Below are 115,881 nucleotides of genomic sequence, written 5' to 3'. Positions count from 1 at the left end.
ATGATGAGAGAATGGTCAACAATATATGGAGCCTTTAATACTGTGAAATCGGACCAATATCAGATCAATGATAACGTAGACACCAAATCGCATAAGCTCATACATTTTTCATGCCAATAATTATGGATATTTTCTCTAATTTGATCAATTCAAATACTTAATAATATATGGATTGAACAATATCCTACGGTCAAAGTTTTACCAATTTGAAGTACAAATATCCCTGAAAGTCTGATAGCAAGAATAACCTCAATTTAGCTAGCAAATGTATGAATTAAAATACCTACGGTCGAGAATCAAGGCTTAGCCCACACTAACTAAGCTCAGAATTTTGAAATTATCCACCCAAAAACTCACACCAACTTGAAACTATGCTCACCATACTCTCCACGTCGAATTATCTTGAAACTTAATATGTTATACGATGTCTCCGATACTAAGGAATTGATTGCATAGCCAATCGTTATAGCATTTCGTTGTTAAATACAGCTTAACAGCTCAGTACAATCGGCAACAAATCCGTTCCACGACTTGATACATCAAAATTATTCTCGCCCAAACAAATCAACAGCCCTATTATTTCTTGATGCATATTGTTATAGTTAGAGTCAGATACTTAGCACCATGTTTACCCCTTTATGGCCACAAAACAAAGCAATACTCAGTAACTGGGTAGTGTCGTTAATCATTAGCAAAACAGTAATCGCACAAAAAACACTGCGATAAATATCAATTAAGTGAGGCCGATAGGTAAAATCGAAGGTGAAAAGCGGACATAAAAATACGAAAAACAAAGGAGTAATAAAATGGAATTATGTCATAACAAAAATCCTCTATCTATACAATGTTTTAATCACAACCATATGGAATGCGATAACTAAGACCTTTGGTCACTTAATATATCCATATACCCCTCTAAACAAAGCCAAATCAAGCTATACGTGAAATCGAAAAAAGCCAATCTCTTCACTAATACACGTTGAGTAAAAGTTTTTCAAAATTGGGGAACACTCTTTTTTTATTTATTCGACGCGTTTAGCCCACCTTTCACGACAAATGATTAGCTTGGTTTCAAAAGAACTGAACCGAAAACAAAGCCCGAGAGAGACAAGGCCCCATCGGTCAAACAAATTTGGATGAATCATACAGCCAAGCTGTTTTATAAAAAAAATGTCCTGAAAACATAAACATGGCAAACAATACGTAATTTTGCGCAAGCATAAAAAAACGCTTTGGCAAGACCTAGAAGCACCTGTAAATCGCGATTACTTGAAACAAATACCAATTAATACCGTTTGATAATCTTAATTCAACTGCCAAATGATCTGATATCGCAAACGTGTGAATAGTCAAATCAAATACACCGATTTTTATCTCTCAGGCAATTTGGCACAAACAAATCTGAAAACTTATGTCCTTGTAAGTATCGTAAACAAAGCTCGAGAGCGGAACTATCATTTTTACCAGTAAACTAATGACCAATGGCACTTCTCATTGTATCTATGTGTTATCGAATTCTAAATTCAAACTCAGCTCTAACAATGAATAAATGAACGCGGCTTATTAACAACTTACTGACAAAATTGAAAAACCTTAAAACGGCAAGTTTAAACAATCTTCGTGCTATGTACCAAATCCTGCCCGAGATGTGATGTCGCTCTTGAAAGCGGGAAGAAATCAAAAAGTATTTTCTCAAATATTTCCAATTCTCTGATTACTAATACTCATTTAGCACACAAATATATTTCCCATCGCCATACTTTTATCCATGCTAATTACTTCCAAGGAAAGTTACTCAATTGCTTCAATTCAATTGCTGGTAAAAACAAACTAGTGCTTCCAAGCGTATTACTTACTACTCATAGATCATTGTCATATAATCAAAATACAGCATTGCCAATATCACTCTGCTGACTCATAAAGATCTAAATCTCCCTGAATTTCAACGACCTGTCCACTACACGCTACATAAACGGCACAACCATAACAGTTGACCCCGATACGTCTGGTAGTCGCCGAATATGCGTCTGTCATCTGCATTTATCACGGAGTTACTTTTTGCATGTGGCTTAATTACCATATGAAGAGGTGATGATTTGGCAGTGACGTTGCCGTTTGTGTTTTAAATAGTAAATGTGCTAACCATTAGATGTAACACGTCAATTACATATGACTGTACTACTTATTCCGCATCTCATAAAAGGTGCAGAAACAAACTCGACAATATCGTTATCGTACCCTACAAACGAATTAAACGGATGTGACGGCCTATATTATACTGAGTACAATGTCCCGTAATGATTCAATAACATTAAACTATTGCTTCGAGTGCGACTACGACTTGCCTAACTAATCCTTTTCCGTAGAGATATTGCACTGGGCAAACCCATAGGTATGTATACTCTACAACCTGGACTGAAGTTTCGTGGGTGTTTACTTACAACGAACCAATACGATGGTGATCGCTTTGCGTAACGTTTATTCACTTTCACTGAAGCATTGAGAGTGATACAAAGTAATTTCGCTGTTCTATAGTTTGAATACCATTGTTCTCTAATGTAAAAAGAACACTTTACATATATGATTGTGCATGATATAGAGATGAGACACATTCATTAAAACGACGATCATAAATAAGGTTTATATACCAAACATTGTATATTGACGGATTTCGACAAAGCGAGAAAATCGTACAGCAATTCAACAACAGACTGGTCACGCGCTGTCATTGCGTACTTATTATAATAATAATTATATGTTTTCAAGCACTGAGACAACCAAAACATCAGATCTTTCAATCGAATAGCATTTCGTGAAAGAATTAAAACTCAATAAGAAAGGAAGTTGCAAAAAGGCATAATGACAGCAAGAACAAGGTAAACACAACACTGGCACTCAACAGTTGATAGGAAATGAAACAGTGCACAGATAAATATTGGTTAGGTGAGGTGATAACTTAAACCTAAGATCATTTTTGCGCGTGATTGTGATTTGGCCAGAATCTTGAAACATCAGTCTAAGTATGGCTACCACATTATGCACTGAAGAAAACCTCAAGTTAAACAACAATTTGCACAAGGTATTCAGGAATCAATGAATAATAAACTAATGGAAAACAAAACAAAAATGTGTCTAAAAGCTATGTTAGATACAATCGCTGAAGATATCCAAATAAATACAAGTTTACGAAATGTTTCTACAAAACGTTTCGTTAAGGTTTATATTCCTAGTGGTACAGGTAACTTTTATGTTCTTCCGCAGCGTACTAAATGCACAATAAAATTTCAATGGAAATTATTAAAGATAAACAAACACACACGGGGTCGATGACCTTACCCCAAAATAAATAAAGTGTCTGGAATTTGGCCGCAAGCAAATGGGCAAACTCCCAAGAGAGATTTTAAAATTTTTCCACACGACCGGGCGACGGAAAATGCCTGGTATCACCTCCCTCGGGATTGCAAATGTCGTTCAGGACACCGTTAAAAATCATGTAAAATATACTGGATTATAAGATGAATCATGACAAAAGATTTTAGTACCAGTTGAACATGATCTGTAGACGACAGGTGGTTTTAATTCCTGGTCCGTGTTTAGCCCGGTATCATATTGGCACCAGTATATTCACATCTACAAACTACGTAACAATGCGTTAGTGAATATTGCTGTTTCCAACTCCTCATCTTGTATTAAGCATCAGCTTTAGACATTATATGCTGACCCAATGCCACATTATTTAACAGAATGTTTATGCAAATAGAGACGATCTTTAGGATATGAAATACAAAGGTGGAAAATGGGCGTATTCTAACGAGATGGCCACACAATTTAATATACCTGTGATTTAACAATGCAAGGCATTATTCAACTTGGTTTTGAATTGAAATCCCCAGAGCCTGGAGCATTAACGACGAGAACAAAGAGTAATTTATGCCATTAATCTCAATAAACATTTAATCCGGGACAGTTTTTTTTAAACAACACTGATCGTTGACCAGTTGGAGCATGTCAGTAGCATTTTCAATCACGGTAACATTTAGCAACTACTGTTCACAAAAATAAGGCAATATTTACCTTGGGTAGTCGAAAGCTTTTACATTGAGAAATCATCAAATATGATAACTTATACTGCAAAGTGCGAACAAAAATGTAATCCATCGCGCTGTACAGTCTTTGAAAGCGTATAATTAGATAATACTATAACAAGGTGGACTTGTCCATTACAATGTCAATAATAATGTCGACAGATGGGATGGATACGGAATAACAACGGATGGCAAAACTACAACGGCTAATATATATCATGAAAGGCAATCATTATATGATAAGAATTATTCATCGCACGGCTGGGGTATATAGCATTCACTCGAATATGAGTATGACTCACCAGTCGATTGAATCCAGCTTCTCTTTGTATTGCGATTTATGCAAGTTTGCTCAATTCAACATGAAAATCAGCTGTTCAAATATAAAACTCACTCAAAAGCGATACCGTAACATGGGTTAGAAATACTACCGGAAAAGAAACGGTGCCGCAGAAAAATGCTCAAAATCATCTCTTATTACAATATGGAACATAGACAATAGATATCATTACACAAATAAACCAATAAATTTATATTATGATAAAATAAGTGTCTACAGGAACAACATTCGTTCGCACAACAATAGCAGAAATAAGCGAATGCGATCACTAATATCCAAGAAACTCCGAAACATTACAGTAAATGTAATTGCTCATTTACATACATTGATTTAAGACGGAATTAAGAAATATCTATGATTAGAAAAGACAAAAGGCATTTTTGGTCAATTTTAATGAATCCGAAACAACGGTTCGGTACAATTACCCCAATAAAATATGTGCAGAATATTGTAAAACAAGTCAATTACCGTTTAACGCATATGTAAATTTAAACGAGGATAATCCTCATTATTATACATAGAATGTACTTCAACCATCCCTTCTCTTCAAGATTTAACAGAGGCGCAATAGAAATAAAATGAAACTATAAAAAAGTACAATAATTTTCACTTGCACTATAGCTCTAACTAAACAATGATCTTTGCAAGCACTCTTGGTGTAAAAGTATTGCATTTGATGAACAAATCGCCTATGCTATTCTTTATTAACAAAGATCATGATTAAACGATTTACGAATTAGACCAATACATGTATGTGACAAAACTCCAAAACACGGAGCCGAATAATGGAAAAGTTCTTGATTCTACGATCGCTTACTACTTTAAGTGTTCGTCTCTTTTCTGGCCTTCAATAGTAAGTGAATTTCTGGAATATTAGGCACACAATATTGATTTTATAAAGATCGTTATGTAACGCATGAGGGGATTAAAACTGGTTAAGTGAAGGCCTCATTCTGCAAAGAACAATCCATATGGTTCCTCAATGGAAAAGGACGCTTTTAATTAATTAACGTAAAAGCTCTAGTGTCTGAAATAGAAATAACAATAAGACGAAACAATATGCTTGTTTGCCTTATCCACAAATATCTGAACATCGAGTCGGACGATAAACGAATATTTAAGATGTGGTAGATTAAATCTCAAAAATATTTGCCTTGCACATGCTGTGTTGTGCAGCACATAGCTAGTAGTCATATACAGCGCTGTAAGGCACGTACAACAACTGTTCGCTGGAAGCGCAGTTTGGCTAATGTGATTGAATATTTTCAAAAAAATCTGTTGAAGGTTAGCGGCAACAAAATTATGCATTCGTCCTTCCGTCTATCGAAAAATGAATAACGACTACGAGAACTGGCTCCGTTTCCATAACCCTACCACAATTCCACTTGGAATTTAGCAGCAATTATCAAACTATGACTTCTCGTTGCAACAAAAGTGCTCGTTTGTGATACAAACATGCGCGATGATATATAATGCAGGCGAGGCAAATAATTACCATGTTTTTTGCTCAATAACAATTTGGAAAACAACCATAATTATTTGGTACCGTCGCCATACTACTCGACGTGCCTATCATGTCGAGGTGGCTCTTTCATTATGTCGTGACCTGCTAACAGACTGCAGAGCTATATTCTGGAAATCGCCAAAACAAATTGTAAATAAACCACAGTAAAAAGCCTTCTGCGATGAAATAAAACAATACAACCACAGCAGTGTAGGTTCGCCATTTTTCGACCTTCGTGAAGACACACCCGCTTTCAAAGCTGCATGGCAACTGAAGAAGAGAGGTCTTGGAAGGAGTCACAATGCTGGCTAAGCGTTCAATTTCAGGACTCCTGCGGTCTTGAAATTGCGAACGACGACAAAATGCAATAATATCTCAAGCTATAACACAACATCGTACGACGAATATGGTTAATTTTGATTTTCCTCGCGCACACACTCAGGAAGTAGACGATTGGTATATAAAGCGAAATGCAGTTATCAAGAATAAAAATTCACAAATTGTGATAATCTTACACGTTTATTCCACAAATTGTGATAATCTTACACGCTCTGTATTCATGAACACAATTGCAAATGAGCTGCGCATCGACTCCCAGGTCAAATACTAACAATTCTACTCAATTTTCTAAGTAAATGCAAAATTCAGATGCCTCAAAAATTACCAGAACCGCGGCTCTCAAGTTTGTTGCCAGTGTGAGGCTGTGAGCTCGATTGTTGATGGTGGGAAACCAGTGGTCCGTGCAAAATAATTATTTCGAAACAATAATCTTTAACGAACATCTCGTTCATCGATAAACATGTCCAATTTGCAGACGTCAAATATTTGAGTCAAGTATGAACTTACAAAAGAATCTCAATAAATCGTCAGAAATGCCACTGCAGCCTAAATGGCTGTCTGCTGAGAGTAATTACTTCGTACGCCCAGTTGAAGCGAATGAAATCAAGGTTGTGTAACGTTACATGCCGGTGAGGCGTTATATCGTAAACAGTAATATGACAAGAGAGCAATTTTCATGTGATACACGCATTGCTTAAAAAGCATAAACCAAATACCAAACGCAGCATTTCAGCAGACGAACTCACAAGATCCGTATATCAGCTGCTTGCTTCCCCAAAGTCAGTCTGCTGCCACTTGCGAGTCAGTCATTCGCGACACGAGGTTCTTGCGAATCGACTACATCTATTTTTCCGGGTTCCATTACATTTGAACCCACGTACATTTGAACCCACGACAATTGCGCCTGCATACTATTGCACCTATAGAAAAAAAAATCATTTACGAATATTTGAACCCATACTAACCCTAACCCATGGGTTTTAGCACCCGCATATAGATTGAACTTGCGCATATATACATGGGTTCAAAGGTATGATCACCATTTTTCCGATGTACAAGTTGAAAAGGGTGGACAGGGAAGTCGAATATGCGAGTTATCATTTGTCGGACTTCATCGGTTGATATTGACCCGACATTCATAGCTTGATCAATCGACACAGACACCAGATTTCATATATTTCCGGTTAATTAGTTATAACAATATAGATCTTTTGTACAAAGCCTCCGTCACTAATGCGAAAATGTGAGATTTGAGAAAAACACCCCCGCCAAATAGCAATGTAGTAATAAATGTTTCCCCGAGGATTAATTTCCTCGTTTCTTTTCGTAGCCATAACCAATCAGCAATAAGTCAACAATGACGTAACAAGTGCAATTTTGACAATCGCTCAGACACTTCTGTCGCTCAGACGTATATTCAAACGTCTGAACGTTGCCTCGTTTTCGTAGTTTTGCGTGTTATTTTTAGGTTGTGTTTCCAAAAAAATAGTTGTAAACGAAATAGCTTCATTGTCATTAAATATGCCGAGATGTTTTAGTTAAGTTGCAGTAATCAAAAATTAGTCTTGCAAACTCCGTGATAGACTAGACTAAAATTAGCTATAAGTAAGTTCCTGTAAGCGCACGTGGTCGAATAATTTTAATAAAAATGATGGTTTCAAACAGGAAAACCAGTTTATAAGCGACAACACTTCAAAACACTCTCAAAATATGTAGCAAAAATTTTGCTATAGTAAAGTATGAGGAAAATTTTTCTATCCGGGGTCAGGGGTCGGGGAAAAATTATCTAGTCGGGGTTAGGAAGGATTTAAAATTTTGAATTTCCAGAGCAATTTGCATTCTTAACCCAAACTGGATAATTACTAATTTTCTCATTCTGGGCTTTGGCTCTTTATTTTTTTTTGGGGGGGGGGGGGGGGGTAAAGTAAAGATCCAAGTATAGAACACGACACAGGAAATTTTTATTGAATAAATCTGCCACGGCCTGTCAAATATGTTGACCACAAATATGTTGTCGATACTTTCAAAATTATTTGTTTTTGTTGACAGTTTGAACTGTTGTATGTCTGTCTAATCGTTGAAGGTTTATAACAATATAAAATTTCATATCATGATTATTTACTCAACTTTCCACGAACTCTATCAATATGGAGGAAAATCGATCCTGATGAAAACAACCATATTTTTTAAAGAAAATATCAACAACGCAGGAGAATTTTACTTGCATTCAGCGAGTCATTGTATATAACAGTACACAAAAGTGACAGTTGTTGCACTTTCCGCATGCCTCTCATGACCGGTTTCATAAACATGCAGCGGGAGAAAACAAAGTATATACATCATCTACGTGCCAATACGTGTTGAAAATTGCGCATTGAATGATATCAATACATTGCAGTATGATTTACGGAAACACAAAACGTTTGTTCGTATTCAATCTATACAAGTAGAGACAAATATTACGTCCAAAATTTTATCTCCTATATACGATGTATTTGAAAGATCAAGAACTCTTTCCAGTTTAACGGACGATAGATATTTAATTTCCGGCCAGATCCGGCCCGCGATGCTTCACTGAATTATAGTAACAAATCGGCTGTTTTGACGTTTATGTTCTCTACGAAACAGCATTTATTGTGAGACACGTGTAGACTAAATTATATTATAACCTGACAAGTATATAATTCACAATTACTCGTTTAAAGAGCCTATAATTCAAATATAAACAGACAAATTGAAACAAAACGCGGAAAAGTGATGCTAAGTGCAAAGGGTGCAATGGCGCGAAAAATATTTGAATGGAACTTTTTGAGATGCAATGCAATGAGAAAATAAATCTATATTCTATTCGAGAGATGTATTACTGCTTGATTTTTATAAAAAGTATCTTCTTGATGGAAAACTCTATCCAAATTTGACAAACCATGCGAAAAATTCACATCGATGTTTGGAAGTACATATGCGAGGGAACAATTAATTTCGAACATTACAAAGAACAAGCTGAGAACTCTGATTAGTGATGCCCATTCTGTAGCAACTTTTTAACAGTATATGGTCTTTGATATTGTATTTGAATGTTGCTGATCTATTACACACGGGAATAATTTGCGTCACTGGCGCCTACTTTATCCACTTCTGCTGTACTTACCACCGTAAAGTGCAGATCTATTGCCTTAATATGTTGTATATAAGTAGGGGGCCAAACTTTAAAATATATTTTCCTACTATGTTAGAGTGTGACAAGCTCATGTAACGCCTGGTATAATCAACTTATAAAATACATATATGAATGTATTTTCAATGTACAAGACTAGTTCGCTCAACCAGATACTTTCTGTGTAAAAGTGGGAGAAGCTATCTAATAGAACGACAAGTCCGAAACACTTACACTAAAATCTGGGAAGACCAACATAAATGAAACTCACATGGTTAAAACGTATTAGTGTTAAAATAAATTGATAAGCTTGGACAAATTTGAATTTTAAATAACAGGAAGCTAGAGTTATACCATTTGAAATCGGGCGAATTAAATATAGTTTGTGAAGGAAAAAAGTCGAGGTAACGACAAATTTGCCAAATTGCTCAGTTTTGCTTCTGAAGCGATGTCATCGTGAATCGCATGTTATTCGTGCAATACACGTCCTATGAAATAGAAATAATATTCGATGATCCTATAACAAAACCATTATAGCAAGCAACTGATCTAAACCTTTGGCATTAAACTTCAAGATTTATCAACATCAGCTCAAATGCCCTTTACCTTTGAGATAGATTATCTCCGGGAAACTTCTTTCACACCAAACATTAAACAGCGAGAAAAGCCTAACTCGGTCAAATGGCGATATGATTTAGAAGTCACATCCCAATGTTCATCTCATGCTCAATGTTGCGTTTGACCGCAATCTAGCATATCCTTTTTTCTTTCTTGACGGCCTAAAGTCCCTTGGGAGCCCTCTTTTTCTTGCGCTAGTAACGAACTTACAAACGAAAAACCTATACGACCACGCAAAGATCTTCCCCAACGGTTACGCACACATCCTACCTGGCATTCGAGTAAAACGAGCAAGCGTCTGAACAAAGCTTATCTATCAAATTATGTACATCATAGCTCTTTGTTTTTGGCTCTTCAGCGTTCCTAATCTCTCTTTGATCTGAGCCTTCGGGCGAGTCGCTGCGGTAAAGTCTGATTCGATATCGAAAATTTGGCGTAGAATTTAGCGACGCGCAACAAGCCGCGGAATTCGATCGTTAGGTCAAAGTTATAAAATGACATTTAAGCGTCATCATGTAGCATACCAAGCATGAACTAAATTAACTAGGAATATTTTTTCACTTCATGTTTGGTCGAGCGTAACCAACCGACGTAAAACTAAGGCGGATGTTATATTGTACGTCATATCATATGATAGAAAAAAATACGGAAAGCGAGACGCCGGGAACGTGAACCATAATATCAATACAATGCGTTGGTCGTTTCGCAACTGGAAAGTTCATCTGCGACATGACGCGATGGGCTGAGTTACCAAAGTGAATTACACAACCATGTTAGTCATTAGGTTTAAACATACTGACAGGGGTAGGTATATACACTCAGGACAGAGTTGTTTAGATTCCACTTCTGCAACTTCGTGAATAATTATTCAGCTGAAGGTCCATTTTGGTCCTGAAAATTGAAATAACGCAACCAACTAAATGAAGGAGATTACTGGCTTCTGACCGCATCTTCTTGAAGTAATTGTGGCATAGAATGTAGTTCTGATCATAATTTTTGCCTTAAACGGAAACTCTTCGAGGCTGACCCAACTTACAACTTAACAGCAAAGTTGAAAAACTCCACAAATCTTATTCAAGTATTGTAGTAGAATTTTACATTTAATCCATTATGTGATTGTTCCGCTATGCTGTTGACGCATATTTTAAACCAAAACGTATAACACATATTTCCTATAAGATTGATAGAAGAACTGATTTTATCTGAACAAGATTTCACAAATATGAAGAATCTATTTTGCCTATGTTCTATTCTAAGAGTGTTTCACAAAAATTTCCGCCGTTTGTAAATCTTTCTACCCTTTTTTCTGACGGTCATTTTTTAAATTTTTCTTATTTTCGACTTTCGACATCCATATCACCTATAATAAACTCATACATAACCATTATTTCGTCAGTGGACGCTCGCGACTTGTCTATCAGTCCACTTTCCACTGTTAGATCAGAACTCGGGCATTGTTTGATTCGAGATAACTTATATTAGAAACTATCATTTGAAAGACAATTAAACAAAAATTTGTCTTGAAGTCCATATTTTTTTTTAATACGTTATGTTGAACGGCATTCACACTTCGTTGACACGAAGAAATAAATTTCTAATGATGTTGGATGGACACACGTTCATCGACCCCCGAACTCATGTCGATAAAACAAAGATTCTGAACGGGTCTACAACATCCGTCAGTATACACCAAATGATTGATTTCTACATATTGATGTCAGTATAATGTATCAAAACTGTAGAAGCAAAGATGATGAACTCATTCTGATTCATATCGCTGGTGTATGAAATACCGAAATTTTTATTGAAAACAATAAGCTGACATCAAAAGGCATCCCATATTTGCGGCGACTAATTCAAGTCAGAAACATAAGGCTCCTTATATACCAACCGAGACGATGGTTACATAAATTCTCCAAACTAACAAAATTAATTGACAATAATAAAAACATTAACTGTGAAGAAAATCAAGTAAACTTGAAAAACTTGTTTATATTATACATCATCGTCAGAAAATAAGATTCAGACAATATACAACAATAAAGTGAAAAACATGAAGCATCAAAATTAAACAGTTGCCACCAAAGACCCAAGTACACAATCGAATTTTTAAAGTACATTGCAACTGAATAAACAAAGCACACAAAAAATTCATTCATTATTTAGAAATATTTTAACAGTATCACCAAAACAAAACGTCCATAAATCCTCGTTATTTTATATTCACGACGAAATCACTACCCACTGTAATCGAACACGAGCCGTATATATGCTGCGCTTTACAAATCGATAATTGAGCTATGTTAATAGTTATCATTTTGTCTCAATCAAAGCAATATTATGATTCATGGAACAAAAACTCCAACGTTACCCAAAAAAACATAACCCATAGGAGAGTTCATCTTTCCAATTTCGTATTCTACTTCTAGATTTCCAAATGTAGTTATAAACTATATTTTATCAGTGTCTCAAACATTACCGTGTAACATATGTTTTTGCTATATATATCGAATTAATATACAGAGAGAGAGATTTATTATATCGTCAACCAAAAAATACAGTCAGTCATCAATACGAAAAAAATGTAACAGAAATAAAATTGTTTTGGTATGGACAGAAGGGAGCGATACGGCCATCAAGGTCAGCTCTCACCATGTGCGCTGATATGAATAAGATTCACAGTAGAAGATGACTAGTGGCAAAACTTGAACTAGTATGATAATATTTTCACAATAATTTAGAACAAAATTGGGTGATTCCTTAGTAATTTTAATGTTACACACGTGTGCCTTTGAAGAAAGAAGGGGGCATTAATTAAATAAAATATAACCTGAGGCGGTTGGGATAATGTGGTGGGAATTGATGTGATGTCTCCAAACTTGAGACTAAATTAGTCTAAAACTAGATTACTCAACTAATTGTGCATCAATGTCAATACGGTACACAAAGTGGAGTTTTGGTATCGAAGGCGGTGGGTGTTTATACTGTTTGTTGATTCGTGATTCGATCCACCATATAAAGTATTGATTCATATAAGTGGCAATGCAAATTAAAATAAATATTATATTTAGAATTCCTTAGGATTTCACAGATTCGAACAAAGACTGTCGTTTTTACTAACTTGTAAAACTATTTGAAATAGCCTGAATAAAGTCGTACATGTTCATTGAAAAACATAGATACTCCCTGTCTTCGCATTCCAAGAGTAAAATCAGATATTACAGGTTTAAAAGGATGAAAATACAGATTTTCCGTCTCTAGCAGTGCCGGAACTTGGTTGCCATAAGCTGCACACATTGGCCCTGTTCATTATATTTGATCGTTCTAATGTTACTTTCCTCACGTGTATTGAACTAAATACCATAAGTAAAACTAGTCACTTGGGGATATCAAAGCAATGTCATGCTATTGATACCCTCGTTTATGAGCGCGAACGTAAGTACCCAAGAGGTGTGATTCTATTTCAGTAACGAATATGGAGGTGAACATTCTTGCTAGCTTGTTACAATTACGACATCAAATAGGCAAAGTTGTCGCAATTACTTAAAGGTGAATTTCTGGCAAACACATAATCATATATATCTTGTTCCCATCCAAGGAGATGAGCCATATTTTATAATCGGCTGTTATGTTTAACGTTTAGGCCTGGGAACGATTACCAGCAAGTTAGCTTGTACTATCAATCGTGCAATAGTATTGAGAGTCAAATAATCGACTAACTCTAATTAAAAGTTAGCTTGATTGGCGAATACGATAAAATGCGTTGTCAAAAAGCTTCTTGTTGCGACCTGTTGTCTGGTGAAACGTAATCATGTAAAATTCTTTGAAATAGCGAACAGAAAGTTATGGAATCATTAGCTGCTGTGTGCGCAGTTAGTTATCTGACATTTTTGTCAAGCGTTGACGCAGTGCGCTGATCATGCAAACCGATGACAAAGGAGAGGAAGGAAATGTCGCAAAAGAAATTTTTGTTATTCATAACTATTATACACTAACAAATATCTTTATGACATGCATATAAACCTTAGCACCAGGGAGGTATGATTGGCAATAGGAGTTGTTTACCTGTAGTTGATGAGTAGTTATATAAAATGATTGTAAAGTTATAGGCGTATATAGACCGTGCTAATTTACCGCGCTTTATATCTTTCAAAGTTTTTCAAATAAAGGTCAAGACCTTTCTGTTTCTAATACAAATATGGTACGACACGTACAAAAATCATATACCAGTTGTTGTCGGCATGTTACAATAAATGTGATTCATCCAACATTTTTACGAAAAATACCTTCATGCAAATAATAGAAAAGTATTCTGATATAAGTCACTGAGCACGGCAATAATGTGCGGCATCCACATCCGTTTAAAATTTGAACAAAGTGGAGTATACCATTCGTTGCCATTCATTTGAAATGAATACAAGCTTATATTAACCTATAACAGATCACAAAACTGATCACGGCTAGGATCCAATCTTGTATAAACAAACATTGCGATGCTGTTTAAATATTGTTAAACCCCGTTGAAGCCAAGACTCATTTCTATAAATTTTTGCCATTTGTATGAGATTCATCATTCGTACACGTAAAATATAGTTGTTGCTTCCCTAATTTTAAGAATATGAAAAAGTATGTCAAGATACAGAGGATATCTGCTATCTAGTTTCGACTACACATTCGAATGCGACTGTTTTCTTTTATTCGAAAGCTAGCTTGCACAAAAACAAATTACTTTCTTATACCAACTGTGGATATACGGCCAAAGAAGAGCAACATAATACGTTACTTATACGGAACTTCTTCGCGTTCTCTTGTTTTAAGTTGCGGTTGACTAATCGGGTCATCAAGTCTGTTACGCTTCGATGACGTCACTTCAAATTCCATTAATACAGCGGACAAACACAACACAGCCAACTTAACCATACTTAAATGTCACGTCTATTGTACCAAAAACGTCATATTGTAAGAAGTTGGTACTCAAGTACAGCATATACGTTAGGTTTTTTCGCAATATATCGCCTCTTGCGTTTTTGTCCGCTTGAATAAAGATCTACGAGGAAAATTTGAAATTGTAGACTACATACATCACCTAATAATGCTATTTTACTACGATGTTATTTGACCACGCCATGGAACAAAATTAGCCACAGTTTGACAGGTATCCTCATTTTAAACATGGGAAACATCCACACGGTACTCAACTATGATATACTTAAAATACTTCTAGCAATGGTAAATTACAAAAGTCTATTTATATATTCCGGGTAAGTAAAAACGAAAGTTCATCTACAATTAAAACAACCCTCAGTCATCGTTAGGGAACATCTTTAATATAGGAAATTCTTTGCACACAGGCCATATCCATGTGTTGGTATCGAACTATAGAACGAACATTTTAGCCTCGGTCATTTTAATACTCCGCAAGCAAGCACGATCATAGATAAAGGTGATGTGTGATAGGCATAACACAGTACAAACCATATATATTCATATGTAAACAAATAATGACGTGCGACTAACACGACGTATCGCTGTAATAGAAAATAAACGATGAGATAACTCGACTTTCGTAGAACCGCAGTCATACGATTTAATTTTTTGTGCATAAAATACAAGTGTACCGTAGAAATCACTCACACCAACTCACAAATATGAAGAACCTGTATTATATTTAATAAAAGTAATTATGGTTTGTGAAGAACATGACTGTTTACCTCGATTCATGGAACAATTTTGCATTATATGAAAGTGTCATCCGAGTAATGAAGAAATTAAAAGTTTAGAAACTGAAAAAATGCCACTTAGGAGCATGACATCCCACAATATTATATATTTTAGTTGAAATTTAGCAACGAGGCCATTCTACATTGACTGAATCGAAGCGTGCTAAGTTACATATAAACCAATAATAAAATTTCGCGCCATTTTCCGACCATAAAATTTCCAGACAAAGAGTTGTAAATACAAAATTTGACGTAATCGTTGACCAAACAAAACAGTTAAATGCTAACGGTAATCCGTTCTAAGCGGTTTAAACGCAATTTTGTTTGCCTGTTAAAAAACATATATAACAACGGCCTTCAGTTATGCACGACATATGAAAGTTGTAATATTTATTGTTCCATTTTTTTGAAAGAAGGTGTGATTTGGCACTAAAAAATGAAAATTTTTATGGTTTATCGTAAAATGCAAGTTGACCGTTACATACGTCAAATGTCCCATGTAGCCTACTCATGCTCACAATGTCAGCAGAGAACTGTAGTTTAGATGGGCTGATTTTGCCAAAGCAGAATCGGAATGAAGCCGAGAATTGCACCAAACACCAGAGAGGGAAAAAAATTTAAGCATCTTTGAGAAAATATTTAAAATGTAACTTAAATAAATATTTCAAAATATTTTCAAGACAATTGTCCACGATTAGCTTTATTGCGAAGTAACATTTTATTTGAAGTTTTACCAACAACCGAATGTCTTCTATAAACTTTAAATCACTTTTATTACCCCAATATGACATTAAATAAACGTGTTCAAGTTTTGTACGCCACAAAGTAGTTTTAAAGTGTTTCCGCCTGGGTAAACCGACCTAAACGTAATATCAACCTACCAAATTATATGACGCACAATTTCAAAAACGAGCTAATTTAGCGCAATATTGTGAACTAAGTATTCCCATTGTTAAGCAATAGCATCGGCCCATATGAGTTTGGAGCTGTTAATCTGCAATACCGGGCTTCAACGTTATTAGTAATGGCGCCTTATTACACAAATGCAATGAATTGCCTGTCGTGCAAGTTTAATAAATTCACTGTCTCAATTATGAATATGCTATTGGATTGGATAATTAGATGTAGCGTGATTTAAGACAGATTTATCGTGATTTAGGACGGACTTATGTTGCACAAGAAGCATATTTCATGAGACCATAAAACGTGTGCTTCAATATAAAGTAAATGCAAATGAATAAATAATTATGGGCGAATGGAAACATAAACTTATATAATGCGCTCTCCAGATAAAGTTCAGGGGCCAAATTTATATATTTCGCCATTGCCAACACTTGCATTACTGAATCGAAAATCTTTCTGCTTTCAATTATTACGAAGCATTGATAGAATTATCATATTGCTAAGGTAACCATGCCTATGCCGGGCACACTGTCGCGGTTCCTTTATTCTCTGATTTGCATAGCTTTATTTTGTCCAATGAAACCAGTTCTGCAAACTATCTCAATCTGACACCGACGCAGAAACCGCTTACCGACATTGGCCTTTTCTAGTTGCAGTCATGCTATAGCGTCTGTGCAGGAAATACGCGCACAGACTGGTACGCACACTCAAAGTTGTCTGCGTTCAATACGTTTACGCCGCGATCGGGTGATACGCTTCGACGACCACAAACCTAACAAGAGAATCCCGCCATTTTAGTGGCGTCAGGTGATTTAAATCAGTTTCATTTTTCTAGTTAATGGAAGCAGTTTCAATTACGAACAAACATGAAAACTGCCGAAAGGATAACTTTACACAATTAACGAATTACCCCCCAAAACACATAAACCTGGGTATATTTTTCATATCTTGGTCGACCTGCTGCAGGATTTGAATGAGTGAAGTAAAATTTATCGGTGCTATGTAGAATCAACTTTGTCGGTTGCCCCCCACGTGTTTGCAACGCTAGAATACAATGAAATAATTCTAACCTTGTTTTATTTATTTTTGATCTAAATAATTCGAGACCGTTCTATATTTATCAGAAATATCTCTTAGTGTGGTCTGGTCGTTGTTGGGTCCATCACAATGTGACAGCTCTGAAATAGGACATTGTAAGATCATATGAACAGACCATTCGGCCGAAGTATTAAATGCGCCGTAAGCATCTTTTTTATGTCGAATTTATGTTGTTGTTTTCATGATTGGGTCGAAAGTATATCGATCCTTTACAAATTCTGATCGAGACATAAATACCATTATGTGAGCAAGACATTTAATTTGTTATTTTCGAATATGTTAATTTGGAAATTTTGTATTTTGATTAGTTGGACGTATCAGTTCATTTTAAATTGTTCAGACAGTTCATTTAGATAGTATATACCAGGAGTGACCAACACGTCGATCGCGATCGACCGGTCGATCGCCACGTGTCGAGTAGTCGATCGCGTCTTATGTTGGGTGAATTCAATAACATACGCTAAAAATTGCTTTGAAGCAGTTTCATGAGGCGCATGTTGTGTATATAAAACTGGACAAATATAGTATTGTACATGCGCAAAATACGATATACACAAACAGTACAGTATATGAGTCAAGATTCGAATAAATTTTAAACGTGATGGAAAGTTACCCCGGGTACAATTGCCTAATCAAATTAACTAATTAGATGGAGCATAAAAAATGCAAATTTTTTACGGCGTCTTTATTGGAAATACGCCACAGAGTCGAGCTTAGTGGCAGCGGTGGGATTTTGTAGACGCGTGGCCAATTATATCTGCATATGCAGTACTCATTCGTTTTTGTGTATGACCTTACTTACTGATCAGGCGATCGCGAGCTATTTTGAAGAATTTAGTCGATCGCGGTCGAATGCAGGTTGGCCACCCCTGGATATACCAACGGTGGGCAAACAGCGGCTCGCTAGCCGCATGCGGCTCCTCTCGCTGGCAATAATTATATTTTATTCAAATTTAACTAAGAGAAACTGTAGCGTAACAGTATTTTTTTAGTTCATTAAGCGGTTGAATAATATATACTTTGAAATATTGTTATTATTCGTTTGTGTAAAGTTCTTTTCAGTTCACGGCAATCTAATATTATTAATTTCAAAAATTATGTGGCTCTCACATATTTCTGACATGCTGCACGTGGCTCTTATATACTAAAAAATTTTGCCCACCCCTGGATATACAGTACAATATACAGAAGGAAATACCACCAGTAGCAAGAAAATCTATGCAGCGTTGAGATGTCGATTATATTGTACGTGCAACGAAACGCCGAGAGATGTTTTCGGAATCTCTCATTTTCAATCTTCATTAGTTCTGTTATGATATTCCATCTTAGTTAATACCAATTAGCTGTTGGAATTTAAATCGGAATGGAAAATTGTTTAACGATGCAATTTCGTAACCACCGTAAGGTCAGACGAAAAGTATAATATAGACGGATATATAAACAGACGCAGACGCTGGATAATGGTTGAGAAAGATTTTTTAACTTTGGATTTTGAGACCACATCGAATCAAAACTTCAAAGTATTCACTGTAATTAATAATTTAATTTAGGCATATCAACTACATAAAAATGTACATGAAGCTACAGCTAAGAGATTTCAGCGCTGGCTTGTACTCTCGTCTACCATCTACACAAAATGGGCAAAAACACCTAGGGTCTTAGGCTGATAGAATCAACTCACCTGAGCACTGTGAGTTATATACTATTTTCCACAGAGTTCGTCAACGAAAAGGTATTATCGAGGAAATGAATCCCATTCAATAATTTTGTAGTTGAACACACCTTTACTTTGATTCTATGTAGTCATGCTACTATATATATTGTCAAAGATCAAAATGGCAAAATAATCGGGATTAGAACCCCGAGATCCTGTGGGAATAGTAATCTACACATCTGGAATCAATTAATTTGGCGACCAGGCGGCGAGTGAGTAGGTGTAATTGGAATACAATATTAATATACCAACTATCTCTACTAAGTTACAAAAAACGCTTAATGTAGATAAGTGTTCTTAAAGAAAGTTGCTTTGAATTCATTAAAAGCTTTCTTATAAAGAAAATAATATATTTTTCAAACAGTAAGTAGAAAACTCGATTTTTCTATCTGCCAGAACAAAATATACGGATTAGATTATTTAGTTTTTGATTAGGATCTCAAACTCACCGCTCTCAATACAAGAGAAAAATACGCCACAGTGACGTAGGTTGCTAATGTTCGTAAGATAAAAACTCATTATACTTCATATATAACATAATTGTCCACGATGAGTAAAACGTGAAAAGATGCCAAATTTTAATTTGAAATCCGTACCTTATTTTGTCATTTCCTATATTTACGTCCATGGGCAGTGGAATCATGTTCGCGAAATGTCAGAAAATCACAGGTAAGAAAATTGTAATTCACGATTGCAACTTGATAATATCTGGGAAAAAGTGCAGTTAGAGGAATATCCTTTTACGTCAATAATAAGTAACCTTGGGAACACCAATATACTTCTGCCATCTAATCAGATTGAGTTTAAATCAAGTATGGATTGTTGGAATAAAGTCCTAATTTTATCCTCTATCATAAGATGGCCAAGTCAAACACATTAGCGCTTAAAAGCAAACGCGAGTCCGATTTTACCGTTTCGAATATGGAGATAAATTAATATGGACTGGTTATCAACCCACAACCTTAATTGAATCGGTTATTCGTTGTTTATTTGACGCATTGACCATGAATTCCATCCCAAATATGCTAGATGTTCAATGCAGGTCCGGGTTTCCCGAGTAACATGCTATGCTGTAGAGATGTCGTTTTCCATCTGCTAATAAACTTACATGTGTTTATTAATTCCAAATATTAAACATTTCTAGCCGCAAAGCTTAGATCTGTTAGCTACATATTACTGACCTTTTGAAGTTAACTCAACATCAATACATATTGAAACGATCAATTTACTATCAAACGTTCCATCTAACTATATCACAGTTACACCACGAAAGAACTGTTTTCAAGAGAATACCAGCAAAAACTGTTTATTATCTTAATTATTATATTTTTATTATAAAATCAATACATTATTGATGACTACCATAAAACCATAGTAATACTTATCCGAATATCGCTATAGAAATATAACTGAGGATATGTGATATGACCTTCCCCAAACTCTCTCAAGATTATTCAAAATAGAAATCAGATTCATAAAGTCATATGCAGAATTTAATAATCATTACATCTTACATGATCACATCTATCATATAATATACACAGAGTCATATACAAAATTTATTAGTCCTCAAGTCAAATTAATATGCTCCAAGGTCATTGATCCTCTTAATTATTACTTATTTTTGACGATGCACGCTTGTGCGTATATTGTGTCATACAGCTTAATTTATTCCTGAAACACAGTTTTGCCTCAAGGAAAAATTTTGTCACTGTCTTTCTTCAAGGTTTTTACAGACATAACTAATGAGAAACATTCTCTATAATGTTTATAAAACTGAATTTTCGTTGTATGCAGGTTCCAAAAACATTTATACTACACAATATTACTAGATACACAGTTAAATGTGAACGTTATCAACTAACTCAGACAATAATACTTTTGAAACAAAAAATATTTTTTATCAAAAAAATATTACTCTACAGAAATATTCCAAATCATTCTTAGATCCAACGCTTCGAATACGATGACAAACCGTATTCTTACTCTGAAGCAACAAGAACACAAGCTTTTATAGCCATCTATCATTAACGCGAATTGTGCCTACGGTCGAACGGCGGTAATCAAAGCACACGCTAAGGACCTATCCTCACAAAATATACAAATGGTTTTACACTTTATCAAAATGGGAGGTGAAGGTTGAATTCAATCCTGCTTCAAGACTGAATTCATTCATTTAATTTACCATGTTTCATCTTTATACATTTCAGACCGTGCTTGATGACGTATCATAATGAACAAGATGAAACTTCCACTAAATTCTGCATTCCATTCTTTATAATTATATTGTTTCTTATAACTTAGCATGATCAAAGTTAGGAAGAAAAATAAAATTATGGCCCGATGCAGGGTGGTCCATTGTGTAAACGTTTCTTGATGTTTTTCAATATAGATAACATAATAATAAAAGATATCATTTTAAATGTAGTACTTATGTTATATACATTCTTGACAACTCGCTGTAATGACAATAAAGTGGAACATATTACGCTATTTAAAAAATACAAATAGTTTTGAGTATGGATGAAGATTGGCCACAGACAACATTTGCATGTCCTTCTCCGTGGAGGTACCCCAGTTAATCACATTATTTCAAAATTAATTTGGCGAAAAAACTTGAACCGGCTATACTCTATCTCTGCATACTGTTCGGTGAAAGTTCAAAAGCGTTATATATCCAAATAGGAATCAATGTATTGAGGGAGAAGCTTTTTAAAGACTATACTATCAGGTCTCAAAAAGTACGAAACATATGGATCTTCCTATTTTGTAACTATGTCTACGACTCTAATGGCAGAAGGTGTATTTGTTGGTAACTCGTGTTTCTCCCCTCCCAGAGGATCTGCAATGCACCCATATACAGCGAATTCTATTTACTAATGAGTAAAACGATGGTTTCGAACTCAACATACTATTAAGAACATTACATAAAGTTATCTGTTTCACTATACGGGACGATTGCGGAATTGACTAAACATCAGTCATCGGTTGTTTAAAAAACAAAAATATAGTTCGGATTGTAGTCCCCATTCTACTCAATCAAATATCTGCAGTATTTTTCCGATCATAATGTGATTTTTTTTATGCAAGAGTGTAAGCATAAAAAGCCGAACAAATTTACTATTTTAGTATTCAATCTAGACACCATGCCATAAGGTGTGTTTCTCTGTCGTGACATAGGCATAACGTCCTGTTACTTTCTCATTCATTATTCTTATTATTCTTTCCCCAGCGTTAAGAACAGTCACAAATAATGATGGACTCTGTCCTTCAAACCATAATAACAAGACATCTGGTGATTCACTCTGATAATCTAAAAGAATAACAGCCATACGACTTGATGTAGATATCACACAGCGATTATCATTTAGTCATGAATGCACGATGATAAATAGGATAATCGAAGAGGATTCACATTACCCCATGTTGTTTTTTGAGACTTGTTTTCAGATTTCTTTAAAAACAATCGGACTAAATTGGGAAGATAACATAGCATAGTGATCTTTATGATAAAAAAAAAGAATATTTTATTTCTTGTCTGAAAACATGAGCTATTTTGAAACCAACTTTAAAATATTATTCCATGCTTTTCTCAACTGACAATCTCTAATACGAAGAAAAAGTGGTGAGTGAATACTGCTAAACTTATGTAAATATATACATAAATATCTCACTGATGGATAAGATTAACTTTACATGCAATTCAAATTTAATCTCGAATACAACACCATGTCTATTTAAATATAAATCCACAAAACACAAGTCATGGCCATTGGTCTATTCTGGCACGCAGACGAAGTCCATATAGAGCGTCTCAACCGAAATTTTCTATTCAGTAAAGTTTACCAAATGTCTTCTAAATGCGACATCGAGATTTGTCTTCAAATCGATTGATTCAACGAAAACATACAATTGTTGGGAATCTTTTCGGCCCGACCCAAAAACAACAAACCCTCCCTGTAACTTAAGTATCTTGTCTCGACTCGAGACACGCTAACAAATATTATTGTATCATGATCCACTTTTCGACCTTTATTATATTCAAATTACAAGCACCTGTAAATCGCAATTTGCTTCTAATTTTGTTCGATTCAAGGTTAGTCGATAATGCTCATAGAACTCTACACAGAGCACGCCAAAGATTGAGACTGCCGCAAAGGTCGGTTCAAAATTATCAGATACAACGCGGTTCAAAATTTTAAAATTAGGACATGACTTTGTTCGACTTAAAAGTTTAATCTACGACACTGTGGTATGAGATATCATACCAGGATGGACTACGTTTGCCTAGGTTTTTATTTAACCACGATTCTGAATATAAAACTTGAACACAATTTACACATGTACCATTTTATCGAGAATATTATGCTTCCACATATGCTATGCATCGCACAGCCTGAACCAAGATATTGAAATATCCATTCAATATTCATTGATAGCAATTACTACACGTCTAATTTATTTCCGTCAATATTTTTAAATAAACATTATCCTAAACATTTGAACAATACGACACTCAACAATAGCTTTATGACACTCAGGTCATCTATCCATCCAAGAACTACATTGTCCACCAGAAGCTGTGAACTACCTGTACAAGACTGTGCTTGGTAGCGCTCTTCGGTCGCGTTTGGGAAACTGTATCTGACCAGGCTAAGATTTGTTATTCTAAAATGCCCCAAAAAATTGGCCAACACTAAACAACACTCTTGAACAAGTCAGTCAACGATCTCACGTATTCTCTCACATTGAGAACATTTTCTATCATTCTTGCCGCTCACCGAGTCTCTTCAAATAGTAGAAGTACTTTGTAAAATACCGAGTAAAATATATTAGTATAATTATTAGTTAATCGAATACTTGGCGACCGTTATATCCCGAGGTGCGCAAAATCGCACTAGTTAAAAATCATTATCAAATTATTACAATATTCGCTTAGTTGATGATGAACTAGGGCTAGGCAACACCCTGTAACTCTAGTTCAATAAATGCAAGTATACCATCAATAAAGTAAGGTCGCTCAAAAAATATACCTTTGTAAAATAGAAAAATGTAGTAAATCTGAAGTAATTCAATTTTTCCTTTCCTTCTGTTAAATTTGTTCGATGACTGTAAAGGAGAAACTAAAACGGGGTGGGGTAACTAGATGAACCCCATATACAAATATTACCTGCCTGAATTGGTGCAACTATGACAAATATAGCCGATTTTGATCTGCACAATTATGCCACGTAGACTTACAATTTTTTTTAATATACTGACACTTTCTTTAAAGTAGCTTTTGGCAAGGTGGTTGTTACGTTAAGTACTTGTGCAAACTTAAGCTGATAAGAATGATAACGCATTATATTCAACGCGATTAGTCTTCTTTGCATGGCCCATTGGTACGAGCATACGCCAAGGGTGTTTTTTTATGGTTTCATGTTTGGAAATCTATATTTGCAGCAGAGTTTAACTGATAGTTGGAACTTTTGGTGGTGTGTTCTAAGTGTTGTAATACGCACTTTGTTTTAAGCAGTGAGCACACATGTCCCACTAGGCATATTCAGGTAATATTGTTGCCAATGACTGACAGAAAAAATGTATCAGCTGAAAGGTTGTTAGAGGACCAACTTTCTAAATCTGTTTCAAATGATTCAACCATCTTACTGCATACCAACATAAATTTATTTCTGTCATTCCGTCTTACCAAAGTCGCACCTATTTAGATCAAAATTTGCAAACCTAGGACTATTTCTTTTCACACGAGCTTGTGAATAAACAGGTGGCTAAACGGCTATCATCTATTGCCAATAAGCGTAAAAGTTTAATAATATACATAATGCGATGATATATTATATAATATAGCATTGCATGAAAGATATGCGCCAAATAATTTCATAGTGTTAAAGAGTTTCTACACACAACGAGTTAGGTTTAGTGATGAATGCCAACTAGTTATAATAGATAGACTATACATCTACGTCACTTAAATTTCTCAAGAATACCAACGACTTTATAAATGAAGGTGATCCCAGTCTCAGTTATATCACACTAAATACTTAGTTTTAATGAGTTGAATCTCCATTGATCATGGTGAATTTTCAAAAACATTCTGAAGGTAACCAATCCTCTTATTAATGCAATTTATGTAAGGTAAAAAACGGGAATACTCCAATGCTATTTTTTTTTTTGCATTCACTTATCGAGTCAAACAGTGTTTAATCAGTTAGAAATGATAAAAGATATAGCCAAACATTAACATTCACCTCCTGGAATATAAATTGTAGCCACTACTTCGCATAAAAAGCATCGTTTTCTTTCATTTCGTCCCACTGACCTCGTAAAATTGCAAAACTCCAGCAAGCGAAGCATCCTGAAGTATCGTTCTGACGTAATTCTGTCAAATTAATATGACGTCGAAAGGTCGACTTAAGCATGTAGTGAACGACTGTTCAGAAATTCAATAAGCATGACGCCGCCAAGCAATAACATAAATTGTCATCTTATTGACATTCGCTGCCCGAATCTGACTTCCCCGCGGCTTATAAAAAAGTTCAAACTCTTCGAATACTACTTGGTTACTCCCATTTTCATGACGCCAATAAAATTACTTTTGTGACGAACCGTACATCTTTCATTTTGACATAAAATATAACATCCTGTTCGCGTGTCGTTGCAAATTCTTGAAGTTTCGAGTGTTTTGTTATGAGTTAGTCAGCTCATATAAAGCCGTAATCAATTGTGTAAGTTATGTACAGCATAGCGAGTCTATATACAATTCATCATGACAATGTATAACTGCCATTTTGCTATCGTGCGATTGCGAAACAGGCTATTACGACAGAGATTTGTAAATATACGTGTTTTCTTTAAGTTGGATAGATTTCCAATAAACAAATTTACATATATCCGAGTATTTTATTAATTTGATTATGATTAAATTCTAAAACGCGTTTTGTATTTGGAATACAAAATTTATTCCTAATGCACAATATGGGTATATCTCATTGAGCAGCATTATCGTGTTCCTTGGTGCCAAGATCGACATCGCGGCTGACTATAAATGTTCTCACATATCAAGCACCTTTGTTCGCACAAACGGACCTACATTCGAAATATGGCATTTCCGTACAGCGATGACTCGCACAACGACAATGAATAAAAATATATAAGAATTGTTTAAAAATAATTAGAAACAGGAGCATATAACTCAAACAAGAAACACAAATTGAAAGAACTGAAAGAATAAATTTTAGCTTACATCTACAATACCCATAGACAACATAAATTAAAATAAAAATATAAAAGCAAAAAGGTACAATTATCCCCAATTTCAAAATATAACGCTTGGTATCTGACAAAAACCTGCCCTCTTTCGTTAACTGCTTACATCATAACTTTTCACAAATCTTCTCAGCGAGATCAGCTAACAAGTTATTCTCAGAACCCAACTAATACTCTTGTTCAACGTAACGCGGTTCATAAAAAATTCAGTACTTTACTGTCATATTGTCTTTTTTATTCAGATTGGAACTTCGAAAAGATTATCTTGATTCCAGTGAATTATTCCCGATTTATAATAGAGTGGGAAATATTTTAGGTCAGAATGAACTAGATAATTGCCGAATTGAATTTCAAGTTCATGTAGTCAAAAAATCATCGCTTCAATGCATCGACATGTTATATCTATTAACGCTAAAATTTTTATTATATTTTCCTTAATTTTTCGTCCAATTTATCTTTATCAAAAATGCTTTTGTTAATAAGGTTTGTATAGACATTTTTTTTTCATTCCTATGATGATTCGGACGACTGAGGTTTGATTAAATTTCAATACAGGTGGTCTCGATAAATTGTATTTACACAAACGTCAAAATAGTATTAGATCCACTTTTTGTATTCTTACAACTAATATTAAAATTCCTTTCTTGTGTAATGCTCGACATGAGTTTTAAATTTTGATATTGAATTAAGTAACACGTGAAGGCACTCATGTATTACCACAAACTTTATGCAAATTCGTTTAAACCATTTCTCAATCCAAGGTCCGATTATTGTGGTGTAAAATACCTGGCGGTAATAAAATAAAATCCTTTGTGGATACTGCAAAGCAACACACTCAAAACACAAATACAGAATATGAAGTTTCTAACGCAAATTTGTTCTACTGTTTTACACTATTGTACCAAGTGATTGTTCTGCTGATCTAGTATTAATTACAATCGCTACCTATTTAATCAGCAGTGATAATAGTGTTCGTCTATGCTGTGATCATTTAAAAATGTACTATCTCTACAAATCAGTGTATTGATTATGATTGCCCTAAAATAAAAATTCCTATTTTTTTATCCAATCATTGGACATTAGCACTCCATTCTCAGTTTCACTTTCGTTCATATTTGTGCTCAATTTTTATCGCTCGGGCAAACCTTCATCGAATGAAAAAAGGATAAATGAATAATTCTGTATATTCAAAAAACGAATATTTAAATCAATTAGATTCTACAGGAGAATGTCATTTATGCCAATTCAAGAAGATATTAGAATCGGTTTATAATTACATTTTGTACCAAAGAAAGCAATTGACTTAAATTGAAACTATTGAAATTTAGTAAATAATAAACCAGTTGCCTACATATTTGACTAATTTGGCGTCACAAGATGTCACGTCACGTCGGCTCATGTTTACGTTAAAAATTTTCAGACCGCTCAATCTTATTTATTATTAATGTCGCTAAGGTTTATTCTTCTATGACTTGAATGGACCACATGTAGACCCCAAACAAAAGGCAGAGTGGATTAAGGCTCGTGCTTTTGAAAAGAGCGTTTCTCGCTATTTTATTTTTTATCTATGAAGAGGATTCAGGGCAATGAATGTATCAATGCATGTTTATGTTTGTGCAAATTTTGTATTCGTAAACAGATGTAATCAAACTAACACACACACAGTGAATATATGTGCGTACATCTTTCACACGTGCACCAAAATTAAATCAAGATTATAATAACGATTTTAAAAAGGAAATAAATTATAGTTCGGTATTTTTCTGAACCAGTAACGCTATCATACGCATATATCGATCTAATACGGACTTTTCTGCCTCAAACGATACATTAGCAGTCTTGCGTCTCGTCTGCGGAATCACGTACCTTAAATTTTTGAACATTTTTATCGGCATATTTCAAATATTTTTTTGTGACGGAGTGCGGACGCATTTTAGTAGTTATAAAATATCAAAAATCAATACACTTGCCGACTCTATCGATAATTGAAAACGCCTTGTATGATTACATTATATAAAACATGCATGTTGAAATTGTTTAACAGTTGGGTTTAATTCAAAAATGAACAAGGAAATACATCGTGCTACACTTCAAATCATATTTCAATTCAACACTTAGTAATAAAACTTCCTTCAAAAGCTTAATACTTTATATGATAAGATAGGTTTATGTAAATTTGCATGGATTGCTATTCTTTGCTTCTAATTATTGTACTTTCATTTTCTTCCTGCTTTATTTGTTTTGTTTCAAATATAAAAATCTGGCCAGACCGATCTAGGCTGATTTGACGTTTCAAACTATATATATCTTATATCTTGTTTAGCCAATAATCGAAACGAAAACAAAACCATACATTGAATCATTTTCTAACTTTGCAATGTTGGCATTCAACTTTGCTTATTGGGTCCTATCGTCAATCGATTCAGCATTATTCCGTCGATATTTAACGCAAACACATTTTGCAAAATTGCGGCGATGCATATGGCGTCGACGTGGTGAAAGGACTTTTCATGAATGAATTTATTTTACGAAGGTTGCAGATAAAAGGATAATATATAAAATATTACCATATCTTTACTTTTAATATCTCTTGCGTGTGCTCTCAGTTGACACGGACTTATAGCAAATCGTTAAGTACAGTTGTTATTTGGAATAGGACCGACAAGGTATATGATATACTTAACGGCTTGAATGTGAGCGATAAGATTCGTGTATCAATAGCCATAGCTTGGAAACTGTTGGATCAAACTTTCCGTCCTTTTGCACCAGGCCCTTATCACCGACATTTGAACTTTGTCAATAATATCCAACAAAATAATACACCGGCGCATCTTGTCACTAGAACTAGTAAATAAACACTGGAACACTCAAATAAACAACCAAGAAATAATCTTGGAGTGAAAGACCAAGTGTCTGCTTCATTTTTTATACTTCTGATGAGATTTTAGAAATTGGTTAGTAACACAAAACTATTCTGCTTTCAGATCCGCATATACAACAATATTTAGTTCAACCGTATTAGCGTGATCAACTGATGTTTTCTATTTTTTTTATCGATGTCTATTGAAATTGAGTCGGAAATTTCCGTGTTTTTCTTAACCGCAATTTGCAAAAGTATATGGTGCAAAATGTCAATAACGTTTATCGATTTTCTGCAAACTTCTGAGCTTTGATACTTAAACCAAGAAACTTGAATATTTCAAGCACAAAAACATCTCGATCTATATGTTCGAGCTATTTCGCAAGATGTAACAACATGGAGGAAAATTTATATGGAGGTGTGACGCGGGTGGGTTGATTTTATACAAGACTGAACCAATCATATTCGAGATGAGCATTCTTTGAATTAAGATTAGCTATGAGCGTATACCTAGTAGAACGGTATAAGTTTCACCGGCCATGGTTGTTCACTGGGCCTGTAACGAGAACGCTGTAACGTTCCAAGTGATTTCGGATTAATTGTTTCAAACAGACACTGATCCCAATAACCGTGATATGTAATCACATGTCAGCACCTCCACAACTAATGAGTGCTCACAAACTGTTTTCACTGAACAACATACGAAATTGTCTGTTTTCTGAAACCAATGAAATGCAATTTCGACACTTGCCTATTCCTGAGATAGGGAATTTAGATAATAGAAACAAGTAAATGATAGGCCGATTCTCATTTAATTTTAGATGAATGTTTCGAAATATAACAGTTTAACACAATTTGATTAAAAATTCAAACATTTCATAATTTATTAAGAACTCCGTTTCCTTCTTTTACAGTTGAAATCTATGTATAAAAACATTGTTTCATATGCTGAATTTTATTTCGCATAAGCCATATAATTCGAAATCAACCGTTTTAATTGTTTAATTTATTCAACGCAAAATCAAATTATGAAATGCGTCATCGAAGCTCGATCTATACTTGGCTCATGGACGTGAGTGATTTCAATGACTGCATGGAAAATCCTTTTCAGACCTTGTTGAAAAATAGGGTCGTATAGCACTGCTAATGATTTTTAAACCGAGATTAAATAATGCAATTCAAAAATATCTCGGAGTTCATAATGAGACACTAGTCTACTGTTTATAACTGTACATTAATTTTTATAAGTCTCATGCGAAAGCACCCAAGGAACCGCATCCTCCACAAAAGAACATTTCTGTTTTGATTTACGTTAAACGGTTTGATACAATATCATAATTTCTGTTAATTGTGAATCTTTTACTGTTGAAACTTTTACAGTTTGCGTACTAACTATAACTATCATGTTTTTTTATATGGCATTTAACGCCTTTGTCAGAACCAAACAATGAACTATAACTTGTCTTAACCTAGCTTTTTCTAGTTTTTGTCAAAACATGTCTTCACTGTATAGTTAGTTATCTCATTCATAATTTTCTAGTGATCAAAATAAGTTGAACAGACCAGATTTCGCTTCTGTTCTTTATCAAAATAATTTCTGAAGAGCACTATACTTTTATAAGAAAGATTTACCTATAATACTTGGTACACATAGCCATGTGATCTTAAATTCTGATTTACGCATGCATTTAAATTCAGATATAAGAACAAATATTTAAAGGTTAATAATTTTATATGACACCATCTTCTTGAGAACGTGCAATTTTCTAAAATTCATAAAATTTCATGTTTATTTCATAAATATTTTGAAATTTATCAAAAATTTTCTACGAATTTGAGTCAGCCATTTGCAATAACCAAACGTTCTTACTCTACCTGACTAAATATTTATTACTGTTTACAATATATGGACAAAGTAGATAATGCATCATACGTCCTAATCAATAAACAAAATTAGTCAATATTAATTTTCTCTATTGACTGACGACGAACCTTATCGACTTTAACAAATTATAACGCCAAGTTATATCCATGTATAAACGGGCTCACATACACACAATTCGAAAAGTTTTTAAATACGTGTTTTGAATTAAGCTCTTATTATAGATAAACGCATATAAGTAGAACGAAATTATCTATCTGGTGTACTTGGCAACAGACGGGTTTTGCAGAGCCCTCACTTTTAATTCGATATATCAATTCGCGAGGGAAATCAAAACAATTTAGGGATTCGGCAGTAAAACGATTTATAACATTTAACAAATTAATGACTGGGTGAAAGGAAACATCGGTAGGCAAAGAGTGATATAAACTCGATGAAAACAAACAGTTAAAAGGAAAGATGAAGGCAGTACAAAAGTACGATAAGTAAAAAAACTCAACTCTTTGAAAATTCAATAAGGGAAATACGAAAATTAAAAATAAGAGAAATGTAAGGGAAATGTAAATATTAGAGAAAACACAAAATTCTGAGTGCTTCGTTGTTTCCAGTAAAATATGACTGATATTTACCACATAGAGAGTTTCAGTATTTAAAGATAATTAGAAGATAAGAACTATGGTTAAGGAAGATAAATCATATTTTGTTGATCAAATATCAATTAGAAATGATCTTGAAATGACGAAACATGTTGTCAAATTCACAGAAACGTACTAATAGCACTTTAGCAAGTCTTTCGAGGGAAATAAATTATTTTTGGACAAAATGCCTCGCCAATAATATTTGTTTCAAATTTAGGTCATTGTTTTCTTTTGTAGGAACTCTTTTTTCCATGCTTAAATATACCTCAATATTGCAAATGGCGCTTCAAAACATCAAAATATTGATTTCCGGCATCGGGCAATATTATTTAAATATTCATAGAGATTATGTGACACAAGATCTCACACAAACAAATTCAGAAACAAAACAATCTGGTTCTACAACGTAAATAGAATTTTCTCTTCACAAAACACGTGTTTTACACGATAACTTAGTATTGTTTTCGCCACAAAAACTCCTTTTTCGGCCCAAGAATTGGAATTTGCATGAGTTGCGGTACAGCACAAAATTAGATTATCTTTTTGAAACAATCTTTGCTAACACTGTTAAAGCTTTGTTTAGGGACATATCACTTAAATCTAAGACGGCGGAGGTCTTTTAAATACATTTAGTTAAATTAGATCTTAGGTAAGCATCAATTTATCAAAAGTCAGTTACCCAAACTCCCTCACACGAGAATGTACTATTTCTTACACAAACCCATGATAAATTGTGTGCCGCTTACATGCACGTCTAACAATTCTAAATAGCACTGATTTCATTCAAATTAATTCGATTAATTAATACTCTCACTTCTATAATAGTGCTCAAAATGTTTACGTTTTTTTACATAAATTATTAACAAACTCCTACATGAAATATTTTCAAGAACAATGTTGTATAGGTAATTTTTCTCCATTCTTGATATTCCCAGAATGAATAAATTTAAAAAAAAAACTTTTTTTTCTAATGAATTAAAAAATATTCAAAATCTGTATAGGAGTCTCACAATAGAATTCCGATATTGTTTATCAAACAATTATACAGTTTTATCAACAAATCACACCAACGATAGAATTCTATTGTTGTGTTCTTGGAAGGTTTTGGAATAGAAAAGTGGTTTACAAAGAATATTAATGCTTGCATTGTTTTGTAACAATTGAACACAAAATTATATAAATTGTTCCTCGCCCATTCAAATGTTTGCTTTGATATATGCTGAAGAAACGAAAAATAGGAACATACATTGGCTTAAGCCTGTCTCGATAAAACTTGACCACAAAATTTCAGTAAGTAAATATTTCTATTGAAGTAAATACGATTGTTTGTTTTTAATATTGGGAAGAGTTGTTTTTTGATATCACATAAGTTTATATTGAGTTCAAAACTGCACGAAATGCATTCTAGAAAGTACGTATATTTTGCTTTCGAGACGCTTAAATTTTCATACATTCCGAACAAAAAACCAAGTTTAGACTTGTGTTTTTGCGCCACCTAATGTTTACGCGTGTTACACAGATAAATTGTGTAAGTAGATTTTCAGTAAATGATAGGACAATATTTCTTCATTTTTGCTGATTATATTTCAGCTATATACAATCCTACAACATAAGTACAAGAAATAAGGCTTGATATAGTCTAGCTAAACAAGTAAAAAGTTAAGATGAGTTGATATAAATAGGACTGTTATGAGTGTGTGAATAATATGCATGTATAATTGGTTATTCTTTCCGTATGTAGCGTTCCGTTAAAATTAAACTGAAATATTTTAGAAAAGCATAATGACATCTTTGAGGCAAGGATCCGTTAATTCAGAAGTGTTTCAAAGTATTCACAATTGTTCAACTTTGTGCCCCCATAAGTTAGAGGGAAATAGAATAGAAGAACTTATTATTCTTGAAGAACATGCAGTTAACATAGGATTGGATGATAATGACAGCGATGTGAGTAACCATATCAAATATTGAATCATAAGTGGGATCTATGAATATCCGTAGGTATTTGGTAACTATACATGAAAACATGCAATCCGCTATTGTCCATGTTGATGGTAACATTCATGTTCTGCTGATTTTAATCCATGTCATACTACGCAAACACACATGGATTTTCTTTTGCATTATGAATAAACTGTTCCAATCTTAAAGTCGTTTTATTTTATACAGAGCACGATTTATAAGAATGTGAGTGATGCAGACTCTGCAACTTTGCGACGAAATGAGCTGAAAAAAATACGGAACGGGAAAAGGCAGGAAAGGAGAGAAACTCGAATAGAACGAAAAAAGAGAAGAGACGAGAGAGCGGGGAGTAGAAAGGAGAGAGATGAATTAGAACAAGAAAGAAGAGAAAAATTGAGAGAAGAGTTTGAAGCAGATGTGAAAGTGAAAAATTACGATTGAAAACATTTTAAGTCCTTCACTATAATTCACTATTTTACCCAAATATCTCAGTATCTGGATAAATGCCTTCCATGTATTTACCCATTGACTCTATTGACTGGTTCTGTCATATCGAAACAAACATACAACACTTTCACAGAAACATTGGTCGGAACATCCGGATTTATTCAAGAAAAAAAGTATGACTAAAACAAACGATTCAGAAGAGATTCAAGTAGGTGCGATTTTTTGCAAACTTGGTGTGTTAAGGATATATGCAGATGATATGCAATAACTCGATAACAAAATAGTGGTGCATATAATCGCATTCGCATAATATCTGAAGTTTATTTATAAAATAAGTATGAGATAATGACAAAAATTAAAGATGAAACTAGACATAAGCAGTGAAAGCTGCTTGTTGTTCAATAACTCAACGACTGTTGAGATATAGAAATTTTTATTATGTCTGGTTATCGATTTTAGAAGTTGCGTAATGTCACAATACAAATGGCGTTGTTGTTTTGGGATCGACTATTCGCTTCATTTAACACTTGTCGGACCAATGATCTAATGGTTACCTCTTTGAACTTGATTCAATAGGGATAACATGAAACCTCCGTGAGAAGAGTATTTTCCATAGTACTTCATGTAAATTAATTCATTTTAAAATGAGTTATCACGCAAAGTGTGAGGGCAAATTTTATTCTATAGTTCTATACCAGGGATGGCGAAGCACTGACCCGCGGGTCACAAAGTGACCCACCGCGTTTTATTTGTGACCTGCCAAGCGAAGGCACGAATAAAATAAAAAAAATGCTAACATATCAGTGATAAAAATTGATAAAACCGGCCGTAAATTAATCTAACAATAACTGAACTATTATAATGTACCGTCAGTTGGACAGTCAGGAAGGGCTGCGATCACTCATGTTCAAAATGTTGATTTTCGGGGCCGGTATGGTAATTTTCAAAACCCCTAATCTTGTACCATGTATGCACCGCTGTGTACCGTTATTCAGCTATTGGGCCTGACATCGTTTATGACATAACAATGCAATTGATCTGTTCATTTCTCGCAACGCCTGTCTTTTTTGGAATTGCATCTGCAGACTGTTTTAGGGGTTATACGAGAACTAGATGCTACTTTGCATTTTATTAGTTTCTCGTCTACAATGCCGTTGTGAAAACAAAAACTTTCAGACTTGAAATAAAAATCTAGAAATCTGATATAACAATGGGGCAGTGTAAAAGTGGCTTAATGTGATTGGAAGCTGATCGAAAATTATAACACTATCAAAGCGGAATTACCTCCAAACACTAGAACCGTAAAATAATTTAACGCATCATCCTAAACGTTTTTGGTAATTCATGTGTGTGTTTTCGTACTCTAATATCATAAAACCGAGTGCCATGAAAAGTCCCTGTTAGAAGTGCTGCATAAGTAAAGCCCAAAACTACACCAACACCAGCTTATAAGATTCGTTTCAGAAGTTTCTGAAAGATATAAACGTAAATTAAATATCTGTGACCCACTCTCTTCTGTTCCGCGATAAAATTATAATTTTTGACCCATTCATTGAAAAAGGTTCGCCATCCCTGTTCTATACGATGTTTTAGAATTTTTGGCGTTTACCTCTTACAAAAAGTAGACTTCGTTTGCCAGACTCGAATTCTTGAAAGACAACTGATAATTAGTATGCTTTGTGATTGACGTAGTTGTGTCAACTCATCGGCGCAATTTTGTATTAGGTTAAAGGCATTTTAAGCGTTTCGTGTTCTTATTCTGAATAGTATGCTAGTTCTATTGAGCGTTGCATTTGGCAAACGCTGCAGTACGTTTGAACACATACTAATATCTTCAAATATTATAGTTGCATTATTAGAAATGACCGTAATCGTAATAAATGAGATGCTGACCTATTGATGTGACATATTTTCAATTGAAATAACGCATACGCATTTGTTTGGGTTCAAATCTCTAGATTCTATAGATTAAATGAAGACTTTATTTCTTTCTGATTCTGTGATCAGTCCTTTTGCTGTATTGTCAGTATACAGACTAAATCAAAATCAGCATAATTATATAAATGTTTATATGAGATGAGGTAATCATATTTCAATGCCTAGTCAAAGTTTATAATTTATAAGTAAAAAACTAAATCGACTTTATGTAAAAAGTAATTGAAAAAAATTCTGAAAATATATATAGTATCAAATTTAGCAAAAAAAAAATGTTCGTGATAACCCACTAATAGAAATTATACATAAATATTTATGGTTGGATATTTCAGATCGAAAAGCGAAGATTATAGCAATAATTGGCTTGTTAATCGTTCTTGTGGTTACCGGCTTACTTTATGCAGACAGAACTTTGAGTGAGTATGTTTACATGTATTCAACTGCACAGGCAATGGTTGGTCATTATATTCACTTGATTATATAAAGAACAACCACAAAAATATATGTCAAATTACCTGTTGTACAACGTGAGCAGCAGTATTTTAACAACATTTGAAAGTTTCAACTCGTTCAGTTTCGACCATATTGGCATATTGAAATATAACTCTTATCTTACGTGGTGCGAGATTCCCAACGTAAAAACTTGAAGTAACTTGTTATGTTATTAAATATTAATATTAGACTGACAACTAAAAGGTAATATTGTTTCAGATCCGCAAGAAAGTTGTGACGAAATGGGAATTTAAGAATATAACAAATGAATAGGCCGTGACCGTCTACTATACTGTAGAACAGAGGGCAATTAAATTTCATTACTTTTCAATACGTATGAAGTTTTTGTAGTACGTAATAAATTCATGATGGCACGAGGTTTCAAATCAAGGATGGAACCAATATAGCGTATAAATTCGACTTTGAAGAAGAGTATCAATGAAGACAGCGTTAGCATGGGACTAAATGGCGTTCAGCAAAATAATTTCTGAGTCAAATTAAAACCGATTTACTTCATCAAACTATAATGACAAATTTCGACAAATTTGTGATTTGAATGATTTTCAATCCAATCTTGAAAATGGGATTACTAACCTAATAACTATATAAGTATGAGATACATTCTTATCTTTGAATATAAGAACCAATCGTTTGAGAAATCGCCGAAGTATACGGAGTATACATATGAATTATACAACAGAGCAGAAACACAACAAAGAAACTACAATGCCATTTATTTCATCACAATACTAAAATTTTTGTACATCAATCGAGTTTTAAAAGGATTTTCGGCATCGATTTTATATTGCCGCCCTTTCACTTTAGTTTGGAATCGCGTAAAGGTAAGTTTTGAAGATAGGTATACGTTGGCTATTAAAACATATATTAATTAGCCCCTTGCGTAGTTGGCTTTTTATGAATGTTGAATGTTATATAAAAGCGGTGGCCAAAGCCAGTACTCAATATATGGAAGTATTGCCGTGCCGAAAAATTCGCGTAAATCTAGACATTTTTGTTATGTGAGCTTTTCCATGATTCAACAACTATCTTTCAAACAATTATTTTCAGGGAACCTACCATTTTTTGAGTGTACCAACCAGCCTTTGGGTACCAGACTAGGTACTTTATATGATACGATGGCATCAGTCACAGTAGCGCACTGCCCCGTATTTTATCAAACAATGCATGACATTAATATAAGGGAAACTCAAGTTTTCGGTGCACAAATATCAACTGTATCTCAACACGAGACAGCAATCGAACCTAAATTATGAGACTAATATTGGGTTGCATAGGATCACAAGTTATTATACAATAAGGCAATATGTAAATTTATCACTTGAGAAACTATGGAAGCTCTACACGATGAGGATAAAGCGATTTTGACTCAATTTACACACAATGAATATCAAAAAACGATGGAACGTAGCAGATCAAGGTTGCAAGAAGAAGCTTCGGTAATACCAAATTAAAAGTTACAAATATACAAGATAAATAAAACTTTCCTATATGTATAGATTCTATCGAATTCTGCTTTTGTCCTTTTTCTGTGAAATATGTTGTCGATTTGTACAAACTGAATAACGATTTCAACACTAGATAGATCCAAAAATACTCAAAAAAGAAATAAGACGAACTCGAAAAGAAAAAAGGCATCAATACAGAGAGCAAGTGAAGCGAAGAAGAGAAAGGAGAAAAGAAAAAAGAAGAAAGATTCTAGAAAATGATAGAATTGAGGAAGAACTACGAAATGCAGTAAGAAAAGAATGGGAAATAGAAATACAAAAAGGTTGAGTTTATATTTTGCCTCAAAAATGGACCAACCAGTCCAAATTTTTCATTAGTTTAAGCTTTAAGACGATTGTCTCGCAGTAAGATATTATGGTAATTTTTTCTATTTTTCTCGACCCTCCGTGTCTGCTGTTTTTCCAAAATTGAGTGCTTTTATGAAAAAAAGTTTTTCGCAAACTGATTTATGCTAAATTAACTTTACCTCCGGTCCATGTATTTGGGTATTGCTTACTTGTTACAAGTCTGAGATTTAATAAATATTTAGTTAATTTATAACTAAAGTAGGCTTTTACATTTTTAGCAAAGAAAGGAACCACGGGCGCCAAAGGTGGTAGCAATAATAAACAGACGCGGATGGGTGAGTAGTTGATCTATTTGAAAAAACGTTTACTCAGATATCACATTTTTTACTTTGCCATTCGCCTGTTTCAACTCCCACAAATGATAGCAATTGAAATTTTTTTTAAATTATCTTAGACCGACAGACTGTGCATATTATGTAAGTATAGTAATGGGAGAAGAATATAATTAATGAAAATACATTCGCAGAATGAAACACATATTCAATCCATAATCTTAACTTTAGCTTATTGGATATTGTGCGACGAAAAGATACAAAAAAGTGTATAGTGCAAAATATATTGTTTAAAGGCGTGAAATTGGTCATATTTAAGATCACCTTTTCAAAGTAATTTTATTCTATACAGATCTTACAACGAAAGTGATGCTTACTTTACTGGTTTTAATCAGTGTTCCCATGAGCTTATTAATTATGGAGAAATTTAGTGAGTCTTATTTACGTGATTCAGTAGCGGAAACCTAATTCATAATAAGTGAATTCGAGTGAAGTTAATTGATAATTTACACTAAAAGTTAGAATATTTTATTAAAACCAAATTCACACCAGTTTTACACAACTAATATGTGGAAGATGTCTCAAAAATATCATGCCCTACACTTGTCTCAATTGTTGAATCTCACTTCATATAAATACCAGAAAATAGCATGAATTCCACTTTTTATGCTACTTTAACCATTTCGCACAAAAAATATTCAACCCAGAACAATGAGACAAATGGGATAAGTGGAACAGGTTCAATAAAACTCGTCAAATGTGCTAAAAGGGGAGCATGCGGGACATGACATTTTTGAGACACTCTCCAAATCTTTCAAAGTTGGCTGTGATAGAATTATAACCGCTCAATCAAGAAAGCTGTTTAATTTTTACTAACAAATAACAGAAATATTTCACTTTTCTTTTGTTAGGACTAAGGTCATTGAGAAATCACTCGATATCTTTAGATATTTGAACAGCCCTTATGAGTTATAATACTATGTTTCTTGTCAATTGTCATATAATTTTGATCAATATAGAATATTCAGAATAAAACTGATTATGTTGCTGCTTTTATATGAGTTAAGTCGCAACAAGAAGATCTTTTTTTCAGCTCCAATACAATGTACCGAAGTTGTTATAGAACAAGATGATTGGACCGATCACTCGGTAAATAATAGACAATAGCTTGGTTCCAGTAGCTAGATTTTAGTTATAGCTGATCCTAGATACGCTATGTGCGGGGAATTGTTTAAAACTTTTGTAGTGAAAAAATTATAAAAATGTTAGGGTATATGGCTGTGTCATAGTGTAATAGCTTTAAAGTTATATTCTTGAAAATGTAATACACTCAAAGCAGTTAAATATTACACAAGCTATATTCAGAAACCCTGATAGAAAGCATCGAATAATGAAATTTCGGACGTTTAGATTGATTCTGGTTCTCCTTTAAAATATTTTCACTATTTCACAATCAAAATCTGTGTGGTGGCTTGTATGCTATGCTGAATAATATATTTATATATATATTTCAATTCTTGACACACTAGACATGGTGTACAACTATAATAAAATGAACATTTCAGATGATTGAAGATGTTGAAAATGATCCAAATCGAACTGCGCTACCTGAAGTCCCCTCGACAACTAAGAGTTTGTTAAACACCACGACAATGCCATCGACAACAACAACGATAACGACCACGGATTCTAACATTGATGGGAATATTCAATACCAAAATACGACAATGAGTCAAAATAAATAAAGTACTTGCTCCGTATTGATAACCGACTACTTTTAATACTTTTGCTACCGCGTATTCTAGAAAAAAAATTAGGAATAGGGGGGTGAACAATTTGAGACTGTGGTAAAAATTTGCCAAACGATGACAAATTTTTCAGCGCTTACTAAGACATCTAATGGTTGAAAAACTTTCAATTGCCTTTCTTCAGGTGGCAGTATTGAAGCAAATCTCTCATATGGCATCGTAAGAAGTCGAAGCACTTCCTATTTAAGGATAACGGAAAGGCTTCAAATAGTCAATATGATTTTATGATTTAGCGATTTTTATCAATTCACATGAAAATATAAACGAACTTTGCGCCCACAACATTTACTAATATAATCAGAAAATAATACTTTATGACGCATCTAAAAATCTAAGTAAGAGTACAGTTTGCAATTGCGCAAAGATGTTAGTACACTTTTTCACTTTACCAGTCTTTCATCATATTGTGAGTTTCAGTAATATATTCAGACCAGTTCTCATTTGTCTATTGTGTAGCAGAACAGAAGGAGAATGTCCAGTAGTAGCATGTTCAGTGCACAGGATATAGATTTATTTCCTTTTGAAGAATAACACTATGGTTGTTTTTGGAAGAGGTCTTTTGTGTTCATTTATCAAAAAAATAAATTACATTGTAAAAAATCACGAGATTTTTTAATAAAAATTATATAAAAACCGACATCCATTGTTTTTATTTGTATTTCCTATACAAAAATCAAGTGACAAATATCATAATTGTGATTGTGACATCACACAACCTTGAATAGTGATGTGATCTTCACCTTACCTCAGGTCATTGAACATTTCCTTTCCCACACATTTTAAATTTATTTTAAGGTTGGGGTTTAATTAAATTCATTTCTAAAATTCAAATTAGGTCTTATTTTCGAGGAAACACGGTAGTTTTGCGATGATTAGCCATTGCTGTGTTCTGTGTTATGTCGTAAAAAGTTAAATGGGTCGCCATAAGCTGTGGTAATAAAAAGTGGGTCCCAACTCTAAAAAGTTTGGTAAGCACTGGTCTATACATTTGGCTAGTTTTGTACGAAGGCCTTGTCTAAACAAATGTAGGCAATGTTTGAGGTCAAGAGCTTCATACAAGTTCGTTATACAACTTCGTACAATGTCAAGTACTATTCAAAATTTTAGTGACGTATGTATCACATTCATTAGTATGCCAATCCATGGTGCAAGAATATTGTAATACATTCTGCACCAATGGGTCCCTACCGCTAATCAATGCACACTGAGGACATCACATTACGATATATTTTGGAATAAAAATGAAGAATATTCTTGAGAAGCCCAACTATATTGTTCATAAATCTCTGGGTGATTCAAATTCGCTTCAGATAAATGATTCAAATCAAAATTTGATCACCAGATCAAAACGCCGTTTGCTACTTACAACAATAAATCAATAAGGTGAAGAAATTATAAAACATGACGAAGTGATAGGTTTGGATATGTTAGCCGTTTATAAGCGTCAGTATTAGCACCTTAGTATTCGCAATCAAGTGAAACGATAGGCCATAATTTTCCTGGTTTTCCTAATCCAAGTTTTTAGAAATAGTTAGATGTAACTACTCGAAATTCTCAGTATATCTTAAAATATAAATGAATCAACTGATCATTGAACTAGACGTTTGGAGAACGACAACAGCAATAACGAGGCAAAATCTGCTGTGATACGTGAAGCTTTGTGGAAGGAACACACTGTGAGTTATGTGACCTTTGTGAAGTTTTTTGTACAGTTATGGTTTGTGCACGTGAGTGATAAATAACATCACATGATATCATATTAACATATATATATATATAGGTAACAATGTAATCAGTGTGCTTAACCCGTACACGTAAGGGTCAAAAGTTTATTAAAGCGGAATAACTGCGTGACGCAGAAACTGTTCGCCGTAAACTAGAGATAATAAAAAAGCAGCTTACTGTAATTTGCTCCGAGAATTATGATAAAATCGTGATCAATAGCACATTTGAACTTTTAATTATCAAAATTTACATAAATTGGTATTCGGTTTGTAACCCTGTATGAACGAAATCGTTTACGATTTATAATGATATAATGAAGCAGGGGTGGCACGTCGATCGCGATTAGGGTTGCCAATCGTTCTTTATTTCAAAGGACAATTTTTTATTCAAGCTTTTCGGTCCTTGTCCGTTTTAGCATTTAGAAAAGATGCTAATTGTCCTAAATTTTTTCCAACGTCGTTTTGACCGATAGTTATAGAACTGTGTTGGGTATTGTTCCGTTCTTAAAAAATCGCCTCCGTTTATATGTATTTATTTTTTAATTTCGATTTGGTCCGGCTCAAATAGCCAAAGAAATAACAATTTTATTAACATTGCTTGGGTCAATGTTAAATAAACATTAAATGAAAAACATATAAAGATTTTTTTAACATATCTTTTTAGCTTGTATATAATTTTTTATTTCATTGTTTTATATTGTTCTTTCATGCAAGTTGCAAAATAAATGATGACGATAATCTATGTCCTTTTCATAGTTAGCAACCCTAATTCCGATCGACCGGTCGATCGTCACGTCTCGAGCAGTCGATCGCGTCTGATGTGAATTTTATTGAAATACCCCAAAAAATTGTATCGAACCAGTTGTGCGTTTTGCAACAGGGAGAATACAGTACTTTATATGCACAAAATACAATATACACATTACACATACAGTATTTGAGTCTGGGCAAGCCCGATAAAGCATAATTTCACGTAACAAATGCAAGTTTTTCCGCTGCCAAGGTTTAAATATGAAGTGCCGAATCTCGCGTGTCTAGACCAGGGTTGCCATATTGGCCTTTTTAACGCCAAATTTCACGATTTTGGCTTTTTTGAAACACGTTTGGCGTCAGAATTCCCTTTTGGCTTATTTTGATGTTCATTCTACTTTCTATTATTAAAAAAATTTAAACTACAATATCGGTATTTATTGTGCAACAATAGCAAGCTCAGCTACTAAACATTTAGATTTTCCCTTAACCACAATCAATCAAAAAGAAGCCAACAATGACATAAATCTGCTATCGATTAGGTTGAACTATGAGGTCAGACAAAACGTTTCAGAAGTATATTTGTGTTAGTGTGCAGCAAGACTATTGAATCACTTAGAATGACATACCAATTGCAGTTTTTGCAGCCGCTCAGACAGATGTTCAAGCAGCTTCGTTTTCATAGTTTTGCGTTTCACAGTGTTATATGTCAGTTTTTAGTTATGTTTTCAAAAAATAGTTGTACGCCTTATTTCAGTAATTGTCAGTTTGCCTTCCGAGGAGCTTTAGTTTGGTTGCGGTAATCAAAATTCTCGCGAACGTCGTGATTATCTAGGCTAAAATCATCTATCAATAGACTATCTATGCAAGCGGCACGTGGTTAAATAATTTTAGTAAAGGCGATGCGTTCAAACATGTGAACCAGTTTATAATCGTCAACACTTCAACCCAATCATAAAAATAATTTCGGACTTCCTGAAGTATGCGCACCAAGATGGCGCACAACCTGAACTCAGGTTGTGTACCAGGTTAGGGTTCAGGTTATGTGACATCTTGGTGCGCATACTTCAGGAGTACCAAAATTTCAATAGTAAAATATCGGAATTTTCTGAGGTATATATATATCGCAAGTTAAAGTAGAAACGTTCTAAAGCGGTATACATGGTGTATTGTATAAACCTGAATTGAAAAAATAGTGCTGTCTGCATAATATTTCCTTTCATGACTTTTTGATGTCTTTAAATTTATTATGTAGAATTGTAGATGTCGGATATACATACTAATTCTGCCATTAAATAATCCTACTTAGTTGTAAACCATTGATCGTGCTGAAATGGAAATCTCCATGATAGCAACCAAAACTACAAATTCTAGTAGGATTTAGCATTTGATGTGGCTCACTAAATCAACTGATGGCTCTAAATAAGCATATTGCAAACTGTGCGAATTCACAATTGTGCTATATAGGAGTTTCAAATCATGAGGTTTTTGTACTTGTTAAAATTGTTGACTTTTTTCGTCTTTATATGGCTTATTTTCATCACTGGGATTTGGCAACCCTGGTCTAGACTGACAAGGATCCTACAATAACTTCCGCAGTTTGCGATAGGGGATGCCATACTTCTCTAATATCTGAATATTTAGGGGGTTATACGTTCTCGACCCCAACCCAACAATGCAAGTTTGCTCGAAGCAAAGTTGCTAGACTTTGACTGTCAGCAGTTAAAAAATTGAAGAGAGTTTAAGAGTGGTATTACTTTCATAATTTTTTACATTTCATTTTTCACATTAAATATTTGGAGTTCTTAATTTTATCACAAACTTCGCCATGCGAATTTTCTGTCAGTATATATCAGTACAATTTTCTGCACTGACAGGAATCCAAAGCTGAAAACGATAAAGACTTGTTACAAATGATCCGCGAAATCTTGTTTTAATCTTGTTTACTGCCGAAATCCATAATATTTAGAGCTAAGGGATTTATAAAACTGGTTTGTAATAAGTGTGCCGCGACTTTTTAATCTTGTTGTTAGTGTGACGCGAGCTGAAAAAGTTTGGGAACCCCAGGAGTGGTGTGATAAATTTTATTCGCAATGGTAGCTGTGGCATCAAAATGCCCAAATTGTTCTAATTCAGAGCTAGCGAAGAATCGCGTTTGGAGGAAATTGTAAATTAGATACTGAATTTTGAGCAGTCATGTAACATTCATGGTTTGAGAATATTTATTTTTCGCTGGTTGGATAATAGAAGAATTTTCAACACTTACGACTAAAAATTAGGCACGTTCTTTATCTGAATTGTATGATTTAAATAAATCCTAAATAAATAATGAAACATTTACTCATGGTACAATTAAATATTCAAATCAACAACTTGAATGGAACATAAAAAATGCAATTTTTGTGTCGATTTTGCGAATTTTTTGTATGCATGTGTACAGTTATCTGCACATTCAGTGCCCATTCGTTTTTGTGTAGAACCTTATTACCGATCAGTCGATCGCGATCTATTTTAAAGATTTTAGTCGATCGCAGTCGGAAGCAGGTTGGCCACCCCTGTAATAAAGGACCGAATGTGTTTAATTTACAGAAAAGTTTTCAATCTTCAAAGTTTCCGAACATTAGCAACGGCTTATCACAGGGAATATATATTTATATATACATGGGTTAGGAATTCATAGATTATTACATAATAGAACATTTAGGTGAGAAAAATTCATCTTTTATTGTATAATGACTTAAAAACAAAATAAATTAAAAAGCTGGCTGTTAACATTTAAATAACTTTGGAATCAATTTCACTTTGTGAACTAGAGTTTACCTCAACTGACTCTGATGTTGAGAAAAGACAGAATATCATTGTTTGCTTCAGCACTGCATAAATATTGGCAAACAACTCGTTCTTGTATTATGTTGATTACATTTCCAGTGTAGGTACCCTGATGCTTTTGTCAGATTAAACATCCTCAAACAAAAACCAAATATCACCTCCAGGTGAACCTAGTTGCTGTAAGATGAATCATAAAGTTGACTGGTAATCTATGCATGAACAAATGATTTGTATACCTACGACCAATTTGTACAGTAATTCAGATATCACCAATGCGGTACTTAGTGTGTCGTAAATTTTAAACATAAGGACAAACGTGTCCCTCAACTCTGTATGAACCCAGAAGATAAATACCATCATGTCTATCAAAATACGAAAGTGGGTTCGAATAAACTCGAATAAAATATGCAATCAATCGCAAGCATTTATTGGAAGAATATTTCCCATTCTCTAATTCTAGTACTGCGAACATACGATGTGGTATATCGTCAACATATTTTAATCACTTCTTGTGTGTGGTATGACTAAAAATGTCCTCTCCCTAAATAAACTCGAATAAAATATGCAATCAATCGCAAGCATTTATTGGAAGAATATTTCCCATTCTCTAATTCTAGTACTGCGAACATACGATGTGGTATATCGTCAACATATTTTAATCACTTCTTGTGTGTGGTATGACTAAAAATGTCCTCTCCCTACTTTTAATCATGTCGATTACGTTACGACCAAAGCATGTTAGACCAAATACTACCAACAGCTTCACATTTATTGTATTTTCATTGTTATAATAAATATCGGAATGAAGAGTAATATTTAAGACAGGGATATAGGCTGATTTTATGTTTCGTTGTAATAAAACTTCAAATAGAACACTCACATATTTTGTAGCGACCCATATTTACTCATACTAGCGCATTTTTGCACCATCACTGACTTTCATCGGCACATGGTATGTTGTTTTTATACTCAGTGTCAAATCTCAATTTTCATAATTTGAGCTCAAGATGTCAGAGGATTTGGCAGTGCACGGAATTTTGCAACTGAATTTACTTTGTCTAAATCAACATCTTAAAGCAAACATAAGCAAATATGACCTACGTTTAAACTGGAGTTTCAAAGAGCCTTTCGAGAAGGAATAAACATTACTAAACTTATATTAAACCACACAATGTCGACATACATTCCGGCTTAAAGACCTATCGTGTAGTTTCTTATACTCGGCAGACAATAAAAGGCGTGGATTTCACTGTTATATTACGGTAATTGAGATTTCATGAGAATTTGACGATGTGTACTGCAGAGTTATTTCAAGTAATTCGAGACTTATCTTAAGTCTTGTTATAAACCAAGGTACGTCAGGTCTGATTGAAATGAAGACGTGAATCCTATTTGAAAAACTTTTGAAGTCATCTTAATACATTCCAGGCTTATAAAATCCAAAATGTACATAGATATGCGATAAGATTTTCAGTGCATTTTCTTTCCACTTGTTTTGTTATTATTCGCCGCTAAAGACATGGAGTTCCCTCGTTGCATGCTTGCCTTGGATCTGGAGGATAAGAGTTTGTGCTCATAACGTCCATTTGCATTGTTTTTTCTTATATAAATATATATGCAGATCGCGTTTGGAAGATAAAAGGGAAATGCGACAGATATATTAAATAACAGATCCCATAGTTTTAGTGCAATTAGGGTAATTATTCCCCAATGTTGCAGATAACAGTTTTCACGTTAAGCGCTGTAATTTATTCATTTATTGTTATTGCGAATTGCTAGATTTGTGAGGAAATAATGCATACCCAAAAGAATTTTTTGTTTATTTCGTTCGTTTATTAGTTTACACTACAGAAAATACTGCGCGCGTTCAGTTGGGCAACAGCCTCCATAAGTTCCAGCGTATCCCATGCCTATTTTCTTGTCATCTTTCAAGTTCTCGTGAATCCAAGTCAATATCGATTATATTTTTAGGTCTTTGACTCTTTAGTACAAAGGTCACAAAGTTTGCTTATGTATTATCTTTTTATATTAAAATCAACTTTTGACCTAGTTTGTTCAAACAATAGTGAACTATTTATAGCTCGTGTAATTTCGCAAAGACGAAACACTTTAATATACATAAGTACTGGTTTGAAATGATAAACTTTATTTCAACCCACCACACACGTGATTGTTGGTCAAACATTGGGGAACGACGTAATTGTGAAACAAGTATTAGAAGAGAAGAACCGGGCGTGGTTCAGATGTATATGACCTGGAACAGATATGGGGAAAGAACTAAATACGTTTTACGTATGCCATTTATACATATTTTCTAAAGAGTTCCATACTTCATTGAACGAGACTAAGTTGGGAAATCACCAATACAACGTAGTAGGTTGATATCGTAGGGTTTTGTTTTTTATCAATTCTATAAAAAAAAAACATCGTGTCTGAAAACAAGGGCTTGTTTTAAATCAAATTTTTTTCTGTATTTTTTATTGAAATACCCATTGCATCGCCGCGAAACTACGCCAAAACGTTGCATTCTGGCAGCTGCACACGCAGCCGGAATTATAATTCCAAAAATGTAAGTAAAATTTTTTATATTGACTCCTACTTCTTTTGCGTACAATTATCGCCGCTTTATATCTCCACCAAAGTCATAAGATTTTACATGGAATGTTTAGTCGAGATATCAGAAAGACGTTTTGAGTAAGAAAAATCATGAAAATTAGCTCACGAGCCTACTACACAAGCAATTATATCAAGTGCAGCCCTTCGGCAAAACAAGTGGGTTGCGATAATGAAGAATATGCTTATATCGGTGGTAATCTACTGATATAAACGATAAGACAGCCTAGCCTAGCCTATGTTAATTGTAAGGGTCCTCTGATGCAAAGACGTCACAACTAATCGGTTATGACGCCATAATATGGATTTCGAGTTCATGTATTGACATTTTTCTCACAAAATGAAGGTATTATTACAGTTAATACTGTTCGGGTAATTTATGCTTAGCCTACTTTGTTTCTAAGGTTGAAGTGATAGAGTTTTTCAAGGTTATACTAACTCATTTATTCGATCGCATTTTAATTTTCGAAAGGTGGTGAATCGCAGCGTGGTCGTTCACGTAATGGCTTTTCGGTTGCGTCTTACTTATTTTAAGGGGGTATAAACTACCTATAGTTACAAATTTACCTAATTTTCGTGGTTTAGAAAGTGTCCGATAATCGTTATTTCCTTCAGTATTGTGATGGATCATACGTGGTAGGTGATAGATACACAAAGCAATACAGCGTCTCGCGCGAAGGTATTTACCTCGAAAGCGGTGGCGCAACATGGCCGCCGCCGGCTGAGGTATAAAACGCCAGCTAGCTGAACGAATGTTCATTCGGAAGAAAAAACCCCATGTTGCGCCATTTTAGAATATTTCAAAATCGTGCTATTCATAGGAATTATAATTGATTCATGTATTTTTTTTGTATCGTATTTATAAATAGAATGATTATTGCGAAACTTGCGCCAATTATTTTAAACGGTACACTCAATTATCACTTAAGCGGCTTAGTTTTTGCCATAGGCAAGTAATAATCCTTGTTCAAATCAAGCTGAAATACTTTTCTTCGAAATGGTTAATTCCTCTTTTAAAAATTATATTTAAGGAGACAAGCCAATAATGATAATAGTTGTATTATTTGTATTCGTAGCATATCCAATCTGAAAATATTTCTCATTACAGTGCAGATAATTTTGTACTCTGACGTGGATATATAAAAATGTCAGTTATGGCCTTTGGCCTGCTTAACGCAGCTGTGATTTATGAAGTTCAGATCGAAGTTGAGTTTAATGAAAGCGTGTGACAACTCATGTTCAAAGTTTATGTTAACACGATATACTAAAACTTACACTTTCTCCTGTAAAAGTACAATTACAGACGATAAACTGTGAATCGATTTGGACTTTTGACGTGTATTGCTTGTCGGATTGTATGACGATTACAAAAGCACTACTGTGAACGTATATTGGACGGGGTAGACTTGCAGTAGGGATAAAAGTACTTTTTGAGCAGTAAGGAAATTGTGATATCGAGATTCTAAATTCGGTATCTTTCTCAACTTGCAGTCGCAATTGTAAATAAACAAAGAAGAAAATGCTGAAGATATTAAAGTTTAAAGTACAAGTATTCAAATTTAAATAATCCAATCATTTCTTAGAATTTCATTTTATAGTCTTTCACAGTTACGGCTTAAAAGTATTCAATCCATTAAACTTTTTTCACTTTAGTAGAATAAATCGTAAAGTAGTTTACTAAAAAAAACTTTACTGAAATGTATGAAAAGCCAAAACCAGTGTTGCGCGTTGCTGTCATTGGGGCCGGGGCGAGTGGATTGGCTGCCATTAAATGCTGTTTAGACGAAAGTTTGGTGCCAACATGTTTTGAAAAATCAGATGGAATTGGTGGACTTTGGAGATTCGATGAAAAACCAACACCGGGTCGAGCGGGAGTTTATCGTTCAACGACGATAAACACCAGCAAAGAGTTATTAGCGTATAGCACGTTTCCCCCACCAGCTGATTTCCCGAATTTCATGCATCATTCAAAATTATACCAGTATATGAAACTATATGCAGAAGAGTACGGACTCAAGCGATGCATTCAATTTAATATTGAAGTTATTTCCGTTGAAAAAACTGTTAATTTTGATAAAAATGATCAATGGAACGTTACTACAAAAACCTGGAATTCAAAAGAACAAAGGGAAATTGAAAGAACTGAAGTCTTCGACGCGGTTATGGTTTGCACCGGACATCATGCATACCCAAATAATCCTGCTGAAAATATACACGGCTATGAAACATTCCAAGGAAGGGTCACGCATGGACATGACTACAGGTATGTTTAGATTCCATAATAGCAGGAATTCGTTGAGAAAGCAATATATTACAAAGGTTAATTCCAACACTTATCTCAGTCATGTACAGTCAAATGTTAACAATAACAAATACTTCCGCGATACGTTCTTAAGAAATCAATATTTATCACTCGGCCATATAAATAAATAAGCGAATGAATTTAATAATTCTGTAGGTGATTAGCAAATGTAATGATTGCTTCACAATAAAACTCCAAAAGACTACCAAAAAAGTTTGGGTGCGAAGGCATTGCTTGATTTTCACATTTGTTTTGAAGTTTTCCCGAAGAATTGTCAAGAAAGACAAACTATTAGCATAAACATTTTGCTATGTGAATATATGTTCTCTCGGTGCCTCTAATATTCTTTTTCAGCCCCAAAAATCAACTATAAATACAATTCCTTTCAAAAGTATTTCGTCATAAATTGCATAAGTGCATTTACGATGTTTCTTATGGCACAGAGACCACAAACCGTTTGAGAATCGAAGGGTTATGGTTGTTGGCCTTGGCAATACAGGTGGAGATCTTGCTGCGGAACTGAGTAGACATTCAACCAAAACTTATTTGAGCACAAGAAGGGGGGCATGGGTTATAAACAGAATAGGTAAGACAACAAAAATCAATTTTCATTCGATTATTGAAAGCATAAAATAAAGTATGTCATTGGATCAAAACTTGAAAGCTCACGGTGGTATTTGTCGTTTAAATATTATAATCAGTTGTTTGTTATAAATAGAACTTGTCAAATGGAATATTCCTTTGCCACTTTCCTTTCCTTTTCTTTGCCACTCAAAGTGACGACGACAAAAATTGAGCATACAAATATGAGTGAAATTAGACTTAACTTAAACAGGCATATATAAAATTTATCGACAAATACGAGAGTAAACTCAAACTTAGTATAAAGAAATATTCAATAGGTCATTAATCCAATTCACCATTTCTTCTATTTGACAAGTTCGGTAACCGCGATGTTGATTTCATATTCAGCACATCGTGGGTTGCCGTACGACTGTGAAGTTGTCACTCGGCTTTTCAAATATCTGATGAATATAACGCCATCATCTACTTTGAACTGGTTTTACGAAAAGAAAATGACAGATAGGTTTGATCATGAATTGTATGGATTAAAACCAAAGCACAGAATAATGAGTAAGTTATGTTTTTAAGCACCTTTGTAACGAGTTCATTCAGAAAAATGAAATTAACCTGAGCCAAGCTCAGTTAAATTAAATGGAAGCCAAATTTGAGACAGAGTAACATTTCCAAATTAATAATAACCCTACTTATCAGAGTAAATTCTTAAAGGTAAAATTCCGAGTGAAAGCTTGCACTGTGAAAATGTAGGGCAACATATTGTTAACAGCCATGTTACTAAACAAATATAATTACTGTTTTAATGTATTCACTTTGATAAATCGAGTTCAAAAAGAGAAATTACTTACAAGCAAATCGTGAAACAAATACTAATTAAACAAAATTGCCAAAAAATGGAATTCCAGCTCATTCAGCTTGTTATAAAATTTTCATTCCTGGATTATGAGGTATATTAGTTAAACAATGGTAAATATTGAATTCTAGTTTGTCGAGTTTGTAATGGTATGTTGGTAAAGCAATAGAAGATTAAACTATGATATTTTGTTCTAAATTCATCGAAGGTCAACATCCTCTTGTCAACGACGAACTTCCTGCCCGAATTGCTAACGGTACTGTAACCGTTGTTCCGGATGTCTCTCATTTTAAACATAATGGTATCGTAACTTCTGATGGTATCCTTCAAGAAGTCGATGATGTCATATTTGCTACAGGATACATAATCAAGTTTCCGTTTTTATCAAATGACGTCATCACTGTTGAAGATAATAACAATTTGAGTCCTCTGTACAAACACGTTTTTCCGATCCCAGATACAGAACACCCCACCATAGCTTTGATTGGGAACGTGCAGCCCGTTGGAGGTCTCATGCCGATTGCGGAAATGCAGTCTCGGTGGGCTACTAGAGTGTTCAAAGGAATTTGTAAACTCCCATCAAAGGCTGAGATGCAAAAAGAAATTGACGATAAAAAAAGATCTCTCCAACGAAGATATGTCAATTCTAAAAGGCACACTATTCAAGTCGATTACATGGATTATATAGATGAAATCGCAAGTGAAATTGGAGCCAGTCCTAATATAGCAAAACTTTTTATATCAGATCCAATACTAGCGTGGCACGTTTTGAACGGTCCTGCTAGCGCTTATCAATTCAGACTTCAAGGTCCAGGTACTTGGAATGGCGCACGACACGCTATCGTCACCCAGTGGCAGAGAATTCATGAAGGCTATGGTCGTAAGGTGCCTGCAAAGCCCAATTCACAGAGTCAATTTTGCAAAGATTTCAAGCCCACGCGCGACCGCACTTTACTTGTCGATAAATCTCCATCAGAAGGACAAATTAGTTTTAAAAAATCGATCAATACAGCATCCATTTTTGACTTGATTTTCATAATAATCATGCTCATGTCTGCCACATTAATCTTTGCCTTTCCATTGTGATTTTTGTTAACGAAGCATAGCAAGTAATTTGTACAATCGCACTGCGTACAAAATAATTATGCAAGCAATAATAAAATGCGCAGCAATCCGTATTAGCGAGCATGTTGCCTGAATAAAGAGGCTTTCAAAAATGAAAAAAGTACAGTTTAATCTGCACTTAAACGGAAACATTTCTGTGAACTACTTGTCAAACAAATTGTCAGTATTGCCTATATGGCATATGCGATGTAATGTTTTATCGAATATATATATAATTGTTTTTTTTTACATAGTTTTAAATTGTCAGTATTGCCTATATGGCATATGCGATGTAATGTTTTATCGAATATATACAATTGCTTTGTTAAAAATAGTTTTTAATAAATCCTATGTCTTTCCGCATAAAGCCTCTCATATTATGGCGTCTTATCTTTTCTCTTAATAAATATTTCAAGATATATATGAGGAACGTCAAGATACTGTATCAATAAACTTATCGAGGATTCTGTGACTTGGAAGCACTTAAAGGTAAATGTACAGGATAGCACATTACAAAAAATTTCAAAAAGTACCTACAGTAAATGATGATTTGAATGCAAATTGACATTCGTAGTTTTCAAAAAAAAAATGCCCAGTTTGAACAATGTACTATCGTCATTATAATATTAATAACAATATTGTCCTAATTTTCATGACTGAGAGCAACACAACTTCATTATTTTATGATTTCGCATTTGTGATTAATTCATTTAGTTCTGACAACACTTTGTAACAATTATGGCATTACAAGGATGTAGAATTTGAACAGTATACCATGATATATATCTTTTGCATAAGTTGAAGAAAAACTCCTATGTTTCCTAAAAATGCTTGGTATTGTTATACCCCTCTTTAATAATATTCGCCAAGAAAATTCTGACAATATAGCTGCAATATGACGCAAACTCTACAGTGTGGCGGTAAACATATTATCATATAATTGTGAGACACGAAAAACTGTCATCTCGAACAGCAGAACGAAACAGTCTTCTTTTGCTCGAAGAATCTTTTTCTTCTTGCAATATAAAACACTTTGGCCCGAATCAAGTCCTAGCAGCTTCGTACAATCATCTAGATCAGGGGTCGGCAACCTTTTGGCGCTCGCGGGACAAAACTAAGGGTTGCAAGTCATTGGTGCATGGGCCGCACGAAAGGATGATACTTTTTATATTAAAAATCAAGCAGTGATACATCCCTCGAATAGAATATTGATTTATTTCCTCATTGCAATGCATCTCATAAAATTCCAAATTTTAATTTTTGTCGCCATTGTGCCTTTTGCACTTAGCATCAACTTCTGCGTTTTGTTGCCGTTTGTCTAATTATAATTAAATTATAGGCTCATTAAACGAGTAATTGTGAATTATATACTAATTAAGTTGTAATATAATTTAGTCTACACTTGTCTCACAACAAATTATGTTACGTAAAGAATATAATCATCAAATAGCTATTTTGTTACTATAATTCAGTGAAGCGTCGCGGGCCGGATTATATTACTCCGCGGGCCTAAGTTGCCGATGCTAGATTTTAGATGACACCCGTAGACACCCGTAGTTATTCATAGCAAATAAAAATACGGGACACACATTCGAATCACACAAATGAATATATATTTGCTTGATTCATCACCCGGAACGAAAATGAAAATAAGTAAACTTTAATTCTGTTATCTGATATTAGGTAGCTGCACAGCGTCATTTAACATTGTATAACTTTATTATAAACGAGGTGGTGTATGTCTGCGGCAAATTTATTGAGTTTTTATACAAGTTATATAATTGTGAGATATATTTGTTTTGGTATAGGAAAAATTATGATAAATTGTATGTTTGTTTCACTCTTATTCGTATTTATTTGAGAAACAAACAACATTTTACAAAAATAAGAAATAAAAATCTTTCTGTATAGATGTCCAATTAAAACAGTATTTGAAGTCGACATAGTTGATTTTAATCAATGCTTTAACCAATGCTCCCATAAAAAGTATGACTTCTGCCTAGTTTGAAACTTTTTCTGCGAGTTTGAGCCACGGAGTCGTTGTCCATATTTAATATTCATAAATCGAAGTTCATTTTGCTGATCAAAGATATGATATACACGTTTCAAATTCTTTTTCTGCGCTTTGCTATTTTTTCTCCTTTTACAGCCGTGTATATATGTGGAAATTTTTCGTCGCTATTTGCTTCGTTTCCATTTGCCTTTAGTGTAATTATGTCATCGGCAAAAGAGTACACATTTCTTACATCTTCCCCATTTGCCAATGCGTATATATCATCTACAGTTCCATGCTCTTTCTCGGTACTAAAAGTACTCTAGATGAGTCATTATTGAGTGATGCTCATTTTTTTTTTGAAAATCCATAACTTTGACTGGACTTAACATATCTGGGGACAATTTCCCGACTTTTCGTGGTGATGTTTTAGGTTTTCTGACATGCGCGTAAATCGTTTCTTGATAATTTTTAACTCGATCTTTTACTGAGTTGGGACTTAGTTCAGGAAATTCCAATTTTTTGTTTTCACCAACAGCGACATTAGTTGAATATTTTTTAAAACATTTTTCTTGTCTCTGATTGTTCTGAAACGAATCAGTAGAAACAGCATCTTTATCAAGTTTACCTGGCAAATCATCAAATGCTTCGCCCTCTCTGTCCAGCAGTGCAGACCCATTTTGATTTTCAATTTTCCTTCTTCCATCAATAATGCAATCTTCTAGTATTACTTTTCTATTACTCTTCTTTGCTAACTCGACTTTTTTGTTACTCGTCATTTCTACAATACCTCTTTCCACATCATATGATATTGTATCCAGAATTTCACTAATATCAGGCCTCGCTTCGTTATCTTTGTTGGCATCCACTTTATCGCTAGTATTCGATTCTTTCTTGTCGAACTCATTCACTGATACCTTTTCGCGTTCATCCAATGAATTGTTTTGCATTTTTACATGTTTTACTGGGGGCTTCATTGGTCTGTATTTATCGATAACATGAGAGACGGTTTGCTGAGTTTGATATTCCGCCGCCTTTTTTACCCATTTATTTGTGATTTTTCCATCATTACCCTTGTGGTCGAACATAGAATATGAAACATTGTTTAGCGCAAAATAATGACGTTGGACATAACTAGACAGAGAAGACTGCTCTCGTTTTCTAAAGAAATGTGAAGCAATTTTATTTTATATTCGATGTAAATATCTGAGAGTTTAGGTGCTTGGCCATTATATTAAATACGTTATAATTGAATAAATTTACAAGGTGTTATTAATGGTTAATTAAATATGAGAAAAATGAATGATTTAATTGCAAAGCGGTCCGCTTTTCAAACATTCGAATCGTTAGATATTTTCAAATTATGCATTCTTATTGATTTTATATATTCCAATATGAATTTTTGATTATATGATTTTATATTTGTTACCTTTTATAAATAATCCGAACAAAAATTCCAGCGAAAGGTATCAACGCTATCAATAGTATCGGAATAACTATCCACGTAACTGGAAGTGTTCCATCTGTATCTTCTGAAACAGGTAGCAGCCTGGATATTGTATAATTGGAAATTCCAACCATTTGATCGGCTATGCACTTCTTTGAAGTTCATTTATATAAAATCACTTTACTCAAGTTGATCTATCAAATACATCAATGATACAAGAAATTATACATAGTCTGATTAGATGTTATGTGCTCAAAGAAGGCGGGTAAAACTGAACATTGTTGCGAGATGAGAACTGAATTCGTTTTCAATTGTCTACTGATCATACTCTTCACTCTATGCAGACAAAGTTAGAACGATTCGCCTGTATCTCGGGATTCAACTTCGACATTTCTATGCATTTTACACTGATTGCAAAAAGCGATTTTTTTTGTCTCAGGCGATACAGTCTTTTTAGTAATTCAAAATTATTTTCAGCATGGTTTTAAATCGACTCAAACCAAGCGAGAAAATGAAATACGTGGCACATTGAATAACATTGTGTTGTTACATATTATGATGACAACGGCAACATACGATACAATAAATGATGTATTGAAATAATAATTGTGAATAATACAAGCCGATTCACTAATTTGATGACATACATGGCATAGTTACAAATGAACGACGTGATCTTCTCGTGATATTTAGCGATGTGCTCTGTCATTTTATTTTGTCAAAGCACAAGAATGCGTCATCAATGCTACTTACAAAGATTCATTAAATAGCATAGGATTTATCTGTTATCATACAACAAAACCAACTGTTATATTTCAATTTGAATTGCAAGTTTTTAGTGAAAAAAAGAATTTAATAGAGATACTATTTTTGCAATAAATTAACAAATGTTCCAGTAATACTAGTCTAGATCTACTCTCATATAAATTGAATAGGCATTTTGCAAGTAGAGCAAATACGTTGTCTTACGTTGTCTTTTCAAACCAGGAAATGATGCCTCATTATTTATTATCATAGGCTCATTATGATGAATCTTATGTTCGTTTTACTTTGTAACTAGGCTGCAGCCTTACATGTAAAAGGGTATTCAGATTTAAAGGCCTATTTACCGTAGCGCAATATTTCTTTTCTTGATAGATTTAAATTTGGGTAAAATCCTCTAGTATTACTTTGTGATGTGGCCAAACGACATGTTGGTTTTTCGATTCGTAATGTTGGTGGCTGTGAGTACTATAGCTTTAGTAGAAAATAAAGTTGATGCTGAATGTGAAGGTATGTTGTCAAATTATAATAAAAATGTTTCTCGATATGACTATTACGAGATTATACTAGAACACCAAACTATCACTGCCCAACCGATTTAATCCAAATCGAACTTTACATTAAACATGATAAAACTTCATACGGTGGGGTATCTGAGGAAAGATTTAAAAATAAAAATCCCTTTTCTTTGCAGATCACCGTATCGGAACGAGCGATTCAAAAATTTCCGTATCTCTAGATGGGTCATGCGATGATGAACATTGCAAGGACTTTATTTTCAACAAGGTATATGATATCATGCAAAATATACAGAGATAACATAATCATTAATTATGACGCATGTCACAAAGGCAGCATTCGACCTGAAAAAAATTATTCGAATCGCACCTAGGAAGCGCGCATTTATAGTATTATAAATTTGGGGCAATGTGGCATACAACCATTGCAGAAATGAAATGCTAATTATTTACAAAAATCCTAATACTTAAGAATATGAACAACTCAGTCGGTGTTGCCAGAAGAATAACGTAGATATTAATATTTAAAAAGGGTGATAATCTCAAAAACTTGTGAAAAAAAAAATACAAAAAATTAAGAGGTTGTATGTCTACACAATCTTTCCGAAATACCCGCATGCAAATCGAGATCTGATTTCTCAGACTTACTCAGAGAATTGGAAATGAATAAAGCAACACATGGATCACTCAAAAAAATATCTGAATTTTTTTTATATCGGCCAATACCGATGATGACGATAATTAAATAATCATTATGTTTATATCATTACAGGACAACTTGGATGGTAGGATATATTTTATTATTACATATTTGTTGTAGGTAGAATAAACACTAGTGTATATTTCCTGTCACACTATTCGATATGAACTTAGGTACCTATTGAGCAAATTGCGGAATTTTAATATGAAAAGAGAGCCATATCGCATTCTACAAGTTTCAATCTGGTTGGGTTGAGTCATGTCCCAAACTAAATGACTTGTTAAATGACGAATTTAGTGGCAATTTATATCCTTTTCCAGTTTTTAGTCTGTACTTTTTTGACTTTTGTGGTTTTCTATTACGTTTAATTTTTATGTAAATTTAAAATATGTAATATAATAATGGAGGATCTATCTCAAATAGCGTGGCTAAAAATATTCGTGTTGGTTACTGTTGAATGTGAGGGAATAATATATATCAGTTTGGAACCATAGATTAGAAAAATTTCAAAGAGTGCAAAAAGGCAGCTATTTTATAATTTTCAGCGAATATTATATAATTATTCCTACATAGATCTTGAAAAATATATCTACGATTTCGTACAAGAAAGGCTTTCACGATCAAGTCAAATCGTAACTCATCTTCAAATCGCGACCTCTAGCGACATCACAACCGATCGTGATACAACGCCTTCATTGACAACGGAACCGCCTGAGATAACTTTACCAATCACGGACAATCAGTCTGATTCCCCCAGTGCGAACAAAGGCACAACTCTAGCCGGCAACATCACCCCACAAGGAGATCCCTTGGTGTTGAAAGGCAGGTGTATTTTTTGCTATCTTAGAATAGCAATACATTAAAAAAAATGCTCATTTATACTTAGCTATTGTACTTGAACATCTTTACGGATGTTGTTGATATGATAACCAATACGTTATTTTCAATCTTTTCTAATCTTCCGTTTTGATAAGTTGTATTACAAAACTGCATTGAAAATAAAATTATTATGACCCATCACATTTAAAAAACATCAAATGTATAAGATAGTTTGACAGTCTTGAACTTGTCGTTTATTGTAACAAACACTTTTTTCACGAATTTTAGGTTGTCCCCAATCAAACTATGGGTTCAGTTCGTTAGACAAACAGTACATTGTTGTCAACATTTCTATACCAGACCTAGATGAAGTATCAATATGTGCGCGGGTTCGACCTATGGGAGGGAATCCACTAAACGGTGCTATATTAAGTTATTCCAACGAGGACGAGGGAGATAAAGCAATGTGGTAGGCTTTTGAAGATGACGGGACAAAATTGCATGTGCATGGAAACAGTCATATCGCTCACTTTAATATATCGAACACCACTTACTCGAGTCATATTTGCTTCCTCATTGAGAAAGACATTGTGTGGCTGTACCAAAATTCGACCACAGTCCCGTCAAATAATTTGGCTGGTATCATAAAAGGAAGAGGAACCTTGGTCATCGGTCAAAAACAAAAAGGCAAAAATCCACTCAATTTTAAGACCGACAAAGCGTTCAGCGGCATAATTGAAAATCTGATGATGTGGAATCGCACTCTTACACATGATGAAATGGATGCAATGTATGAGAATAAATGCAACTGTGCTTCTGACTACTTTGTCGCATTAACACGTGAGAACGTCGTCATCCATGGAGAAATTGCAATTGGTGAAACAGAAAATTGCTGATTCGTATCTTAAAATCGATCAGTGAGGTAAAGCAATACAAAACATTTATGAAATAGATTCCGAGAAATATTAAGTTAATTTAAATTAGCTGAATAATTGTCAAACTTTAATTACATATTTTCTTCACAAAATTGTGCATGTCATAAAATTGACAGTATGATAAATTTCATAAATTTCACATTGAGATTTGCGTCTCACGCTGGACATTTAAGAGATTTATGTCGTAGTGGAATATCTATTTTATATTTGTACCATTGTCTACTTTTCCTTTGATATCTGGCTAAAACTGTCTGATTTTTTTTTTTGAATTTATCTATGAAAATGTATAATATTATCGTGCAAAATTTTTTTCTGAAATTGAATATATATAGATATATCAACGATTACAATGTGGGACACTTTTTTTTAAATAAGTCAAAAATGGTCAACAACAATATCAATGAATTTCAAAGGTTTACTTTGTGTCCAATAAAGAAAGCTTCATACATTAGTCGAATTTCACTCGTCAAAATCCTTGCAATTGGTAATTTCATGTTCATTATATCATTATTCCCGACTAATAAAGGCGACTCCTAATGATATTTGATGCAATAAACCACGAAAACTATAAAATTGCTATCAATGTTCCCAGGTACTCAGAGTCGAAAGTAGGTGCAGGAATATTAGATGTAACCGCTATGCACAAGAGATAAATAAAAATATATTGTACGATAGAGACATCTACATTGTAAGAGAAACATCTAGGCGTGAGAAAATTTCCCTAAATAAAACTCTTTCTGAAAAAATATTAGCAATGGGATGAACGAAATAAAATAAATAAAATGTAATAATATTTTATTATATTTGCAATTGTTTTGAAGGTTGGGGCCCGTAGCAATGATGCTCACATAAAATTGGTATTGTACGCAGAACTGCATCAAAATTACACACTATGATCTATATTGTTAATGGAGACAGGTGGTTACACAACTACAAAACTAAACAGCATAAGAGAAAATCTAATTCCAAGTCGAGATATACAGCTGATAACAGAGTTGTAAATTCAATACAGTGTCAGCAGTTATAACCAATGTTCTGAATCGTCAATTGAGTATGATGTATTATTTTGGGTGACCGTACATTTGAACCCATGTACATTTGAACCCATGCGTATATCCACGGGTTCAATCTATATGCGGATGCTAAAACCCATGGGTTAGGGTTAGTATGGGTTTAACTATCCGTGAAACAAAAAAAATTCCATAGGTGCAATAGCATACAGGTGCAATTGTCATGGGTTCAAATGTACGTGGGTTCAAATGTAATGGAACCATTATTTTGTTGTTGAGTACAGTTGTCCTAGGTCGTAGAACGACGATGGTAAAGGTGTACCCTACATGGTTTAAACTGAAACTATTCTCCAAATCCTTTGTCGGAAACTTCTATGAATACAAATTAAGAAAGCTGTTGTCGGTATGTCACTTCTTTATTAGCAGCCTGGCATTGTACTTCATTGCACAGTATTAATCAAACAAATTATATAATATATTAACAAGGCATGAAAATTTCCTAGTCGTGCGTGAATTAGAATAAATTATATCAAGGTTTAAAGTATTAGCAGTTTAAATTTGCGGGATGGAATCGTTTGGCATCGTTTTATTTTAATATTTTGAGGAAAATTTTGTAACAATTTTGTAACAATCTGCCAAAATAGACGAATAATCTCGAAATAGTAATTACAGATGAAATAGGATGGAACTGGAAGTAGCAGGCGGGATTGCGCAAAAGGCATAGTAGAATACAATGAGGTGAAAGTAACGATACCACATAAAGAGTTATATTGGTGCTTTAAGACGCTTAAAATACGAAGTTGGGTAGTCATTTACCTCTCTAAAAATTATCATGTAATTATTTTTATCTAACTCAATCAGGGGTAAAATGGGATATGCGATCACACCAGGTTTCAAATTCATAGAAACCGGCACTAAACATCGACACCTTGCCTGAGAACAAAGACCTGCCCTCATTTTATTTATTTATTGATATTGGGATAATGTGAAATGTACGCCACGAATTAGTAAGCATTTCTGAACATTTTGCAAAGTGCGCAGTGCAAAAATTAAATACAAAAATGTTGTTGATAATGACACAATTCCCACTGGCTTGTTGTTACCACTTGTGCCACGAAAGTCACCACGATTATGATCGGCGGATGTATAAACTTTTCGAACGTAATGTAAAACAAGTGACATGTTTATGATAAAGGTATAATAATATATTAACGTTCTAATAAAAATGTTCAGGTTAAAAGCCGTATAACTCACAATAAAGCAGCCTTATAAAACAATGTAGATATAAAGCACGATTTGTGTTCTTACGCCCAAGGCAATAATGTGACACCACGATAAAAATGCAACGAAAGGTTATATAGATATAAACTGATAGGATGAAAGTACGATAAATTTTTGCGAAAATGTTGTATCGAAGAGCTTGTTGAGTTACTTAGGTCAAATAATTGTAAATGCGTGTTAGAAGACTGATAGGCAAGAGGTTTTATTTCCTCCATCGAGTATACTAAAAATTTTAATCTCAAGTAACAGCTCCGATTCCCCTTTATTGCGAGTGTTGTTACACCGCAGTAGCATTAAAAGTGTGGAATAAAACACAAGGTGTAAGCAAAAGATCCCTATCGTTGACCCATAAGATGCGTCCTCGTGTCCATTTGTTGTAAAACCAGTCACTGTTGGTTTGTTTAATTATGTTAGAGAGTAATATTTTATATGACAAGGTGAGCTTCTACGTAGATAAATTTTGTGCGTTTTACAGTAAATCAAATTCATCCAAATAATAACCATGAAAGCTGCCGCAGCGCTATTAGTGGTAATGATGTTGAAGTTGATGTCTAATAAAGTGAGCATGAAACCTACTGGCGAAGACATGGATGGTGATGTCGATATGGATAAAGACATGTCGATGAGTTTTGAAAAGAATAATGTGAGATAAAGTGATATTGTTGAAGCAAACACTAGACTAGATCATTACAAGAAAAATATTTGAACACAAAGATAACATGACTAATATTGTCACCACAATATCAGCAGAATTCCAGCCAAATTTTAAAAAAATTGTATCGAATGTCATATCAAGTTCCGTTATAAAACACAAGAATTACCAAATCCCTTGAGCATCTGAGAAAATATTTAAAAAATTGATAGCCTGAAACATAGTATTAGCTTTCTGGTAACTTCCATATTAAATGTATCAATATATTTATCAACAAAAATTCAATAAAATGATTCATAGGTGCACTTTCGAAAACTGGCCTAGGACAGAGTTTTTTTTCAAATCTGGAAAAAGCAAAATGTGCTAATTTCCTACATTTTCATACTTTTTTAGCACAATTGTTTGGAGATTCGAATTTAGTTCCTAGCGTATTAAGATTCATTCAGTTATATTTACAATTCGTCTTGCAGATGAAGGCAGATGAAGCTGGCGTGATCAATCGAGGCTGTGCTGGAGAAATTGAGGAGTACAATGAGGTTAGACATACAAACAAATTTCGTTCTGGTTTATGTTAATCAGTAAAAAAAAATTACTTTTCCGTGATCAGGACTTCCGTAAAAAAACAATATATCAAAAATAAATTAATTCATATTATTACACGTTGAATGATGGGGGCTCCAGAAGTGTGTGTACCAATATGGAGGTAACTAATTTTGTTCGCCTACTTTACATCAAGTTGTGGAAAGGGACGGAAGCCTACGGGAAGGGGGTATATTCACTTGGCTAACACAAACAGTCCCCAAACTCATAATAGAACAAACATAAGGAAATTCGGAATAAAAGTATGGCCTAACCCTAACCTGGTACACATACTACGGGAGTACCCGATGTAGTGGTATCCTTGCATTAAACTAATGGAGTCAAACGAGATTTATTACCTGTTTATTGTAAACTAATTTAGAACGATAGCTACGATATAATCGATGGACTTTAATATTGCAACTTTAAAACTCATTATTGAAAGCTCTTGAAGTTTATCGATTTCAATGCTGGCTCTAAATTTTATGTTTTACTTTTTCAGATGATGTCCAAAGGAAGTAAGAAATATTTTTTTTATGTTGAAATATTTGCCATTATGCAATTATAGTAATCACCGAAGCCTCAGATTAGAGGTTCCAATAGAGAGAATTAAGAGGTAGATAAAACGAATAAGAATTTACCCATCCCGAGACGATATAAGGTTGATTAGAACAATTTCTAAAAAGGCAGCTAAAATGATTGAGATGTACTTTATATAGAAAATATGTTCATTACTACTATTTGAAAATTTGACACATTTTCGAGTTCTAGTACTTATAATTCATGTTGTAAATTTGAAGAAACATCCATGCGTTATTTACAAACTATTCAACCACTAGCTATTGCAATCTGTCGATTTTATCTGCAATTAATCATAGCAAGCCCGCCTGCGGCAACGTTGACAAACAACAAGAATACTTCTGCCACGAGTTATCATTAATTATTACGTTGCCGTCGGGGGTGATCAAAATGATCTGCTGTAAATCAGTATATTTATTTTCACATTAAATCAATGATCATTTTTCGCTATCTATTTAATGTTTCTGTTCAGTACAAAGCCTGTCTTATGATGATTTGTACGATCTTCTCAAATACAACCGAACTGATTTTGTTCTTGTTGATGTAAGAACACCACAAGAGTTTGCTGATGGTCACATACCAGCATCTTTCCTCGTTACCATCACGAACGGTGAGTAAAAAGAGAGATAAAAGATACAGTAAATACAGTTTTTACCGTACAACCGAAGCAATCATGTCATCCCAGTACTTTTATTTTAAAAGCAATCATATTGTCAAATTTGCGCAAAACATGTTCGATTTATATATAGTCTCAAAATACATCAAAAGAGATTTAGACGCAATAAAAAGTTCTAAAGTGTGTGAAACATATTACGCTATATATGTTGTAGGAAAATTCGAAGAACACGTGGACTTTCGTCAAATTTTGTGCGGCAGAAAGTTTATAGTTCTCTACTGTAGATCTGGAAGAAGAGCTCTCGTCGCTGCTAACTTGTTGAAGTCGAAAGTGCCGTGAGTCATTATTTTTTTAAACTGATTGCACGCACGCCTTCATGTTTTCTGTAATGTCCGTATCTATAAGGAGATATTTTGATGGGAAATTTCTTTATGTGCGTGTGGTACTACGGTACTTATTTGAAGAATGGAGTCACGCATTTTGCTAAATGGGTCGAAATAATTTTTCTATCACGAAAGACGATCATATTTTAGAGACATAAGAGACTGAAAATTTCGATAACAATATAAACTTATTTATTCCTTTAATATTCAAAAGTATGTTTCTAAATATTCCAGAACAAAGCTGTACTCCGGTTCGTGGATTGAATGGAGCACTGAGAATCCTAAAAATATCGTACCGTACGTGAGGAAACGAATGTAACTCTAGCTCATAAAGTTTGAGCAGAATACTCAAATTTTTATTGCAGTATCTTACAGTCGTGTATATATGATTAAAACACCAGAGACAAAGAATCACCAAAAGCAAATTGAGGATAATTATGAGTGGTATATATGGTTGTGTATTGTTGAACTTTAAAAAAAACTAATGCAATTGAAGCCATATATATCCAACTACAAATATATTATCATCTTCTAGCGTATTTCGAATTTTCAAAAGAAAAGCTTTAATCAGAGAAATTTAACATATTCGAAAATTTATTATTTTTTAGTATTGGTTTTCACTATGTCGCTGTCGCCTTCAGTAGGCATTTCTGATGTGGTTTCTGTTATGTAAATTAGTGGGCACATCATATCAGATGTATTGTGGGTGTCGGAATGTGGGATGCAGTATAACTACCTAAAACCAATACCTAAATATATAAAACAAATCTGTTTATACAAACAGGTGAGATCAAGGTAAATTAGATGTAATTATTATAGCAGTTTTTATGACTCCGAAACAAAAGATAGGGTATTTTCAGGTTTGGTTTTTCAAATTTTAAAATATAAAATTAAATCGACTTTATGTGAAATAGCAAGCGTCCAAAATTGTAAAATATATATATAGAATCAAATTCATCAAAAAAATTTTCCGTGATAACACACCTTTTGGCGAACGCCATAATAAACGCGAAAAACATGTTTGCGACTGTGTTGCGTCAACAATGCTGTTGATTGTTGGTCTATTTGAGGAAAAGCGTTTTTATCTTTCTCTCTCTAACGTATCTCATATTTTGGCCACATTAGAAAAAAGAATGTCAAGCTATATTCGCTTTAGTCGCAAGCTGACTTTCGTGTCTATTAACTTCTGTAAATTTTGAGCGTTTCAACACATATGGCGTTATAAGGTCATCGTTACGTGATCAACTGAATCCAAAAATTGTCGTAATTATTATAGGTCAATCTGGAGAAAGGCAATTTTGATGACTACAAAACGGTGTGGCTTAAACATATCGAGTCTCTGTGTGGACGGTGTGGTCGAGGATGTTAAAATCTTTGTAATTAGAAGATATCGTAACGCTAATAACCGAATTGCGTAAGTCGTTTTTGGCGATTTTGAGTTTTTTTTTATAAAATAGGTATTTATGTAATGCTGCGCACCTGTCTGTTAACTCAGATTGCATTTTATGAATTCCGAAACCCATAAAAATGGAGATTTAGTATGACATGCACATTTGTGCAATTGTTTCGTCATAATGAATTATCATTGTTAACGCATGACTATTGTGACAGTGCGCCATTATGACGTCACTTAACTGCGTCATACAAATTAACTTAAATCCGGCTACGATCAAAAAATTGAACCATGGCTATTGACTATTATTGACTCTCAATGACATAACAATATCATTAGAAAGTTTTTTACGTTTTTCTCAAAACTGCTAAAAATGACTTACGCAATTCGGTTATTAGCGTGACGATATGATACATTACGTTCGTGGCCAACATACAGATATTTGAGATATAGTATATGATCAATATTATATTTTCACTAAATAATGTTTGTAGCTTTATAGAGGTGAACATACAAAACGGAGGCACCAATTGGTCAAAACAGAATTGAAAAAATCTTTTACATTTGGACAATATTGCGTTTGGGTCCATAATATGACGAATGTGTCTTCCATTAACTGTGTCATACTCAAACCTAAACTTGCGGAACTGAGTTTACTGCACTGTATAATCTTCCATTCTGTTTGCGGCAATAACAAGTCCATGCAATCCAACTAATTCTCGTGCTAATTCAATCTACAAGATGCCTTTATTAAAGTCTTCTTTCAATTTGTCTTGGGCTTGTTTGGGCTTTTTAAATGAGATAAAAACTCAAATTTACCCACATTTGAGTGTAAATGTTACTTTCAAACTAAACTGTGGTATATCCTGGGGATACTTTTTTGTATAAAAAGCTTTTCGCGCTAAGTTAGCCAAAGTAATTAGTTTGTTGTTAGATTTAACAAATATTAGCTTGTTTTCTTTCACAACGACCAGAAGTGTAGAGTTAGGATTCATCCCCATGAAACTCAAAGTAAATGCATTCCCCTGATTCAAAACTATTTTTGTATGTTGGTGATGCTATAAATCCATTTACTGCAGATATAGTTTAAATATTACGGTTACATTTCACATTTTTTGTCTGATATGCTGAAAAAAAAATTAAAAAAAAAATTCAATTTTACATTCACACACACTAATTTTAATACTAAACCCACAAATATTTCAAATGCTAACCCATGTAAAGACAAACAAAAATATTTGAACATAAAGGGAGATATTGTGTATAGCGATCTTTTAAAAAGTACAGTTACGTGGCATCTTCCGTCGAAAAAAAAATTGTTCTTTGTTATATATCTTCAATTAGTTAAATTTAGGTCAGAGTAATACAAAATGACTTACCAACAAATAAATATAAGAGTGGAATTTCCTCAGATATTCTCATGGTGGTCAGTCATAATAATTAACTTACACCGAAAGCACAATTAGAACAACTTGACTGAAAAAAAAGTAAATACATGCGAATTACGCGAATTTCGTTTACTCCAATTTTAATTAAATATATTGCGTTGAAGTCCGACTCTCAACAAAGAAATATAAATATATAATATTAAGGTTATCTGAGCCTAACTTATTCTGCTTAGACTGCAATACGATTTTGGTTCTTTGATAAGAATTCAATTTGAGAAGAAAACTGGACTCCCGGATGCCATTATTAATCAATTTCTTACTCTTTCATCCTTAATAATCCTGCACATGTTATGTTCATATCATAATCTCAACTATGCTGCGTCTTGATGATGACAAAAAATCATTAAGGATGAATTTTCCTTAGGAAAGTTTGCATAACGTTACTCCGAATTAAACTTTCACTGAACAGCTGGAGAAAATGGCACTAGTAAAATCCGATGACTGTTAGAATAGAATCTGATAAGACGAAGAACATAATAAAAGACGTTTTATTGTTCCTACATGTTGATATTCGTCAGTCAGTACTAAATTGTGAATGATACAGCGATCCTTTCACGCTTAATTTCGTTACAACCTTGTTAAAAATATGCTCAGCAGCCAGACGTTAGTGAAGTCATGATCAAAGTTGCGACAGTCTTCCACTCAAATCTTTTAAAACAATAAAGGGACATTTTGGATTGTTTTGCTTAATTGTTTTTGTCGAAAGAAGAAATGGAATTTTTAAAAGTGTTCTCTTGGCCTCGTTGTTTTACCCCGAATATTATTGATTAACAAAATGGCTCATGCAGTTAGATTTATTGCTGACCAACGTAGGCCATAACGTGCTCAGCGAACGCCTTATTCATACCCGTGAAGTCATATTAAGATCATGGCACTTCATCTCCGTCTAAACATTGTCATTGTTGTTCGAACTGGCAAGTTTACAAATTAGTTGTGGGCAAGATTTCGAACTGACAACAGCAAGTAAAGTATTAGGTCTTGGCACAATTGTATTTTTAAACTATTCATTATTCGTGTTGAATTGCAGTAGTCTTAGAGCAGTGATTCCCAACCATTCTACCTTAGAGGACCGGTAACATCAAATCAAATGACCTCGCGGGCCGGCAACAAAATTTTGCTTAGGCCAAGGCTTATTGAACCTAGCAATGTTCAGCAACGATTGCAGCGTCTTGGTAATGAGACGCCAAGTCGCACATTGTCCTTCCTAAAGCGCGCGGATTGGCAAACAGAATAAAAAAATCCGCTACATGAGATTTCGCATAGTCTCCGATTTAGTTATACAAAAATATAATGTCCATACAAAGCTTAGACGTGAAATGCTCTAAACTAAATCATGGAAATCAACTTTTTAGAGAAAAGGAGAGCATAAACATTAAACATATATATATATATATAATCTCACAACGTGGATTATCCACATCTTCATAGTAAAATTAAATCTATTGTTGAAATTTTCATAGATACATAATTTGAGTGCCATATGACAATCTCAAATGTTATACCTATATCTGAGTGAGCGTGATAATATTTCTGTAATGAATTTGAAACATTCATTTCTCTTTCACAAATCCTAAATGACCCCCTTGTCACAGTACCTCCGTCTACGTTGAAACAAATAATTCATATTTCAAATTTAAAAATCAGATTTTATTAGGATTGGCTCAATCTCGATTATTGTACAAAATAAAGATACTAAATTCTCACATCAAAAGTACTATTCTAAGAATCGAAGTTTCGCTAAGTTTAGAGAGACTATACATCGCAATTACTTTATTTATATACTTTCAAATACTTTTTACTTTATAAAAACTAAAAAATATCAAGATTGACGTAGAACAGAGGTAAATGCAAATTTAGATTGTTTAATATCAATATTCAACAAAATCAACGAAATATCCCATCAGTTTTGTACCATTTAAGCTGAAAGTTGAGCGTACTTCGACGAACAATGAGCGAAACCGAGTCAGGTTGGCTTTTATTATACATTGTGGTTGATTGACATAGAACAGAGACAGACAATGCAAACTTAGCCTGTTTTGATATCAAAATTTAACAAAATCTCCGTCCGTTTTGCACCAATCAAACTGTAAGTTATGTAACATCTAAAGGTTTACGAATATGAAATATTAATATTTAATAATATTAATTTGTATTATTGACTGTTCCAAAAAAAAAATGAGATCTGAATAATGCACATTCAGATTAAGCGGTAAATTAAAAATTATTTTTCTACATTTGGAAACCAAATTTTCTTGTTATAGTGATATCATAAAAAGCCCAATACAGCAAAAACTTTTCGAGTGAACGCGTCCACTAAAACGTTGAATCACGGAATCCAATTTTATGAACGAAAGTTTTACAAATAAAAAGTAAAATTGGAATTAATAGCGTTATATATTAATTGGGAAAAGACGTTCACAACGTTCACATATCAACTTTAACAGCAGTTGGGTTCAACGCCTCGAGTTCCATCTTGTCTCCATATTCAGCCGCTCTTCTGCTAATGCCAGGCTCGCTCAATGAATTCTTGATTTTCTAAAACATAAAGTATTTATATTCAGTGCATGTCGCCTGAAAATAATGTGTTGGTTGCTTCCTGGTCCTAAATTTAGAGACTACTCTCTGTTATAATTTCTCATAGAATGGCCAAAAGCTGTGACTTTTTGAAAAATAATTTACAGAATGTTCATCCAACTGTGTTATTCCTACTCATAGACTTATCATTAGGTTAGACTTTCGTTAATAGACCTTTATTCAATACTTCGTCTGCCTGCTACATATTAGGCCAGCCGGTCCCAGAAGGTACGCCGCGGCGCACTAGTGTGCCGTGACGAGTTGCTAGGTGCGCCGCGAAAATTAACATAATTGTGATAAACATAACTGAAATATGATTGAATATTCTAAGGATTGTATTTATTTTAAAAGTTTAATTGTTTCTTCTTTCAAATGCTGTCTATATGAATCAATAAATTCATTACCCCTTTCTATGTCGTTTACTTTTTGTCTGCCTCTATTGTTACGTAACAATATAGGTACCCACTATTTGCTGGAATTTTGTGATCTGCAGTCCATTTATCTGCTGAATCGAGTTTAGCGAACATGAGGGATTTTTTTAGCATTTCAAATGATATTACATAGACCCACATGTGTACAAACTTTAAAAAACACAAAGTACACATTAACGATCACAAAATAGAATTTTGTTTGAAAGCAGCATTTCTTTTTCGTGTAAGTGCGCCGTGATTTTTTTCCCTGGTAAAATGGCACCGCGCGAACAAAAAGTTTGGGAACCGCTGTATTAGGCGGTTTTTCATTCCGTGGGGCTTACTTGGACGAACAATGAGCGCGATATGAAGCAAAGCCAGAGTGGCTTTTCTGATATATTGTGCTGTGCATATGTTCCACTACTCTCACCTCAATCAGGTTTCTTCCATCAGCCCTCCATAAAACATAAGCAATGGTTATTGGTATTGTCAACATGGAGGTTAATGCAGTCATCCAACCGAATACATCCGCCCATACAGGATAAGTGTAAGATTTACCGTATTTTAGAGTTCGGTATGATGCGAGGGAGTAAATCATCAGAGTCTGAATATACAAATATTTGTGGTCAAGAATAAAATAATGTGATCTGTACAACTAAAAACGGAATTTTGACTCAGCATCAGCAAACTTATGTAAATAAATTATCTATCTATGACAAAATTGCAATCTGGCGTAATTTAAACATGTTTGTTTTCTGACTCTCATCATTACTTACCGTTGAAATCACAGGTCCAACATATTTACAACAAATTTTAAACCACAATCTTGGGATATCGAAACCTAACATTGATTTCATATTATCACAAAATCTGTCTGCTCCATAAGCCCATCCTATAGCAATAAACTCGACGAGAGATATGAAGTACAAACACCAACCAGTGACTGCGTAAGTATTGAAGAGATTCAGAACGTACATTCCACCCTGCAAAGATTAGGAAATTCATTAATCGACACTAAATTCGCTATTCGCTCTTCCTGCGCAAATCCTACTTCAAGCTTACCCTGGTAACCATTGGAAGGCCAAGTATTAGAAGAATAACAGAAGCAACCGCCGTCCATATCTCACGTGCCCATTTAAATTTGAAACATTCTGGATATTGATCTTTCAAACACGACATGAGTGTTTCTTGGTAAACGAACTAAAAAGAATAATAGTAGCATATAAGAGGATAAAAAGAGAAACGACAATATTCGTTTTGTATTGTTGCCACAAGAATGTACTGAAATTTGTAGCGAATTGACGACATTCAACGGTATTTACGGGATCTATATTTATTTTTATCGTAAAGACCGCACAATACAATATATAAACTAAATTGCTGGCAACATTATTACTGAGAACTCTATTTTATGATTTGGAGACGGTCAATCTAGCACCATATTCCACATATCCAAATTCTGTTCCGACATATAAAACCTCCAGTCACATATACACGCGTTCTTGTCAGAGGAAATTAATTCAAAATACAAATGCAGCATTAAAATTTCTTTTCAGACGCCTCAATGTGTCCCGATTGCAAAGTTGCCATTAACCGTGATGCATTTCTAACTGAAAGTTAATTTTTCCCGGTAGTCAGAAGATAAAAACTCACCAAACTGTCGAATCCCAACAATAACAACATAATGAAGAACAAAGCACACCATAGTTGTGGTAGGGGTAATAATGACAGGGCTGTCGGATATGCAATATAAACAAGTCCTGGACCTGATTCTGCTACAGCATCAACGGTGGTATTCTGATGTAAACAAGAAAAATATATATATAATTTGGTCTGTTAGCGACGGCCAAAAATATTATTTTCAATTAAGCACACACACCTGTAAATTAAACGGTTTAAGTTATTCTTTGGCTTGAATTCCTTTATACTAGTTTTTCATGTTTTATTATCTGATATTTATTCAACATTGAGCAATTAGTGGAAATATTTCTGTACTATGCTGCGTCCAATCTTTATTTAAAGCTGGGTTAATTTAATTTTTACCTCGTAAATGAATCTGTTTGAACTACAGCTCGGAAAAGCACCATTGCTTTACTTTTGACTCAAAAGCTTTATAGTTTTACGAAGGCCGTTGGGCCACGACACGATAATCGGCTGTCAGGCTCGATCGAGTGTGTGACGTGAGATCTTTTGTTTATTTTAAAAAAATAAAAAAATGAATAAAACATAATACTAAATACACCACCTTGGCGTGAGCCAAAAATCCGAGAATTGAGAATGTTGCAAATCCGGAAAGAAAACTGACTCCGCCGTTGGCAAGAACAAGAATGACCGAATCCCTGGGTGAAATAATGTAGAAATGTAAATTAATGATCAAAATAATACTTCAATCATTGTTACATGTGATTTTTGTTTAGTTTTGATATCGCGCACGGTGCAATAATAAAAGATAAAGTTTGACCTCGTACATGCCTGGATGACAAAATTATCAATACTGAATTTTGCATCAGAATAATATGGAAAGAATAGTGATTTTCTCATAACACTACTTAATTATTACTAATTTATGGATGTTGATTTTCAAATATTAGGATACTTCAATTAAGTAAAAGTAGCGTAAAATAGCGCAACAATTCACTGAATTAATTTTAAAATTATACCTATTTTTTTACTTTTTTTATTTTTATTTTTTACGTTTCTATATCAAATAAAATCAATTATTCACCTGTAAAAATTATGATTAAATTTGTTAAATTGGCTCAATGTTGCGATTCCTCCCCCACAAACTCCGAGTGAGAATAGAACTTGAGAAGCAGCGTCTGTCCATACCTGGAGGTATGGTTATATTTTGTTAGAGAGTACTATAGATAATTTTTGCAAATGGTATTGAATTGCTCTAAAACATCACTAACTCCTACTTATTTTGCTTTACGGCAAACTTCTTAAGTACTGGGGATGTCCTCAGTACTTTTCCGCTCTGTTACGTCATACAACGACTGTTTATATTGCGGAAACGCAAAATGACTCAAACATTACGTGCTATGCCGTTTCAACAATAAATGTGTAATACTCTTCATTTTTTGTTTTCGAAAATTACCTCACAAAAATAAAGTACTAAAATTGTTTTCCTTAGAATTTTCGTTCGACTATGCTAAATTTAAAGGGTTTCTTGACCTTCTAAATAGGGCTCTTTTCATAGAGCGGCGTGATACAAAACCATTGTATACAGTTATAACTTATAAATCTCTAAGTTGCCACTAAATTCTTTGTTAGTTTGCCTGTGGTATCCTGATGAGTTGCCTATGTTTCTGAGTGCCTCTGAAGGTTCGGTGCAACTGTTTTATTTTAAAACCAAACCTTATCTTGGCAGGGAGGAAACTAGCGAAATGCCTCAATTATATCAAATTAAATGAAAATTCTAAGATTACGCAAATATCTACAAGACACTATAAATGCAAAAAGTGATTGATTACCCAATTTACACACTTGCATTTAAAAGTGTTTGACTGAAGTTCTTCTACAAGCATTTGGTTTATGTGGAGTATGCAAAATTATGCAAGTCTAAATGCTCATACAATCATTTGCCAAAATTTTACAATCACAAGAAGATCACAACTATATCGCTGCATTGCGAAACAGTAAATATGTGGCCATCGATCAAAATAGCATTCTGTTTGTTTGAATTTAGCATTCTGCTTGTTTAAATTTAAAAACAGTAGTCTTACTTCGACTTCTCCCAGTTTTGTGATATTTGGTTTCAGATAGACAGCTATTCCCGCTCCAGCTCCGTCAAGAGTCACACCACGCACAATCACCACGATTAACATGGCGATAGGAAGTGTGGCGGTGACGTAGACAATCTGTAATGAAAACAGGATACAAGGGATGTTGTCAACAGATTTTGTTTTGTATTTATACTAACGGTTATTTCGTTTTAGTTCAGGCACCGAATATGTAATTACCGGCTTGCTGTTACGCACGACACGGCGCCCGATGACGACACAACACTTCAAGTCCTGCTGCTCTTCTTTTGATAGTACCCAAATTTTTAAAGTTTAGATATATCCCACCTCATTTTATACTGTATACGTAAATATTAAAATCGTTCCCGACTTACTGCAGCACTAACTTAAAAAGGCCTAATGATCAATCACAACGCTCTCGTCTACCTCTTTTGCCTGCGTTTATATGCCTATGTCCTAGAACGGCGATGACTTAGACTGGTTCAGAAAGACATGTTTATTTACTTGTTAAATGGAGCCCAAAGTCAAAATCACAGACCACCTTAAACCGATCCAGGCTTTGTGGCTCTCATCGTACGTCATTTCGACAACACTCATTATCTTCCTATTGCAATTAGAAACATTAGTTGACATAAGGGGGGCATGTGGATTGTTGTTGTATTTGTGACAAAAATATGGTCATAGCGATCGTACCATTCTGATGCCACCTTCGTGATTAGATTTTAATCGGATTTCTTGTAATAAATTAAATTGTGAAAGACAAGTTGATGTCAGTTTCTACGACGTTCCCAGATGTTTTAAACAAGTATGTCAATGCGACCTAGTAATTATATATTTGGCCGGATCACTCGTGCATTACATGACATCATTCATTGCTATGTAAAATATCTTGTTGTGGTCAACTCAACGACAAGTGGCTTGAAGATATCGAGGGCTGGTAATAATTATTCACCTGATAAATTGCTAATCCCTGCAATTTCATTGCGATCTTGCAAATAAAGCCAGTAACAATTTACATGATTATAGATAGCACTTCTCTTCTTTAAGTACATGTGAAAATTGTAAACGTGAATTATAAAATTGTAAAAAGTTTGAGGTTGAACCATTTAGAAATAACAATGTTCTACAATTCTATGTGATTAAATTTAACGATGTTCAGGTACAAGATATGCCAACATAAACCTAGTATGAAAAAATAATAAATAATTATATTTCAACAAGATGTTTGCAATAGCAACTTTTTAGAAATCTTCGCGACTTTTCATCAATATTTTGGAATTTAGAGTCTGGGATCGCGAATGACTAATTGCTAAATACTCTCGATTCAGCTATTTTAATCCATGAATTGACTGAATTATAAATGCTGACATTTTTACGTTAGTTCATGCCATACTCCTCTGTGACGTGTCATTGGATTGCAGGACATGCTTTAAACCAGTGGTTCTCAACCTTTTTTAGTTTGCGGACCGGTAATAATTTAAAACTAATTTTGCGAACCGGTGAACTTTCAAAATCAACCCAAAATGTCAAAAACACGAAACATAATTAAACGAATCCAGACAATTTAATTTAATGAGAAATTTGCTGCCGTCTTTTCGATATCATGCGTGTTAAAGAGGGTTCTAATGTAGTTTCTTCAAGGCGAGGTAGAGCGTTGACTTCCATACGATCTTGATGAGAAATAACGTTGAGAAGCTTTCCTTACATGGGAAAGTTGTACAACATATCAGCAGTAATTTAATGGCTTTGTCACTGATCTCAGGATATTCCTTTTCAAGCGATAACCAAAACTGTGAAAATGGCAAGTATTTATGCTTCGACATCGATCGCAGGAAAGCTCAATCATCGGTTCTTTCCCAACAGCGTTAAGATTTTACGAATTAATATCCTTTGCGAAAGGAATAACAATCGAAAGATTTGCTTAAATCACGGATGGCGAACCTTTTTCATTGAATGGGTCAAAAATTATATTTTTATCGCGGAACAGAAGAGAGTGGGTCACAGATATTTAATCAATGTTTGTATCTATAAGAAACTGCTGAAATCTTATGAGCTTCCGTTGGTGTTGGTGTAGTTTTGTGATTTACTTATGCAGCACTTTTATCAGGAATTTTTTATGGCACTCGATGTCATGAAATTAGAGTACGAAAACACGCATATGAATTACCAAAACGTTTAGGATGATGTGGCAAATTATTTTACGGTTCCAAAGAGTTAGGGGGGAATTCCACTCTGATAGTGTTATATTTTTCGATCAGCATTCAACCACATTAATATTCAACCACGGCATTGTAGGCGAGAAACTAATAAAATATAAAGTAGAGTCTAGTTCTCGTATAACCCCTAAAACAGTCCACAGATGCACTTCCGAAAGAGACAAGACGTTGCGAGAAAAGAACAAATCAATTCCATTGCTATGTCGTAAACGATCAGATTCAATAGCTGAATAACGGTACACAGCGGTGTACATTAGGAGTTTTAAAAATTACCATACTGACCCAGAACTAACAATTTGAATATGAGCGATCGCAGCCCTGCCTGCCCAAGTTTAGTTATTGTTAGAATAATTTAAGGCCGGTTTTATCAATTTTTATAACTGATATGTTAGCAATTTATTTTATTTTAATTGTACCTTGGCGGGTCACGAATAAAACGCCATTCCTGCCTTAAATATACTGTCAAATTACGTAACGTGACAGCTTCCCAATAAGTTTTAAAATTAACAAGGCCAGTACTACATCCTCCCGAACTCCTCCGTTATGGTGTTTGCGTTATAGACTTTTAGAAACATTCGGCCGTTCAGGGATTGAAATGGGAGCAGAACCCGTGACCAATATAACTTATTTTTTAATTTTCTGAAACAGTAACGCAATGTTTTGTAGAAAAGGCGTTCAAATTACCTTGCTCGTCCATTGAATTCCTTTCCAAATTGCAAAATACACCAGAACCCAGACGGCAATATGACAGGCAAGAATATCAGGCTTGACATCACCTATGTATTCGATTCCAGATGTTATGTTGAGAATATTATGCCTAAATTGGAATAAAAAGAACATATTAGAAAGCAGTATCATCTTATAAATGTTTAAGAAGTGATCAATATGTTGGTAGAGTAAAACCGAATCATGTATACTTTACATTCCCAAAATGTATTTGATTCACGACTACTGTAATCCTCTGATGATAAGTTCTTCGACGAGTGTAACAGAAGTGGTCTTGCGGAAAGTATATCATTGTACTTAAGCAAATTCATTCCTCTTCTTGTCAAAGTCTTGCAGTGGCGGCACGAAACGCATAGAAAGACCGAGTATAAGACTCTATCAGAATTATATTATCCTATCAGTCGTCGGTTTCGGTCAAGCCGCACCTACCACTGATATGTACCGATAAGGCACGTATCTGGAGTTGCTTCGACGTCAATGTCTGTGGTCTCCTTGAGCACGTTTTATATATCTACTGGGGACCTAGACTTTTTTTTTTTCAATCATTTGACCGCATGAAATATAATAAAAAAAATTATTTATTTGATGAAATCGAATTTTTAAAGCTGTTGCTCGATCGACAGATGCTTAATTGAGTTTTACTCAATTACTTATTAACATATGTATATACATTGGATTCATCTGTAGAATGCAGGTATACAAAATGTGCCCAAGTGGTGAGCAGACAGAGGTTTAGGTTATAAATTTGAATATATACTTCATATCAACGCAACCGAACCTCCAAAATTCTTCCACTGACGAAATATAGTTTGTCGCGTTTAACGCGGTGGCATTTGCGAACGATTCATCCATTTTCAGCATCGTTGTATTTCCCTTAAAAGATAGATTATTAAAAGGCGGAAAGAGTAGAAAGATTTTAAGAATGAGATGAAGGAAGGAGAAGAAGGAAGAAGAAAAAAGACAATATATAAAAAAAAAATCTGTAAAATGTTCAGGTAATGTGTATAGGTACTCTTACCTCGGACAAACGCCTGGTTTCCACGGACAAAGGTAAGCAGTTCTCCGTATTCCAATCGTTGTCGCATTTCGTCCATGAGATATCAACTGAGAAACTGGCAACCAACCAACGTAATGTCCAGGCAAGTAGTACAGGATAATACAGATTAAAGAAAAACATGAGAAATGGAGACGCGTACCCAATACCTGTTACAAAGTATTGCACATTAGAATGCCATTGTTCGATTAATTTTATATATATGTGTATAAATTTCATAGCTAGAATCCACATTTGACGAGTTAATTATACATGTGAGCAGACACGGCATTTGGTGGTGGTTGCATTTACAAGTCTCACACAGATTCACGGTCCTATGTCGGAAATGTCAGTGCATAAACATTCTTATTGGTCATTTTAAGACTACACAGTCTACGAAAGGTACATTTTATCCAACCATTTAAGTTGGGAACGTACATAATTTTTGTGGAAAATATTATTCGCAATTTTAGGGAAGTTTAAGTCACTGTACTAAAAATGATCAGGTACACCTGACGAGTTTTCACGAATGTTAGTAAAAGTGACATTGCGTGGATCTAAATTACTCTTTTTCGCTACTTCAAGCATAATTTTGTTAGTAGATATTCCCGATCAAAAGCATTAGTTACCTCTAAACATCGGCGTCATGTACCATATCTTGATTGCACTTTTCCCCGTGTACTGACCGAGAGCACTTTCTATCATGATAATTGGAAAAATCAGAAGAATCACAAAAATCCAGTAGGCAACAAGAAAGGAGCCTGAAAAATAATAAGTTAGTTACAATACTATTACAGCTGGGTGATTTGATGATCACGTGTAGTGATTTCTATCATAAGGCTAGAACCATTAGTTCCAATTGCACTCATGCGCCATGCACTCATGAAACAAGATTTGTATTGAGACTGCTATTTACAAAATATATCTATTATATAATACACTGATTAAAGCATGTGCATTGCAAAATAATTCCAATTTTGTACATTAAAAGTTCATGAAATCAGTAGTGTTATGTTTAATCTGGATTACACTTTCCTTTTTTTACTATATATATTCGTCACACTTAATCAGCGTCCTTATACGCTTTTTGAGTTCTGCTAAAAGGAAACCGATGCTAAGATTTAATACAGAACAATTTAACCGCAACGTTTTTACAATCGATGGTGCAAATATCAAGTTTGAAAGTTGATATGCATTAATATACGAAGCCTACAAATTTTCAATTTTTTTCGAAAATAAACAATATGACAGATAGATTTGATCTGGTAATGGGGACGATAGCCTAAAAGGTAACTTGGCAATATGAAAATTTTACAAGCCTAAAAGATCATCTGTGATTCACAACTGATTATTGGCATCTTAACCGGCACACAAATATTTTGCGGTTTTCACTCTACATGTGAAACTTGGAATGTACTACAACTGTATGCGTTAGGATCACAACATATTATAATGTAATTCATTTACTATACAGCCAAGAATCCAGTTTTTCTTACCTCCGCCGTTCTTGTAGCACATATACGGAAATCTCCAAACGTTGCTGAATCCAACCATCAGTCCGACAAGGTTGATAACATAATCAAATTGTCTTTTGAACAAGCTTCCAGTTTTTGCTTTATGTTGAATATTTGACGATGTTGGTTTTTCGTCTTGCATTGTTATTGATTTTGGTAAATAGGAGTACGCCCAATAAAATTTTTATCTTACTTTAGATAAAACCTGGATGTTATGGGAATAGAATTCATTGGCATGTTCCAAAATTGCATCACACCATTGTCTTAATTCAATGCTCTGATTTTGTAATCCCCAGTAAGAGTACAGAGCAAAACACAAAATATACATATCCAAAAAATAGTGAGACAAAAAACTTGGTTGGAGAAGTAAATGGGCATTTGAATTCGAAAAAAGTATCCTAGCTGTGGTCTATTTAGTTCTTGCTTTTTTTTAGTCCAACTAACGTTGATTAAAAAAAATAGATATAAACATGGGCTATATTAAATATTATTTTACCACTTCTAGAGCTTACTCCATCCATATACTCCATATCACTTCTTTTTCTAACATCGAACATCATGAGTTGAACCAGCCTTCACCAAAACCAAAAATCCATGATTTCGACGTCGTTCTCTGGTGAAGCCACACCAAAGTAGCGATATGCGAATGCAAGAAAAATTCCTGAATAAGTTTCTACTCTGTCGTTCGTGATTTAAGGACTGATATAAAAGACTATACGTGAATCACGAATATTTCTCCTCGAATGAGATGCACGGTTTGTTGTTGTTCAAAGAAAATCGATCACAAAGAAAGATGCAGCTAAAAAAATTGTAAATTAACTTGGTATAATGAAGTAATAACTAAAACTAATGCTTTCTTGAATGTAGATTAATTCAGATGATTTGTTTTTCTAAAACTGTGAATCGGACCACTTTTTCCTAAATTTACGTAGTACTATATCTTATTTTATTTACTACATTCTACATATGGCACATGACAAAATATACAACAATAAATAAATATGTTTAACATATTTCTGAGAGAAGTAGGACTTCCAAATACCGACATTGCGTCGGTAAAAGATCAATTTGACGGACGACATAGCAACTAACCAACGAGCAGATTTTGTTTTGTGACTGTATTGAGATTGCTTTTTCCTAGTCACAATGGAATAAAAGTTCTATCTTGAATACTGTTTACAAAATATATATATTATATAAAACACTGATTAAAGCTTGTGCATTGCAAAATAATTCCAATTTTGTATATTAAAAATTCATGAAATCAGTGGTGTTATGTTTAAACTTGATTACACTTTCCCGTTTTTTTTTACTATATTCGTCACACTTTAATCAGCGTCTCCACTCTTTTTGAGTTCCGCTCAAGAGGAAACCGATGCTAAGATTTGATACAAAACAATTTAACTGCAATGGTTTTACAACCAATGGTGCAAATATCAAGTGTTCAAGTTTGAAAGTTGATATGCATTAATATACGAAGCATGACATAGCACATGAAAGAATTAGACACGGTCATATATAAAGTTACCATATTTTTTGGACTTCAAAGCGAGACGCCTCCAAAGACACGACCACTTAGCTGTGATCCTGTAACTTTACAGTTTCCGATTTTACTACATAGGCCTACATTTAAAGCCATCCCGGCTGTCTTCATTGACCATATTGTCATCGAGAGTTCATGCGCATATTCTCTGTATAAATATCGTATTCAGTTCGAAAAATAGAAAGGAATAGACGCTAACGATACAAATGATTCGAATTTAGATTTTTTTATGTACAGCAAAAGGAATAAAGAATAATGAAATAGTCTGCCGTTTTCAAGCATTGGGAATTTACTTATTCGCTAAGCTTGCTTCTTCTTCAGATACCACCTTTAAAAAGACGTTGCTCAATGTTATATTCACGTAAATGTCCGAACAGGACCAATTAGAATTGATTTTAGCGGGAAACAACGAAACAAACAAAATAACGCATTCACCTTCAGTAAGTAGCCTAGCGTTGCGCTACACAGCAACAACAGTAACAAGAACGTGTTCGTGTATTATGCTGGATGGCTGAACGCAAAAGCGGGACTTTTGGTTGACTTGTCGGGACGGCGGGACAAGACGCTAAAAAGCGGGACTGTCCCGCCTAAAGCGGGACGCATGGTAAGCCTAGTCATATACGCAGTATGATTATGCATATAACAATCTAGGCATTTTCAAATTTTTTTGAAGATAAACAACATGACAGATCGATTTGATCTGGTAATGGTCACGATAGCCTAAAAAGGTAAGTTGGCAATATGAAAATTTTACACGCCCAAAAGATCATCAGTGATTCACAACTGATTATTGGCATCTGAACCGGCGCACAAGTAAGTATTTTGCGATTTTCACTCTACATGTGAAACTTGAATGTGCTACAACTGTATGCGTTAGGACCACAACATATTTATAATGTAATTACTAGAGATGTACCGATACCACTTTTGTCGCCGATACCGATACCGATCCGATACCAGCTAAAAACGCCGATACCGATACGCCGATACTACAAAAAGGCCGATATTACCGATATTCCGATACCGATACTATGTAATTATTACTTAATTAGGTGTGCTGTGTAGGGCCGACGGGTTAAAACAATGGTCTTTGAGCGTTGTCCATAGAACACATTATTTCAGATCGAAAAAAAAAGATATATCACATAATATGAAATTAATGTTTGGTATCCATATGCTTTCACTGATCAAGATACATTGTACAATAAAGCTAGTAATCTCGGTGTTCAATTAAAAAACTCATAAGCCGGGATGTCCAATTTGAATTTAATGTTAATATCGCGACCTTCGAATATCGTTATTCGTGTTTGAAAGAATATCGAATATCACCCACACATTCTAGCGCCGCCGTCCTACGTTCAAATTAAAAGCATTTTACAGATATTTTATTCCGTGGCTAATCGTATAATCGTCGACGCAATAAGTCAAAGCCAACGTGAAAGAATATCAATCAGCACCGACAAAAAGAAGGCCTACCTATAACCGTCGAGGATGTTTTTTTACTTTACTATTTTATATTATTTTACAATTGCTATCATATATTTTGAGACAGTCTAGGGCTAGGCGGTCATGTCAATATATATATGAAGACATTGTGTAGTTAAACAAAATTAAAATTAATACCTGCGTAGAGGGATAATTGTGTCGGAATTTAGTTTAACGATGTCGACGGACTAAATGACACTCGTACTTGACGACAAACAGCCAGAATTTATACCCGTGCCAAAAGTTCATGTGCCGTTAATAAGGACCCCAATTCCACTGTATGATTTAAAACTGGGCGCCTGGTTGTTTTTTGTTATGTGCTGTGTTGATATATTTCTTCATAATTACTATGTAATATCAAAAATGTCAATATATAAAAATTGACGGCGAAAAAAGCCAAATTAGTTGAGCTAGTTTGGCTGATAAATAGCTAAAAACACGTGAATCCTATTCACTCACGGGGGTGGGGACATGTATGGCTCATAGCTCACGATCTCTCCAGACAAAAAATAAATTAAAAAGTAGTATTCCAACATATCTTTTAAAACATTCTGAACCATATCAAAAAGGTAAATATATCAAAAATATCGGCCCTAATCTAACCGATACCGATACATGGCCGATACCGAAAAAATGGCCGATATTGCCGATACCGATACCCGATACCGATACATCTCTAGACTAATTACAGTTACAGTACAGTTACAATACAGCCAGGAATTCAATTTTTATATCCCCTCAAATGAGATGCACGGTTTGTTGTTGTTCAAAGAGAATCGATCACAAGATGCAACTAAAAAATTGTAAATTAACTTGATATATTAAAGTAATAACTAAAACTAATTCTTTCTTGAATGTAGAATAATTCATATCGTTTGTTTTTCTGAAACTGTGAATCGGACCACTTTTTCCTAAATTCACGTAGACTATATCTTATTTTATTTACTGCATTCTACATATGGCACATGACAAAATATACACCAACAAATAAATAAATATGTTTAACATGTTTCTGAGAGGAGGACTTCGAAGAACTTCTAAATACCGACATGGCGTCGGTAAAAGATCAATTTGACGGACGACATAGCAACTAATCAACGAACAGATTTTGTTTTGTGACTCATGAGTGCTGAAGATACCGAATCACCGTACTTGATAGATTTTGTTCGGGCTCGAGAATATAAATAATATTTTTCAGTTAAGGTTCAAGTTATTTAATGATGCTCAAACTTCTCCATATGTTTATGCAAGCCCTATATATTTATATATTTTATCGTTTTTTACTATAGTTTGGGTTAGCTTGCTAGTCATATTTTGGATAAATTTTGAAGATTAAATTATTACATCCACTCAAAGCGTCGTGACGAATAGAAGTAAAGACTATGGACCGTGGACTGCGTGATTCGCCGATTCAAAAATGCATGATGCTACAAAGGAAATTATATAAGTGCACGCTTCCTGTAGATGCCCATTAAAAATTGTACAATAGACGAGCAAAATATTCAGTCATCGGCAATTTTTTTTTATATTCGATTGCGATGAGTTAGGAAGAGATAAATGAACTCCTCCATATAATTATCCAGGGTTGTCGATTGTTATTACTAACATGAGGTGCTTGGTTTATCAGTAAACTCGATAATCTGGGATTTTTGTATTAATGTGCCAACTTATTACCGCAAATGTTTTTGCTCTCAAAGTTACATTATTTTGTTTATTTTGGACATAGAGCAAATATAAGAACATAGAATGTAAAAAAAAATAACGGAGTGAAAAATAGTGCAACAAAAACTTTTTGTCAAACTACAGACTCCTTACTACCAAGACAATAAATAAAATCAGCATAAATAATATTAATTATCGGTGTAAACAACCTATATAACTTGAATCTGGTATTAAATATCAAGAGCGTGATAAAAGTCAACTCATGGCAAAAGCAATTAATAAGCACCGAAAACTTGGCATTTATACATTTATGGGATGAAAAATTGACTAAATTTAGTAAAACCTGAGCAGTAAGCTAAATTGCGAACTAAATATTAATATAGCAACAATAAGGTACTGAGTTATCTTTATGATCATAGATCTTCGAAACATTCTTCGTTAGATTTATATTAGAACTAACCATAATTCAAAACGTACTTTTGAACTTATTTCATCCGCAACCTAATTTCATCCACATACCTCTTTCATCCTCCATTCTAGATATTTTGAAACATCGAAACAATAAGTAAAATTCAGAAATATGGCGAAATTTCATCATAAGAATCTTTCAACAAGTAGGAATTCTGAGCAATAAATTACCTCTGAAATACTTTATTACAAAATTTGATTTAGAGACGTTGCCAATATCAATTTCAGACACAGGTAAGTCGATAATGAGAAAGCAGTGACCCTCCGAAACACTTGTAATAGATAATTTTTATACAGTGTTGAATCTTCTGATCGCATCAGGATAATAGGCTACACATACGGCGACATGCCACAGACTGCTGCCGAATACTGGGAGGCGGAAGGTTTTATACGATGCGCTTTGTAACTAATCGATGATTAATTGAATTTTTGGCCTTAGGTCGAACTATCCGATGTCTGTTTATATTAGACAAATGACTCGGACTCTTTAGCTCTTCGTGGTGTTCAAAACTTAATTTCAATATTGGTCGCAAGTTGTCGCTGATAGCTCTCCTGCTATATGGTTTGGCATTCAAAACGTCATATTGTATTAGATTGCGTTGATTAGTTTCTATACAGACTGCAACGTTAATAATCATATCGTCAGGCTAATAACCGAATTGCGTAAGTCATTTTTGGCGGTTTTGAGTTTTTTATAAATTAGGTATTTATGTAATGCTGCGCACCTGTCTGTTAACTCAGATTTTGTTTTGGAATTCCGAAACCCATAAAAATGGAGATTTTGTGGTGACCGTACATTTGAACCCACGTACATTTGAACCCATGTGTATATCCACGGGTTCAATCTATATGCGGGTTCTAAAACCCATGGGTTAGGGTTAGTATGGGTTCAACTATCCGTAAAACAAAAAAAAATTCATAGGTACAATAGCATACAGGTGCAATTGTCATGGGTTCAAATGTAATGGAACCATTTATGTAATGCTGCGCACCTGTCTGTTAACTCAGATTTTGTTTTAGAATTCCGAAACCCATAAAAATAGAGATTTTGTATGACATGCACATTTGTGCAATTGTTTCGTCATACTGAATTATTGGTGTTACCGCAGGATTATTGTGACGTCACAAAGGCAAAATAACCTCGGCGAAGAATTTTCGAGTTTTTGCATCCCAGATTCTAGTTTAGCGCTTATAAATTTGAATTTATACTACAGTATAAGAGGGCGTGCACTTGTGATATTCACTGTCTGAGTTCAATTCACCTTGATTGGCTTTTATATAAGGGTACATCGCTGTTTTATTCTTTATATTTAATCTGACTCCTCTTTCGGTGGGTGTGCAGAGCGTGTTATATTGATGAAATATATATTTTTGAACATAAAAAATAATGTAATTGGAACAGATTAGCTATTTTGGGGATTAGACATCGTAGATACTGAGAATTACATTTGTTATTGGATTGTTTGGTTTTCAGGACTGGTGTACATAGTCAAGTTGCAAAATTGCGTATGTCCCCAAGTCATAGACACCTTTCTGCGTAAGTCACAGTGCGCCATTATGACGTCACATAAATGCGTCATACAAATTAACTTAAATCCGGCTACGATCAAAAAATTGCACCTCGGCAAATTATTGACTCTCAATGGCATATCAATATCATTAGGAAGTTTTTTACGTTTTTCTCAAAACTGCCAAAAATGACTTACGCAATTATGTTATTAGCGTGACGATATCTTCTTCCTTGTTTGAGTTTTTTTTTATATTAAGCCAGGCCGAGAGAGAGAAATTAACACCCAAAACTCATCAATATATTGAGCATTATCAGGAAATGCATCAGTCTATTGTTTCGGCCCTAAATTGAATCATGCTTTATCAATTCCTAAATTGTTTGCTGACTTTTATCGCGCTCATATATTCTCGTTATCGGATGGTTCATACAAGATCGACCCGACAAAAGATAATGTTGCAAAGGACCTCGGGGATACCCATGATTAAAAATTAAAACTTTGTGCAATTTATGATTGGGCACAAGCAAATAAATCGATTTGGATTTCAATGATCCATAATTTGGATTTGTTTATTTTTATACAGAGAAACCGCACATTGGAAATACCAAATCTTCAGCACGAACAAAAAGGCGTATCCGAGTCAACCTCGGACCTCGAGCAAGGATCTACTTACGCGGGATATATTGAATAAATTATGACTGACATTGCCAATTCTTTAATACTCTGTTTCTGCAAGAAATTGCAGAACATTTTTTTCAACAAATTTCTCGAAAATATTACTTACTATGAAACAAATTGAATTTATGTTGATCGTTCGGAGAGTTTCCACATACATTTGATACAAAATGTGATTTTATATTATAATGAAATGATCATTTTTGTGATATCATCGTTCAATGTCGAAGCGAATTCAATACGTAAACCTGCATATTCCCTCAAGTTTTGGAAATATACGTAAACGGAATTGTTGAGCATAATAAGACTGAGCCTATTTCTAATTCCTGTAAGCGGTAAGCAACACGTTATAGCGGTATGTTGGGATGGAATTTGCGAAGCTAAATTTTTATATATAATGAGGCATATGTCTGCTTTTGTGGTTACCAACCTTCATCGCTGAACCACATGTTCACCTATTTTAGAACTTCTTATTCCTTCCTTGCTATGCACAAAAACTACTTTATTTATTAAATTTTAAAGGATACTTAGCTAGTGTTAGGCTAAAGTCGCTCACTCGCTTTTGTACAGTTCAAACTATTTATAAGTATGCAGAAATGAGAATTATAGTAATAATAATAATGAACTGAAAAATTTTAGTATAATATAGCAAAGACAGAAAGTCAAAGCAAAATTTCTCCCCAGGCGCGACAAAAAATCCTCCCTAGGGAGGGAATACCTCCCAGGCTGGGAAACGTTGGTCTATAACTCTATAACGTTAAAGCCTCGATAAGGTTTCCCTGAATAGGATATCAAAACGTCAGCAAATTATACTATTTTGTATACATCTCTTGCGCTACTTGCCATATGCATTATTTCATCTAAAAGGACGGCCATACTGTAAAAAATACTAATATTATGAGTAGGCTATGTTGCACACTAACGCTTGCTCAAACCTACGTTGTCATGAACGTTCACTCTTTCTAGTTTTGACGAAATTTCACAAAGTCTCGTGGGCATTGAAATTTACAAATTTTGAATTCTATCTGCGCTTAGGCGTCACGATTTTGTTGCAAAACTGGCTGATTTTGGTGGATACGTTTCGTGGTCATGCTGAAGGATAGATTCATATATTTTCGAACCGCAATATTCGTTTAAAATGGTCGAAATGTTGCAGAATTAATTAGGAATACTAGAAATTGAATAACCAAAATAAATAACTGATAGAAACCAGAAACGAATGGGGAATAATGATATCCTTCTGAATTGGATTTAACCATGTTTCAAACCATGTTTCACTTAGCAGGTAAAGGAAAGGTAAATGAACTTTATATTGTGATGACGAGCATTGATGAAGACTAAATACATTCTTCTACACGCATAATTTCATTCATATTTGGAGTTTTACACGGGCTATCTTTTGCTGAGTTAAGTGGACTCGAATTCCAAAATTCGAGCTTGAATGCTGAAAATATATAGCAATAGGCCAAATTATTTCAATCGTATAAATAGAACCCAACCTCAGTAACTGTTATCTGTTTTCAAAGATTGATTACTTAGAACTGCGTCTCAAACAAAATCACTTTTATATGAATTCAAGTTCAAACAGCTTTCCAATTCCGAATCAGCCCAGAAAATCGAGCCCAAATAAAAATTGAGCTCTATGCTTGAAACTAGAGAGTGGTAAAGTGAATCTGACATAATTGTGTAAAGTAAACGTTTGTTATATTAGGGGAAGAGGTTAAAATGAAATACGAACCTAAGCTTTGGTACCGCTTGAAACATTTATCGTGGTTGAGTATGTAATATATATATATATATAAGGTGCGTAATGTAATGTGAATAAGATGGGGTTTTCGGGGACGGTCGGATTGAAGCACAGAATTAAAATAAAGTTATTTGAATTTTAGTTTATCCTGTTTAAAGCTCTGCTTTTGTAACATTATATGCTCGTTTCCGTAATTTTCTGTTTAATGAAGTAAAGACATTTAATTCATAAAAACCACATGAATACTACGGTACTTTTCGTCAGACAACGTGAGTTTTCTTATATGCTAATATCTCTACTTGACATTGATGGACTATTAGTTACTGATTTAAACACATCTCTTCTAGAAATGTAGCAAACCGGAAATGACGTTTGGCATGAAAAACGTGTTGTAATTTATGACAGATAGTCTGCTAAAATAGTCATGTGGCATTCGTTATCATAATATAATATGTTAGTATAATCAAATATTCCGCCTGAAATGAATGACTAAGCTGACAGGAATTTTGTTGATCACGAGGTCTTAATATATATATAATTTGCCTTTCGGACTATTCTTGTGGAAATTCTGCAATAATCTGAAAATGAGATTATGATTGTAAAGCAAGCAATAACATATATCATGTCTTTGTCAAAATGAAACTTTATTGGCTAGTAAACCGCAAATTTGGGAAATAAAATGTGCTAATTTAGGTATTCCAGGCAATATTCTGACGGAATCGTATAAAATGTTGCAAAATTGACATTATTAAAATGGTAATTTAAACTAGTAACGTATATTTCAAATTTGCAAATCCTTTCTCAAATTACAATGCGTTTTTGACAAAGTATAATATACTGCAGGTAATGATGATGCATGCAAACGACTATCCTCGTTTCACAATGTCGTCATTCATTGTTGTGCCAAATTTAGAAAGAGAATTTTGGAATACATGAAATGATGCGCGTAATTGCGAACATAATTTCAAAAAGATTTTATTAGGAATAGCTTGGCAAAGTTTTCGAACAGAACTTGCTTGAGAGATGATTAAGTTTAGTTTATTTAGTTTATATTATATGAGAAATCTTTGACCAGAAAATCAATTTCGAGTCGCGTCTATGCAGTTTCTCTTATATTATCAAACATTAATTTTTCATGCGTTGCAAAAGGGTTACAAAAACACTATTTATGCCCGTTTTGTTAGAAAACAGTGAATGTAAAGTTATCAAACAGTGGGATAATCAAGCTACAGTTTATGTCGTGGCCGGTTGTTTAAGTCAAATGACTAAATAATATTTTTAGCTGGAAAATGTGAGCTCTAATCCTTCACCATTGTGAAATGTATTCACCTATAAATTCAGATTTATTGTTGAGTATTTTTAGCAGTGTCTGTTTTCTTTGCAAAGCTTTTAGATTTATTCATAAACCATAAATTCGTTCGCTCAATCTGACTGTCAATCGATATTTTGGTGGGTATAGATAGACATATGAGATTTGCAGAAATATTTAAAAATTTAAATGGTATCGTTTACGTCTAGATGAGATCAGATCCGATAATAAAACAAGGATTCTTGTATTCATCCAATGCCAAGTAAAAACTATCGAGATGACGCATGTACCACAAGAATGAATTTCTGAATGGATTATATTTTATATTATAGTCAATAGCTACAATGTAGCGTTTAACATTTTATGTACAAGGAATCGCAAGTCAGTAAAGCCTTAAAATTATTATCCTTCATCATTTGATATTGCGGACGCAGCTAAGACAAGAGAGCTTCTTAGTCAATAATTTTAAGAAACAAATTTTCAAAGGCATTATCTGAATTTTAGTTGAACTATCAAATATACTAGTAGTTTGAGTGAATAGTAGTATATTTTTATGAAAGTTTATAGGTCAAACGTCAAGATGAGGGTTCAGGTAACTATTATCATCTGAATCACATTCGGGACAGCAAGCTGAACTAAACCTAACTTGTTCGAAGCAGTGACTGACCGAGTCAATTTTCAGTAGAAGTTAAAGTACTTTCTTGAATGTTACAAATTTTTGATCTAGTCAGGTAGAGCGTATTCGATTTATACTGAGAGAAAGTAAATTTTTCCGGTGTTGACAGCATTCAAAAACCAACGTTAGTAAGACAGATAGGTAATGGAATAGACAGTAAAATGACGCGATCATTGTTGCATGAATAGTTTTGTGTCATAGTCATCACATTTTGGACATTGATTCATAACCAAATTGGTTATTTGAATTCGTAGGTCATGAAATTTAAATAACTAAACTGAATGAGGGGAATTTTTGTTTCGTTCTACATGTGTATAGGAGCTGAAATGCAAAATTGATGACATACAAAGAGTTTTAATACAGTGTTAGATTTAGTATAATAGCAATTCTGTATCAATAGCCAGAAAATTTCTGTACATGACCAAAAAAATTTTCTACCGAAATTTAATATTTCAATAATCCACCTCGCAGTCTATGGAAATACCAGCGCCATCATTACATCAATCGAATTTTTGTATAGCAAGCTGGTAATATTCAGCTATGCGAAGCTGAAATATACAATGACTTCGACCTTCTGATACAGTCATAAACACGATCTGGTTTGGTCATTAGCTCGAAATCAGGATATAGGAGTTTTAGTAAACAACTGGAGCGTACGCTGCCTAACTGATATATTTTTCACGAGTAAAATTGTCGTTTTTGGCTACATGTGGAACGCATCGCCACTGTGTATAGATGTAGTGGCACTTAATTGGCATAAATATAATATAAGCATATTTTTCATCCCCGTAAAAAAAGGAAGTCTTCTTGATAGTTCAACCACATGGAGAAAACAATACAATTTTCTTATTATTTCTGTGCAAAGGGTGGCTTTTTCATTGTTTAATAAAACGGTGATCAATTTTCCGAATTAGACATTAATCAGCAGGTTCGAATTTGTTTCATAGTCATTAGCATAAGTACGTAAGCAGGTCTAGCACACTGGTTCTCAACCAGTGGGCCATGGCCCACTGCTGGGCTATAGAAGGATTTTGAGGTGGGCCACAAGACTATTAGAAATGGCTAGTTTTATTTATACCACAATAGTTAGTTGATTGTAGCGGCAATCAATGTCAATGCTGTTCTCTGCTGCTGAGTGGCAATTCCCATTCTAATTATTAACGTTAAAGTGTTCATTTTCGCAGAAATATCTTGCTTTTCTTGTAGTTTTCCTCTCGCAACGAAAAGTTAATGGGTCACAAGAATTTATGTGTAACAAAAATGGGCCACGAAGAAAAAAGGTTGAGAACCAAGGGCTAGCAAGTGGCATAGCAAGATCCTCGTCCATGTTCATTATACACGGAACCATAACCGTTTATTTTTCTGTGCCAGTAAGGCATGGTTTAATGACGAACGCGAAACTCATTCTTAGCGCAGTGCACTCACTAACATGTACCACACAGAGCATACCGAAATAACTGTGCTACATAAATTGTATTTCACTGTTATTCATCATAGGTATTCATAAATCATTCATCTAGTTAAAAATTGTAAGTCAACAGTGATAATGATAGCCAACACACATGCATTACATTTTAATCATAACCTCCCCGTTTGTCGATACACGTAAGTAGGAAAATCTGATATACTTTTCGAAGGATTTTTCTAAATAGTTAATGTATAAAAACGTGTCAATTTACAGATATTCTTTGACGTATAGATCTAAATTAATTTCCGATTGAAAAGTCGTTATAACTCAATTGGCAGCGACGAGCTTTTTTAGTTGTCATCTTCTTTATGAGAAAGATGATTTGTACCCTAAAGACAGGCGAGTGTCCTAATTTTCAACAATCTTGACCAAGGGACGAAAACGTGTTATGATACCATATTTTTTGTTATTCTACTTTACACAATTATTTAAACTAAAATTGATTTTCTTTTAATTTAGTACCGATTACAGATTACATTTACCAGAAATATCATGTGCTATAATGGGGATGATGTGTGTTCTATCCAAACATAGCTTTAGTCCCTAAAAGAATAGTGAATAAATCAGGTTGGGATGCGTGTATGGTGCTACTCGCCAGTTGAATGGTTTTTGCTGCAAAAAGCTATTACGCTGCAGTCAAATGCAGCGGTATGTAAATGATTGTTAAGTTTTAAGTCAAGTATGAAATTAGTTTAATCAACTAATAAATGTAAAAACAATTGCTACGTGATGACGCGATCGGCTTGCAGAAATGGCGTTCTTTTTGTGTGAAAGTAATGGTTCAAAAGAAATATGCACACTGAATACGATTGATTCAAAATAACGGTTGGTTTTGCACCGCGTTACAACTAACGATTGATTTTACAAACATGTCTTCATGCCTAAGCTTTTCTCAAACATTTTTTGGCCAATAGTCAAGAATTTTTGCAACGGCGCTGAAGCACCTGTTACTATCATGCTACACTTGCCATGTTTTGAAGAGAATGATGAGAAGAGAATTTGCTCAAAAGAAAACCAACAGAAGTAAAGGAGACTACAAGCAAAGTTGGGGAAGACCACTACAATGCCAAGAAATACCGTATATATAGAATATTTATGGTTCTGTAAATGCTGATTGACGCGAAACTTGAAGCAGTTCGAGTCAGAAACAAAGATATTGCTGTAGAAATATATTTTTGAAGAAATAGAAATAGAAAGATCAATCGAACAATCGAACAATCCGACAATGCTAAATGCAATAAATAAATTATTACCTTAAATGTTCAGAAACGATGCAAGATTAATTCAGTTCAGTGAAATTTAATAAAATGGATTTCGGTATGGCGATATGGATTTACTTTGAAACCCCAAAGTTAGTAGTGATAACTCTTTTTTATTTTTTTAAAATATAAGAATAGTTCAGGAATAATGCTAGGCGTTGTAGTGGATGATAAATATAACGTTCCATATTCTACAGTCTTTGATTTTAGCATACTGTTATAAAGATTGATATTCCAATTTTAAAGTCGTACATGAAACTGACTAAGTTGACACAACAAACATGCGTGCTTGGAACTTTGGACTATTTTTTCTCATTAGTTCCTAGTTTGCCACGATTTTAGTTAGGCTTCGTACATTGGTATATTGCTTTTCTATTCATTTCCATTTAGCGTGGGTTATGTGAAAGGGTTGAATCAATATCTGCCAAGAGGTACTTTAATAGAAAATTTCATTGTGATATAATTCTCGAAGAAGGATCGGTTGCGCTGATATATACGTGTCATGGCGACGATAAATTCTACTTCTGACGTATCTCGCCTGAAGTGACGCAACAGTACGAAACATACACGTGACTTGATACTCTAATATTACATTGTGTTAAAACAGAAACCGTGATCCAAATTACAAGACGATCAACAAATTTAAAGATAAATACGAAAAGCTATGGCACCTACTTATTTGATCTGTCTGTTACGCGATTATCCAAGGTCCATGGTTGCAAGAAAGTTGTATTAAGGTATCAAACAACGTAGACAAGTCACGAATAATGAACATTCATTCGCTACAAGTAGTTTCCTATCTACTTGAATGTAACTATATTATATATAGTATAAATTTACAGATTGAATATGCGAAGTCATTAAGTCCCACGAGTAAACGATTGAGGTAATAGTTTCACAGCATAAGATAGTACGTTAAAGCTTTGTGTATATCGTTAAAAGTAGTTTTTTTTTTTTCAAGTAAGTTTTTCGGCGCTTATTGGACAAGCAGAATCAGCGGGACTTCCTTTGGTATCAGATTTAGATGATTCATTGGTCAGAGCTACTGGGATTGAAAGACTAGGGCTTACCGTACCGTTTTCACGCAAAGATTAATTAGATATAACCTGACTAAATGAAATTGCCTGTCTATCAAATTTTAAGCAGAAATATATTGATTTTTGAATTAGTGTTGTGGTAACAAGGACTTTTGAAATAGTTAATCGATGTATCATAATAGTTTAATGCCAATGGAATAATGTAAATGTGTTTTACCGTGCCAATGCGACTCATGGACTACTATCACGAGATTATGATAGATCAGAAAGTTATTAACTATTCTATGCAAAGTAGATAAATTGAATCTCGTAAAACACAAACATGCCAAAAACGGCTGTGCGCCATGTTAAAGCAACGTCAGACTCATTTTCATTGTAGTGTAATCCAGTGGTTCCCAACCGCCGGTCCGCGAAGCTTTTTTGCCGGTCCGCGAGAAATTTTGTTGTGATGATGCCGTCTCAATCTCTTTACCGAAGACGAGGTTACGTTTGTTTATTACGCAATTTCTCTTCCGCCGTCATATTGCGACGTCTTTCGCGACATCTTGGCGCCGAGCAATCACACTTTTCGCTCTTCCGGCTCCGATTCATCGCGAATGCGCTCCATCAAATCTCGCAAGATTCAGAAACCTAAAAATCGGCTTTCTGTTTTGCGTGCTTTTCCTGATTAATATGAACATCTATACAGAACGTTATGCACATTTCTTTGTTTAAACCAGAAAACAGTCAAGAACAGTATAATATTCCAGGAAGATATGAACTTGTTGCTACCCCACAGGTGGTCACGAGACGCGCAAAAAAGCATGGGCCGCAGAGATGTTTTCCAGTATTTTAAACAGATACAGTAAGATTTTGAGCCTGGGCCAAGTTATCGACGACTTTGTCATTGCAACGTAATTTCGTTTGAGGCGTCGATTCGTTTAACTGCAGAGGGATTAATATGATGAACCCGATGAAAAAGAAAAAGCTTGATTAAAATTGTAATTCTACTTTACAATCCATAGTACAGTCCATGATAGTTTTTCTCCGCGTGAAATGTTTTTAAGTGTGCCCTTTTTCTCTTGAAGCATATTGTGAATGCCGGACATTGCATTATATTACGAAAATATCTGTTATTCTTTTCTGTTCCGCTCATTTCATTTTTGCCGGTCCGCGAGTACATTTAATTTAATTTTACCGGTCCGCCAGGGTAGAAAGGTTGGGAACCACTGAATCCATATGCTCAATTCTGCCTTTCTCGCGTCTACAGTATTATTTAGGAGAAAATATCTTGGACAGAGAGCAAAATCATTAACAACTAAATTGAAGTTTGAATAATTTCCATTTATTTTCTTAGTAGATAAATAGAATAACTTTTATCATTAGATAAATCAACATGAACAACACTACGATTGTATACACAACATCGTTCCCTGGAAGGGAGTCGGAACTTTCCGGCGACAATGAAAACATGGAGACTAAAACCTGGAAATTGGACATAGAAAATATAACGTAGGTTAAATATAATATTGTTACAAGATTTTTCTAGTATTGTAATAATCAATTTATCAATTATATTAATCACTGTTCGCAACTCGCGGTCTTTGTAAAGTACGATAGAGGTTGAAGAGAATTTATGTCTATTTTTGTTCGCGAAAAAGCATAAGAACAAATTATCGAATATGATTTCTGATGAAAAAATAAATTGAAATCAATTTGAATTATCAGTTGACTTCATCAATAAACTAAAAATAATATTTAAACATGAACAAATAATGAATAAGTTTTCCACACATATGTATAACACGACTGTCAAATCAAATCAGACTTCTTCCTCATTTTACTTTAAAAAACAGACTGTTTTATCTATCAGGCATATAATTATATATTCATTGAAAGGGGCCAAATATCTTGCAATGCTTTCCTCACATTCAAAAGTATATGAAGGTTTATAAGTATATGCATTTGACACCCTGGGATGCCTATGTGATGTTTTTCAAAAAGTTTCCTCGAATAACAACTACAGTTCAAACGTGGTAGTTAGAAAAAATTACTGAACGTAATCCAAGTTGCGCAACGGCCAAATATACATCGGCGAAGGATATTTCGAGTTTTTGCATTCTGAATTCTAGCTCAGCGCTTATAAATTTGAATTCACACTACAGCGTAGGAAAGTAGACATTTGTGATATCCATTTTCTGAGTCCAATTCATATGGCCTTTATTTGAGGCTGCACTGCTATTTTATTCTTCATATTTAATATTTATGGAAAGACTTTTTGGTAGGGGAGCTGAGCGCGTACTGTTGACAAAATATATATTCCAAATAAAAAAATATTACTGGAACAGATAACCTGTTTTGGGACTGTAAATTACATACGTTTTTCGAATGTTTGGTTTGGAAAGAAAGATGGATATAATCAAGTTGCCAAATTGCGCATATCCTAAAGTCGTACGTTTCTGCGTAAGTCGCAGTGCGCCATGATGACGTCACATGCCATATAAATACATCCAAATCCGGCTACGACTAAAAAATTGGACAATAGAAAATTTTTTACTCCTAATGGCATAACATTATCTTCGGGAAATTTTTTTATGTTTATTTTATGTGGTATTTTTTGACGTTTATCCAGCTGTGTTTACAACTACGCGGTTACGCATTTGTCTGTTTGCTATTGGTAAGAAAGTTGATACTACAGACACTAGGCATATTCTGACTACACATTTCTGCAGTTGTTCTTTTTATAACTCCCTTTTTGGTTTATGACGGAAATACCAACGTAGAATATAAAAGTTGCTTCACTAATACAAAATTGCTTCACTAATGTACCGGTACCCTCGCTCTCTTCGTGTAATATCTTTTATTCAACTTACTATGAGCAAATACAGAAAGGGGCACAGTAGTACTCGGCGACCCTAAAAGCGCACATCTAGGAAACATTTGTTGTACTTCTTTGCAGCAAAGTATGCAGCTCCGTCATTGGCTGCCGAAGATAGGGCGTCAAATACTTGTTGGGAATAACAACTGTATAACTGTGGTCAAAAGTTGAGTCACATTTCAATCATCGCCTAGGGCTGGAAGCATCTGCGCGGGTAAGTTGGCGCGGGTGTCTCGGAATAGTCGCGGCAATTAGATGTTTCGTTTCGCAGGCCCCTCAGCTCTCAATTCTGCTATAATGATAAGATCATTCTATTATTTCATGTAATTACTAAAAAATATTCGAGTCATAAATTTTTATATTTCATTTACAGGTGTATCCGAGAAGACAATGGTCCTCAAATTATAGAACTTGCGTTTGCATCAGCCAGTTTACCACTTCATCTTTTCGTGCTAATAGCTATGATAGTTCACAGGTAATGTACTGTACGACTACAACGACTTCTAACATGGTGGAAAGTAGATCGAATTATTTTCTATTTTCACACCAGGGACGTCGTGAAACGAAACGTTGTTAATCTTTACGCCGCAAATGTGATATTGAGCAGCGTAGTTGGCAATGTTTGGAGGATATTGGCACTATCAGGTACAATATCGGAGACAGAACACGTTGAATTTAAAACAAATATTACAGGATCAAGCATGGACGTATCCGAAACTTTAAAAAAGTCGGTGTTGCTTATTATGATACTAGGTGCGTACGTTTTTTCAGAAAGTATATGACATAATTAATTTCAAAATATTGTCTGTTTCTCGACGCAAGCGAGAAGTTTTGTAAACAAAAACAAGTACCAAATGCACTTAGGGAGTAAATTAGCATAACATCGATATATAGCCATTGTTAATGATTTTCTGAACCCGGCGCCATCAAATTTTCATTTGTTACCCCAAAGTAAATTAGATTAAAACGTTTCACATTGTAAGGTTAATAATTCAACGGACTATTATAGAAAACAATATGCAACAAGACACGACTTATGAAATCAACCAATGTATTTATTTTTAATGCTATATAGTAACTTCCGGCAGCATAGCACTTGTTATCAATGCAATGAGGTCAATACAATTCCGAGTTCACAGAACTGTAGGTGGATTAGCAAACATAGGAACCGAGGAAACATGCCCCGTCAGAAACGAAAAAGAGAAAATGACGTTAACTAAAAAGTAAGTTAGCCTAGAATAATTTATGAGAAAATTCTATGAAATTATCGGTTATGCATATTTTATATGAACAAACTAATCATACCTTTATAAATGAAATCAATGTTGCTGATATGAAAACATGGCGTTGTCCAAAAAGTAAAGATATAAATGAGCTATTCGATATGTCTTCTTGGTTTCGGTTTTGCTACTTCATGCAAATAATGTAGTTTGCAAATAAATAAATGCTAAAACTATTGTCTGTAAATGTTACACATCGTACATAAGCAGATAATACTATAACCGAACAAAGAATCTTATTGCTACATTCTAAAGCACTTTTTTTATTGCTGTTTGTATTATAACGTGTGATGCTTTTAATTTGGGGGTGTTTTTGTACCAGGTCAGCTTTTTTGTTATACCATATATACTTAAAACGACTAAGTACAAGTTTTCATGCTCAAAATAATGAAGGATATTTTTCGTCTAGTCTAGACTCTAGAGTAATTCATTTATATTACAATATATAACATTATTTATAAATAAATATATATATTGTAACAAATTTCTCATCACAGAAGAAAATTGTTTTTCACAGGTTAAGAATAAGCTTGAAGAATCACCCTCGAATGTGGGCTGTTTTGAACATTAGTATTATCTGGATCATTCCTCTACTTCTAATAATATTTATGGTTGTATTTAATTCATGCAAGTATGTTTGTCATTGTTCTTACAACCACTATCCATCACTACCTTATAATGGAACAAAATGTGAAAATTCCGGAAATTACTGTTCAAGCTTTATACCCCCAATAAGTAAACTAACTCTGGTTGTTGGGTTTGGAACGTGGATAGCATATTTCTTAATGCTGACACTTCTTTTGGCAAAGACATACAGAGATCTACAGCTTCTCACGAAACAACGCCGTATTGGAAGTACTCGTATTTTAACTAGCGATAAACATGAGGATGGTGTCAATAACACTGAATTGAATGGCAAAGAAAGCTCTGAAAAAGCTTTGACATCTGAGAGCCCCGACATGTTATCACCTCATCAGCCAAGTCCGACGAAAAGTATTGGAGAAAGCCCTACACCAAATCAAGGAAAACCTCAAGTGAAAATACATATTCTGGAAGACACTGCACCAACGTCTCGGCGATCGGGCAGTATCTTTATTGAAAGTTTAAGAAAAAATTTCAAACTTCTTTTCGTTATGTATTTAGCATATGGCATCGGCACAACCCCTATGGGAGTTGTAGCTCTCATTGACGGATCAGTTGGAGACATAGAAGAACGAATAAGAGAAGGCATTATTGTACTCGTACTACTTCCTATGGTTGCCGAATTCATCTGCACGATTATGCTATGCATGTATCTTTCTGGTGTCAAAACTGCAACTAGATCTCTCTTGGTTAAAATTGGTAGATGTTGCTGGCCGTAATGACCGGCGTCAAAACAGCAACTGAAAATGGCATATAATGCGGGACCTTTTGAAACATTTGATGAAAGGGCGAAAGAAATAATCTCGATCACAGGCACTCACTATCCGATTTAATAACTACCTGGGTTCAGCGTAATGCCTGATTTTGCATGACGTCCACGAATGCAGCTCAAACTTAACTGAAGAGTTACAAATAGATTTCCCACGCCGTGCCGACTGGTATTAAAATGTTTGTGACAGACAAAGATGAAATTCTAAATAAATTGTATTTTAGGATTCTAACTGTTCAATGAGCAAAATATTTCATTTCTTCCTTTATAGTCTAGCTTTTTTAATTGCAAAAGTATATATAATAAGTTGAACATCCTTTTTCCAGCTTATATAATTAAAATGCATTGCCCGTCATAAATTCCTTCACCCGAAAACATTCACTCGGACATTAGCAGCCTGATATCGAGGACGTGATGCGGGAACTTCCAGCGCGTCATAAAACTACATGCGGATATATAAGAGGATGCAATTTTTGAAGTTAAAATAGCAATGTTAAAATATTGAACATTAGCAGCCGGATATCGAGGACGCGATGCGGGTAGTTCCAACACGTCGTAAAAATACATGCGGATATGTATAAGGATGCAACGGTTGAAGTTTAATTTGCAATGTAAAATATTGTAATAAGTCGATGTGAAGTGCGTTCACACACCCTCAATATAAATTACAGGTCAATCGAAGAAGACATCGATAGATATCACTCGTATTATACTTATTGACAGCCTTATATGCGCGTATTTTAGGTATATCACTCAATTATATTATCAAATGCTTTGATGATTTACGATCACAAACTAACCAATTTAAAATCTTTCGTGAATTTATTTAACCCAAAATAGTCAAAAATTATTGAAAATGTTATATGAACAAAGTAACTTGTGTTTGCATCATTATTTATAATTTAGTGCGTGGGTTACTATTTTGTGTTCATTTACAATTAAATGAATTCATACGAACATTGTAGATTTCAAATTGTGATTGTATCAATATGCAAATGTGATGAACGAGTTACATTTAATTAGTATGGAGTCATATTGTTTACCAACTTACTACATTTTAATATAGAATGGCTTTAGCGATCATATTTTCCTTTTCTGTCGCTCCAATAAACTGAAAGTGTATCTTTGCAATGTTCCGAATGGAAGAATATTATTAATAAATGTTTTCTTTTACTTTCTGATTTAAATAATTTGTTAATAATATATATATGAAATGTTAAAAATCTGTGTACGGTCAAGAAAAGACTATTTTATGCTTGATGCAAAATTTTCTATCTTACAGAAAACGGCCATTTGTAGTAAAAATGAGATATAATATAGGTAGGCTTGCCATACGTCCCGCTTTAGGCGGGACAGTCCCGATTTTTAGCGTGTTGTCCCGCCGTCCCGACAAGTCAGCCAAAAGTCCTGCTTTGGCTTCAGCCATCCAGCATAATACACGAACATTATCAATTAACATGTTTTTGTTACTGTTGTTGCTGTGCAGCGCAGCGCTAGCCCATATGCTGGAGGTAAATTCGTTCTTTTGTTTGTTTCGTTGTTTCCCGTAACGTATAACATGTAAAATCAATAGTAATTGGTCATGTTCTGACGTTTACGTGAATGTAACATTAAACAACGTTTTTTTGACGAAGGCGTTGTCTACAGAAAAGCATGCTTGGGCGAATAAGTAAATTCTCAATGCTTGAAAAACGGCAGGCTATCTTTCTTCCTTTTGTTGTACATAAAAAAATCTAAATTCGAATTATTTGTATCAATAACGTCAATTCCTTTCTGTTTTTCGAACTGAACCCGATATTTGAACAGAGAATATGCGCATGAACTCTCAATAGCAATATGGTCAATGAAGAAAGCCGGGATGGCTTTAAATGTAGACCTATGTAGTAAAATCGGAAAATGTAAAGTCACAAAATCACAGCTGAGGGATCGTTGTCTTTGGAGGCGTCCCGCTTTGAAGTCACAAAAATATGGTATCCCTAAATATAGGGCATCGATGATAGACACAATCTTATTACATTAGAAGCAGCTATAACTTTGCTAGTTGCAGCATCGTGTTTTTCACTTTCCGCAGTACTATTTTCGCGAGACATACTTATTCGATAAAGTGGAGAAGCTTATTGTAGCTCACTCGGAGACGCGGCAGTTTCGGGTTGATCAACCAGCGTTCAAGCAATTGGTGATGGCTGGTGCGATTTGACCCCATCCGAACCATAGGATCAAAACAGCATTGGCGCTTCCTCGTGACGACTAGATTGTTTCCGCTAGCTAAGCGTCAATAAAACTACCACATGTCAACTGTAATTATTTCAGCAGAAATTGATTTAAAAATTTGAAAATGCACGTCTGATCGTGTAGTTATTTTCGACCGCCTTCTCCTGGCTGAAACAAATGAATGATATGCTCAAGATATTATTTATTCTGGAATTCTCGGAGACTGCTGTTTTTACCTTAAATTTATCCGCCTTCCAAACCTAATCACAACTACCCATCTACAAACAGTTTATATAATATATCTATACATATATCGAGTTGACTGTATGTATATGGCATCACTTATAAGGCAGAATATGTAATAAAACTTTGCTGTATGTGCATTAATACATATAGAAAAATTTAACTTTTTTAAATTGCTACAAACCTATGATGTTTGGATCTAATCAACCTAACCGAAAATATTCCGGTTAGATATCTACCAGTGGCTGATTGCATAGGGCCATGTTTTGCGCGAATGGCGTGAATTTAAAGTTTGGGATGAATGGACATACTACTTGTGAGATTCCACTGGCCACAATACAATTAATGTTGACTTGTTCTTAATTTGTTCTGCTCATTATTAAATATGACAATATACATTGGTATATTGTTCAGAAGCACTGATATTGCCGGTTCCAAATGCAATGAAGATATGCAACTGCGGTTCGACAGAAGATATGCATGTAGAAATATGTTGCACCATTGAAGCGAACTTATGGTAATGCCAATCAATCTTCCCCTTCAATCATGTTTACCATTGCCATGTTCATTGAATGGTCAGAATAACTACAGGATGCTATATTATCTCAGGACTATTGGATCTCTATGGTGGCACATCGTTGTCACGCGTAAAATTGAAAAAAATAAATAAAAAATAAAATAAAAAACTTGATATAAATGTAAAATAAAAAAAATAGTTTTGAAAAAACATAAAAAAAAAATTAAAATAAAATTTATAAAAAATAAAAATAAAATGCAAAAAAAAAATTAAAAATAAAGCGAAAATAAAATAAAAACGGAATAAAAAAAAGCAAAAAAAAAATTGAAAAAAAAAACGTGGATAAAAATAAAATAAAAAGGTTGACAACGATGGGCCGCCTCGTGGCCCATCGTTGTCACGCGTTTTTATTTTGAGAAAATTTGCTTCGGCTTGGGACCAACGTTGTCATGCATAATCCTACGGGCACAAACGGTGTTCCCTGGATTTCTAACTCATTTTGATTTTCTTAAGCAATATTCAATAAATTTAATATGCAAATGTTCTATAAATTCTCCATGATACAAGTTTAACTAGAAGTAATATATATATTTATAATAATGATAGAAGAATATAGAATTGAATACGAAAATTCGAGAAATTTGTTTTTACGTGTAGAAGGTAATTGAATTGGAGAATGCTGATTAAGTGCTCAGTTGTCCGGACACTCCGACACCGATACCGTCTGATCGTACCCGATTTGACGAGCCATTGGCTGTACCGGTAGCGTACCGTACGCTTTCCTAACCCGCGGAGCGTTTGAATAAGTTCTCAACGAGCAATACCGTTTTAGAAAGTTTTGTAGTAGTATATTTCATGTAGGTCACTAACCCTTTTAGTGTCACAAAATTCATTACCAGCCAAGTTACGATTTACGTTAGTATTTACGGAAACAAGGAAAATTTATTCACACAAAATTAATCGTGTCAATAATTATCGATTACTGAGTAGGACTGGGCAAAATATTCGAAAAACAAAATATTAGAATACCTGGCCACATGTGATTTGAACACGGCACGTCAATGGCGCTGAATCAAACGATTGGATTGCACAACGCACGTGCGGGTTTCTGACAAAAACACGAGGTTACACGCACCTTTTGCTTACGTTAAAAGTGAGTGTTTTTTTATTTTATTATTTATTTGTTTCCTGTAACTCCTTTACTCCAATTTTAAATAATCTTTTTGTGCGCCATTCGGTAAAAATCGAATCACCAATACAATTAACAAAAAAGTAACATTTCAAAAATTTCCGAGTGGATATATTAATTTGAATATGAAATACCATTAAGTGAATTCTATCAGATTTCAGCAGATACGCAGTAACAGAGGTTTTGTTTTACCGCAAAAATAACATAGACTCGATAGAAAAATAGAAAACAGAAAAAAGACAGCAAATTCAGGAGCCAGCAATAAACATATTGCTAATTTTTTAATTTTACGAAGGCGATAGGACAATCAAAGTCGATACGAAAAAATAATAATCAGAATGCATTTATTTGGAGATTTTGGCTGAAAATTCCTTCTTATAACCTTTCTCAGCTAATCATCGCCAGTGATAGCATAATATATTTTGAGTTTGTCAGAGCAGCAGTTCTCAATGTCGCAATGACGGAGCACCCTCGCTATGGTTCCCATTGGAATTTATAAATGTGGATAATAAACTGACTTCGTTAAAATTCTGTTGTTTGATTTTATTGCTTCTTCACACAGAGTTCGATTACAAAATTAACGCACGTTGAGTCCGCAAAGATTTTCCCTGGTGAGTGGGGAGAAAATAATCCGCGACCAAAAAAGATTGGGAAACGCTGTTCTAGTAAATGCATAATTAATTTATTTTCAATTAGGGTTTGTGTTGTATTGTGATCGGCATCTCGAAACGTGAAACTACAAATAAATTCCATAGACAAACTTAATCCACAAGAACAGTTCGCGCGCTGCTGACATCCAGTGCGGAGACGTGAAGAGCGCGATGTGCAAGCGACCGATAGATAGATGCGCAGATCGGTCGAGTTTGGGGCGTAGAGATAGATCGGCCGTTCCGAACTTAGATTGTCTGATAGATACATAGTTAATCCATATACGTGGCTTCGCTAATGATTCGATCAGGTTGCCACCCAATTAGCGAATTCTTGTTTAAATTAAGGTCAAGACCATTAGTACAAACGTCCTACCCCGATGTCGCTAAGATGGCCCTAAAAACGCTCATTCCATTTACAACAACTTACGGATGTGAGGCAGCTTTTTCTATGCTACTCGCTATTAAAACAAAATGTTGAAACGTGAGACATGATTTGAGAGTTGAGTTATCCAAAACAGAACCCAAGGCAGAAAAAACTAGTGAATGCCAATCAGGCTCATTGAACTGTTTTAATGTCATTCAATAGATGAATGCTGTATATACCGAGTTGCTATTTGCTTTCATTTCTTTAGTGGACCGCGAGTCATCAGAAAAATTTCAAGGGGGCCGTTATGCATAATTTTTCAAAAAGTATGAGAACCACTGGTCAAGACAAATCGTGTGCCAAATTTTAGTTCAAAGAAGAGTTGGAACTGCCGATGATACCGATCACAATACAGCACTAATCTTACATGAAAAATATATTGTATACATTAAACGTAATATCCAAATTAACAAACTAGAAATCTTCAATCATAAAACTGTTATTATAAACGATACAGTCAATTGCCATTTCTGCTTAGTCTTCTTCAAAATTTAAGCTATTTTTATTAATTACCATAATGAATTGGACTTCAGCCCAGAACATATCACTTATTTATTATTTTAAATATATAATATTTTTTAATATCTCTTCTTTGCTTTTGTTTTTTGAAACAATTTCTGCAGATACATGAACATCGAAATTACTAAAACAGTAGAGTAGACGAAGAGAAGAATATCATAATAGAATATACTATAGCTTGTATTTTATTTTTACTGTTTACTATACGGTATGTTTCCAGGTGCAGAAATATTTTCGCATTGGACTGTATGAAACTGGAAGCGCACGAAATGCCTACAAAGGAAGAAAGTATTATTTTTACCTTTTTGTCAATTTTTGCGCTGTTAAAATATTTTCGTGAATCATACAGTTCAATCCAATCAGAGTCCGTGGTTTCATTTCATTTGTAAAATACAAATTCTGATATTTGGAAAAAATTTATCACAGTGATATTTTATGTCGTATTTTGGCTCTTCATAGTTGAATTTAATAGTATAATATTTGTACTCTCCATTACAGTTTTCGTTCGCCTTGTAAGAGAATATACATATATTGGTGAAACTTTAGTATGCAATCACAGCGGTTGTGTGAACATCACAGCATCAGGTTCATGATTTTACTCCATATTTGCTTCGTTCATGACCGGGATATAGTTCTTTGATAACTTTGATATAAAGAGTAAAACGAATTAATATACAATTTTGTTGGCAAATAACAAAATATCGATATCTTGACTAAAATTTGACGTCGAAATCCTTTTTCCTTAATTTATAACAACACTCTAATCCATTACCCATTTCTGATTCTGTATTCTTTCAATTGGACGCGGAGTGTACCTATAAATCGTTTTACTAAATTGTTTTTGTTCTTGTTCCGCAAATTATGTTGTGAAAATTGCTTTTCTCTTCAATAATGGATTTCACATTTTCCGTCCCCAAAGATGGAAGAAATCGCAAGAAGGCTATGTCTTTTGTGTTATATTTTTTTAAATTCTACGAAACAAGACATTTCATTCTAATTTGTTTTATAACTCGCTTATATTCCATCATATCACATTCGGTACAAATCTTTTAACGTTCGGCTGAAGTTTTGCTGATATTGCGACATATAATATTCACATTGAAGTTAAAATTAAATTTTGTATGTATTCTTGTTAAAAGTCACTTTTCTCTTAACTTTGTGTGTTTAGCTCTGTCCCGACGGATATGATTATATTTAATTTTTGTGTTAAATTATATGCTTTTACTAAATATAACTTACACTTTGCACATAGTTTGTTAAAATAGTCCACGGCAAATGCATTTATATATACCAGGGGTGGCCAACACGTCGATCGCGTTCGACCGGTCTATCGGCACTTCTCGAGTAGTCAGTCGATCGCATCTGATGTTGAGTGACTTTATTAACATACCCCTGAAATTTACTTGATGCAGTTTTATACAGCGCGTGTTTAGCGTTTTAAAACACAAAGAAGACAGTACTGTAGCGCGTAGCCCATCGATTTTCAAAGTGGGCGATATCGTCTCCGGGTGGCGAATAAGATAAAATAGAGGGGCGAAAAATTCGAAGGAGGAGACCGGAGGGTGATTGCACATTCTCGAAATGACAAATATGGTTGAAATCGCCGAATGTTTTTTTCAGCATGACGTGGGTATTTATGCCGTGAACATCGGGATTATATCGGTAAACTATATTTCCGCGAGTTCTCCCTATCCCACAAATATTCCCCTAGACGTGTGCCAGAGGATGAGAGTTTCTTTTTGTCTGGATCTAGTTATTATGCAATCATCTGAGAGGAGACGTCAAATACAACCTAAGACATCAATGCGCAAATGCAATTTCCACTGAAAAATTAGGAAGTGAATATTGAGACTAAAAAGCGGTGTCATAATATTGTATATATAAAACGGAAAACCTTAAATTTAGTTTTAGGAGAGCCGCGACAGATTAAAAACTAAACTTTAGACGTGATTAAATCGCAAAATTTCGGAATTTTTGATCAGAAACTATACTGTTGTCACCTGAAGTTGATTCACTGCATTATCCATTATTAAATTATCTCCGGGTCCCCCACGACTTCTTATTGTGATGATGATATAGAACTAATCAAAGTAAATTGTAAAATTTTATCGTTGATGTTGGGAATTTGCTAACGCCGATATCTTGAAAATAATCCTGCGCGGCTCAAATTTAACAAAATATTAAGATGGAAAAATGCGAATCAATTCTAATTATATTCGGGCAATATACCATATATTTTTATGTACGCAGATTCAAGTATTCCAGAGCACTATGCTCTTATTTTATTGTAAGTAAGCACAACTTCGATTTACGTTGAAAGTAATTAAATTAGTGCTGCAAATCCTTGATAATATTCGTATCGGCCATGAACTGATCGTTTTGAGCAACAGAAAAATCCGGTGGCAGTGGCATTAGAATGTCCAATTCCAAGCGATCGAAGAATCGCATTTGTAGAAAATTGTAAATTATATACTAAAGTTTCAGCAATCATGTATCATTTATGGTTTGAAAATATATATTTTTTGATCTTTAGATAACATTTGTCAAGGTTTTTTGAGGAAATATCAACAATTATGACTAAAAATTAGGTAGGCCTTAGACCTATATTGTATGATTTGAATAAATCCTAACTAAACGATGAAAAATTTACTTCGTACAAAATTAATCAAATCAACAAATTGAAAGGAACATGGAAAATACGAATTTTTGTGGCGATTTCTTTAAACAGTATATATATATATATATATATTTATCATATACGGTGATTGTCTATGGGAAGTTGTGTCTAGTTTTTGAAAGACTGATACATTTCGGGTAAAAACAACAGTTTCTAAGAATTCCAGAAGAAACTTAAGAACACTTTTAGTTTCATAGTAGGTGTACCTAATAGATTGAATAATATTTGTTTCGCCTTGATCATATCATTTGTTTCAGTCAATAAAAGGCGGAAAAGAATAACGATACGATCAATCATGCATTTTCAAATCCATTCTGCTGAATTACATTACAAAATCATTAAGAGAATTAAAAAAATTAGTTACAAAATTATTGACATGTTTTTTGTTTTATTGAAACTAAACTGAGGAAAACAATCTTGTCATCATGTGGAAGCACCAACGCTGTTTTGATGAATTTCGTATAAAAATGTATTAGTAATAACAAATAAGTTGGTAAAAAACATACGACGTTTTACGAATTAAATGTAACAAGATCATCATATTTGCATATTGACACAACCGCAATTTGAATTTTACAAAAAAGTATATTCGTATGAATTCATCTTATTGTTAATAATGAACACAAAATAGTAGCGCACGCACAAAATTTTAAAACATGGTAGCAAATACCACTTTATCGTTCATATAACGTTTTCAATATTTTTCGATTACAAAAACGCCTTTTTGGTTTAAAATCTCATAACCTTATTGTAGGTAGTGACTTGGCGATAGAGCGATAAAAGTGGGAGTATTTTCATATATTTTTGAAAATATTATTCCGTCAGTGTGTGCAGATGCCGAAACTCACAATGTTGAGTGTCATGGCGATGCGAGGAGTATTTCCATAAAAAATACCAAAGAAACAAAATTAAATTTGATTTGAAACAAACCTTTGTTAAAACAGGCTGTTTGTTTTTTGAAAATCAGTTTGTTAATTGCATCAGGGATTCAGGCGAGAAAGTTTCTGAATGAAGTTTCATCTGTCTTCAAACTTAGCGAAACTTAGCGAACAACTGATCTGTTAAAAATTGGAATTCAGACAAATACGAAACTAAAATAGTTTTTCAATTTTTGTGATTAAAAACAGTTGTGGTCTTTTTGGATATTTACTCATATCCAACACCGCTTCGTCATCGAGTCCGTTCATTTCGCTCATGTGTTCAATGTGACTCTTAAATTGATGAAATTTATGAGATTAGCAAAAACTGACAAAATTGCAACAAAACCATATTCTTTCACTTTGATAATATCTAAAAATATAGGACGGTCCAACATAAATACCCATGCATAATTTTAGTAGTTATAAATTTTATTCCAAGCGGCATACCTCTAATTGTCTAATAGATTTACGCAAATGATATGTTTTCATTTTTGTCACAATTGAAATGAACACCAAATTAAACATATCTGGAAAGTATGACAGTTTTAACTTTTTTTAATGTTATTATCATAAATATTTACCATTAAATTTTATTATAATTTCAATGGCTTTCTGAAATAAGTGGCTTTTCTTACCCAGTGTACGCTATTAAATTTATGACAGTATAAGTATGACGATTATCTTCATTATTATAGTAATAACAACTTTCATTGTTGAAAATATAAAAAAATATTTCTTATTTAGAATTTCGGATGTTTTACTTGACGTTTGTTAGAACAACTCTAAACACAGAGTTTGTAGACGTGAAATGATTGAATCTAGTATACGAGATAATCAATAATGTTATAACTTTCGTCTGAAATCCAATATACCTCGGAGTTTTGGATAGCTATAAAATTGGAAAATAGCATTATCAGTAAAGAAATTAGGCAAACTTTTTAAAAACAAAATTTGCATATATCCATTATCCATACATGATATGTATCACTCATTTGAACTTGGCCTAAAACCTTTCAAATGCTCTCCAAAATATCTTGCTAAACGTTTGAAGATCCATACAAACATTTCTCAACAATTCAATACTTGTACAAAAGATGGTAATCGTGGTTTGTAATAAATTTACCATCTTAACGTCGAGCTCCATTCTCATTTTAGGAAGTTTACATCTCTTCGATTCGGATGTACTTGATAAACGACATCACAAACAACTTAAAATCATGATGACTTTGGGTGAGAATACGTCTTAAAACAATGTCTGTAATAAATATAAATATACAGCCCATATTTCTGTATTGTAGATCCGCTGTAAAATACCATGACAAAGAAACCATTCTTCCACGACATGATTTCATTACATTGTTTTAAAAATATCTTTATGTTTCGGAGAACGTATGTCTGGTTCTTTTTTTTCTTTTCATATCTGGCCATGCATGACCCAATTCTGAGAAAAAATAATATATTAGGTACAAGAATTGAATAAAACAATGAATGAAAATTTTTATTAAGGAAGTTTAGACCAATTACAAAAAATTTTCATTCATTGTTTCAATCAATTCTTGTACCTAATATATTTTTTTTTCTCAGAATTGGGTCATGCATGGCCAGATATGCTAATAACAGACAAAATATCACTATATTACATTTGACACACAGACAACTTTTCTGGTCTGCATTATACAATACTGAGAAACAAAACACCATTGTTTAATTTGGACTTCAATTGTTGAATATGAAACAAAGAGAGCGATCTCATCAATGACATTTATTTCGGCCACCCGCAGTTATTTAATCAAGAAATTCACCGATTTTATTGATTATTTAACATGCGTGACTCCCATAATTTTAAACTTATTGTTTAAATATGCATGTGACTGCTTTTCGTGTTATATTTGAACTATGTATGTCTGAAGAAGTCCGACCTTGGTCAGACGAAACGTTATAGAAATATATTTGTGTTAATGTGCAGCAAGACTCTTGAATCACTTAGGATTGTTATCTCTACTCTTGCTACAGCATCCTTGCATTATATGCATACGGATCCACCGGCACAAAAGCGTAGAAGAAGGATAAGTAGTTAGTCTCGCAGAAACCAAATAATCAGCACAAAAATTAGGGTTTCGCATTTACTGAACTGCTTGTCATTTCAAAACCTTCAATAGAGAACGACACACCGGATACACGCCAACAACCAATTCACCCTGTATTGCAATACCGTGACTGTTCTATTGAAATACTCCAAATTATGTTAAAATGAACTCAAATATTACGCACATTTACTACATTTTATTAATAATATATAATATAATTTCGGATTAGTAGAGACATTGTCTGTAAACTGGCGTGTATTTTTTTTTTTTTGAGAGAATATTTTCGAATTTACATATATAGACACTGCATGGAAATTTTAAAGTTCTTATGGAAATTCATCTATTCTTATCAGTGCAGAATTATTTTTTATCAATAGTCCAGCAATTAACAACAGCGTTTGGTATCAAATATTCTTTAAAGAGATAAATGAAGGACAGGAAAGGCATCATATAAGATATGTTGGTGGAAAATGACTAAAATGAAACGGGTATACAGTTAACCTAATTTAATACCATTTGGCATATGTAATATATCTGACATGTAATTTTTCTCACTAGTTTCCGATTGCGTGAGTTTATGGAAAATTTAAGGGCATGTATAAAATAGTTTCAAATACAAAGTTATCGAAAAATACTGTTCACGCTTGCTTCAATGTGCGGAAATTTTTTGACTCTAGATTAAAGAACCAGAACCATCCAAACGAATTAAATACAAGTAATAAAACATTTATTCTGATTTATTTTAGAAAAAATCATGTCAACTCGTAAAAAAGCAACTGATCTTCCCTTACTAATAATAAATATCCACGAAAATAAAGTTTTATAAAGCATCTATAACTAACCACGTTTTCGCTTCACCGGTGCCATGATATTACCTTATTATATACAAGGTTGATATTTGTTATGCGAGAATTACTTATTCCAGTAAACCAGTGGTGCACAATACGAAGCACGCGTGCCAAATTTGGCACGCCATACGTTCAAACTTGGCACGCGAACAGTTCTGATAAAAAAAAATATATTTATAATATACCTTAAAATATCATGTTTATATCAAAATCAGCAGTTTTTCAAGACATTAAATTGTTTCAATAAATAGATATTCGTTATTATGTATGATTATTGAAATTTGTTTGATGTGTGTTTTACGGGAGTTCATTTACAAAGGTTGTTTCCCCGAGCATCGACTTCCTTGTTTACTTCGTGACATTGGTCAATCAGCAAGATGCAAAAAGTGACGCTCAGACATTTTTTTCGCTCAGACAGATTTTAAGGCGTGTTCGTAAACATTAGCTCGTTTTCGCGTTTTTGAATTCTATTCGTTAGTTTTCAGTTGTGTTTGGGATATGTAAATACATATCAAATAATTCAATAATCACTTTGTCTTCTTAGGAGTTTCAGTTTAATTGCAGTAATCAAAAATTAGTGTATATATATATATACATAGCTGTGATAGACTAGGCTAAAATACTTTACCGGTACTTTTAAAAAACAGATTGTTGAATGCTATGAATAAGAATGATGGTTTGAAACAAATATCCCATTTTACAGGCGCCAATTCGCGTAATCACTCTTAAAATAAGCACCGAAAATTTTGCAATGGTAAAGTATAGGAAGAATTTTACGGGGGTCAGAGGTAGGCTTGCACGTAATTGACAAAAATCAATTCCGTAATTACGGCCAAATCGATTACGTAATGACCCCGTAATTGCGATATTTTTTCACACATTTAAACCTATCATAACAACCAATTGAATCCACTTCATTTTCGATTGGGACATCGAGTTTGGGTTTTCATATTCCTGGCAGTACTACACGCCGGCGACAGATGTTAAGACAAGAGTGAATTCAAATTAATTTATTCTGATTTTTATCTTTTGTGCTAGCTTTGATATCATTTATCACCTTCGCAAATTAACCGTCCCAATTTTATGCGATCAATTTTATCATTACCGACACTGGTATACGGATATTTATGAAACGATAGTTGACTTTTTTAAAAATCATAATAAAAACAAGAGAGCTATGCTTAAATATATGGACACGTACCCAATGGCAATAATTTTGATGACGTCATAGCGAAAAAAAAGTAATAGCCTTCTGGAGAATTTTATCTTTAACCACTGAAAATTTCAAAGCAATTGGTCCAGTATTCGAAGAGAAAAGCGATTTTTTAATGATAATGACAAAAGAAAATAACAATAAACGTGTCCAATAACAAAAATTTGAAACGATCGTTAATACCACTAAACGTGTCCAAAAATGTCGGGTTTCCAATTTATCAATGCCACGACGAGCGTATTCTCTCGTTTGATTATACTTGCGCTTGCCTCGCGACGAAGACTTGTTATTGCACCGTATTTAACATTATTCGACTTTACTACCTAGTCAGCATTTTATAATAATTATTGATGCCGACTTATTGCCGTTATTCTGATTACCATGCTTCATTTTACATTAAATCATTTCGCGGCCTAAACGTTGTAACATAATTTGCAACAAATTTAGATCAAATATTAATTATTTGCGCATTATTTAAATACCGTACTTATATGATATGGCTTTTCTGAAAATACAAAGTTAAATCGCAAAAAAATGCATATTGTGACATTTATTTTGCACTCACGAAAAAATTAACTTATTTTTCTAACTCAAGTCGACGATCCTATCGGCCAAGATTGACACAAATTTGGTCGAGTGTCGGTGGTTTTCAAGAATCAAAATAAGTTGCCGCATTTGGTAAAGACAGTTAATCATATTTGGCCGAAATATTGTGAGGCATTGTGGAAAATATATTGAGCAAGGACAAGTCCGGACTGATATAAAACGATAAAACCGGTAACAGAACATCAAGGTTTTGTAATTGAAAATGGTTCTCGCACAGAATAAACACACTGGCTCATACTTGATAGTAGTTAAATTGAGAATATTGAACTGTTGAAAACAAAAAAACGATCGTCGAAATTCTTAAATCTCGTTGCCTTGGTTAAATATAATCCAATGATCAGGACATTTTCGATTAAATACTGCACAAAGATAGTTATACATTAAACATTTAGGCTACAA

At 34.0% G+C, this 115,881-nt stretch overlaps 8 protein-coding genes across 12 annotated transcripts; 6 read left to right on the top strand and 2 right to left on the bottom strand.

The window, feature by feature from the left end:
• Positions 1-33,329: 33,329 nt before the first annotated feature.
• Positions 33,330-37,353, top strand: LOC144432072 (uncharacterized). Its single transcript, XM_078120114.1, has 6 exons — positions 33,330-33,411; positions 33,895-34,065; positions 34,288-34,503; positions 34,661-34,739; positions 36,795-36,878; positions 37,174-37,353. Exons 2-6 carry the CDS (start codon positions 33,904-33,906, stop codon positions 37,206-37,208), a joined length of 576 nt encoding a protein of 191 aa, XP_077976240.1. The 5' UTR covers positions 33,330-33,411; positions 33,895-33,903; the 3' UTR covers positions 37,209-37,353.
• Positions 37,354-37,748: 395 nt separating this feature from the next.
• On the top strand, positions 37,749-41,351 carry LOC120341027 (uncharacterized). Of its 5 annotated transcripts, none has more exons than XM_078120108.1 (8): positions 37,749-37,796; positions 38,156-38,241; positions 38,299-38,411; positions 38,554-38,743; positions 39,047-39,103; positions 39,453-39,530; positions 40,194-40,249; positions 40,666-41,350. In XM_078120108.1, the coding sequence occupies exons 3-8, from the start codon at positions 38,304-38,306 to the stop codon at positions 40,843-40,845; spliced, it is 669 nt and encodes a 222-aa protein (XP_077976234.1). In that variant the 5' UTR covers positions 37,749-37,796; positions 38,156-38,241; positions 38,299-38,303; the 3' UTR covers positions 40,846-41,350. The 5 variants fall into 5 exon arrangements, with proteins under 5 accessions (XP_077976234.1, XP_077976239.1, XP_077976238.1 ...); XM_078120110.1 differs by having other exon boundaries at positions 37,782-37,796; positions 38,167-38,241; XM_078120113.1 differs by lacking the exon at positions 38,156-38,241 and having other exon boundaries at positions 37,768-37,796; positions 40,666-41,351.
• Positions 41,352-50,084: 8,733 nt separating this feature from the next.
• LOC120341524 (flavin-containing monooxygenase 5-like) lies at positions 50,085-55,560 on the top strand. The gene is made up of 4 exons (XM_039410051.2): positions 50,085-51,087; positions 51,570-51,712; positions 52,099-52,260; positions 52,767-55,560. Exons 1-4 carry the CDS (start codon positions 50,522-50,524, stop codon positions 53,642-53,644), a joined length of 1,749 nt encoding a protein of 582 aa, XP_039265985.2. The 5' UTR covers positions 50,085-50,521; the 3' UTR covers positions 53,645-55,560.
• Positions 55,546-57,606, bottom strand: LOC120340809 (uncharacterized). Its single transcript, XM_039409178.2, has 2 exons — positions 57,085-57,606; positions 55,546-56,816 (listed from the first exon to the last, which is right to left on the bottom strand). The coding sequence occupies exons 1-2, from the start codon at positions 57,234-57,236 to the stop codon at positions 55,967-55,969; spliced, it is 1,002 nt and encodes a 333-aa protein (XP_039265112.2). The 5' UTR covers positions 57,237-57,606; the 3' UTR covers positions 55,546-55,966.
• A 436-nt stretch (positions 57,607-58,042) lies between these two features.
• LOC120340785 (uncharacterized) lies at positions 58,043-60,424 on the top strand. The gene is made up of 5 exons (XM_039409146.2): positions 58,043-58,374; positions 58,559-58,650; positions 59,155-59,167; positions 59,656-59,904; positions 60,190-60,424. The coding sequence occupies exons 1-5, from the start codon at positions 58,278-58,280 to the stop codon at positions 60,372-60,374; spliced, it is 636 nt and encodes a 211-aa protein (XP_039265080.2). The 5' UTR covers positions 58,043-58,277; the 3' UTR covers positions 60,375-60,424.
• A 2,901-nt stretch (positions 60,425-63,325) lies between these two features.
• LOC120341591 (uncharacterized) lies at positions 63,326-66,533 on the top strand. Its single transcript, XM_039410127.2, has 6 exons — positions 63,326-63,770; positions 64,250-64,315; positions 64,861-64,876; positions 65,410-65,547; positions 65,768-65,888; positions 66,171-66,533. The coding sequence occupies exons 1-6, from the start codon at positions 63,630-63,632 to the stop codon at positions 66,253-66,255; spliced, it is 567 nt and encodes a 188-aa protein (XP_039266061.2). The 5' UTR covers positions 63,326-63,629; the 3' UTR covers positions 66,256-66,533.
• A 4,613-nt stretch (positions 66,534-71,146) lies between these two features.
• LOC120341672 (sodium- and chloride-dependent GABA transporter 3-like) lies at positions 71,147-86,453 on the bottom strand. Its single transcript, XM_039410239.2, has 15 exons — positions 86,323-86,453; positions 81,490-81,792; positions 80,976-81,198; positions 80,109-80,240; positions 79,465-79,649; positions 79,225-79,319; positions 78,405-78,537; positions 75,487-75,621; positions 74,487-74,590; positions 74,007-74,100; positions 73,415-73,558; positions 72,824-72,961; positions 72,538-72,744; positions 72,192-72,365; positions 71,147-71,312 (listed from the first exon to the last, which is right to left on the bottom strand). Exons 3-15 carry the CDS (start codon positions 81,133-81,135, stop codon positions 71,202-71,204), a joined length of 1,812 nt encoding a protein of 603 aa, XP_039266173.2. The 5' UTR covers positions 81,136-81,198; positions 81,490-81,792; positions 86,323-86,453; the 3' UTR covers positions 71,147-71,201.
• A 10,724-nt stretch (positions 86,454-97,177) lies between these two features.
• LOC120341673 (uncharacterized) lies at positions 97,178-102,619 on the top strand. Its single transcript, XM_039410240.2, has 5 exons — positions 97,178-97,321; positions 99,061-99,162; positions 99,238-99,440; positions 99,763-99,910; positions 100,485-102,619. The coding sequence occupies exons 1-5, from the start codon at positions 97,206-97,208 to the stop codon at positions 101,326-101,328; spliced, it is 1,413 nt and encodes a 470-aa protein (XP_039266174.2). The 5' UTR covers positions 97,178-97,205; the 3' UTR covers positions 101,329-102,619.
• Positions 102,620-115,881: the final 13,262 nt, after the last annotated feature.

Source organism: Styela clava, chromosome 14 (assembly GCF_964204865.1).
Source record: "Styela clava chromosome 14, kaStyClav1.hap1.2, whole genome shotgun sequence".
NCBI lineage: Eukaryota > Metazoa > Chordata > Ascidiacea > Stolidobranchia > Styelidae > Styela > Styela clava.
Note: the sequence above shows the minus strand (reverse complement) of the source record. Positions and strands in the feature narration are given on the sequence as shown.

Coding starts and splice junctions, on each gene's coding strand:
- LOC120341591 (XM_039410127.2), top strand. CDS start 63,630: ATGAAAGCTGCCGCAGCGCTATTAGTGGTAATGATGTTGAAGTTGATG. Junction 63,771..64,249: donor TGAGTTTTGAAAAGAATAAT/GTGAGATAAAGT, acceptor TTCGTCTTGCAG/ATGAAGGCAGATGAAGCTGG. Junction 65,548..65,767: donor CCTCGTTACCATCACGAACG/GTGAGTAAAAAG, acceptor TATATGTTGTAG/GAAAATTCGAAGAACACGTG.
- LOC120341524 (XM_039410051.2), top strand. CDS start 50,522: ATGTATGAAAAGCCAAAACCAGTGTTGCGCGTTGCTGTCATTGGGGCC. Junction 51,713..52,098: donor ATGGGTTATAAACAGAATAG/GTAAGACAACAA, acceptor TTTCATATTCAG/CACATCGTGGGTTGCCGTAC. Junction 52,261..52,766: donor ACCAAAGCACAGAATAATGA/GTAAGTTATGTT, acceptor AATTCATCGAAG/GTCAACATCCTCTTGTCAAC.
- LOC120341027 (XM_078120113.1), top strand. CDS start 38,304: ATGGAAGCTCTACACGATGAGGATAAAGCGATTTTGACTCAATTTACA. Junction 39,104..39,452: donor TAATAAACAGACGCGGATGG/GTGAGTAGTTGA, acceptor TATTCTATACAG/ATCTTACAACGAAAGTGATG. Junction 40,250..40,665: donor ATGATTGGACCGATCACTCG/GTAAATAATAGA, acceptor TGAACATTTCAG/ATGATTGAAGATGTTGAAAA.
- LOC120340809 (XM_039409178.2), bottom strand. CDS start 57,236: ATGGTTGGAATTTCCAATTATACAATATCCAGGCTGCTACCTGTTTCA. Junction 56,817..57,084: donor GTTCGGATTATTTATAAAAG/GTAACAAATATA, acceptor ACATTTCTTTAG/AAAACGAGAGCAGTCTTCTC.
- LOC144432072 (XM_078120114.1), top strand. CDS start 33,904: ATGACATCTTTGAGGCAAGGATCCGTTAATTCAGAAGTGTTTCAAAGT. Junction 34,504..34,660: donor AGTTTGAAGCAGATGTGAAA/GTGAAAAATTAC, acceptor ACACTTTCACAG/AAACATTGGTCGGAACATCC. Junction 34,740..36,794: donor TTCAGAAGAGATTCAAGTAG/GTGCGATTTTTT, acceptor TGGATATTTCAG/ATCGAAAAGCGAAGATTATA.
- LOC120340785 (XM_039409146.2), top strand. CDS start 58,278: ATGTGGCCAAACGACATGTTGGTTTTTCGATTCGTAATGTTGGTGGCT. Junction 58,375..58,558: donor AGTTGATGCTGAATGTGAAG/GTATGTTGTCAA, acceptor TTTTCTTTGCAG/ATCACCGTATCGGAACGAGC. Junction 59,905..60,189: donor AGATCCCTTGGTGTTGAAAG/GCAGGTGTATTT, acceptor CACGAATTTTAG/GTTGTCCCCAATCAAACTAT.
- LOC120341673 (XM_039410240.2), top strand. CDS start 97,206: ATGAACAACACTACGATTGTATACACAACATCGTTCCCTGGAAGGGAG. Junction 99,163..99,237: donor ATAGCTATGATAGTTCACAG/GTAATGTACTGT, acceptor TTTTCACACCAG/GGACGTCGTGAAACGAAACG. Junction 99,911..100,484: donor AAAATGACGTTAACTAAAAA/GTAAGTTAGCCT, acceptor TGTTTTTCACAG/GTTAAGAATAAGCTTGAAGA.
- LOC120341672 (XM_039410239.2), bottom strand. CDS start 81,135: ATGCAAGACGAAAAACCAACATCGTCAAATATTCAACATAAAGCAAAA. Junction 75,622..78,404: donor GAATTCAATGGACGAGCAAG/GTAATTTGAACG, acceptor TTTTCATTACAG/ATTGTCTACGTCACCGCCAC. Junction 74,591..75,486: donor CAAAACTGGGAGAAGTCGAA/GTAAGACTACTG, acceptor CCATACCTCCAG/GTATGGACAGACGCTGCTTC.